Source organism: Saimiri boliviensis, chromosome X (assembly GCF_048565385.1).
Source record: "Saimiri boliviensis isolate mSaiBol1 chromosome X, mSaiBol1.pri, whole genome shotgun sequence".
Lineage (NCBI taxonomy): Eukaryota > Metazoa > Chordata > Mammalia > Primates > Cebidae > Saimiri > Saimiri boliviensis.
In genome coordinates this window covers 84,167,287-84,289,633 of record NC_133470.1, presented here as the reverse complement: position 1 = coordinate 84,289,633, position 122,347 = coordinate 84,167,287, and the positions used below count along the sequence as shown (strand labels likewise).

Genomic DNA, 122,347 nt, shown 5'->3' with positions numbered 1-122,347 from the left:
AGGCGTCCCCCGAGGTCAGGGCCCGGGATGCCCCGTGAGCCGCTCTCGCCTGGGCGCCGCCGGGGGGCCGCCCCGCCCTTCCCACTTCACTGTGCTCCGAAAGCGCCTCGGGGCGCGCCTGGGGGGTCGTGGGGAAGCAGGGCCGACCCCACCCGCCCACCGGGCAGCGTCCAGGGAGAGGTGGGCAGAGCGGGCCCAGTCAGGCGTCCTGGGGGAGGTGGCGTCTGGCGGTGTCTGTGCACCATGCCGCGGGTGGCGCGCGGTGGGGTAACAGAGTCTTCCCCGTCCCTTGACAGCCGTGGCCGCCGGGGAGGGAATCCTGCTCTGCTGCGGGCGGCCGTGGCCAGCGCTGGGGCGCTTCCCGCCAGACTGGCTCCTCGGGGAGGCAGGGAAGGCGAGCCCCGCAGAGAAGGCGGTGGCTTCCCTGGACGGAGCCATCCCTCCCGCCGGTCTTCCCGCGGGAGGGTTCCTGGGAACACCCGCAGAGCTGGTTCCGGCACCCATGGGACCGCGGGGCCCCGCCCAGGGTTTCCGGGAAAGCCCCGCGTTTCCCGCCACCCTTCCCGCGCCAGGAGCGTTCCCAGCCGCTGGCGATGCTGCCCAGGCGGCTCCCCCCAGCGCCACCACCCACCCGAGAGCGGGCCGCTGGGTTGGCCCGTCTGCTTTGGTTCCTCTTTGCTGGGCTCCGAGGCCTGGCGTGACTTCCGGTCTCCGCGGCGGCTCTGGGGACCCTGCTGGGTGTCTTTGCCCCGAGGGATTGCATCCGGGCGGAGAAGGCACTTCCCTCCCTCTCGCTTCCTCTTCTCCGCCCCCTTTGGCTCCCTTGTCCTTGCACTCTGCCTTGTCCACTCGTGTGTCCGGCTCTCTGTGTGTGTGACCGGCGCGAGCCCTTAGTCACCTCTCGCGACTATTTTTTCCCCATGTTATCACTTGTCTCTTGACTGTGGTTTGCGGCTTGTGCTTGGTCAGACAGGGGATTTTAGATTTCGTGTCATCTGAGGCTCCAGGCTTTCCTGACGGCTTCTGGGGGCTCTTGTCCGTTTGCTTCCTTCTGGCTCACACCGTGTCTTGCCCCCTGGATGCCGGGCACCAGTTCCGACTGCTGGGTAACAGGTGACCCCACGTTTTGGTCCTTCCCCACCTGGTGCTCCTCATCCCCCAGGGTTCTGAGGGACCGGCTCTGGGAGGGCTCTCTCTCGGGGAGCCAGGGACTATGGCCCAGGGTCCCTCTCAGGCTGCGGTGAAGGTGTCCACTGGGACCCAGCCATCCTATCTGACTGAGTGAAGAGGCTGTGGCAGGAGGCCTCAGTTCCTCCCCACCGGGCCTCCCCACGGGGCTGCTGGGCTTCTCGCAGACCTGCAATCCAATCGAACCAGCAGGAGAGGGCGCCCCAGACCCGGCCACAGTCTGTGTATGACCTGGTATCCTAAGGGCCTCGCCTCACCTCCTCTCTCCTCTGTGTTTTTCAGTGGTCTCACGGGTCCACCCTGGAGCGTGCTGGGGAGGGCGCCATGCTCAGGGTGGAGGCTGTTCCTGCGTGCTGCGAGTCAGAAGCGCCCCGAGGTGCTTTCGGAGCACGTGGACACCTGTGTCAGCTGCTGGAGGCCCCGAGAGGGAGGGCCGCCTCAAGAAGCGGCAGGCCACCTCCTGGGGCTGACACTGGCCGGGGGCCTGCATTTCTGAGGGCGGAGCGTGCTTTGACATCCTGAAAGATTTGCAACACCCATCACAGAGAACCCCAAGAAGGGAGACTCTGCCACAGAGACCCCGTGTGCCCCACAGGGTCTGCGCCGTGTGCTCTCTGGCCCTTCATGGAAGTCCTTCCCAGCCCCGGTCCGGGAGTCCCGATCCTACATCCCCAGGAGCCAGCGGGAGGCCCGTTCTGGTCACCACAGCCCCTTCACGGTGTGAGTGCCCCACGCCAGCCTGGGTGGCAGGATGTGCCCTCCCCCACCAGGGGCTCATTCCTGACCCCGCCCTCTCTCTGCCCCAGGTGGGGCAACCTAACCTCGCTCTGCAGGCAGAGGAGGCCTCTCCTTCCCCCATGCAGCCCTGAAGGGGAGGGGCTGGGGCAGGGAGGGGTGTGCTGTGTTGCCATGGTGAAGGCAGAGCGGCTCCTTTTTTCCGTGACATGACGTGTAGGGTTGCTGGATCCTGGGCTGGGGGCTGGGGGGTGGGGGCAGTCCCTGGCCTGGGGGGTGGGATGTGGAGGGCCAGGTGGGTTCCGGAAGGGGCCCCGGGAGGACCTTGGCATCTCGTTTCCCTGGAGACGTGCCCCATCCTTCCCCCTGGGACTGGCAGGTGACTTCCTGATGACGCTCTCTCTCTCGCTCGCTGGCTCTCTCGCTCTCTTGCTCTCCCGGCGGCAGCGGCGGCTCTGAATTGAATTTGTCACCGAGGTTCTGTGGGCGGCGAGTGCCTTTCCTGTTGGCCGCCATCGCCTCTGGGCAATACGGGGGCCCTTGGTGACAGCTCCTCCTGGCCCCTTCCAAAGCCGCCCGGCTCTCCTTGAACTGGAGGAGAGCAGGTTGCCGGGCCTTCCCTGAAGAATGTGTTCCTGGCAGGTGGGGACAGCCCCTCCCCCAGGGTGTTGGGTAGAGGGTCCTGGGGTACCTTAGGACACGGTCAGGCCCCCTGAACCCCCACGCTCCTGGGCCATCTGCCTGCTGGCTGTCCTCTGTAACCCCGTTCTCCCCTGAACTGAGGCTCCGGCCTGGTGCCCCGGGAAAGAACAGCGAGGAGGGCCGACTCTCCCTGCTGTGGGGGCCTTGGGGGCCTGGACGGGGACTGCGTTCTCCCTCCCCTGGCTGCCCAGCGCCCTCGCTCAGGGAATGCTCTTCCAGCAGCCTATTTCACAGATGGGCACGGTCACGACAGCAGCCAGACCCTGCCCCGGCCCGTGCACCCACCTGGACGGATCGGCGCCCTCCTGGACTTACTGGCTCCCTTGAGGGTCCCAAAGGAGCTGCCCCCGAGCACCCTGGGGGACTCCGGACCCCTCAGGCCGTGGCAGCTACCTGAGGTCCTACCCAGGCAGGACCCAGGGGCCTCTGGGTGCAGAGCTGCCGCTGCCTGGCTCGTGAGCCCAGGGCTTCTCCAGCTGTCCCCTGTCGGGGGGGGCCTCCACTCCTGCTCTGGATCAAGGTCCTGCCCCCAGGGAGAGCTGGTGCCTTCGGGGACCGGGCCCTGGTTGCAGTTGGAGAGTGGGCCCAGGGACTGTGCTCCTCTTGGCTGCTGCCCTGCCTCCTGGGGGCCTCCCCAGACCCCCGGCTGCTGTCAGCTGGGGCTGGGGGTCCTCTGGCCTAGGGGATGTCCCGGTTTGGGAGTGCCCTGCCCTGGACACTGTGTCCGAGGAGGATACATGCTTGCCCTTTGTTGGGGTCCAGGCACAGAGTGAGGGGCACTCGGCCCTACCACCTGTGTCTCTGAAAGCCCTGGCTGGGTATGGCGCCTCTTCGGAGAGATCCTGCCTCGGGCCTGCCCCCTGCCCCATCCCCCCGCCCCACGAAGCTTGGGGCCCTGGTCGGTCACCTCCTGGCCACCACCTGCTGCTGTCCTAGCCTCAGCTGGGCCCTGCAAGCTGTCCGTGTGCCGGGGACACCCAGCCCCTCTGTGGGTGTTTGCAAACACCCCCACAGTGATGTCTGGGGGCCTCTCTGGGCCTTTGTGTGCCGAGTTGGGGGTGGGTGGTGGCGGGGGTCTTCCCATAGTCACCTGCTTCCTGTCCTCCTCAGCCCCAGGTCAGGGGGTACCCTGTCTGCTTGGTTTCCAGCCTCAGCCCCTCCCTGTGCTGGGCCAGTCCCCTAAGCTTCCCGGGCAGATTCCCAGGTCCGCCCGGAGGAGCCCGGAGCCCTGGAGTGGAGCCCAGGCCTCCCTGTGCTGGGGACCGCACTGGAACCCCGAGGGACTCCTGGCCAGGGTTCCCAACAGTGTCTGAGTGCTGGACTCAGTCCCTGGCCATAGATTTCAGGGAGCCCCACTCTGAGGGGCTGTTGCTTCCCTTTCGTCTCCAGGCCCCCTCCCAGTTTCCTGGGAGAGCGGGGATGGGGCTGTCAGGAGGCAGAAGGGAAGGTTGGGGTGCCAGGGGTGTGGCTGGGGCGAGGGAAGGTCAGCTGGGCTACCCCCCTCCCTGCCCTCCTTGGACTCAGTCCAAACACATTCTCCAGATTGGGGGCCTGTGCACCCTTCATGTCCTAGTAGCCTGGCGGGTCCTCCTGGGTCTTCCTCGGTGTGGCTGGGTCCACAGGCCATAAGCCCCAGCAGGGTGGGGGCCTGTGCTCCTGTTTTTGCTCCTACTTGCCCGGCCTCCCCAGGGAGGCCAGGACCATGCTGATCTCTTTCCCTGCTGCCTGCCTGCCTCCAGCTCACTGCCCAGCGAGGACTGTGGCCTCCTGCCAGGGCCGGCCCCAGGAGCCTGGATCCCCCCAGTTTATCTTCCACCCTTGCTGCCCCACATGTGTCCCTGCAGCCTGGGTATCATCCGGAAGGTTGGGGGATGGGCACCCCTGGTTCCCCTAGCCCAGCCCCAGGGCGGTTCTCCCAGTGGCCCTGCCAGGCATGGACTTGGGAGAGGATGCGATGGAACCGCCACAGGAAGCTGGCAGGAGACTCCGGGTGCCTCGGGGCAAGAGGGGGCGCCCCAAAGGTTCAGAGTCCTGGGCACACCGTGCGCTGAGCCGACGACAGGTCAGGGCCTCAGGGGCACCTGTCGTCCTCCCCACTGGCACTGGATCTTTCTGGGCCTGGCTCTGCTGCCTCCCACCCCCGTTCAGCTGGTGGCTTCTAGAGGCTTCCAGAGCGTGCTTGGCCCCTTTGCCTCTATGCCGTTGGGCCCAGTGGGAGCAGTAGAGTGGCCAGGGCTGGGGGTGGGACTAACCCTTTCTGTATCTTGCTTGCTCGTGTCTCCCAGTGAGTGGATGCATGCCCTGAGCCTGGGGCCAGCAGCCCAGCCCCAGTCGGAAATAAATGCGATTCTGCCTGAACTGCTGCTGTCTTTTCTACTCTGCCCCCTCATCAGGGATCAAGGAGGGCACACAGGGTGCTGAGCTCTCAGGAGGCCTGGGGTTGACATGTGTGATGGCTGCAGGCTATGGCCTGGTCCTCTCCTTCCCCTCACTCATGTGCCTGACCTTGGGCTGTGTGCTCTGAGATCATGGGAACCCCTAGGGCTTTGTGTGAGATGCTGTGGAGCTGAGGGAGGACCCGGTATGAAAGCTAAGCCTTGCCCCCGAGAGCCTTGGCTCCTGGCCGTTGTCTGCAGATGTCTGGGATGGTGGTATCCTTGTCATGGGTTTGATCGAGGGCCAAAGCCACCTGCAGCCCTTGGCCCAGGGAGCAGGCAGCTCTGGGGCTGCAGTGAGGATGTCAAAACAGCATGTAGGCGCACCAGGGGCCAGGATGGCTTGGGATGTGTTTGGGGGCAGTCTTCACAGTCAGAGACACATAGGTTGGTATGGGAGTCCATGGCAGGGGCACAGTTGAGGGGTGTTCAGCAGGGGGCCCAGAGCATCTGGGATTGGCACCTTGAATACATCTGCCCACTGCCACCTGTTCACCGAGGGGCCCTGAGACCCAGAGCCTGGAGAGAGGGCCTCATCCCAGGCCATCGTTTTGGGGAGTGATGGCATGTTCAAGTTATCTGGCAGATGGCCAGGGCCTGCTGTGATTTTCAGGACTGCTTAAAGGGGCCTTGATTATCTGGCCACCTCTACCATGGAGCCTTCCTTGACACCACCCTACCCAGTAATGGACTCTCCTGCCCAGCTCTTTGCCTCCTTATAGCCTGGGCTCCACTGCAGGTTGCCACATGTCCCTCTCCTCACATTAGCTTGAACCCAGGGAGGCAGAGAGGAAGCAAGTATAGATGGAGCCTTCTGGAGTCAGGGTAGGGTGAAGCAGGAGCCCCTGGGCCATAGGGCAGCAGGAGCGGGCCTCCTGGAGGGAGGTGACTTGTGCTTGGCCAACACTTTGATCTGCCCATTGGTACCCGTCAGGTTGGGCTTGACTGGTCCCCGCCCCCCACACAAAGCTACAGCTACCCACAGGAGAACAGAAGCAAAACTTTATTCCTCTTGGCTGGAGACGAGAGAACTAGTGGGTGGTGGTGCACAGGACCCCCATTCCTCACCCCCTCCCAGAGCCAAAGAAGACAAGCAGCGCCACCAAATGGCTCCCTCTGCCCAACTGAAAGCCGAGAGGTCAGCGGCTGGCTGGGGGAGGCAGGTGAGCGCAGCATGGTGCAGGGCAGGGGTGGCTGCAGTGATGGGCAGGCGACCAGAGTAGCCCAGGGGCTGGGGCAGAGGGGAGGAGGACAGGGCTGCTTGGGTAGTGGGACAGGCTCGGGGGCTGCTGGATGGCATGGGCCCCAGGTTCAGGGCACCACAACGCGGTAGGGGCTGCCTGGGATGTGCTCGTCACCCCACTTGACCACCAGCGTGTACTCCCCCTTGTCCTTGAGCAGGTAGGAGACACTGTAGAGCCGGCTGCCCACGTGCTTCACCAGGATCTCCTCACAGGGGGTCCTCGGGCCATGAACCCCCACCAGCAGCATGTTGTTGCCTGAAGCAAGAGGGGCCCTCAGTCACGGGTCCCAGCCCCCTTTTTTCCACTGGGACTGCACCAACCCCTCCTCCCGCTGCTGTCCTCCCTCCTCTCCTCTCCTGTCCCTAGCCAGTTCTGGGGTGACAGTTCTCTCTTCCTAAAGAGCTGCCAGCACCTCCGCCACCCAGGCTGGCTTAGCAGATTCCAGTTCCTCCCCAGCCTTTGTTTGAGGGGTCCAGGAGGTGGCTCTAGAAGTGACAGCCATGCCCCAAAGATGGTCCCTGCTCCCCCAGATGCCATCCTGTGATTTCTGGCCTTGTGTTGCTGGGAGGCTGGGCTGAGGGCCCGGGTTACACACCTGCTTTGCTGCAGTCCACCGTGAAGCTGCTTTTCTGGCCTGTGTAGGCCTTGCTCAGCCCCAAGCCCTTGGCCACCACCTTGCTGGCATCAGCAGGTCCAGGAGCCGGGGCCCCATGCTGGGGGGCGCAAGTGGCCTTGGTCAGGGAGTCTACAAACACTGACGATGTCTCATGGAGGCTGTGGTTACTGACGAGACGGGGGCCTGCAGGACAGAGTGGGTAGGGCTAAGAGGTGGCTGCAGTGCCAGGCATTGGGCAGGTGCCAACAGCTTGGCCCCAGGCTCACCTGTAACTTTGGCCTTGAAGGGGCTGCCCCCAATGTGGTAGGGGCCGCCATACTTGATGGAGATGAGGTAGCTGCCAGGTGCCATGGGGGTATAGGTGACACGGTAGCCCTCAGGGCACTCCTGGCAATCCATCTTCACCTTGGAGGGGCCGTCAATGGTCACCGAGAGGGCACCAGCTCCCGCATTGCTTGTGTTCACGATGAACTCCGCTGGGCTCCCTGGGAGCACAGGAGGTCAGGCAGAGCCAGACTGGCCTGCCTCCCTGTCCCTGGCCACCCTGCACAGGCTTGTCATCTCCAGATGCCTCCTGTTATCGCCCAGAGCTTGGAGGCTGGGTCCACAGACTCACCTGTGACACCACCTTCCAGGCCTGCTCCATAGGCAGACACCAAGCCCGGGTCCCCTCCATGCCCAGGCTCCCCAACTCGGATCTTGAAGGGGCTTCCAGGGATGTGGGTGCCGTTGAACTTGACGTCAATCAGGTAAACGCCATTCTCCCGAGGGATAAAGCGCACAGCATACTTATCTGAGGAGCAGAGAGCCATGCTGTGGGCCTGGGGCCCCTCCTCAAACCAGCAAATGGTATCTGTGAGGAACAGCCTCAACCCTCATCCTTGCCGTTTTGCCGGCCCATCAGTGAGCCCAGCAGCTGAGTGGGGCCCACTGTTTCTTCTGGTGCCATGCTGGGCACCTGCACCCTGCAGCAGACTTCCTGAGGCCCGAAGCTTGAGACACTCAAGTCACCCACTGTCAGGGATCATTGGGACAGAAACCTTATACAAGCCACACCCAGGCCTTGCTGCCTCCTAAGAAAGGTTACAGTGAATACCATATTCCCTGTGTGTTAACGGGCTCAGAGACAGGCAGGAACTTGCTTCAGGTCACGCAGCTGGGAAGGGCAGGACTAGGCTGTGAAAGAAAGCCCACTGGGCTCCTCCTAACCCCGAGGTTGCCCCGGGCCTGTCCACAAGTCCCATGGTTGCGGCTAAAGGGCCGGGCAGCACTGAGGCTGGACTCTGGGTCTCTGCCTGTGGAGAGAGTACTGCAGGCAGGAGGCCTTCCTAATGGCCATGGCTGACAAGCCACATCCCCAAGGGCTTGGGTCACCAATTGGGAAAGGGTGGCCCGGCAGAGGGAGCCCAGGTGTCGGGGCCCCGTCTTGGCTGCTTACAGAAGCGGTACGTTCCTTTTGTACTCTCAGCCTGCTTCCAGCCAGCAGGGCAGGGTGGCCGGGCAGGGACAGGGGCTCACCTTGGTCAATTTCTGTGACATAGCACTCCTCCAGGGCTCCTGAGGGGCTGTGCACCTTGGCATCGATCACCCCCTTGGCCCCATTCAGGCTGACTGCAAAAGAGGCTGGCTGGTTGACCTTTAGCCCTGACTCCTGGAAGCACAGCAGACATGGTTAGATGGGGGGCTTGGGCCAGGGCAAGAGAGGAAGGAAGGGCCCCAGGAGCGAGAGACCCGAGGTCACACTTACCCATCTGGCGTCCAACTTGGTTTAAAGAGGGAGAGCCACTCATTTGCAAGAGGCAGCAAGCCACAGGCACAAGTCTGTGTCCCCGCCCCCGCCCCCACCCCCATGCTCTGCCATCTCACACACCCAGGTGGCAGGAAGGAAGGGCAGCCCCACCCTGTGGACAGCACCCAGCAGGCAGCACCCAGCCTTGGAAGGCTGTCCCTCTTTAAACCACAGCCCTGGTGCTCAAGGGGCACAGGCTTCTGTTCAAAGCCTTTAGACCTGAGACACGAGAAAAACTCCACGTGGTGGGCAGGATATTTCCTGCCAACCCCAAGTGTGGGCTGCACCCGGCCAGAGCAGAGGCCTGGAACCCAGAGCTGGGCCGGGGGGTCACTCGACATAGGGCCTAGGCCTGCTCTGTGGTGGCTCTGGTCTGTCCGGGCCCAGGAGCCCCAGGTGGGCGGTTTCTCTCAGTGCCTCACCTGAAGGCTAGAAACAGTGAGGCGGCGGGCATCGCCAGACGGAGAGGCCACAGGCACCACGAAGGGGCTGTCGGGGATGTGCTCCTCGTTGAACTTGACGGAGACTTCGTAGTCACCTGGGCAGGGAAAGAGCAAAAGACCAGCTCAGCAGCCTGGGTGGCCCTGGGACCTCCAGGTGAAGGGTGGAGGCCAGGCAGGGGTATTTGTACAACCCCTGGGTCCAATGCCCACCCCCAGGACCAACCTCCTCCAACCCCACCTCCTCCAGCCGGTTCCCAGTACCTGGCTCCTGGACCACATAAGCCACGCCACAGGAGCCATCCTTGCGGTCCTCAAAAGAGATCTCAGCCTTGCTGGGGCCCTCGACAGCAATGGCCAGGCCTCCGGCGCCAGCTTCCCGGGTCCAGATACTGAATTCAGCTGTGGGAGAAGTGCATCCTCACTGAAGTCTGCTCCACCAGCCTTGGCCCCCTCCAGGCATAGCCAAGATAGGCATGCCTGCCAGCTCCTTCTTCCACCCCCAACCCCATCCCTGCCAACGAAGGAGAGCAAACGCTCGGGGGTGAGCAGGCCTACCTGGTACTCCAGCTTCAGCCCTCTCCAGGCCAGGGCCCCCAGCTCGGACCTTGTGGGCTCCTCCTTCCCCTAGGGGCCCCACAGTGAATTGGAAGGGGCTCCCAGGCACGTGCTGGCCCTTGTACTTGACGCTGACTGTGTGCGTGCCCATCTCGGCAGGAACAAAGCGGATACAGTAGGTGTGGTTCTCCCCTTCCACGATCTCGGCCTCATGGCTCTTGCCTGATGGGCTGGTCACCTGGGCTGTCATGTCCTGGATGCTGATTTCTGCAGGGTGGTGACAGGCTGGTGAGCAGCAGTCCTGGGCTCCACCCCTCCTCTTGGGGCTGCCTGAGCCCCAGGACCCCTCCCCAGGCTCCCCACAGCCCCTACCAGGGATCTTCAGGCTGAGGTCACAATGACTGCCAATGTTGGCCACTGAAGGAGCCCGACGCCTGCGTGTGATGCTCTCTTTCACCCGGCCCTCGCCTGTCACCTTCACAGAGAAGGGGCTGCCTGTAGCAAAAAAGCACGGCCCATGCCCTCCAGTCACACACTGTGTCTGGGCCCTGGTGTGGTGAGGGGCGCTGCCAAGGCACTGCTGCACTCACCGGGCACGTGCTGGTCGGCAAACTTGATGTTGATGATGTAGTTGCCAGGCTCTGTGGGGCAGTAGGTGACCCTACACGTCCCGTCCTCCAGGTCCTCTGTGTTGATGTCCACCTTGCTGGGGCCCTCAATGGACAGGCTGAGCCCACCGTAGCCTGGGGGATGGAGACCCTTGAGCTTGGGTGCCGTGTACAGTGTTCCCGCCCCAGCGGGCGGGCAGCAACTGCCTACCTGCATCTCGGGTATCAATGATAAACTCCGCAGGCTCAAAGGTGTGGCCTTCATGGAGGCCCTGGCCAGAGACCCGAACGCGGCTGGCATCCCCGATTTCCGACTGGCTGATCACCACCGGGATGGGGCTGCTGGCCACGTGTTGGCCGTTTTTCTTCACGTGCACCAGGTGCTCACCTGTCTCCTTGGGCACGAATGAAATACCTGGGCACAGGGAACGTCTGTCAGTCGGGGAAGGCGTGGGTCCCCACAGACTGCCTCCTTTCTGAAACCCCTGGACCCCCTCGGCCACTTACCGACGTGGCCATTACGCAGTCGCTTCAGCAAACAGGGCTCCTCCCGTCCTGAGGGCGGGACCACGGTGGCCGTCAGCAGGCTGAGGTCGGTTTCTGAGATGTTGATGGGGATGTCGGCGGCAGAGCCCACCTTTAGGTGGGACATCCGCATGGAGTCGTCACCTGGCATGGAACAGGGCAGCCGTCACTGTGTGTCCAGCCACGGGAGACCATGCCCACCCTGCCACCTGTTTGTCACTGCTCCCAGTGCCACCCACCTGTGACCCGGGCGGTGAAGGGGCTGCCTGGGATGTGCTGTTCATTGTACTTGACGAGGATACTGTAGTCACCCGGCAGCACAGGCAGGTAGGACACGGTGCACGTCCCATCCTGGTTGTCGGTGCAGCTGATCTCTGCTTTGGACGGGCCCTCGATGGCCAGAGACAGGCCCCCTGGAGAGAGCCGTGGGTAAGCGTGGGAACTATGCTGGGGACACACCGGTTGTTCCCCAACAGCCAGGTAGAGGCCAGGGCAGCAGGGCGGGGAGCCCCATTTGGGAGTGTCTCCCGAGTCCAGCCCTTAACCTGGTGAGGGCATCCAAGGCACAGAGCTACTGCTCACCTTCTCCTGCATCCTTGGTGTTGACGGTGAAGGTGGCAGGCTTGTTCACTACTCCGTGGGTGAGGCCAGGCCCATAGGCAGTGACATGGCCACAGTTGACGTAATCCACGTAGAACTGCAAGGGGCTTCCTGAGGCAGGAAGAGGGGCCTTGTGGAATGGCAGCCTTGTGTGTCCCCCAACCCCATCTGTCTGTGAGGTGGTGACAGAGCAGTGGGCGGAGGCAGGGCAGGCCCACCTGGGATGTGCATGTTGTCATAACGGATGTCCATCTCATGCAGGCCGGCCTCGCTGGGTGCGTACCGCACGGTCACAGTGCCGTCTTTGTTGTCAGTGATGGCGGGCTGTGCCACCTTGCCTGAGGGCATCCGCACCTCCCCTGTGGGGCAGCGCAGCTGAGGTCAGGGCAGCTCGTCGGCATAACCTGGCCTCCTTGGCTCCCAGGGCTTCTTCCCAGTCCTCACTCACCTGTGATCTCACCCTTCTTGATGGTGAAAGGGATGACAAGGTCAAATGGCCTCAGGCTGGTCACATCCAGCCCGTTGACACCTACCAGGGGCCTCTCTGGGGCCTGCAGTGGAGACACAGGGTCTGGATGAGGGGCAGTGGGAGTATCTGGGGCCCCTCCTCACACCTGGTATGACAGGACCTCACAGAACACCCAGCTGGCCAGCCCCAGTGTCCCTAGCTGGCCAGGCCGTACCCAAGTCTGCTGGCCGCCCTGGGCGTAGGTGTACTGTGGGGCCAGCTGCTGAGACCGTAGTGGGGGCTGCACCGAGGGCTGGTCCCCAGCCAGAGCCTGCAGGGCAAAGCACAGAGCTGGAGAGTCTGCTGTCACAGAGAGGCCCCAAGGGGATAGGCCAGGACCTGCCAGACGCCCCTGCGGATCTACCCCCACCCCTCCTCACCGTCACTTGGAAGGGGCTGTTGGGCACGTGCTCGCCACCAAAGCGCACGCAGATGACGTATTTGCCCGGCTGGGGGGCCGTGTAGAAGATGTCGAAAGTGCCATCCTCGTTTTCCACCACGTCCACATCTACCTCCGAGCCATCAGGCGTGCACACGGTGCAGGTGACTTTGCCTTTGCCTGCTGCCTTCGTGTCCACAGTGATCACCGTCTCTTCCCCAATCTGGATGGTGGGGCCGATGCCAGCACCTGGTGGGGCAGGGTGGGACCCCGAAGGGGGGCCAGAGTATGAGCTGGGGCTCAGGTTGCTCCCATCCGCCTGCCACCCACACAGGCCTCTCACTGCCACCACCAAGCATAGCCAGGCCACCAGGCCTCCTGTCCCGCCCCGCCCCGCCCCGCCCCTCCAAGCTGGAATGGCAAGTGGTTTCTCAGAAGGCAGGAAGGGTTCTCCTGACCACCTCAAGCGCCCATGTGGGAGAGGCCCGACGGCGGCACCCAGGTGCCTGGGAGGAAAAGGAAGGGCCCACTCCAGCCTCACCCAGCCACTCTCTTGCCTACTCAGCCTCACCCAGTACCATGGCCCACACTGCTGAACGCCAGCATCTGTCTGGGCACACGGCTGCCTGCACCCCTGTGGCCTGGCCCCGGCCCCCATTGCTGTGTGTGGACGCGGTGAGGCGGAGTCCTGCTGCAGCGTGGGGGGACGTGATACTTGCCTCCCCACCCCCCCAGGCCTGAAGGTGAAACCGGAGTTTCCTGACAACTGAGAAGGCTCGTGGTGCAGGCAGGAGCAGGAGCGGGGAAGCGGGAGGCAGCAGGGTTAGCACCCGAGCAGCGCAGCAGGCTTGGCAGAGCGGGGACAGCACCCAGGGAGATAGGGGACAGGAGGCCCAAGCTACAGGCACCACTGCTGGGTTGCAAGGGCACAGCAGCTGAGCAGGCTCCAGGGCCCCAGAGTGCCCAAGGAAAGGGGAGGGACAGTGACGTTATGATCTGGGGCTCCGCCGTGGAGGCGTGGGGGCTGTGAAGCCTATGAGGCCTGGCAGTGAGATGACCCCGCAGCCTGGCCTCCTGCCAGGGAAGCAGCCAGGAGCACAAAACCCACTTGAGGGCCAAGTTTGAGGGGCCCTGCCACCAAGTCCCACTGTCAGCCGACGGCTCCTGTTGCACTAGGCTCCATGCTGGCCTGCTGCGGCCAGGCACCTCTCCCGAGCTCCAGACCTGGCTGCCTGCTGCCCATGCTGCCCTGGGAGGCTTCACTCATGCCCACCCCATGCCATCTAGCTAGTGGCTTGGGCCCCAACCTCACGGGTACCCGACTCTCCCTGCTTTCCCGGCCCAGCCACAGGTCTCAGCCATGCCTCCTAATCTGGTGCTCACTGAAGCCCCATGGCCACCAAGCCAGCCCTCTGGCTTGCCTGAGAGCAACCTCAGCCCCTAGCTGGGCTCCCTGTCTCCCTTCTGCACACAATAGCCAGGGAAACTGAGGCTACTGAGTCTTGCTCCCACCCCCTGGCCCTCAAGGCCCTGCCATCAGCAACCCCCAGCCTCCCCCACCCTGCACACACACACACACCTGTCACCTCAGATCCCATGGCCTGCTCTATAAAGCCATCTCACTCCTGCCGCAAAACTCTAGCCACCCTCTAACCCTCTCCTTGGCCACCTTGCCCAAGTGCCAGGCCTGCAGACTCTTATCAGCATCCCTGGGTGTCCCTGTTGAATGTCTGAATAACGTCACTGCTGGGGGATCAGGGAGGGGGAAGGAGGGAGACGGGCCACAGAATGCACTTTGGGGCTCTGAGGCTGGGCCGGGCCCCGCCATGCTGGCCGCCCAAGCAGTCGACACTGGTGCCAGCCAGCCCCACCCGCTCATGCACCTCCCCCAGCCCGGGACACAGAGGCCCCTGGAAGGTGGGGATGGAAGTCTGTGGATCTGGCCAGGGCTGGGGCTCCCATTGAGTTGGGGAGACCCCTTGTTCCCTCAGCCCACGCAGGAGCCCTTGTGCTTCCCTGGGTGCCAAGATCCCGAGACCCCAAAGTCCCCAGTGGGGTGCCTCTCAGGATGCACCTCACCCCAAAGCTCTCAGCTGCAACCCGAGTTCTCAGATGGGGAAATAGAGGCCCAGAGAGGGGAGGGCTGGAGCGATCATGCTCAGCTCCAGAAGCCTCCCTGGGCCCTCGCCCTCCAGCCCATGGCCTCATCTTCTGCACCCCCCCACCCCCACTCTATCCCTGCCTAGAGCTGCAGCTGGAACTGTCCTGGGAATTGGCCCCAAGAGGAAAGGAAGCTGCCCCTCTGGACAGGAGGGGCATTGGGAGTGGCCCCAGCAAGCAGCTTACCTAGCCCGTGACCTCCGATTGACACTGAGGTGAGAGGGCAGAGAGCAAGGAGAAAGGTCAGGTGAGTCACTCAAGGGGGCGGCCCCCACTCCCACACGCCGCCCCAAGCAGCGAGCCCTTGCACACAGGCACGACCCAAGCCCCGTGCCGAGCACAGCGGCGGCCAACGGCAGGCTGGCTCACCTGTGACTGTGCACTTGCTGGCGTCCCCGGTGGGCACGGCACGAACGCGGTATGGGGAGAAGGGGATCTCATCACCGCCGTACTTGATGAGGATGGTGTATCGACCCGTCACGTCTGGCACATAGGCCACTGTGTACGTGCCGTCATGGTTGTCTTGGATGTGTGTCTTCTTTGGCTTGCCCTCGGGGTCCTGTGTAGCAGAGGCAGGGGAGACAGTTGGCCTCCCGGAGTGGCCAGCGTCGCTGCTACAGGGACAGCCTCTGGGCCTCAGGCCTCTCAACTGCTATGGCCCAAAAGGGCTGCTGGCACCTGGCTTTGCCCTTTATTTCCCTACAGGCAGAGTCCAGAAGGGAGACTAAAACATCCAACACCCACCACGTGACAACAGGCACCCATCCTCAGCCCCAGGGCCTCTCCAGCACTAGGAGGAGCGCACCCAGGTGATCTCAGGCTTCTCCCTGCCCCATGAGAATGTTACAGATAGGGAAACTGAGGCACAGAAGCCTTCAGTAATGTGCTCAAAGTCAACAGTGAGCACGTGTGTGTCTGGGGGAGCCCATGCCGATCACCACCATCCTAAGTTGGTTACAACCTTAGCAAGCCAAAGGCAGCGCCCCAGGGAGACCAGACGCCAGTCTGCACCACCCAAAGCCCACACTCCAGCCACCCAGGCCCAGACCCCTGGCGTCCCCTGCCTGTGCCTGGAGCTCACCGTGATCTGGACAGCCAGCAGGCCCTCCCCGGCATCCTTTGCATCGATGGTGAACTCCACGGGCAGGCTGGCGGGCACGCCAGTAGTGTTGAGCCCAGGGCCGCTGGCCTTCACCTTGCTGGCATCATGAGTAGGCAGCACCTTGACCTTGAAGGGGCTGTGGGCATGGGTGTCGTGAGCAGTTAGATAGGCCCCAGGCATCCGGCCTGGACCTCCCCTCAGGCAGCGGGCCCTGCGTCTTACCTCCGGGGTACCTCTTCATCTCCATACAGTACTGAGATGCTGTAGGGCCCTTCTCGGCTGGGCACGTAATTCACGGTCTGGGTGCCATCAGCATTGTCCACCACATCCACTGGCTCCACCAGGCCTGGCCCCAGCCCCAGGGACAGAGCCTCAGCTCATCTCCTGGGCCTCCACTCCTACCCCACCTCGCGATGGCCAGGACTCAGCCCCAGGCCTAGACCTTGCTTCGTCCTCATCCGCCCGACTCTGGGAATGGCCCTGACCCTCTCTGGCACAAAAGACGCCCATCTAGGTGCCAGCTGGGACCCTTGCCTGCGTGCCTTCCTGCCACATCTGCTCAGTGCCAAAGTCCTATCTCTTCTACCTCCTCCCAGTCCTGCTCCTGGCTGCACTGTGACCTGAGGCTCTTGCAGAAACACCTGCACACTAGCAGCGCCTCTGCACACTGCGCCTGCAGTCTCCTGTCCCGGCCCTCAGAGGACGCTGCCCTCCCGACTCCCGGCTCCAGGCATGCAAACACTCACCTTTGGGCCCTTGCACTTTGACCTGCAGCGGGGCCACACCAGCCTTGCTTGTGTCCACCTGGAAGGACTGAGGGAGGTTGGCACGAACCATGCCTGGACTCAGGCCAGGCCCAGAACACTTGACCTTGGATGCATCCGTCACATCATGCACAGGGACCTTGAAAGGACTGCCTGAGGGGTAGGGCAAAGGGATGGTGGCTATATGAGACAGGGTGGGGAGGAGCAGATAGTCCCTGCCCTGTGCTGGCTGCCACCTCCTCACCTGGCACTTGATGGCCACCATAGGTGACGTTGAGGCTGTAGGTGCCAGGCTCATAGGGGATGTACTCGACTGAGCAGCTGCCATCCTTGTTGTCCATGCAGGACATCTTGGCCTCGGAGGGGCCCTCTACAGCCAGGCCCAGGCCTCCAGTGCCAGCTCCCCTGGTCCAAAGAGACAGCCGCTCATTCCCGGGGTTCCCAGGCCCAGTGGCCACATGGGCGCCCGGGGCCCCCTCACCTGGTCTCCACAGTGAACTTGTTGGGCTTGTTGGTGGTGCCGCTTTGGATGCCCGGCCCGTGGACACGCACCCGGGAGGGGTCGCAGCCTTCGGTCACGGGCACCTGGAAGGGGCTGCTGGGCACGGGGCTGCCATCGTAGGTCACGTCCACAGAGTGCAGTCCTGGAGGAGTGCAGGCCGGGTCAGAAGGAGCCCAGGCTGAGCTACCCACCCCTGCCCGCCGGCCTGCAGGAGCCCCGGCACGCACCCTCCTCATAAGGGGTGTACTCCACTTTGTAGGTGCCGTCGCCATGGTCCTGCACGTAAGTCTCTGTCAGGTTGCCTGAGGGGTTGCCCACGCGGGCCTTGACGTGTGGCCCTCCAGTCTGTGTGAGGGCCCGGGCGTCCACACTGAACTCAGTGGTGGCCTCTCGGAAGACACCTGCAAAGGGACACAGAGAGGAGGCTTGGGACTCCGGGGTTCTGGTCCCTGTGTTCCCCCACTGCCACATACCCCACAGCAGGGCCACTCACCCTGGCCCTCAATCCCAGGCCCGTAGCACTGGACGCCGGACGTGTCCACCGCAGGCTCCACCTGCAGCTTGCTGGGGAAGTTGGGCACAGGCTGGCCGCCGTACTTGATGGTGACAGTGTAGGCCCCGGGGCACAGGGGAATATATGTGATGGTGTGCGTGCCGTCGCCGTGGTCCTGGATGTACACCTCAGCCGGCAGCCCCGCCTCTGAGCAGATCTCGATGGTCAGCTCTGCGCTGCCCGCACTGGAGCAGTCCACTTGGAATTGGCCCACCTCCCCAGCGGTGGCCCTCTCCAGCCCAGGGCCTGAGCACTTGACCTTGGATGCATCAAAGCAGGGAACCACGTGGGCCTTGAATGGGGAGCCAGGGATGTGAGTGTCAGCAAAGAGGATGTTGATGTTGTAGTCCCCGGGCTCAGTAGGCACATAGGACACAGAGCATGTGCCATCCCCATTGTCCAGGCACTCGAGCTGTGCCTCGCAGGGGCCCTCCACCGTCAGGCCCAGGCCACCTGTGCCGGCGCCCTTGGTGTCGATGGTGAAGCGGGCGGGGGAGCCTGCACTGCCCCCCTGCAGCCCCGGCCCAAACGCCTTCACCTGGGGGAAGAAGGCAATAGGAGTCAAGGCCATGTTACGCCTGATGTCAGGCCTCCTGCCTGACACTCCGCTGGCCTCCTGTTGCCCTGGCTTCCTGTCCCCACCACACAGGGACGTGGGTGGGCCCAGGCTGCCTGCCGGATGGGCCATCCATCAGTCATAAGGACAAAAAGGAGGATGTGGGCAGGTCTGGAGAAGATGGGGTGCCCTCTGGGCCATCAGAGAGCACAATGGGGGTCTACCCCTAGGGCCTCCCACACCCAAATTACCTTGCTGGGCTTGGTAGGAGCCACAGCTTCCAGAGGAAAGGGGCTGCCAGGCACAGGTACGCCGTCATAGGTCACCTCCACCTCATAGGGCCCCTCCTCACGGGGCACAAAGCGCACCACACTGTTGTCAGCCCCCAGACCTGGCTCCACCTTGCAGGGCACCGTCGCCCCCGAGGGGCCCACTATCTTGGATGCCACTTTGCCTTGACCACCAGCACCCTTGGATTTGACTGCAAACTCCTGGTCTTTGCCAACATCCACCTCTGTAGAAGCGATGACAGAAAGGGGAGAGTCATGATACCCTGCTCAGCCAGTCTGTGGGACAAGACTTGGGCTGGGGGTCCCGAAGTGACAAGGGCCCCAACTACTTACTCTCTCCCAGGCCAGACACCTTGATCTTGGTGAGGTCCAGGCTTGGAGATACTGCCACTGAGAAAGGGCTCTTGGGGATGGGATCCCCTCCATAGGTGACATTAACACCTACTGGACCCTGGGAAGGGTGCAGAAGGGAAGGGGTGTTTAGAGACACCAGAATTGCTCCCCAAACCCCTCCTGGGCCTCCATGCCAGCCCTCTCCCAGGTAAGGAATGAGAGTGGGCAGGAGTCCCTTGGACCTGTCCCCGAGACCGCTGTGTGGGGATGCTGGGGACTGGGTGACTGCAATGGAGGGCGTGGCTACCTGCTGCACAGGTGTGTACTTGACCGTGTAGGTGTTGTCATGGTGGTCGATGATGTCCACGTCCCGCACTGCATCCCCCTTGGTGATCCCCGAGAATTGAACATCCAGCTTGCCTTTGCCAGCGGCTTTGGCATTGACTGTGAAGTGGGTGGGCTTGCCAAGCTCGACACCTGAAAAACACACACTGACCGTGTAGGGGCACCCTGCCCCTGTCCCTCCTACCCTCGGTGCCCCACAACCTGCCACGGGGCACCTGTCCTCACCAGTGCGACTGAGGCCAGGGCCCTCAGCCTTCACCTTGCTGGCGTCATGAGAGGGTTCCACCTTGACCCGGATGGGGCTGGTGGGCGTGGCCTGTAGGCAGTGGGAGGAGAAGGTTTTAGAGGAGGGTAGACATCATCTGCAATGACATCTTAGGGGCCAGAAGCGCAGCACCCACCTGGTCAGCAAAGAGGACCATAATGGTGTAGCTGCCAGCCCCCCGCGGCGTGTACTTGACCGTGAAGGTGTCATTATCATTGCGAATGATGTCGAAGTCGATGTCAGCCTCCGTGGGGCCTACCACTCCAGGGGCACACTTGATGCCAATGCTGACGTCCCCTGCGATGGGGACAGGAGCGGAGGCTGAGACCTTGCAGGGACACCCCACCCACCTGCCCTCCCACACACAGCTAGGCCTCACCCTGGCCGGCCTCTGTGCAGTCCACAGTGAAGTAGGTGGGCTCGTGGGCCTTGAGCCCTGACTTGGCTACTCCTGGGCCGTACACCTTGACCTTGTTGGGGTGGCTGCCAGCTCCCACATTGACCTGCAGGGCACACGGGCAAGGGCAAGGGCATGACCAGCCTGGAGGAGAGTCAGAGGCTCCCTCAGCCACGCTGGCAGGTACACATAATGGTCCAGCTGCCTTGGGAAGACTCTGGCAGTTCCTTAGTTGACTACAGAGAGACTATGTGATGCTCTGGTTCACTCCGAGGTAACTACCCAAGAGAAATGAAAGCAAATGTCCACGCAAACACCTGGACCCGCTGTTCATGATCACCAAAGCCAAGCTCATCCTCAATGTCTGCTAGCAACCAGACAGACAAACGGAATGTGGTCTGGCCACACAATGGAGTACTATACAGCCATAAAAAGGAATGAAGCACCCGGGTGCAGTGCCTGATGCCTGGAATCCCAGCACTCTGGGAGGCCGAGAAGGGCGCATCACCGGAGGTTGGGAGGTCGAGAGCTTGGGACCAGCCTGACCAACGTGGTGAAACCCCTTCTCTACTAAAAATACAAAATGAGCTGGGCGTGGTGGTGTGGGCCTGCATTCCCAGCTATTTGGGAGGCCGAGGCAGGAGAATCACTTCAACCTGGGAGGCGGAGGTTGCAGTAAGCTGAGATGGCGCCATTGCACGCTGGCCTGGGTGACAGAGTGAGACTCCATCTCAAAAAAAGAAGGAACGAATTGCCAAGGCATGCTAAACATGAAGGAAAACCGTGAAAACTTTGTGGTCACATGGCCCGTGAGTCTGTCTCCAGAACGTTAACAGAGGCAAAGCCACAGTGGAAAGCCGGGTAGTGTTCACCAGGGGCTAGTGGGAGAGGGGAGTCAGGATGGCATGGAGTTTCTTTCTGGGATGATGTAAACGTCCTAAACTTAGGTGGTGGTGGTCGCACAACCCTGTGAAAGTGCTACAATCACTGACTTGTTCACTTGAAATGGATGAATCGTGTGCTATGTGAATGCTACTGACACGGCCTAAAGGCCTGTGGAGGTTGGCTCACCCTGAAGGGGCTGTTGGGGATACTGACGCCGCCCCAGGACACCATGGCTGTGTGCTTCACCGGCTTCCTGGGCACGTAGGAGCAGCTGTAAGTGCCGTTCCCGTTGTCCTTGACCAACGCCTCCACAGGGCAGCCTTCGTTGTCCTGCCAGGTGGGTAAGGAGCAGGCGGCCTGCTGGTCAGTGCCCAGGCCTGGGTACCCATGCCTGCCCTGCTCCCAAAACCCGCAGGCGCTGTACCTGGACTTGGACCCGGAGCGGGGCCTTGCCTCCATGCTTGGCATCTACTGTGAACTCTGCCGGCTTGTTGACTGCCACACCTGTCTTCTCCAATCCCGGCCCACGTGCCTTCACCTAGTGGGGGAGCAGCCAGATCTCAGGGGAACAGATCCTTCGTCACCAGAGCTACAACCCAGGCAGGGTGGCCAGAGACACAGTGCCAGGAACACTGCTGGGGATACCAGCCCAGGGCTCCGCCTGGCTGATTGGAAGGGGCTTGTGCCACCCTCACTGGGCCCCCAGGCAGAAGCAGCAGGCTGAGACTGAGGCCATCACTGGCTGCCCTTTACCCTGTCTGGGTGGAAGTCCTGGGGTGCGTCCCGGATGTCAGCCATGAAGGGGCTGAGGCGGATGTCCTCGCTGTTGCACAGCACATGGACAGCGTACTCGCCAGCCTCCTGCGGCCAGTAGCGCACGTCACAGGAGCCATCACCCTTGTCATCACATTCGATCTTGGCCTGAGATGGACCTTCCACCGAGAAGCCTGACAACAGCCACCAGTCCCCTCAGTGCCCTGGAGCCTCAGGGTGGGCTGTCCTCACCACCGTCTGTGCCCATGTGCCAACTTACCCAGGGTGCCCACGTCGTCCCCGATAGCCTCCACCACAAAGTCTGCTGACTTGCCAACAACGCCGCCCTCCAGCCCAGGGCCCCAGGCCCGCACCTTCTGATTGCCACACTCCGTGCCCACCTTCACCTCACAGGGACTGCAAATGGGAGAGCCACACGGGGAACACCGGGGATCACCACGCTGCCGGAGAGCCCGCCTGAGCTCCTCATCAGGTGGGGAGGCAGAGGAAGAGGCAGAACGCAGAGCTGGGAGAGGGACGCCTGGGGGTCTCACCTGCGCCCGATGTTCTGACCACCCCACGTGATGGTGACGATGTAGGTCCCAGGGACCGTGGGGTAATATTCGAAGCCATACACGCCATCCCCCAGATCCTTCTGCTTCACGCGCTCTTCTCCCTCTGCCACGACAAGGAGGACCTCAGGCCTGCCCAGCAGTGACCCTGGGGGCTTCCGCCACCCACCCTAGCCTAGCTCCAGGCCAACTTACTGGGGCCCTTCACGGTGACCTTCAGCTCCCCACTGCCAGCGCCCTTTGTGTACACCTTGAAGTCAGCCGTCTCCTTCACTCGCACACCCTTGGGCTGCAGGCCCCGGCCGACCGCCCGGCACGCACTCGGGTTACAGGCTGCAGGCAGAGGGGCCAGCTGAGCACTGGCAGCTGGGCTGGGCACCCCCTCCCAGGCCTCCCGCAGGGCCAGGCTGTCAGGATTGGAGGTCCCTCAGAGCGTGGTTGGAGAGGGACATGCAAGAAAGAACTGGGCCTCCTCCCACCTGCCCCACACCAGCCCAGAGGCCCCAGCCCTCCCCTCCAAGAAGAAGACAGATCCAAGTACCGTTGACCCTGTGGGCAGAGCAGAGAGCAGCAGGTAGGTTTCTAGACAGCTGGAGCGAGCTCTTCCGAAGGTGAAAGCGTGGAGAGGAGAGAGATGGAGGGGCGAGGAGCCGAGAGGAGAGGAGGAAGGGCCCCAGCAGGGGGGGAAAGACAGCAGGTGCCCAGACAGTGAAGCTCAAAGATGGGATCCCGGGGTGGGCTGCAGCAAAACTGGCCCAGGGGGCTCCCCCTCCTGTGGGAGGCCCAGGCTACAGTGCCACAGTAGAGGGTGTCCAGGGCCAGGCCTACCTTGGCCAACAGTGACAGTGTAGGGGCTGCGAGGGATGGGCACACCGGCAAATGTGACGTGCACCGTGTGGACGCCCTCCATCATGGGCTGGTAGCTGCAGCGGTAGGTGCTGTCACCCCGGGCCTCCAGCTGAGGCTCCACGGTGTTCTTCTGTCCCGTGGGGTCCTGGATTACAACCTCGACCTCGCCCGTGCCAGCGCCTGCCACGAGGCACCCGCTCAGCTCCCAGGCCCCAGTGCGGCTCTCCCCACAGCCCAGCCAGGCCTCGGCAGCCTCCCCTCACCTGCCGTGAAGATCTCGAAGTAGGTGGTCTTGTTGGCAATGTTGCCACTGGGTTCCAGGCCGGGGCCTTGGGCGGTCACTTTGCTGGCGTCACCCTGTGACTTATCCACAGATACCTCAAAGGGGCTCTTGGCAATGTGCTGGCCAGCAAAGAGCACAGTGACCTGTCCCCAGAAGGGTGGGCCGTGAGGGTGGGGCTGGCGGCCTCTAGCCACCGCCTGAGGTCACAAGCCTCCCCACTAGCCAAGGGCTCACCTTATGAGTCCCCGTCACCTCGGGGACATACCAGACGGAGAAGGTGCGGTTTTTGTCATTATTGGCGGTCACTTTTGCCTGCGGTAGGAAGGAGCCCATGAGCCTTTGCTAAGAACAGCCCCACCAAAAGGGAGCACGGCCGGGCCCTCGGCTGCCAGCAGGTGGCCCTACCTCCTCCTGGTGTCCTGCTGGGTCCTCCACGTACACCAGCACCTCTCCCTGGCCGGCACTTCTGGTCTCCACGGTGAACTCAGCCCGCTTCTTCACCATGATGCCTGTGGGCTCAATGCCTGGCACAGGAGGACGAGCCAGCCACGGGCCAGCTGTTAGGGTCACAGCCCCTCACCCCTCTACCAGGACGCGAAGGCAGATGGGTAGAGGACCGGTGCCGTGCCAGCCCCCAGGCCTCTGCAGGCTCAACGCCCCTCCCTGCTGGCCCCCAAGTCGGGCACATTCCAAACTGGGCAAGTTCATTCAGTGTAAGCCGCGGCACAGAGCCTGGCCTCGGGACCCAGCTGTACTCTTGCTGCCGGGACAGGCCCGTGCCTGTTTTCTGGAACATTCATTCTCACTGCACTGGGCCCTTACTCCCGTACGAGCCTCGAGTGGGTTTTAGGTCCCTGTTACGGAGACCTGGTTCAGCTCCATTTATCATAAAGCCCGCTGGGTGCCACCTCCCCCAGGACTCCAGGACCCCACGCGGCAGGCTTCTCTGACTGAAGGAACCTCTAGTATTCTCTTGTCTACTCAGTGGAATGTTTTTAGTCCCAACCTACTCTTGTCTGGCTCTCGGGTGGCTTGATCACCTAACTGCCATGTAACCCAAGACTTCTCGGGACCTCCATGTTTAGACAGGACGCTGGACTCACTCACCTGGCCCATAGGCACGGGCTTTCTTCGGGTTCAGCTTGGGCCGCAAGGGAGCCCCTGGCTTCAGCTTGGCCTTGGGGAACTGGGACAGGTAGGTCATGACAGAGTGTTCGTCCACATTGGGGTCCACAATCTCCTCGGGGGTGATCACCTGTCAGGGGCAGAAAACAGGAGCCATCGGTCCTTCGAGTCTCTCCCCGCTGCTGATTGGTCCCCTACAGCTGCAGGCAGGGCCGGGCGGTATACCTGAGGGATGCCCAGCCAGTCATCAGCCTGCTGCATAGCCTCCCGCGCATTGTTCACAGGCTTGCTGGCATCCCAGGAGTCCCAGTCAGGACACAGGCCTGTGGCACAAGGAAGGCTGTGAGTCTGGGGGGCCACAGAACTCCCTCAAGGGCTGCCCATGGGCAACCCCAGCGCAGTCTCCCCTGCCTCTGCACCCCCTTACCTGGTGCACAGCTGTCAACCAGGGCGCCCAGGGCCCGGCCGCTCTGCCAGTCACGGCTGAAGTTGGTGATGGGCAGCTGTGGCAGCTTGTTCTGGATCCAGCCCAGGAGTCTCTGCTTGGGAGTCTGCTTCTTGGCCTCCTCATCCTCCTCCTCATCCCACATGGGCATGGAGATGGAATAGTGCAGGATCAGAGTCCAGATGAGGCCCAGGATCAGCTTCAGGTTCCCGTCCACAATGGCCTTGCTGTCTGTGAGGAGAAGAGGGGCCGCTCACAGGCTGCGGGGTCACGGTCTGGCAGCTCGGGGTGGGGGTGGGGGGTAAGGAGGAGGGAGACACCCCCTCTTGGCCAGTGGTAGGATGTGGATCAGGCCTTCTGTGTCCAGGGACGCAGGGGCTGTTCTGAGGTGAAGACGACTTTGGGGTGAGGGGAGACACCTAGAGACACACGATGATAGCAGGGCGTGATTACTGCCAGAAGCTCCCAGCCCAGAGGAAGGGCAGAAGGCAGACCCAGCCTGCAGATGGGCAGCTCTGGAGAACAGCTGGATGAGTTTGCTCTGCAGCTGCCAGAGCAGCAGTCCACCACCCACCTCGGGGGCCTATGGAGAACCAGGAAGAGGCTGGCTCCAGCTGGCCCAGAAGCGAGGGCCCATGATCTGGAGCGGGGCTGGGGCTGAGGAAGAGGAAGGCCGGGTGGCCCCGGGTGGTTGGGAAATACAACCGCTGTTCCAAGGTGGGCGGGGTGATGCAGGGGAAGTGGGAGAGTTGGGCAAATACCCTTTGGGTGAAGGGCTGTGACCCCCGCCTCCACCCCTATTTCCTCCCCCATCTCGAAGAGCCAAGCTTGGAGTCGAGAGGCCACAGATTTGGCCAGGGGAGGGGCCCAGAGCCCAAAGGAACCAGCAGTTGGCCACATGGCCCTGATACACTGGGGCCCATCGGGAGGCAACAGACATTGTGGAAAGCCCCCTTGCCACCCACTGCCTGCCCCACTTGCCACCTAACGGGCCTCTGGGCGTTGGCAGGCTCGCCACAGGGGAAGTGGTTAGGGCAGGTCCCTGGCACCCCCCATCGCCATGGCAACCCTGCTGGGCTCGGGGCCCCACCCAAGGCTACTGCTGGGCCTCAGGCTCCTCAAGGCAGGGCAGCTTGGGCTTTCTAAAAGCTCATCTTTAGAAACCCTGTCGGCCTCCCCTGTAATCAGAGAAAATACTTGTCTGGTGAGTCAACTAGGGGGTGGGCCTCTGAGGAGGGGCTGGGCCTTCCGTGGCAGCTGCTTCCCAGCCCAGCAGACAGCACCTGAGGGCCAGGTGAGGCGCTCAAAGTAGCGCGGCCTCCCCAGTTCCCAGGCTGGTCCTGGCCCCACGAAGCTGCTTTTCACTTTCCCCAGATGGCAGCAGGGAGGGGGGCTCAGAGAAGACCGAGGGTGCAAGGCCAGCCAGGCCTTCCCATTAGGCCCCCACCCCAGTCCAGCCTGAGACCCCTCAGTGACCTCATCAGGGGGAGCAACCAGGCCCACTTAGGGCTGGGCCCTCCCCCTGGTCCATGTTAGGCCAGTCTACACAGTCCCCATCCCCCTCCCAAAAGAGGGTGGAAAGGACCAGATCCCAGGCCTGGGAGACTGCCTGGTTGCATGGCCCCGCCCCATCCCACCCCCTTTCCCCAGCCCCTGGGCCAGCCAGCCCCCTCCCTCCCCTAATCACTGCTGCTTTCCAACATTTTTTTGCCTTATATGGCAAAGCTCTGGGAACTAGGCCTGCTCCAGCCAGCTCACAAGGAGGAGGGGAGCTGGGAGGAGGGAGGAGGACCCCCCCAAAGAGCTGGGGTGTGGCCTGCCTCCCCACATCCGGTCGCCCCCCCATCCAGGACTCAGAGATGACTCAGCTTGGCTAGAATGAGGCTGGGACTTGGGGGGGTGGGCCTGCGCCATTCCAAAGAAAGAACTTCGGCTCTTGGGATCTGCCCTCTTGGGCACCCAAGTCTTGGTCCCTCACTTTCTTGGGTTCAGCAAGGGCCATTCCAGGGCTGCAGGGATAACTGGAAGGCCTCTCAATTCTGAAGAACAGAAGAATCATCCCTTTCCTCCGCCTGTTCGACATCAGCCCCAAGTCACCCGTTCTGGGGCCTGCCCTCCCAAGCAGCCCCTATCTTGAGAAACAACTGGGATGCTGCAGTAGGCCGGGTCAATGCCAGCCTCTCCAGTCCAGTGACACAGACACTGGGCTGGCACAGCGCACGCTGGAACATGTACCAAGCAACTCCTGCGTGCTACACGCAGAAAAGCAAGGCCTACATGGAAGCCAGAGTTTGGCGCAAGATGAACAGAAAAGTTGGCGTCCAAGTAGTCTACAAGCCAGGTCCCTCAGTCAACCACGCCCAACTCACAGCGGGTGCAGTTTTGCTAACTATACCCAAGTTAGCGTAGTTTAGCTAACTATGCATCCAAATTCCCGGCGGTGGGGGTAGATCTAAACCGGGGGTTGGAGCCATCTCCGATGGGCGACCCATCCTCCAGGGGCAGAAAGACCCCAGAGCTCTAGACAATGGAACACAGGAGCTCCAACCCACACTTGAGAACCAAAGGGGTTTCTGAAGGCCAGAGGGCCCTCTTTAAACAGCTGTAAGGGGAGAGCCCGGGCCTCCTCCTCCTCCAGGATGGGACTCAGGGCGAGGAGACTGCCCAGTGCCCGACCTCCCAGGCCCTCGTCCACCGCGAGCGCAGCCGCGGGGGCGCGGCCTGTGGAGGATGTGAGCTCAGCCTGGGCGCGGGCCAGCCGGGGCGCAGCGGGAGGGGGTGCGTAGCGGTTTGCATGCCCGGCCGGCCAGGCAGCCCGCGCGCCTTTGTTCTCCAGGCCCGCGTGGAGCAGAGCAGCCGGGGGCCTCGGGAGTTGTGCCGCGGCCCAGAAGCGGGTGGTTTAGGGGGTCCGCAAAGAAGGGAATCGAGGGACGTATGGAGTCCCAGCCCCCGCCCGCCCGCGCTTCAGGGCGCCAGTACCCTCACCTATGGACACCAGTTTGATGCTCTCGCGGTCCAGGAACTCGAGCGCCACCGACACATTCTCGAGCTGCATCTGGCGGAAAGTGGGCCGCTGGTTGTGCTTGCGGTGCATCTTCTTCTGGCTGAGCACCTCGAGCAGCGCGATGAGCCGCAGCCCGTCGCTCAGGTCCGTTTGCAGGTTGGCGATGCGCTTGCTCACGCACTTTAGGTGCTCGTTGCACCAGCGCGTAAACGTGTTCTGCTGGATCTTCTTCCACGGCGCGTCCTCCGCCAGGTCCTTCTCCGTGGCCGGCATATCGGCGTCCCGCGTGTCAGCGCCGCCGCCCGGAGCAGCGCCCGCCGAGCTCTGGCCCGCCCGAGAGTGGGAGCTACTCATTTTGAGGCGCGAGAAGCCGGGGGGCGGTGCTGCAGCCTCGGCAAGGGGACGGCCCTTTAATTAAAGTCGCAGGCAACTCGGCGCGCTGGAGGCGAGGCAGGGAGCAGAGGTTGCACTGCGGAGAGAGCGAGCCCTTTAAATGCGGACGGGGGGCGGGGCCAGGGGCGGGCCTCCTGCGGGGAGGGGCCGTGGGGTGGGGCTTCGGGGGCGCGCCTGCCCCACCCCGCCCCGCCCGTTGGAATGCCCCCGCTAGGCCCCCAGCTTCGGCTGATCAGACACGAAACCCAGACTGCGGGGTGGGTCGCTGGGCCCTGGAGTGGGCAAGGATGCTCCCAGCTCCGCGGCCTCGCGTCGGCGCTACAGGAAACGCGCCCCAGAACGAAGAAAGGCTGAGCAGTGCCTGGCGCGGGATTGCTTGGCCTGCAGCCGGCGGGCCTTACAAGGGACTTTCCTTCCCCGAGGCCCCTGAGGGGAGTGGGGTGGCTCTCGTCCCTAAGTCACTTAGGCTCCTCCCCGTCCCTGCACATCCCTATCCCCTGCCATCGTCCCCCTTCCCCGGGCCCCAGGGCCTAGGGTTCTCCGGCCGCATCCCGGTCGGCCAGCCGGGCGCGGCGGGAAGGGGCAGACCCCAAGAGCTAACCCTTGGAGAGCGCCGGCCCCGGGCCAGGCACTGCCGAGGGCGCTTTGTGTGCGCATCACCTGGGAAGGGGCTGCGGGGCAAGGCCTGCGCCTACGCGGGCCCCGCAGACCCCCTGCCAAGGGCCCGCCTTCCCAGTCTGCAGGGCCCTTGCCCGCGCACCTGCGCCCGCTGCTTCCCACCGCCTCCCTCTCTGCTTCCCTCCACCTTGGAGGAAATGGGGCACTGGGCCAGGAGGTCGCTAGCACTCCAGGAGCAAGCAGCCTTCGAAGGGGCCCGGGCATGCCAACGGGTACGCCAGTGGGCGCGGGCAGAGGGCGCCGTGCAATGCGTGTAGAAACGACGCGTGCCTGCCTAACCCTTGATGCCGTTCACCTGGGGCGCTGGTGACGGCTGAATCGGGGCGTCCTCTCCGGTCAGAATGGCCCCTGAGCTCAGCGTGGCCAGGCAGAGAGCAGACGGGAATGGCATTCCAGACCCAGAGGGGCCTGCTCAGAGGTTCCCATAAGGCTTGTCAGGCTCTGAGCACCTGGGGCTGGGTGGGCTTCAGGTGTGGTGGCAGGTGCAGAGGAAGCCTAGGGGATTGTGTCCCCAGATCAGTGGGGGCTATTCACTCAAAATTTTCTGGTAGATAACTCGAGATGGTGCAGAGGCTGCTGTGCTGAGATGGAGACCGGGGCCAGGGGACTGTTGGGGACACTGACTGCTAACCTCTTCAGTCAGAAGAAGCCAGCCTGAGGCCGGGCGCGGTGGCTCAAGCCTGTAATCCCAGCACTTTGGGAGGCCGAGGCGGGTGGATCACGAGGTCGAAAGATCGAGACCATCCTGGTCAACATGGTGAAACCCCGTCTCTACTAAAAATACAAAAAAACTAGCTGGGCGTGGTGGCGCATGCCTGTAATCCCAGCTACTTAGGAGGCTGAGGCAGGAGAATTGCCTGAGCCCAGGAGGCGGAGGTTGCGGTGAGCCGAGATCGCGCCATTGCACTCCAGCCTGGGTAACAAGAGCGAAACTCCGTCTCAAAAAAAAAAAAAAAAAAAAAAAAAAAAGAAGAAGAAGAAGAAGCCAGCCTGCCTATGGCTTCCTCCCCAGCTCTGCACTCCCTCCCTCTTAGTCCTGGGTACCTCCTGTCTCCGGAATGTTTCCTCCTCTATGTGTTTTTTTTCTAGGAAGGCAGGTCTGTGTCCCTCCTGCTCAATTCTAGTAATAATTAATTTATCTGCTAAAGACCAGTGAGAGGAGGACTTGGGTTGGCCACCACATCATGTCCAAATATGGTTGACTCCTGTCGCCCTGGGTGTCTACAAGACATGTGGTGGGTCTGTGATCTGCCCAGCACATTCATTTCAGGGCTGCCTGTGGCCCCACTGGTTTTTCCCACTAGTGGTGGTGGTAGGGTGGGCAAATGGCATTTTCCAGTACCAAGGCCAACCCCTGTAAATTGGCCCCTCTCCTGATCACTTGGAGACACACCTGCACCAAGTGCACCTCCGTGTCTGGGAGCTGGGTGGAGGTGGAAGGGGGGCTGGGAAGGGGGATGCCGTACAGACGCCTCCCTCCCGGGCCCCATTCAAGACGGACTTGAAGTTGTCCTTCCGGTCCCCCTGTCCCTCTGGAAAGCAAGTTCCCAGGCATGGAATTCCATCAAGAATTGACTCTCTCTCCACTAAGGGCCATTGAGCTGGGTTGTCTGGGCTCATTCCTTAATCTTCAGAGCTCAGGGAAACTGAGTCAGAGTGACCAGTAGTCAACTGCAGCATAAAGGGTGTCAGGAGGTGGGTGTCCTGTCTTCCAGCCCTAGCTTTTCCCTATTTAGAGGAAACAAGGAATGAGTGTGTAGAGGGTACTTGTCCCTAGGAGAACATAGTATTACCACCAGATGTCGCCCGATCCCAAAGCCCCCAGATCGGGCAGTCCTGGGACGCCAAAATCCAGCTCTTTCATATTTTCCCTTATTTGGAGTAGATTCTTGGATGCTAGACACACCCCGCCCACCACACTACCCCTGGCCCTCAGACCCCAAGCCAGACCCTCCCACTGGGAGGTAGAGCCCAAGCCCAGAGGCCCGTTCAGCTGGATCCCTAAGGAGCCATTTCCAGGCCCGCGTAGCCAGGGGGCGCCGGAGGGAAGGAAGCCGCAGATTGGCAAAGTGAGAAGAGACCTGTGCTGGCAAGTCCAGGTTCGGCAGGTGAAGTCGCCCATTCCCAAGCTCCCACCTTGACAGTGCAGCTTGGACCACTTACAAATGGGTCTGCCAGTGGATTTTCACCTACTTTGCCTGGCCCCAGGTGGCATGGGAATATGGGGACATTGTTGGTCTCATCCTGGCTGGCAGTGCGAATGCAGCTCAGAGCCAGCCTGTGATAGGGCCCAGGGCTGGCCTCATCCTCACCATGGCCCCGATGGAGTACAGCAGCCCCAGAGCCAGCTCCCCTGTGCCCAAAGCAGCTGGTGCCCTGTGGACTCGAACCAGCAAGGCACATGCTGTCCCCCTCCCGGTGGGCACACTGGCTGAGAAGTGTCCTTCCAGGTGGCCACTCGCCCTAAGTCCACACAAGTTCCTGTTGTCGGGGCCCTTCTCAGATAGGCATGCAGTGGTCCGTTCATGGGCACCCATGCAATCACCAGTCTCCTGCCAAGTGCCCGGACACCCTCTCTCTCGGGGACACCCATGGCCTCAGGCTCCCACACTCGTGGGCACAGACACGGCTCGTGAGTCAACTAGGGGAGACATTCTCTGGACACCCACTCCCAGATGCCAGAGGCGCCTCCATCGGCTCACGCACCCTAGCTGAACCTGGCCAGGACCTGGGCGCGAGCTGAAGCCTGACTTCTCCGGCCTCTCTGGCCTCCTTCTCCAACCCCGCCCTCGGTCGACCAGGAGATCGGCGACCCTACCGGCTGCGGAGACCTCACCTGCTGTCCCTGAGGGCGACCGGTGACCGGTGACCGCGGGGTGGCGCCCGGATCGCTTTCGCGCCCGCGCCAGTCGCCTCGGGGTTCCGTCGGCGTCCGTTGCGCGCCGCGTGCCTCCACGCGAATGGGCCGCCGCCGCCGCCCGCCTTCTTGTTGGCTGCACCCCCGCCCCGCGCCCGCCCCGGCCCGGCCCGGCCCGGCCCGGCGAGAAAGCCTTAATTGGTAAAATTGCCCAGGAGCCTGGGACGGGTGCGGGAGGGAGGGTGCGGGGGCGCGCCTTGAGCTCCAGCGACCCGCCGCCGGGAGACACCGCCCCTCGAGATGAGCTCACCGCCAGCGAGGGCCGCCAGGCCCTGGGGGAGGGGGGACTTAGCGGGGAGTCGTCTCCAGAGCCCGCAGGGTCGGCAGGGCCCACGTCTAGCCCCGATCACAAGGATGCTGCATGTCTGAGTCAGGGGGAGCCAAGCACACCCCAGGTGGAAAGGCCCAGGACCAAGGCCACCTTCTCCAAGGAGCCACCCACAATTCCAGCCCCACCGGGATCTGTCCCCTGGGGTGGGGGCAACAGGTTGTTGCAGGTGTTTGCTGGGTACGTACCTCAGCCAGGGGCCCAGGACTGGACTGCAGGGCTCCAAGCCCTGGGATGAACCCGACTGCCACAGATCGGGCCCTGCCAGGTGTGGCTTGGGGTGGGCAGCAGAAACGGCACTGCTCAGGGGCAGTCCCAGAGCCTGGGAGTGTGCAGCAGAGTGCAGCTAAAGAGCCAAGTGTCTGTGAACATGGTGGCCACAGCCCCGCCCTGGCACTGCCAGGCTCTCTTCCTCTTCTATAGGTCCATTTCCTGGTAGCTTCAGATTCAGCTCAAATGTCACTTCCTTGGGGAAAGCGCATCAAGCAGTGCTGTGTAACATCTTGCCCACGACCCTCAATAAGAACTACAGTTGCCACTGTGACCTCCTGAAACAAAAGTTTTACAAAACAATACTTTCCCCTACTACCCGCAGAGTAGGCTGCTATTTTCAATTCTATTCCAAAGACAGAAGGCCTGAAGGGAGGGAGGGAGGGAGGGAGGGAGGGAGTCTGGTCGCACCTGCTAAGTTAGTTCTGCAAGCCCCAGTTTAACACTGTGGCAAGGCACTGGTTGCCCTCTCTTGTCTTGCTGCCTGTGCTGGCAATGACATTTCACACCTGATGCCCCGAGGAAACCTCCCAACAGTCAGGCCCAGGGTCTCGTCTCTAGCGGCTCCATCCAGTGTGTGTGCCCGGATAGGGAGGCCACTTGCTAGATGAGAAGCCTGAGCTCAGGCCCAAGAGATAGCTGTACTGGAGTTCACAGCCAAGGCTATCCCTCAAGGAGGGAAGCCTGCCCACCCACAGGTACCGTAACAGGTTGAGGGAGCATGAAAGAGGAAGTGGCCGCTTGGCTGCATCTTAAGACCCCCGCTATGTTTGAACCCTTTCTTTGCACTCCTGCCCCTCCACACTCTAAACAGAAGCCGTTCTTTGTGCCTACTTTCTCCAGGTTGCAGTGAGGACAGCGGTTTCTCTTTTTTTTTTTTTTTTTTTTTTGAGACAGAGTCTTGCTCTGTTGCCAGGTTGGAGTGCAGTGGCACAATCTCAGCTCACTGCAACCTCCGCCTCCTGGGTTTAAGAGATTCTCCTGCCTCAGCCTCCTGAGTAGCTGGGATTACAGGCACATGCCACCACATCCAGCTAATCTTTGTATTTTTAGTAGAGACAGGGTTTCACCATGTTGGTCTCAATCTCTTGACCTCGTGATCCACTTGCCTTGACCTCCCAAAGTGCTGGGATTACAGGTGTGAGCCATCATGCCCGGCCTAAGGGACAAGGGTTTCTATAGCACCAGCCTTTCCCTGGTGAAGATCATAAAAACTAAAGACATCTCCTCACTTTGGGAGGCCGAGGCAGGTGGATCACGAGGTCAAGAAATCGAGACCATCTTGGTCAACAAGGTGAAACCCCGTCTCTACTAAAAATACAAAAATTAGCCGGGTGTGGTGGTACACGCCTGTAGTCCCAGCTACTCAGGAGGCTGAGGCAGGAGAATTGCCTGAATCCAGGAGGCGGAGGTTGCGGTGAGCCAAGATCACGCCATTGCACTCCAGCCTGGGTAACAACAGCGAAACTCCGACTCAAAAAAAAAAAAAAAAAAAAAAAAAGACATCTCCTTAAGTTGACGATGTTGGAAAACTGGAATTGGCTTCATTCCTGCTGCAAAGGTAGGCTGAATCTCCAATCAGCGACACCAACAGTAACAAGACGAAGCAGTGTTCTAGGGTATGAGTAGACTTTTCGTTAGCTAACTATTCACTATCGAAGACTGATTGTGACAATCTTCAAGACATTAATTTTCACAGTAATCATGACTTTTTGTGTTTGACCATCTGAGCGGATGTTCCAAAGCATTTGAGTACAAGTCAAAACCCAAAAGATCTTTAATATCCTTGAAGCAAAAGTTAAGTATTGTTTAGTATTAAGAAGATTCTGATCTTAAAGAAAACGTTGGCCGGGCATGGTGGCTCACACCTATAATCCTAGCACTGTGAGAGGCCAAGGCTGGCGGATCAACTGAGCCCAGGAGTTTGAGACTAACCTAGGCAACATAGCAAGACACTGTCTCTACCAAAAATGTAAAAATTAGCTGGGCATGGTGACGTACACTGGTAGTCTCAGCTGCTCAGGAGACTGAGGTGGGAGGATCGCTTAAGCCCAGGAGTTGGAGGCTTCAGTAAGGTATAATTTCACCACTGTACTCCAGCCTGGACCACACAGTGAAACCCTGTCACTAAAAAATAATAAAATAAGCCAGGCATGGTGCCTCACACCTGTAAGTGGCGGATCACAAGGTCAGGAATTCAAGACCAGCCTGGGCAAGATACTGAAACCCCATCTGTACAAAAAATACAAAAATTAGCTGGGCACGGTGGTAGGTGCCGGTAATCCCAGCTACTCTGGGGGCTGAGACAGGATAATTGCTTGCATCCAGGCCGCAGAGGTTGCAGTGAGCCGAGATTGTGCCACTGAACTCCAGCCTGGGTGGTAAGAGTGATACTCTGTATCAAATAATAATAATAATAAAAATTTTCAAAAAATAATTTTAACAGCTCAGTGAACGATCATCTACTTGTCCGTAGATACTGAGGAATGTTTCCATGTTGATATTTTTTCCTTGCAACTCAATCATGTTGGGATTGCAAGTTCTACAACACATACTGCTTGCAAGCCATTCCATCTGTAACGAGTGACTCAGTGTTCTTATTCTTGACTTAGAACTAGTTGCACCCAATGTTTCCTCTGCCTGCATTTCCCAGGAGGAACGCCCTGGAGACCCTCAGATGTTCTTGTACACACCCTTCCCAGACCCTCTGACAACTGCAAATCCCACCCTACCCTTGGCAGGGAACTCTCTGAGGCTGGGCCACAGCCATCCAGGTGATCATGTTCCATGAATGAATTGCTGTGCTTGGTGCTCTTGGACAAGCCTCCCCTGATCGTGGGGTCCTGACTCTTCCTGTACAAGTGGTCTGGAGTGGAGCTGCACCGCAGTGGGGCTGGACTGAAGCTCCAGGTACACACAGGGTGGGTGCAGGAGGACCATCACAGTTCAGCTTCCTGGTGCCATCTGTGGTGGGACCTGATTGTGTGGCAAAAGGGTGGGACATAAAAAGCAGAGTGCCAAGGCAGGTGCAGAACGGTTGGGGGGGGTGCTCCTTAGGGAGAAGGCAAATCTAGAATTCCTTGACCTCATAAGGAAACAGCTTGGATCTGCATGGGGAGGGGTGGCATGGGGGAGGATGGAGCAGCGCTTAGTACACAGAGGCCTCTGGGAGAGGGGCCAGGATTGCAGAAGGCTTGCAGAGGTGCTGGGGAATCTGATTTTGTCAAAACTAAAAAATCCATGAGGCAGACTCTGAGTAGCCAGAGTCCAAGTTGCCATCTGTCCCCTGAGCCCTGAAAGATGAGGTGCAAGCCCCTGCGCTACCGAAGGCTCTCCTGCTGCACACTGCCAGGCACCGTCTTCATGGACAGACACTTCTTCCCATATTTCTGGGGGCAGAGCAGGGCCACACCAACAGCGGTTCCTCTTTGTTAGGGTCTTTGTGTGTAGTCAAAACAGGGCCCCATCTCACTACTCCCCCAGCTGTCGACGTTTTCTCACCCCATGGGCAAACCTCCATGGACGACTGGTCTGTGATCCTCACCAGATGGGTCAGCCATTCTGGACATGACCAGAGTCCTCCCCTCTTCTGACTTTGTGTCCAGTCGTCATCCGTGAGACCACGGATGGCATGCCACATCTTCATGCTCCCAGTTTGGGGCCTGCCCAGTGAGGGGCACAGTAGTTGGTTCCATACACCCTCAGCTGGTTTTGTTTAGAATATGAATGTCACAGCTGTACGCGGTGGCTCATGCCTGTAATCTCGGCAATTTGAGAGGCCAAGCCGGGCTACTCACTTAAGGTCAGGGTTTGAGACCAGCCTGGCCAACATGGTGAAACCCCATTTCTACTAAAAGTACAAAAAGTAGCCAGGTGTGGTGGCATGGGATTGTAGTCCCAGTTACTAGGGAGGCTGAGACAGGAGAATCACTTGAACCTGGGAGGTGGAGGCTACAGAGAGCCAAGATCGCGCCACTGCACTCCAGGTTGGGTGACAGAGCGAGACTCTGTCTCAAAAAAAATAAAATAAATAAATGAGTATCACCTCTTTTCCATTCTGCGTAGGACAACCCTTATCTGATCAAGGCCCTGGGAATCCTAACCACAGTACAGGCTCCTGAGCAGGCCATGGCAGCCCTTCCATAGCTCGACACCCACGTCTGCCCCCTGCCGAGCTACGCTGGGCTCAGGGGCCATTCCGACAGGAGAGGAAGCCCCATTTCAGCTCCCGCCAGTGCCCCGGGTGAATGAACGGCACGAAGCGTTAGGCAGGCACACGTCATCTCTGCACACATTGCACAGCGCCCTCTGCCCGCGCTCACTGGCATGCTCGTTGGCTTGCCCGGGCCCCTTCGAAGGCTGCTTGCTCCTGGAGTGCCGGCGGCCTCCTGGCCCAGTGCCCCATTTCCTCCCGGGTGGAGCGAGGGAGGAGAAAGGGAAGCAGAGAGGGAGGCGGTGGGAAGCAGCGGGCATATGTGCACGGGCGATAGCCCTGCAGACTGGGAAGGCGGGCCCGTGGCAGGGGGTCTGCGGGGACCGCGTAGGCGCGGGCCTTGCCCCGCAGCCGCTTCTTGGGGGATGCGCAAAGCGCCCTCAGGAGTGCCTGGCCCGGGGCCAGCCCTCCCTTAGGGTTCAGATCCTTCCCGCCGCTGCTGGGGTGGCCGACCCGGATGCGGTCGGGGAATCCTAGGCCCTGGGGCCCCAGGAAGGGGGACGAGGGCGGGGAGAAGGGATGTGCAGGGACTGTGGGGAGCCCAAGTGACTTAGTGACCAGAGCCACCCATAGCGCCCACTTAGGCTACTCTCACTTCCCCGCCGGCAGATGCCGGGTCTCAGGCACGCAGGCCCCGCCCCTCTCTCCCGACTGGCTCAAGCCTGCCTCAAGCCCGAGGCTCAAGGTGACGTCTCGGCTCCCAGCAGCACCGCCCAGACTCCCGCGCGAGCCCCACCCCCCCACAGCTCTGGGCGTTAGTGACGTACGGGCTCGCGGCCCCGCTCGCTCCACCGCGAGACCTTCTGCTCCGCGCCCGCGCGGGCCCCGCCCCCTCCATAGCTAGCCAATCCGTGTGTTTGTGACGTTCGGCTTGCGGCCACGCTCACTCCCACCGCGAGACCGATTCCCATCGCCCTGACTCCCGGCGCGGGCCCCGCCCCCTCCGCCGCTAGCCAGTCCGAGCGTTTATGACGTTTGGGCTCACGGCCCAAGCCTCCCAGCTCTCAAGGCCCGACCGGTCTGCGCCTGCTGCTCCCGCTGTTAGGCCCCGCCCCGCACAGCGCGCGCAGCCTGCGGAGCCCGCGGCTGTGACGAGACAGAGATTTGGCTGTGACGCGAGCGCGACCGCTCCCGAGGCGCTCGTGCCGCCCCCGCCGTGATTCTCGGCAGCCGCTGCTCGGCCGGTTTTGGCAGGGGCCCGGCTTCCGCCCGCGCCCGCACCCGCCATGGACGACTACGCGGGTCTTTCGGATACCGAGCTGGCCGCCGTGCTGCGCCAGTACAACATCCCTCACGGCCCAGTTGTCGGTAAGCGGCGGCGGGCAGTACCTGACCCTGGGCCCCTTCCCCGCGCTCTGTGCCGCGCCCTCCCCTCTACCCTACCCGCGCGCCTTCCCCGGCTCGCGGCCCTGACCGCCCCGTGTCCGGCCAGGGTCTACTCGTAAGCTTTACGAAAAGAAGATCTTCGAGTACGAGACCCAGAGGCGGCGGCTCTCGCCCCCCAGCTCGTCCGCCTCTTCCTTCTGCTATCGCTTCTCTGGTGAGAGCCCCGCCTGTGGGGACCGGGCCTGGGATGCGGGAAGGACGGGGTCGTGAGGGTGTGGTAAGGGCGCCGGTCGACAGCGGCACCGGGGAGACGGGAGGGAAGCCTGGGGGGCAAACAGTTCTGTCACCTCCTTTCAATCCAGACTTGAATTCGCCGTCAGTGGATTCAGATATGTATGATCTTCCCAAGAAAGAGGACGCCTTACTCTACCAGAGCAAGGGTAAGGCAGGGGTGGGGTGGGCACGCTGGCACCTTCACCTGACTGCGTCAGGGACCCCGCTCACAGGGAGCACCTGAGACCTCAGCCCCAACCACTCCAGCAGCCTTAGGAGGGAGAAACTGTCACAGGTCCCGAAAGAGATTCAGATTAGGTCCAGCAGGCCAGGCGGGGCACACCGATGCCCCCTCTGCTACCGCTGCCCCCCTTCCCAAGGCTACAATGACGACTACTATGAAGAGAGCTACTTAACTACCAGGACTTATGGGGAGCCCGACTCTGCGGGCCAGTCCAGGGGCTTCCGCCAGTCTGCGACTTCACTCCCAGATGCTGACACTTTCCACCACCAGGTGAGCCGGCTGGCAGGTGCCCTGTACTTGGGTACAATCTAGGGGACGGTGGCTGTGTTTGGATAAATTCAGGGGGCCACTGGATACAAATGGTGGCTCCTGTGCCTCTGGGGAGACTCTGGCTCAGCAGACGCCTGTTTGGCCAGGTCCCTACTTTGGGGAGCCATCAGAACTATGACTAGAGCACCCTGGTCTGCAGTCTAGGCTCAAGCTCTTCCTGAGACTCCTGAGGGCAAAAGGGAATAGTGGGGCATGAGCACAACTGGCAAGGCCCCACAAATAAAAGGCTGAACACCAAGAGCCATTCGGGAGGGTATGGGTCTCTGGCCTCTAACCAAAGGTCAGAGGGCACCAGCTGGGGAAGTTTGGACTGACGGATATGACAGGGCCGCAATGGCCCTGCCAGTCAGTCCACTCACCCTGACTCTCTTCTGCAGGTGCGTGATGACAATCTTTTGTCGTCTTCTGAAGAGGAGTGCAAGGATAGGTACATACAGGGCACACCCAGGAACAGGGGCTGCTTCTGAACCCAGGCTCCTGGCCCACCTGCTCCTCTCTTTTGCCTCAGGGAACGCCCCATGTACGGCCGGGACAGTGCCTACCAGAGCATCGCGCACTACCGCCCTGTTTCAGCCTCCAGAAGCTCCCTGGGCCTGTCCTATTATCCTACCTCCTCCTCCACCTCTTCTGTGTCCTCATCTTCATCTTCCCCTTCATGGCTTACCCGCCGAGCCATCCGGCCAGAAAAGCATGCTCCTGTGGCTGGGCTGGGCCACGATCGCCAGGTCCCGCTCTGGGGCCAGCTGCTGCTTTTCCTGGTCTTTGCGATCTTCCTCTTCTTTGTTTACTACTTCATGCAGGCCGAGGAAGGCAACCCCTTCTGGAGGGAGCCCTGAGGGTCTGGGCTTCAGAGCCAGCTCTTCTGGGGAAATCCTGGCTGACTGCCTTAGCAGTGGGGGTGGGGGTGGGGGTGGGGGCTTTTGTGTGTGTTCTTGCTTGGGGGGCGCTGGCCTAGCCCAGAGTAGTGCTTGCTCTCCTGCCTTGTCCCACCAGGGAGGCAGCAGACTCAGGCCCTCCATGGTCTGGGGGACCTGGGTGTGCTTTCCTCTCCAGCCTCCTGGCCCTGCTTAACTGTGACCCTTAGGGTCTAGGAGGACAAGGCCTCGTTCCATCAGAGGAGAACATGGTTATTGTTGTCATGCATGCCTTCTTTTAGTTGTCATCTTGTTGAGGGGATTAACCGAAGGCCATGACTTTGTTTTCATGGACACACAATAAAAACCCCATTTATTTTTAATGTGTTGGCTCTTCCTGGAGGAGAGGGTTGGGTTGCCATGGCAAGGGCCTCTAAGTCTTGGGGCTCAAGGATTGCCATTGGCCTTGCTGGATCTGCATTTTTGCTTTGGTCTGGGGATAGGAATCAACTGCTACCCAGAGATGTTTGTGTTTTGTTTGGGACTTTTATTCCCTGACTCATTCCCCAAAGCGCGTGTAACTGCTTATACATATAATTCTGGTACAACAAGGCATATACAGATAACCCACTTGGAAATTCAGGCAAAGCTGCATGCACGCTACCAGCAGTCTGCAGGTGTTTTAACTGGAAAAAGCTGAAGTCCACCCCATTGTCCAAGAGCATGGGGACGGAAAGATGAGGCATCTCATTGGCAGATCATTCTCAGCTCCTGGAACTGCTGTTTAACATGGGAGAAAAGCTCCAAAGGCCCCATCATCCCTGGGTGGTGGAATTCACCGGCCTATATTCTCACTTAACTGCCAGATTTTCTGCCTTGGGTATGTATTTCATCTTCAAAGTTTTTATATAACTTTATATATATACATACACACATACATATATACACACATATATACACACATATATATAAAGTTTTGAGATGAAGTCATGCTCTGTCACCCAGGCTGGAGTGCAGTGGTGCTATCTTGGCTCACTGCAACCTCTGCCTCCCGGGTTCAAGTGATTTTCCTGTCTCAGTCTCCCTAGTAGCTGGGACTATGGTTATGCGCCACCATGCCTGGCTAATTTTTGTATTTTTAGTAAAGACAAGGTTTCACCATGTTGGTCAGGCAGGTCTCAAACTCCTGACCGCAGATGATCCACCCATCTTGGCCTCCCAAAGTGTTGAGATTACAGGCATGAGCCACAATGCCCACCCAAACTTGACATATATTTTTAAAAGTGGAAAGCAGGGACTAAAGAAACCCAAGACAGAATGCCACATGTTGCTGTGCATGCCCGACTACGCTGCCGGCAGAGGGCGGGAAAGCAGAGGGGCCGTCATCCACTGCACACAGGAAGGTGGAAAGCAGAGGCCCAGCAAGGGGTGGGGTGCTGGCATCAGTCCCCCTCACCTTTGGTTGGCTCCTTGCTGCAGGTAGTGGGACAGCCTGGCCTCTCACTTGGCACAACTCCCAGCAAGTGCCTGCACATGTGCCCAAGAAGCCAGGGCTGGGGCTGGGAGCTGCTCCTGACCATTTATCTTAGCTACATCCTAGTCTCACTTATATTTTTGGTCCTAAAATATTGCATGGTCCTTGTGCATTGAAAACATGCAGAAAAGAGTGGATCACTTCTAATTTTCTTACCACTCACAGTTTTAGCCTTTCTTGTTTGACTGCTATAAGCTCCTGCTACCTGGCTCACCCTCAGTGCCCAGGCACTTGCTGTGTGGACTCTCCAAGCCCCTACCCTCTGCCCCTCACCATCCCAAGCCCAATGCAAGGGACTGATGGCTGGCCCTGCAGCAGGCGAGAGACCTGGATGGTCCATGGCGGGTGGTAGATATGGGCAGAGGATGCCACCTCCTCACAGGTCTACCTTAGAGACCTGATGGTCCCATTCATGAACCTGTACCTGGGGGCAAAACAAGCAGTCAGTTTGCTACCGCCAGGACCCTAGAAGGACACAGTGACAGAGCCTCGTGTTTCAGCAGCTGATAAAAACCAAGTACATTTACAGCAAGAACCGAATTCACCTCAGTCCAGTTCCCCCAGGAAGCACTCTACCTGGGACTGTGGCTGGACTGCAGCCCCGTGGGGACTGGACAGAGGCAGATGAGGCCTAGCAGGGACCTAAGTGGGACCTGGGGTGGTGGCAAGGTTGACATCCCAAAGCTCTGGAGTAGTGGCCGGTGTCAGGGAGATGGGGGATGTGGAGTTGGGCTTGGGGCATCCCAAGGAGGAAAAAGAGATCTGGGCATCAGGACAAAACAGTGCTTTCTAGGCCTTAGGTCAGGTCCTGGATCTGTTCCAGGTGAGGAGAAAAGAGGAAGCTGGGTGTGCTTCGCACCACTGTGGTGTGTGGCATGAGGGAAGAGGGAAGGAAGGAAACAGCCGCCACCCCTCACATACCTTGCCCCTTTTCATTCATTCCAAAAGGGCTCCCAAGATTGGATGGAAGAGGGCTCCCAGAGTCCCCACCCCAGTTCCCCAGGGAAGGACAAGCGCTACGAGACTCCTACCCTAGGTCTTGGAGACTCCCCCAGGGCTCTGCTCCTGCCACCTCCCTGAGCTCCCCCTGGACTCCTGAGGCCTCCCACTTCGGCTTGGTCACCAATCCCCAGGGCTCCGTGGGCCTTGGAGTACTCCCTGTTCCAGTGCTCCTCAGGGCTCTGCCCACCCAATCAGGTAATCTGTCCAATCCCCAGGGCTTCAAGCCCCACAAGGGATCCCAACTGCTCTGGACACAGCCAAGTGCGCTGGGTGCCCCAACCAGAACCAGGATTAAGAAGGTTCCATGGGCCTCAAGGGGCTCCAGGCCTCCACTTAAATATTCTCCAGAGCTCTGAGAGGCCACTGTGGCCCCACTTTAAAAAGCTTCCAAGGAATCTGGGGTCGTCCACAGGGCTCCAGCAGTGCTTAGAGACACAGCAGGGGGCAGCAGCTGCCCAAGGTCCCAGCAAGAGGCCACTCTGGGCACTGTACAAGAAGACTCTGGATTTTTTTCCTTCCCTGCCACACCAGGAAAGAGAACCAGCTGAGGGGGCTAGGGCAGTGTCGACGTGGCCAGCGGAGAAGGGGACTCTGTCGAGGGCCCCACAGGGCCGGGGTCCAGAACCCATGGTCCTGGCAAGGCCCTCAACCTCAGCCCCAAAAGGTCCAAAAGAGGTGAGAGCACAAAGGCTGGTCAAGAAGGACACTTGCCTTGACCCTCATCTGGGGTGGAGGTAGGAAGGGTGTCTGCTGGGCCACCACCACCTTCAAGAAGAGAACACCAGAGGTGTAGAACCTGTGACTTCATGAAGATGGCCCACCTCTGATCTCTGATGGCCTAAAAGACAGGAAAATGCAAAGGAGCCCTCCCCGATTTCCACCTGGGGCTGGGCTGCTGGCCCCAGGCTCAGGGCATGCATCCACTCACTGGGAGACACGAGCAAGCAAGATACAGAAAGGGTTAGTCCCACCCCCAGCCCTGGTCACTCTACTGCTCCCACTGGGCCCAACGGCATAGAGGCAAAGGGGCCAAGCACGCTCTGGAAGCCTCTAGAAGCCACCAGCTGAACGGGGGTGGGAGGCAGCAGAGCCAGGCCCAGAAAGATCCAGTGCCAGTGGGGAGGACGACAGGTGCCCCTGAGGCCCCGACCTGTCGTCGGCTCAGCGCACGGTGTGCCCAGGACTCTGAACCTTTGGGGCGCCGCCTCCTGCCACGAGTCGCGAGTCACCCGGAGTCTCCTGCCAGCTCCCTGTGGCAGCTCCATCGCATCCTCTCCCAAGCCCATGCCTGGCAGGGCCACTGGGAGAACCGCCCTGGGGCTGGGCTAGGGGAACCAGGGGTGCCCATCCCCCAACCTTCCGGATGATACCCAGGCTGCAGGGACACATGTGGGGCAGCAAGGGTGGAAGATAAACTGGGGGGATCCAGGCTCCTGGGGCCGGCCCTGGCGGAAGGCCACAGTCCTCGCTGGGCAGTGAGCTGGAGGCAGGCAGGCAGCAGGGAAAGAGATCAGCATGGTCCTGGCCTCCCCGGGGAGGCCGGGCAAGTAGGAGCAAAAACAGGAGCACAGGCCCCCACCCTGCTGGGGCTTATGGCGTGTGGACCCAGCCACACCGAGGAAGACCCAGGAGGACCCGCCAGGCTACTAGGACATGAAGGGTGCACAGGCCCCCAATCTGGAGAATGTGTCTGGACTGGGTCCAAGGAGGGCAGGGAGGGGGGTGGCCCAGCTGACCTTCCCTCGCCCCAGCCACACCCCTGGTACCCCAACCTTCCCTTCTGCCTCCTGACAGCCCCATCCCCGCTCTCCCAGGAAACTGGGAGGGGGCCTGGAGAGGAAAGGGAAGCAACAGCCCCTCAGAGTGGGGCTCCCTGAAATCTATGGCCAGGGACTGAGTCCAGCACTCAGACACTGTTGGGAACCCTGGCCAGGAGTCCCTCGGGGTTCCAGTGCGGTCCCCAGCACAGGGAGGCCTGGGCTCCACTCCAGGGCTCCGGGCTCCTCCGGGCGGACCTGGGAATCTGCCCGGGAAGCTTAGGGGACTGGCCCAGCACAGGGAGGGGCTGAGGCTGGAAACCAAGCAGACAGGGTACCCCCCGACCTGGGGCCGAGGAGGACAGGAAGCAGGTGACTATGGGAAGACCCCCGCCACCACCCACCCCCAACTCGGCACACAAAGGCCCAGAGAGGCCCCCAGACATCACTGTGGGGGTGTTTGCAAACACCCACAGAGGGGCTGGGTGTCCCCGGCACACGGACAGCTTGCAGGGCCCAGCTGAGGCTAGGACAGCAGCAGGTGGTGGCCAGGAGGTGACCGACCAGGGCCCCAAGCTTCGTGGGGCGGGGGGATGGGGCGGGGGGCAGGCCCGAGGCAGGATCTCTCCGAAGAGGCGCCATACCCAGCCAGGGCTTTCAGAGACACAGGTGGTAGGGCCAAGTGCCCCTCACTCTGTGCCTGGACCCCAACAAAGGGCAAGCATGTATCCTCCTCGGACACAGTGTCCAGGGCAGGGCACTCCCAAACTGGGACATCCCCTAGGCCAGAGGACCCCCAGCCCCAGCTGACAGCAGCCGGGGGTCTGGGGAGGCCCCCAGGAGGCAGGGCAGCAGCCAAGAGGAGCACAGTCCCTGGGCCCACTCTCCAACTGCAACCAGGGCCCGGTCCCCGAAGGCACCAGCTCTCCCTGGGGGCAGGACCTTGATCCAGAGCAGGAGTGGAGGCCCCCCCCGACAGGGGACAGCTGGAGAAGCCCTGGGCTCACGAGCCAGGCAGCGGCAGCTCTGCACCCAGAGGCCCCTGGGTCCTGCCTGGGTAGGACCTCAGGTAGCTGCCACGGCCTGAGGGGTCCGGAGTCCCCCAGGGTGCTCGGGGGCAGCTCCTTTGGGACCCTCAAGGGAGCCAGTAAGTCCAGGAGGGCGCCGATCCGTCCAGGTGGGTGCACGGGCCGGGGCAGGGTCTGGCTGCTGTCGTGACCGTGCCCATCTGTGAAATAGGCTGCTGGAAGAGCATTCCCTGAGCGAGGGCGCTGGGCAGCCAGGGGAGGGAGAACGCAGTCCCCGTCCAGGCCCCCAAGGCCCCCACAGCAGGGAGAGTCGGCCCTCCTCGCTGTTCTTTCCCGGGGCACCAGGCCGGAGCCTCAGTTCAGGGGAGAACGGGGTTACAGAGGACAGCCAGCAGGCAGATGGCCCAGGAGCGTGGGGGTTCAGGGGGCCTGACCGTGTCCTGAGGCACCCCAGGACCCTCTACCCAACACCCTGGGGGAGGGGCTGTCCCCACCTGCCAGGAACACATTCTTCAGGGAAGGCCCGGCAACCTGCTCTCCTCCAGTTCAAGGAGAGCCGGGCGGCTTTGGAAGGGGCCAGGAGGAGCTGTCACCAAGGGCCCCCGTATTGCCCAGAGGCGATGGCGGCCAACAGGAAAGGCACTCGCCGCCCACAGAACCTCGGTGACAAATTCAATTCAGAGCCGCCGCTGCCGCCAGGAGAGCGAGAGAGCGAGAGAGCCAGCGAGCGAGAGAGAGAGCGTCATCAGGAAGTCACCTGCCAGTCCCAGGGGGAAGGATGGGGCACGTCTCCAGGGAAACGAGATGCCAAGGTCCTCCCGGGGCCCCTTCCGGAACCCACCTGGCCCTCCACATCCCACCCCCCAGGCCAGGGACTGCCCCCACCCCCCAGCCCCCAGCCCAGGATCCAGCAACCCTACACGTCATGTCACGGAAAAAAGGAGCCGCTCTGCCTTCACCATGGCAACACAGCACACCCCTCCCTGCCCCAGCCCCTCCCCTTCAGGGCTGCATGGGGGAAGGAGAGGCCTCCTCTGCCTGCAGAGCGAGGTTAGGTTGCCCCACCTGGGGCAGAGAGGGGGCGGGGTCAGGAATGAGCCCCTGGGGGGGGAGGGCACATCCTGCCACCCAGGCTGGCGTGGGGCACTCACACCGTGAAGGGGCTGTGGTGACCAGAACGGGCCTCCCGCTGGCTCCTGGGGATGTAGGATCGGGACTCCCGGACCGGGGCTGGGAAGGACTTCCATGAAGGGCCAGAGAGCACACGGCGCAGACCCTGTGGGGCACACGGGGTCTCTGTGGCAGAGTCTCCCTTCTTGGGGTTCTCTGTGATGGGTGTTGCAAATCTTTCAGGATGTCAAAGCACGCTCCGCCCTCAGAAATGCAGGCCCCCGGCCAGTGTCAGCCCCAGGAGGTGGCCTGCCGCTTCTTGAGGCCGCCCTCCCTCTCGGGGCCTCCAGCAGCTGACACAGGTGTCCACGTGCTCCGAAAGCGCCTCGGGGCGCTTCTGACTCGCAGCACGCAGGAACAGCCTCCACCCTGAGCATGGCGCCCTCCCCAGCACGCTCCAGGGTGGACCCGTGAGACCACTGAAAAACACAGAGGAGAGAGGAGGTGAGGCGAGGCCCTTAGGATACCAGGTCATACACAGACTGTGGCCGGGTCTGGGGCGCCCTCTCCTGCTGGTTCGATTGGATTGCAGGTCTGCGAGAAGCCCAGCAGCCCCGTGGGGAGGCCCGGTGGGGAGGAACTGAGGCCTCCTGCCACAGCCTCTTCACTCAGTCAGATAGGATGGCTGGGTCCCAGTGGACACCTTCACCGCAGCCTGAGAGGGACCCTGGGCCATAGTCCCTGGCTCCCCGAGAGAGAGCCCTCCCAGAGCCGGTCCCTCAGAACCCTGGGGGATGAGGAGCACCAGGTGGGGAAGGACCAAAACGTGGGGTCACCTGCTACCCAGCAGTCGGAACTGGTGCCCGGCATCCAGGGGGCAAGACACGGTGTGAGCCAGAAGGAAGCAAACGGACAAGAGCCCCCAGAAGCCGTCAGGAAAGCCTGGAGCCTCAGATGACACGAAATCTAAAATCCCCTGTCTGACCAAGCACAAGCCGCAAACCACAGTCAAGAGACAAGTGATAACATGGGGAAAAAATAGTCGCGAGAGGTGACTAAGGGCTCGCGCCGGTCACACACACAGAGAGCCGGACACACGAGTGGACAAGGCAGAGTGCAAGGACAAGGGAGCCAAAGGGGGCGGAGAAGAGGAAGCGAGAGGGAGGGAAGTGCCTTCTCCGCCCGGATGCAATCCCTCGGGGCAAAGACACCCAGCAGGGTCCCCAGAGCCGCCGCGGAAGTCACGCCAGGCCTCGGAGCCCAGCAAAGAGGAACCAAAGCAGACGGGCCAACCCAGCGGCCCGCTCTCGGGTGGGTGGTGGCGCTGGGGGGAGCCGCCTGGGCAGCATCGCCAGCGGCTGGGAACGCTCCTGGCGCGGGAAGGGTGGCGGGAAACGCGGGGCTTTCCCGGAAACCCTGGGCGGGGCCCCGCGGTCCCATGGGTGCCGGAACCAGCCCTGCGGGTGTTCCCAGGAACCCTCCCGCGGGAAGACCGGCGGGAGGGATGGCTCCGTCCAGGGAAGCCACCGCCTTCTCTGCGGGGCTCGCCTTCCCTGCCTCCCCGAGGAGCCAGTCTGGCGGGAAGCGCCCCAGCGCTGGCCACGGCCGCCCGCAGCAGAGCAGGATTCCCTCCCCGGCGGCCACGGCTGTCAAGGGACGGGGAAGACTCTGTTACCCCACCGCGCGCCACCCGCGGCATGGTGCACAGACACCGCCAGACGCCACCTCCCCCAGGACGCCTGACTGGGCCCGCTCTGCCCACCTCTCCCTGGACGCTGCCCGGTGGGCGGGTGGGGTCGGCCCTGCTTCCCCACGACCCCCCAGGCGCGCCCCGAGGCGCTTTCGGAGCACAGTGAAGTGGAAAGGGCGGGGCGGCCCCCCGGCGGCGCCCAGGCGAGAGCGGCTCACGGGGCATCCCGGGCCCTGACCTCGGGGGACGCCTGTCCGCCAAGTCCCCGGGGGAGGACAGCTACCACCGGCCTGCGCCGGAAAGGGACTCGGCGCCTGCCCGCCCCGCAGGGCCCGCCCGAGAACCCGCAGGCGCCGAAGGCGGGGCCGAGACGGCAGAGGGGCGGGGCGGGGCGGGGCGGGGCGGGGCGGGGCGGGAGCGCCCTCGCCTCCGCCCGCCGGAGCCCAAAGCTGCCTCGCTCCCCGCCTCCGCTTCCGTCGCTCCTCTCAGCCTCCAGAGGCGCCCACGGGAAGCTCCGCCCCGCCCGCCTATCCGGCCTCCTCTTCGCCTGTCGTCGCCAATGACCATGCTCAGATTGAACGGAATTCCCGCCCCTCGCCCTTGACGGACTCCCCTGCTGCCCAATGGGCGCCACTGCGTCGCGTGCGCGCCGCTGCGGCCCTGAGGGGCGGGGCGCGTCCCTCTGGCTCCCAGGCGTCCACGGGGCGAGGGTCGGGACGCTGGCCGCAGAGTCGCGCGAGACCTTCCAGCCGTGCACACGGAGCACTGCCGCCTGGTGTTTTCGGTGTGGACCTGTGCTTCTCTAAGCGTTCCATTCCCGAGAAGGCGCGAGAAACGTCCAGAGGCCGTGGCACCTGTCGGCCGGTGCCGGAGCGTTGGCCGTGGGCGCAACTGAAGCGCCCCGGGAGCGCGGCGCGACGTCCGTGCCCTCTCCGAGGGTCGCCCGGGTGTCGCCGTGGTGCGCGCGGGAGGGCGCGGCCGTGGGCATTTCTGCGCTCGCGCGGGTTCCTGTCGCCGGCCCCGACCCCGGCCCCTCTCTCCGGGGGGCCCGCGGTAGACACGCCCCCTCCCTCCCGCGGTGCCGCGCAGCCAGCGCTCGGCTCTGGGACTCATCGAGTCCGTAACTGCGGAGCTTTATCCCCGCGGAGCAACGCGCTGTCCTCCGCCTCCCGCTCGCGAGATCCATCCCAGTCCTTGGGGCGGGGCCCGTATTCTTCCCGCTCACGGCCAGGGAACGGTCCACGCTCGTGGAGCCGCAGGCTCAGCCGTTGCCCGATGAGGAACAAGGTTGCAGCTTCCCGCGGCTGGTGGCCCTTGCGGAGGAGCCAGCTGGGAGCACGCACGTGCAGGGTTTCCTGTCATCGGGTTGCCACGCCCGTCTTGAACGCTCGAGTCCACGCAGAAGTGAATGTGTAGCTTTATTTGTATTTGTATTTGTAATGGCTTTTTTTGAGGCAGAGTCTCACTCTGTCGCCCAGGCTGGAGTGCAGTGGCGCGATGTGGGCTTACTGCAGCCTGGACCTCCCCACCCCAGCGACGGCCTCCACCTCCGGCCTCAGCCCTCCAAGTAGCTGGGACTACAGGCACACGCCACCACCATGTCCGGCTAATCTTTAAAGTTTTTTTGTAGAGATGGGCTCTCGCTTTGTCGCCAAAGCTTGTCTGGAATTCCCGGGCTCAGGTGATCCACCCCAGCCTCCCAAAGTGCTGGGATTCCAGGCAACCGGTCGTCGCGTGCAGGGCCGTGTGTTCTCTCAGCAGAAACACCAAACTCTGAAGGCGAATCACTGAAGGGTTTTTGAGGCCGGGCGCGGTGGCTCACGCCTATAATCCCAGCATTTTGGGAGGCCGAGGCGGGTGGATCGTTGGAGGTCTGGAGTTCGACACCAGCCTGACCAACAGAGTGAAACCCCGCCTCTAATAAAAACACAAAATTAGCCGGGCGTCGTGGTGCACGCACCGGTAATCCCAACTACTCAGGAGGCTGAGGCAGGAGAATCGCTTGAACCCAGGAGGGAGAGGTTGTTGCAGTGAGCTGGGATGGCTCCACTGCGCTCCAGCCTGGGTGACGGAGCAAGACTGTCTCACCAAAAAACACACAAAAAAGTTTTTCAAACAACTTGAAGCAAGTTATCCCACGTATAAAAAAGTATAGTTAATTACTCTCTTTTTCTGTCCAATCACCCACATAGTTACACCGTTTAAGACCCCTTATGCTACACATTTTGTAGTGACTTTCCTTTTTTTTTTCTTTTAAGCTGGAGAACTTACTTTTATTCTTGCAGTTTTATACTAGGAAGTCAACGTTTAATAAGCCATTGTCCACAATTGATTAAAAATGTTTAATCCTTCAATTGTACATCCATATCCTATGACTCCAAATTTTGTCACTCTCCTGAATTCAAGTCTGAAGAAAATATTAATTTGCCAAGTTCCACAGACAGTACGTCCCACTGACAGTATGTCCCACTGACATAACATTTAGTATGATGTCCTACTCTCGTATTAGAATTAAGGACAGCCGGTATCAAACTGGCCTGAAACCTGATTGTGTTCCTGGCTCAGAATACCTGTCGCAAATTTGTAAATCCACATCAAGACACTAAATTAAACTAGGGTGTGTTTATCTTATAAAAAACTTTTCACAGTAAAAATCAACATTAAAATTTTAGGAAATTCCGACATTATGGTCTTTTAATCCAATTAAGCTTTCAAAATGCCGGATTAGCTGTGAATTCATTATAAATAACTTATTTTGCCCAGCATTTCAAAATGGTTATGGAATACAGCTTTTAAAATGTCAAAGTATGCTATACATATTGCTCTTTTCTGCTAGGCTGGGCCTGTATCTTCCATGGCAAGATCCCCAAACTATTGAATAAAATACACTTTTAAATCAATAGAGGTACTTGATTAATTTCCCTGAAATTATCAACATCGTTACCAAAATCTTCCAGGATTTTGTAAGATTTGATCCCTTTTTTTTTTTAAAAAAAAAAACGGAGTTTCGCTCGTTACCCAGGCTGGAGTGCAATGGCGCGATCTCGGCTCACCGCAACCTCCGCCTCCTGGGTTCAGGCGATTCTCCTGCCTCAGCCTCCTGAGTAGCTGGGATTACAGGCACGTGCCACCACGCCCAGCTAGTTTTTTTGTATTTTTAGTAGAGACGGGGTTTCACCATGTTGACCGGGATGGTCTCGATCTCTCGACCTCGTGATCCACCCGCCTCGGCCTCCCAAAGTGCTGGGATTACAGGCTTGAGCCACCGCCCCCGGCCCAAGATTTGATTCCTTAAATACAATTTTAACGTTAAACTTAACGGAGGGGAAAAAACCCCTCATATACTGACTGCAAATTTTACGTCCTTTTTTGGTCCCTCAAGGACCAAAGAGAATTTTAAACAAATTATGCTTCATGTTTCCTGGCTTAATTAAAAGCTACAATTTCTATTATCCAAATTAAGAAACACTATACTAATCAAAAGCTATTAATTTTGAAATGTCTATGTATTTCTGTCTGTAGGTCCCCTTAGAACCTTTCCAAAGAAAAACTTATTTTGCAAAAATGAAATCACTTTCCAATATGCTTGACAGAAACAAGCTATTCATTTTCATTTGTGTTCCACTGAAGACATTACTGAAATCTGTCCAATGGTTTATTTCCAAGCAGTCCCCTACGGAATCCTTCAGACTGTTTTAAGATGGGCTGTAGCTAGAGTTCTGACTTCCATCTGGACCCTGCTCTCCTTCACTGTTTGGAGGTGGTTTTGGTTTTGGCATCTAACTAAGTATAGTTGCCATCTCTTTTCTTTCATCGAAATTCTTCCACTGCTCATATAGTTTTAAAATAACCCCGATTGGCCGGGCGCAGTGGCTCAAGCCTGTAATCCCAGCACTTTGGGAGGCCGAGGCGGGTGGATCATGAGGTCGAGAGATCGAGACCATCCTGGTCAACATGGTGAAACCCCGTCTCTACTAAAAATACAAAAACTAGCTGGGCGTGGTGGCACATGCCTGTAATCCCAGCTACTTAGGAGGCTGAGGCAGGAGAATTGCCTGAACCCAGGAGGCGGAGGTTGCGGTGAGCCGAGATGGCGCCATTGCACTCCAGTCTGGGTAACAAGAGCGAAACTCCGTCTCAAAAAAAAAAAAAAAAAAAAACCCCGATTATTTCCAAAATCTTCTCCGTATCCACAGCAAACCATTGCCTGGCATCTTTCTGCTGTACAACACAGGATACATGTAGGCAAGCTAAAGCTATCAGGAAAGGAGGATACAGTAGGCAAAGATCCGTTCTGTAGGTATCATTCACTATCCTCCATGCAAGGGGAAGCAACATGTCTTCTTGGCCCATGTCCTGCACACACTGGAGCAAAGGTCTATTAGGATGATGCACTATCAAGCAACGATCCATTAGTTCTAACAGATAGAATTCACATTCTAATATATGATTCACCCTATAAGGAAATTCCTCTGGAAAGGCATATGAAAATCTAGTTTTTAATACGGAAGTAGCAGCAGCAGTCAATCTTGTATTTGAAACTACTCCAAATTCCTCTACTTTGGATGCCAAAAACACACATGTAGGAGCCATTAATACAGGATCTACACTTTTCAGAGAATACCTGGCATAGAATCTCTTGCAATACACCATAGCAGTGGCAATAACTTGTCTTAATTTACGATGTTCACCTAATGCTTGGATAACATTTGTAAAAAATATTTGTAACTTCCAATATTCTTCTTCCGAGAGAAACTTTAAATCCTTTTGGCGCTCCTCCAACAGATCTTGTTTATCCAAAATCCATTGCAAATAGTGGGAGCTCTGCCAAAAGTTCCCTACCATGGAACTCAGCTTGCCCTGATAAAAAAGCACCAGCCGGCAGAGCGGCCCACGAAGCGACCATAGACCCAGCCCATCCGGTAACCGCGCTCCTCAATCAAATCCTTTTTTAAAGCTTTTTTATCATTTCAACTTTTTATTTTGTTTTTGAGATAGAGTCTCGCTCCGTTGCCCAGGCTGAGTGCACCATCTCGGCTCACTGCAACAACCTCTGCCTCCTAGGCTCAAGGGATCCTCCCACCTCAGCCTCCCTAGTAGCTGGGACTACGGGTGTGTGCCACCACACCTGGCTGATTTTTCTATTTGTAGTAGAGGTGGGGTTTCACCATGTTGGTCAGGCTGATCTGGAACTCCTGGCCTCAAGTGATGCACCTGCCTCAGCCTCCCAAAGTGCTGGAATTGCAGGTGTGGGCCACCACGTACAGCCTATAAATCAGACTTTTTTTTTTTTTTTTTTTGAGACAGAATCTCTTCTCGCTCTGTCGCCCAGGCTGGAATGCAGTGGCGTGATCTCGGCTCACCACAACCTCCGCCTCCCGGGTTCAAGAAATTCTCTGCTTCAGAGCTGGGATTATAGGCGCCTGCCACCACGCCTGGCTAATTTTTGTATTTTTTATTAGAGACGGGGTTTCACCATATTGGCCAGGCTGGTCTTGAACTCCTGACGTCGTGATCCACCCACCTCGGCCTCCCAAAGTGCTGGGATTACAGGTGTGAGCCACTGCTTCCAGCCTTGTTTTTGTTTTGTTTTGTTTTGTTGTTTTTTTTGAGACCAGAGTTTTGCTCTTGTTGCCCAGGCTGGAGTGCAATCGTGCAATCTCTGCTCAGCTCATCGCAACGTCCGCCTCCCAGGTTCAAGTGATTCTCCTGCTGCAGCCTCCCGTGTAGCTGGGATTCCAGGCATGTGCTACCGTGCTGGGCTAATTTTTTTGTATTTTTAGTAGATAGAGACAGGGTTTCTCCATGTTGGTCAGGCTCATCTGGAACTCCCGACCTCAGGTGATTCGCCCACCTCAGCCTCCCAAAGTGCTGGGATTACAGACGTGAGCCACCTCACCCAGCCTGATGTACTTTTACTTATTTATTTACTTGAGATGGAGTTTCCCTCTTGTTGCCCAGGCTGGAGTGCAATGGCGCGATCTCAGTTCACCGCAACCTCCGCATCCCAGGTTCAAGCAGTTCTCCTGCCTCAGCCTCCAGAGTAGCTGGGATTACAGGCATGTGCCACCACACCCCACTAATTTTTTTTTTTTTTGTATTTTCCGTAGAGATGGGGTTTCACCATGTTGGTCAGGCTGGTCTCGAACTCCCGACCTCAGGTGATCCGCCCACCTTGGCCTCCCAAAGTGCTGGGATTACAGGCATGAGCCACAGTGCCCAGCCTGATGTACTTTTTTTTTTTTTATTTACATGCAATACTTTTATTTTAGACATGCAAGGAAAGCTATTTCAGAATCTACTAATTTAAAGCAAGCAGCTGTATACAGATAGCAAAAGAAGCAACATTTTGTTACAGCTTAGCACAAGGCATCCAACACAAACAGGCATGAGACAATGCATATTTATGTAGCATTAAAACCAGATGAATAACATATTGTGGGGCAGGAGGAAGAATGGAGGGGAAAAATGGAAATGAAAGACTAATGTGTTTCAATGCTTCCAATGTATGGTGCTAAATTTCCCATTTGATAGCACATCCAGGTGCTTCCAATGTAGTGCATTACAGTGAGAATGTTAAGAATGGAAAATCTTTGGGAGGCCGAGGCGGGTGGATCACGAGGTCAAGAGATCAAGACCATCCTGATCAACATGGTGAAACCCTGTCTCTACTAAAAATACAAAAAATTAGCTGGGCATGGTGGCGCGTGCCTGTAATCCCAGCTACTCAGGAGGCTGAGGCAGGAGAATTGCCTGAACCCAGGAGGCAGAGGTTGCAGTGAGCCGAGATCGCGCCATTGCACTCCAGCCTGGGCAACAAGAGCGAAACTCTGTCTCAAAAAAAAAAAAAAAAAAGAATGGAAAATCTTATCTGTAAACCTGCCTAATGCTAAGTGTGGTCAAAATACATTTTCATACATCTTCTTTCAGTGGTAAATCAGTTTGAACATCGTGGTTTTTTTTTTTTGTTTTGGTTTTTGTTTGTTTGTTTGTTTGTTTTTGAGACGGAGTTTCGCTCTTGTTACCCAGGCTGGAGTGCAATGGTGCGATCTCGGCTCACCACAACCTCCGCCTCCTGGGTTCAGGCAATTCTCCTGCCTCAGCCTCCTGAGTAGCTGAGATTACAGGCACGCGCTACCACGCCCAGCTAATATTTTGTATTTTAGTAGAGACAGGGTTTCACCATGTTGACCAGGATGGTCTCGATCTCTTGACCTCGTGATCCACCCACCTCGGCCTCCCAAAGTGCTGGGATTACAGGCTTCAGCCACCGTACCCAGCCCCCTGATGTACTTTTATTTTAACAGCAACAACAAAAATTTTTAGAGCAGAGTTTCGCTCTCATTGCCCAGGCTGGATGGAGTGCAATGGCGCAATCTCGGCTCACTGCAATCTCTGCCTCCCGGGTTCAGCGGATTCTCCTGCCTCAGCCTCATGCGTAGCTGGGATTACAGGAGTGCGCCACTGCACCTGGCCCCCATTTGATGTACTTTTAAAGCATTATTATTCCTACCTTCCATCTACTATGAACACAGCCTTGAACATGCATCCATCTCTCTCTAGGATAATTACCTGGGAGTGGAATTGCTGGGTCCAGATATATGTACATACTTTTTTTTTTTTTTTTTTTTTTGAGACAGGGTATCACTCTGTGGCCCAGACTGGAGTGGAGTGGCTATATCACCGCTGACCGCCGCCTCAACCTCCTGGGCTCAAGTGATCTTCCTACTTCAGCCTCCTGAGTAGCTGGGACCACAAGTGTGTGCCACCACCCCTGGCTTTTTTAGAAACAGGGTCTCACTGTGTTGCCCAGGCAGGTCTTGAACCCCTGGGCTCAAGCGATCCTCCCGCCTCGGCCTCTCAAAGTGCTGGGATTACAGATGTGTGCCACTTTCTGTGGCCTGCATTTAAAATTGTAATAGACACTAGGGAACTGCCTCCCTAAAAGACCCTACTTTTGATACTGTCCCTTCCCCACACTGTACCTCAGTGTTTACAGCCTCACCAGCACCGTTTGGGCTAACAACTTTTTAGGTGTCTGAAAATTGGCTGGGAGAACAGGAGCTTTTTGCTGTTTCCTTCTCCCGGTTTCCTAGTCTTGTTCCCCTCCCTCCCAAAGGCGCTGTGGTGCTTAGGACCTTCCATTTCTACAGATCCTTGTGAAATACGTGGTGTCATGTGGCATGTGTTTGTTCAATTTTATTTATTTATTTTTCAGATGGAGTCTTGCTTCAAGCAATTCTCCCACCTCATCCCCGGAGTAGTGGGACTACAGGCACATGCCACCACGCCCAGCTGATTTTTGTATTTTTAGTAGAGATGGGGTTTCACCATGTTGGCCAGGCTGCTTTTGAACTCCTGACCTCAAGTGATCCGCCCGCCTCGGCCTCCCAAAGTGCTGGGATCACAGGCGTGAGCCACCACGCGTAGCCTGTTTGTTTGTTCTGAGAAAGGCCCAGGCTGGAGCGTAAAGGGGCAGTGAGCTCACTGCAGCCTCAACCCCCCGGGCTGAATTGATCCTCTTGCCTCAGCCTCCCAGGTTACTAGGACTACAGGTGGGTGCCACCACGCCCTGCTAATTTTAAATTTTTTTCTAGAGATGGGGTTTCACCATGTTCCCCAGGCTGGTCTCCAACTCCTGGGCTCCATCAATCCGCCCACCTCAGCCTCCCAAAGTGCTGGGATGGCAGGCGTGAGCCACCGTGCCCAGCTCCTTTCCCACTGTCAGTCTCCTCCATACCATTTGTCACGCACAGCCTTTCCCCCATGATCGCACTGCCGTACTCCCGCTAAACGAGCAGACATCTGAGGTCTCCTCTGCACTGGTCCTTCCAGGGAACGATGCCGTGAGCCTCGCTTTGCATCTCGCCATACCTAGTGCACCTGCCAGCTCCCTTCGAGGGTCCTTGCAGACAGCTTCGCTCATTCTTGGGCATTTTCTTCTCCACGTGAAATTTCCCATCATCTTCTCCGGGACCGTTTGACACCCACATCCCTGGCTTCCTGGGATTCTGGTGGTGTGACGGGATGAGCCCGCTTCTCAGCATGGCTTCTTTCGAGAGGACCAAGGCCTTAGTCCAGGCGGCAGGAATGGACTTTGCCCTGCTGGCCTCAGCTCAGCCAGCAAGGGATACCTGCAGTCTGGGGCTTGGAGGTGGAGCGCTCCAGACACGGTCCCTTCCTTCTGGGAGTTTCTTTTTCGTGGGTGAGCCATAAACAAAGTTCTGAGGGCATGGGTGGGACCATCGCCCCAGTCCAGGTAAGAGACCGTGGAGTCTGGCCGGGCACATTGGCTCTTGCCTGTAATCGCAGCACTTTCGGTTAGGGTTAGGGTTATGGCGGGAAGATCACTTGGCTCCAGCAGTTCAAGACCAGTCTGGACAACCTAACAAGGCCCCATCTCTACAAAAGAAAAAAATAATTAGTCAGGCATGGTGGTGTGAGCCTGTAGTCCCAGCCAATTGGGAGGCTGAGGCAGGAGAATCCCTGGAGCCCAGGAGTTCCAGGCTGCAGTGAGTGTTGATCATGCCACTGCACTCCAGCCTGGGCAACGGAGCAAGACCCTGTCCCAATAAAAAAAAAAAAAAAAAAAAAAAGGACAATGGAATCCTAGAGGGTGAGGGTAGCAGTGGAAAAACCCACTTCAATTTCTTTGTGCCAATGGTTCATGTATTGGAAGGATTCCAGTGGGAAGGTCAGAAGGGAGAGGAGCCAACAGGTGGAACACTGCCAGTCCTCTGTCCTCACCGTGTAGGGCTGCAAGATTCCTTGGGTGCCCGTCTGGGCTCCAGGGCCCCCACCCACCCGTGCAGGCTTGTGTGTGGATCTGCAAGAGGTACTCTGCCCTCTGGGCAGGTATGCGGCTGGAGGCGAGGACACGGGAGGGATTTCAGCCCACTCACTCCCCAGGAAAGTGTCCTTGTGCAGAGAATCCAGCCTGTGCAACCTTCTTGGGTACCCAGGCTTAGGCTGTATCCTCCCTCTGCCCAAAGTGGCTACAGAAAGTTCATTTAACACCCACTAGAGAGTGAGGAGACTCTAGGTGGAATTTCTTGTTTTTCTTTTTTTCTGAGACAGAGCCTTGCTCTGTGGTCCCAGGCTGGAGTGCAGTGGTGTGATGTCGGCTTACTGCAACCTCCACCTCCCAGGTTCAGGCAATTCTCCTGGCTCAGCCTCCCGAGTAGCTGGGATTACAGGAGTGCACCACCATGCCCAGCTAATTTTTTGTACTTTTAGTTAGAGAAGGGGGTTCACCATGTTGGCCAGACTGTTCTCTAACTCCTAACCTCAAGTGATCTGTCCTCCTCAGCCTCCGAAAGTGTTGAGATTACAGGCGTGAGCCACCACATGTGGCCCTGTAAGCAGAATTTTATGTGCCTGTCAGCCCCACCAGGCCAGTCAAGTGTGGCTTGGGGTCCAGGTCACATGAGGTAGCACTGACTAGGCAGCTGGGGAAGCTCCCAGTCTCCCAGCCTTCCTTGGTGGTGAAAGGGCCTCAGCCTTCCACATCTGAGGGACTGGTGTTTCTTTGTTGGAGAACTCTGTCACAATTTTACCTGGGCAGGAACCTTGGGAGGGGACACTCCCCAACTAGAACATGAAACCCTCCATTAGACCCAGAACTAGTGTACAATCTCACTGCACTCTAAGGGAAGAAACACAATGTCTGACTTAGTAGAAAATACCTGCAGCTGGGTGTGGTGGCTCTCATCTATAATCCTAGCTATTCAGGAGGCTGAGGCAGAAGAATTGCTTGAACCCAGGAGGCAGAAGTTGCAGTGAGCCAAGATTGTGCCATTGCACTCCAGCCTGGGTGACAGAGTAAGACTCCGTCTCAAGAAAAGAAAAAGCTGGGCGCAGTGGCTCAAGCCTGTAATCCCAGCACTTTGGGAGGCCGAGGCGGGTGGATCACGAGGTTGAGAGATCGAGACCATCCTGGTCAACATGGTGAAACCCCGTCTCTACTAAAAATACAAAAAATTAGCTGGGCATGGTGGTGCGTGCCTGTAATCTCAGCTACTCAGGAGGCTGAGGCAGGAGAATTGCCTGAACCCAGGAGGCGGAGGTTGCGGTGAGCCGAGATCGCGCCATTGCACTCCAACCTGGGTAACAAGAGCGAAACTCCGCCTCAAAAAAAAAAAAAAAAAAAATAGCGGCCACATCAACAAGAATTTTGAGGATTTGCCTTTTATTTAGAATGAGAACCCTAGGGAAATATGTGTAGGAGTGGATTATCAGGTGCTTACACTAAGAGAGTGAACCACGAGTCTCAGTGGGCTGGATGCACTGACAGGTGACCACTCACTACAGACTCGTTTCAATGTGTGTTCATGCAGATGGTGGTAACGCTAATAGTTCACTTGCCTAGGTGACTGAAGCTTCAACTCAATGGTGGCCTGCAGTTCATGGGTTTGGTGGACCTGGTATGAGGTAATGGAGGAAATCCAAAGGCTTAGGGAAAGACAAATGTTCGAGTAGATTCATCATATGCAAACGTTTCCCCCAACTGTGTTTTTTGGGAAGGTCCAGAAGATGCTGTCTTCACGGACACACTGAGATAAGCAGTAGTGTAGTAGCACCTGCATGCTTGTAGAGATCTGTGGTGCTCTCCTCTGTAGGCTATACTTAAGTGGACTCCCTGAGGGGTGACAGAACTGTGGTGTAAGGCCGGGTGCAGTGGCTCACAATTGTAATCCCAGCACTTTGGGAGGCCAAGGCAGGTGGATCACGAGGTCAGGGGTTGAAGACCAGACTGGCCAACATGGTGATACCCCATAAATACAAAAAATTACCTGGTCGTGGTGGCACGCACCTGTCATCCCAGCTACTCTGGAGGCTGAGACAGGAGAATCTCTCTTTTTTTTTTTTTTTTTTTTGAGACAGAGTTTCGCTCTTGTTACCCAGGCTGGAGTGCAATGGCGCGATCTTGGCTCACCGCAACCTCCGCCTCCTGGGTTCAGGCAATTCTCCTGCCTCAGCCTCCTGAGTAGCTGGGATTACAGGCACGCGCCACCACGCCCAGCTAATTTTTTGTATTTTTAGTAGAGACGGGGTTTCACCATGTTGACCAGGATGGTCTCGATCTCTTGACCTCGTGATCCACCCGCCTCGGCCTCCCAAAGTGCTGGGATTACAGGCTTGAGCCACCGCGCCCGGCTAGGAGAATCTCTTGAACCCAGGCGGCGGAGATTTTGGTGAGCGGAGATCACGCCATTGCACTCCAGCCTGGGCAACAAAGCAAGACTCCGTCTAAAAAAAATTTAAATTCAGAACTGTGGTGTAGAAGAGAGCATGTCACAACTCTAGTCTGTCCAAGACAAAGTGGCATGTCTATCATAAAGGTGAGCATGGACATTCAGTCAGAATGCCTTTGCCCACAGACATCTCTGGGAAGAGCTGACTGAGCGTGTCTCTAGGGATGAAACAGTGGTGAGCTACTACAGCATTGCTTGAGGTATAACCTGGAATGTTCTAGGTCTGGGACCCAAATACATGACTTTTTTTTTTTTTTTTTTTTTTTTTTTTTTTTTTTTTTTTTTTTTGAGACGGAGTTTCGCTCTTGTTACCCAGGCTGGAGTGCAATGGCGCGATCTCGGCTCACCGCAACCTCCGCCTCCTGGGCTCAGGCAATTCTCCTGCCTCAGCCTCCTGAGTAGCTGGGATTACAGGCACGCGCCACCACGCCCAGCTAGTTTTTTGTGTTTTTAGTAGAGACGGGGTTTCACTATGTTGACCAGGATGGTCTCGATCTCTCGACCTCGTGATCCACCCGCCTCGGCCTCCCAAAGTGCTGGGATTACAGGCGTGAGCCACCGCGCCCGGCCTGACTTTTTTTTTTTTTTTTTTTTTTTGAGACAGAGTGTTGCTCTGTTGCCCAGGCTGGAGTGTAGTGGCATGAGATAAGGTCACTGCAACCTCCACTTCCCAGGATTCAAGTGATTCTCCTGCCTCAGCCTCCTGAGTAGCTGGGATTACAGGCTTGCCACACCACTGCCTGGCTAATTTTTGTCATTTTAGTAGAGACCGAGTTTCACCATGTTGGTCAGGCTGGTCTTGAACTCCTGACCTCATGATCTGCCCACCTTGTCCTCCCAAAGGGCTGAGATTACAGGCGTGAGCCACCGAGCTCAGCCATTTATGACTTTTTTGAGACAGAGTGTTGCTCTGTCACCCAGGCTGGAGTGCAGTGGTGCGATCTCAGCTCACTGCAATCTCTGCCTCCTGAGCTCAAGCGATCCTTTCACCTCAGCCTCCCGAGTAGGTGGGGTTAGAGTGTGCCACCACGCTTGGCTAATTTTTAATTTTTAATGTATGTAGAGGTGGTTTTTCGATATGCTGTGCAGGCTGGTCTCAAAATCCTGGACTCAAGTGATCCACCCACTTCTGCCTCTGAAAGTGCTGGGATTACAGGTGTGAGCCACCGCGCCCCGCCGCAATCCCTGACTTGTATTGCCCCAGTGGTGTTACAGCCTCGAACCCAGTCACCTAAGTCACCTCTGGGATCCAGAGACCCATGATGGAAAGAGAGGCTAGGTTCCCTTGGGAAGGACCTTGCACAATGGCTGCAAGTGCACACCAGAAACCGTCCCAAGCTTTTCTCAAAGGGACCTGCAGCCAGTTATTAAAGCGGCATATCATCCCGGAAAACAGGTCCGCTCGAGCTCCCGTCCTTCTGTGCAAGGACAGGAAGACATTGTTACCCCACCTGCAGAATGGTGGACAGACACCTCCAAACGCCACTTCCTCCAGGATGCCCTCCCGCTCTGCGCACCTTTCCCTATATGCTACCCCGTGGGCGGCTGGGGGCGGTCGTGCTTCCCCACGACCCGCAGACGCACCTCGAGGCACTCAGAGCACAGTGGAGTGGGAAGGGCGGCGGGGCGGCGGGGCGGCGGGGCGGCGTCCAAGCGAGAGCCGCTCACGGGAGGTGGCGCCCGAGACACAGCTGGCCGGGAGGGTGCGGGTCAGGGTGGGAGGAGCAGGCCTAGTGATGCCCCCGGAGTCTCCCAGGCTATAGATCTTTGTGGAGACTTCTCGGTCTCTTCCCCGCGACAATGTGCGAACCCTTGGTATCCAGGAAACGGGGATAAGGGGCACAGTTCCTAGCCCTGCCCCTCTGGTCGGGGAATGGGTCTAGAGGGCGACTCTGCTGCTCCGGCCTTCCGGGTTGACAAAGGAACGCCGGCCTAGGACCCGGTATGGCGCTTCACCGCCGGGCCCTCTAGCCTAGCAAGAGGCATGGAGCGCGTGTCCGCGACCCGCGCAAGCTCGGGGATACTTTCGCGGTCGCTGGGAGGCCCACCCAGGGTACTTTCCTTTTTTCCATTCTTGGAAATATACGTCTGTCATAGTTAACAGCAAAGCCTAGGGCAAGAGTTCTACGCCCAAGATGGCCAGCCGGAAACCGGCTTCTCGCGACCAGGTGGCGAAGCCCCATTCGTCAGCTGGCCGCCCGCAGCCCTGTACCCGGCCACCTCTCTACTCTGCGCATGTGCTAGGCTACGCCCGCGTCTATGGTCGTGACGTCTGACAGAGCGTCCATCCGCCTTCGCCAGGACTCTATGGTTCTTACGTGGGAAGATAGACCGTCTATATAAAGCACGCGCAGGCGTAGGAGCGCCTCTTTTCCTTCGGCACGGTAAGCGCGCTTGTGGTACCTGGCCGTGCCCTTGCAGGTTCTGACCGCTGGTTTTAGGCCTGTTCTCGTCTTCCGTTCCGACTCTCTCTTTCGTTGCAGCCACTGAAGATCCTGGTGTCGCTATGGGGCCGCCGCCCGCCGTTTGGTGAGTTTTTGAATCCATGTACTTTAACGACTGGGAAATGAGCGGGGAAAGAACTACCTTTGGCCCCTGAAAGCACCTGTGAGGTGGAGCCCCCTCTCCCCGCGGCGGCCCTGTCTTGGGAACTGACCCTGTGTTTTGCCTCACATCCCCCGATTCTTTTTCAGTCTTAAGTAGTATTGTCTGTTCCTTCGTTCCCGTGTCGATGTGGAAGCGACGTACCCCTCATATCTCCCCCTCTGTCCTGCAAGCTCACCGCGTTTTCGTACGCTAGATACCCTCTCGGGCCCTTTGTGTGCGTTCCCTGTCTTATTTCCGGGCGACGTGCCGCGTGCCTTCTCGGACGTGAAGGGCAGTCCGGGAAAAACAGATGCAGCCGCCTCGTGTGCCCGACAGGGGGCGGGCACCAGACGCCTTTCCACTCGGCTCGGAGGTGGATTTAGTGCCACGTGCCCAAAAGTCTTCAGTTTGGGTGACCTGAACTGTGGAATGATAATGCGGTGAATTTGTAGTACACAGTGTTTGAGAGAGCATTTTTAACTAGGAAAACTTGTTGCTAAGTGTTTACTTTCTAGGACGCGTACGACAAAGTAACGGGAAAAGGTAGCTTTTATGTTTCTACTTGGGTGCCCTCTGTGCTTTGGAGCTCATTTCCCTGAATGGAAGCAGCTTAGAAGTGGAGGTGCATTCCCTCGTTTGGGTTGATGGTTGAGTTTTCTGTGAACCTCACCTGACCTGGGTTTTTCCACTCCCCTGCAGTTACCGATATTGTAAGAACAAGCCGTACCCAAAGTCTCGCTTCTGCCGAGGTGTCCCTGGTAAGTAGTGGAAGAGCTGCTGCACTAGCTTGGCCCTACTGACCCAGCATCCGTCTGCGACACCCCCTGCACACTTACCCAATCCTTTTTTTAGATGCCAAGATTCGCATCTTTGACCTGGGGCGGAAGAAGGCAAAAGTGGACGAGTTTCCACTCTGTGGCCACATGGTATCAGATGAATATGAGCAGCTCTCCTCTGAAGGTAAGGCTGGATTCTCTGTGAATCACCCCCAGTTGTCCTCCTGCTCCCTCAGCCCCATTCGCATGCACTGCACAGGTATTGAGAGTTTGAGCCTTTTCCCAAAACTCAGCCAACACATTTCCCGCGAGCTGGAGATGGTCGTGGTGGATGTTTCTCTACTGTCTTCTCTCACTTTGCTGCTTCACTTCCCCTTACCTAGCCCTGGAGGCTGCCCGAATTTGTGCCAATAAGTACATGGTGAAAAGTTGTGGCAAAGATGGCTTTCATATCCGGGTGCGGCTCCACCCCTTCCACGTCATCCGCATCAACAAGATGTTGTCCTGTGCTGGGGCTGACAGGTGAGCTTGGTCTGGGGCTTTTGAAGGCAATTATCCCATAACTTGGAGTCTCTACATTATTAGGCTTGCATTAATTTGTCAGAGCATAGAGGTGGCCCCAGTGACTCAGCCACCATGGCTGACTACTAGAAAAGCCAGGACACAGCTGGCAAGTGACTTTCAGTGGTCACTCAGTAGGACTCCTTCCTATGGACTGTTGTGGACACAAGCAAAAAAGCACGAGTCTTAGCAACCTCTTAGTCACAGGTGAAGGGAAACACTTGTAGTGGGAATGGCTTTCCTTGCTTTGAGCTTGATGACAGCCATCTGCCAGCAAGCAGGTAGAGCTGGCAGAGGAGCTCAGTGGTGCCTTGCAGGGTGTATCAGTGGTTCTTGGGATCCTCTGCAGCCAATTAAGCCGACTGGGTTCCTTTCCTCATGGGGGCCCAGTGTGCAATGGCTGCAAACAGCAGCTTCCTTGGTAGTGTATGCAGCCTGTTTCTTGTATGGGTTGCTCTAAGGGACCTTGGAGACAGGCCTTCCAGATGTATGTTCATGTGTCTCACCTTGCCACTGCCCCAATGTAGGCTCCAAACAGGCATGCGAGGTGCCTTTGGAAAGCCCCAGGGCACTGTGGCCAGGGTTCACATTGGCCAAGTGATCATGTCCATCCGCACCAAGCTGCAGAACAAGGAGCATGTGATTGAGGCCCTGCGCAGGGCCAAGTTCAAGTTCCCTGGCCGCCAGAAGGTATGTGGTTCTGCAGCCCCCTTCTCCCACTTTACCTTGCCACAGGCCTCCTGACTCAGCTCTTTGCATTGCCCCCTAGATCCACATCTCAAAGAAGTGGGGCTTCACCAAGTTCAATGCCGATGAATTTGAAGACATGGTGGCTGAGAAGCGGCTCATTCCAGATGGCTGTGGGGTTAAGTACATCCCCAATCGTGGCCCTCTGGACAAGTGGCGGGCCCTGCACTCATGAGGGCTTCCACTGTGCTGTCCCCTCATAATATGAACCAATAAATGTACTTCTTGTCCACCTGTGTCTTTGTATCTGCATTCTTGAGGAGAAAGGAACTTCTCTGAGAACCTTGGAGTCATCATTGCCCTTTGACTTCAGAAACTGGTTAACAACTCAGCCCTGCTCATGAGGCAGCAAACCCTGCAAAGGGCTAGGGCTGGTGGCCTTGTGTCAGTTGTCTACTCTGGAACTTGACTGGGACCTCCCCAGGTCCTAGGCAGTAGGTTGAAAAGCATTGAAGTGCTTTTCATAAAGCACAGCTGCAGCAAAGCCTTGCAGTCACGGGCTGAAGTCAGCCTCGGATTGTGTTGCTTATTACAACACATGTGGATGAAGAGAGCCTGTGGACTAGAGGCTGACCAGCAGCAGCCTTTATTTAGCAAGGGTACATGTGTGTCATGCTGGGTGTGGTCTCAGCCATCTGATTTAGCTAAGTCTCCAGAATCATCCAAGTACTAATGGTGTCACCTGGGATTTGCCTATCTCTAGCAGCCTCCTGAGCCCCATGCACCTCCCCTTTCTAAAGCCTGCATTCCCAGATCCCTCACCACCATTTGGTCTGCGCTGACCTTTGTTCCTTTGTAACAAAAAGACCTGGGAACAGATGTGGCATGCTTTGGCCTGGGGATCCTGGATGTCTTGAGTTGAACAGTGATGACCTTTGGGGGAGCAGCAAAACAAGAAGAGTGCCACGTGTGTGGTCAGAGCATCTGGGCCCAGGGACAGGAACTCCAAAGGCTTCTGGTGCCAGAGCTGGGGTATGGTGGCCCACTTGGCCCCAGCCCCCAGCCTGTGGCTTCCAAGAGGCCTGTTTTTTTGTAATCTCAACAGCCATTTCTAAGGTTTTTAATTACCTTCATTTATTATTATTATTTTTGCCAAACATACCTGGGAACACCTTTATTGTTTACCTTGGGGCAATGGTTCCATACCATAAGTGTGATCAGAGTTAATACATGGCCTGTTAACTGCTCTTTTGGGCAGTGGCAGGTGGGGAGGGAGGGCTCGGCACATTGCATTTTACTCTGTCCTGCAGCCCCTTTCCTGGGGTTCCTGGGTTCAGATAGGAGCTTTCTAGGTTACATAACTGGTGCAGATTTTTTGTGTGCACCTGTTGCCTTAGCCAGCCTTAGCTGGACCTTGCCAGACAGGCAGAAGCCTGTGCCAGCCCAGACGACAGCACCTGGGTGGCGCAAGCACAGCTGCGTGGCGCTTATGACGGGCCTGACTGCAGTGCTCACTGGATTACAATGAGCTGAAACATTTCCCGGTGTTTGCTGGTTTCAGGGAAGTGGTTTGATGGAGTGGCTTAATCACCCTCCTTGTAGCTACTGGGGCTTCATGGTTTCCTGGTGATTCTTCCCAATCCACAATAAAGATGGCCCACTGGGATATGCACTAGTGCCATATCTCACCCATCGGGAGTTTTGTTCTTAGTAACTTTCTTTGTCATAGAAAGTCTTGATTCCTGGCCGGGCATGGTGGCTCACACCTATAATCCCAGCACTTTGGGAGGCCGAGACGGGTGGATCACGAGGTCAAGAGATCGAGACCATCCTGGTCAACATGGTGAAACCCCATCTCTACTAAAAATACAAAAATTAGCTGGGCATGGTGGTGCACGCCTGTAGTCCTAGCTACTCGGGAGGCTGAGGCAGGAGTATTGCCTGAACCCAGGAGGCGGAGGTTGCGGTGAGCCGAGATCGGGCCATTGCACTCTAGCCTGGGTAACGAGCGAAACTCCGTCTCAAAAAAAAAAAAAGAAAGTCTTGATTCCTCTTTCTGAGCCCTCCCTTCCCCTCCCCCAACCCGGAGCCCACTTTGTCTCCACTCCTGATACTAGACTACCTGGCAGGTAGCATGAGTCCAGCCTTGGATACTCTGGTTTCCTCTCCTAATCTAGACACAAGCCCAACCAAAGAACAAGAGGCAAATCAAAGAAAAGATGGAGGCGGACTGCAGTCACAGGGTTGGATAGACGGGGGGAGGCTGGGGTTTGAGTCCTAAAAGGCAGCAGGCTCTAGAGGGGGGACACTTAGGTGGTAGGGCACAGCTGAGGGGGCAGGAGTGACAGCAGCAACAGAACAGCGAGACTGAGAGGCTGGACACTGTGCGCCTGGCTCAGCTTCAGCTCCACCTCCACGGGGTAGTGGTCACTGATGTTGAGGGCCTGGGAGTGGGTGGTGGTACAGTGTCAGTACTTGGGGCCGAGGGGCTTCCCGGTGACCCAGCTCCTGCCCTCCCTCCTTGGCCTCATCCCTTCACCTCCTCCTCGGTGAGCTGGAAGCTCGTGGGGAAGTCAAAGGCCGCCGCGGTGTGCAGCAGGCTCCGGCAGCGCTCCCCGTGCAGCACGATGCGGTCATAGGTGCAGTGGGTGCTGGCCCGCACCGTGGTGTCCTCCCCATCGGCAATCACCCAGTGGAAGCCTGGCTCCGTCCGCAGCTCCAGCTTGTCTAGGCGCTTTTTGGTCAGTGACGCACAGTCAGCATTGAAGTCCCCAAGCAGGATCACATCCTAAAGACAGAGCAGCCATCAGGCTGGCCACTGAGCCGCCCTATCGTCCCTCCCGTGCAAACTGCCCAGGCCTACCTACCTTGGTCTGCCAGTGCTGGGAGACCTCCAGAAACACATGGTAGAGGGCGTTCAGCTCCTTCTCCACGGCCTTAGGAGTGGTGTGCAGTGGAACCAACACCAGGCTGGGAAGCACTGCAAGGCCCAGGGACCGAGGGCTGCCATCCACTCCTGGCCCTTCTTCCCCAGTGGAGCCAGCCAGACCCCACCCTTCTGCTCCCACATACCAAGCCCACCCTTCTTCCCTTCCTACCCTTGCTGGGCAAAGAGAACTGGGCCACAAATGGCTCCCGGGCAAAGAGATCATCCTTGTCGTTATACACGTAGAAACTCAGGACCTGTGTTTTATGTGACCTAGGAGGACCAAGGGATGGGCAGCAGTGGCCCCACGTCACTGATTTTGGCTTGCAAGTGCCAAACGGCACTCAGGGAGGGGCCTGTCTCTCATCTTAACCCTCCACCAACATCTGCAATCTGGCACATCCCTCCTAGCCTGTCTCTAGAGCTTTAAAAAAATCAGACATAATTCATATGCCATAAAATTCACCTGCTTCAAGTATACAACTCGTTTTTTTTTTGGACATTCACAAGGCTGTGCAACTATTGCTACAATCAATTTTAAAACATCATCACCCATTACCCCTAAGAAAAACATAACATCCATTACCAGTTACTCGCCATTCTCCCTGCAACCGCTATCTCTTCTGTATCTTGTACATTTGCCTACTACTCTGGATATTTCATACAAATGAAATCAGATCATCTGTGGCCCTTCGGTTCCTGCAATGTATTCCACGTTCATCCATGCTGTGGCACGTGTCTGTGCTTCATCCCTCTTTCTGGCTGAATAATATTCCACGGACTGGGTACAGTACATTTTGTCATTTGGACACTTTGATGTCATCTTTTTTTTTGGAGACAGTGTCTCGCTCTGTTGCCCAGGCTGGAGTGCAATGGCACAATCATAGCTCACTGCAGCGTTGAACTCCTGGGCTCAAGTGATCCTGCCACGACAGCCCCCAAAGCGCGGGGATCACAGGCATGAGCCACTGTACCCTGCCCACCCAGTTATTTTGGAGCAAATACCAGACCTCATGAAATTTTATTTATATAAAGAATTAGTTCTTCCCTGCAGCCTGCCTCCCTTGCCCTCTGGATCCTGACTCCAAAGGGCTCCCCACCAGCCTGTCCTCCCAGGGACTTAGGAGCTCCGATCTACCTAAGGGCTATAAGTGGCCTGCACGGATCCTCTCGCCAGGAGCAGAAGCTACCACAGAAGAGAGGAGGAGGGACCCCATGTTTGTGCTTGGAGAAGGAGGGCCTCCTGCTCTATGGACACTCTGTTGGGGATCAAGGATGGGAAGAGCCCAGAACAAAAGGTGTTGAGAAGAGAAAGCATGCTAAGCAGGTGAGGCTGTCCCAGGATGGGGGGCCTATGGCCCTGGGGACTAATGAGCCACCTCACATTAGGGCCAAGGACGCCCCTCCACCCACTCCCCACTGCACTGCCAGCTCCATGCTTACCGATAGAAGTACACGTAGGTCTCCATGTAGGTGCTGCGCCCCAGCTGGGGGCTGCTCAGGGTGCTGTAGGGCCCAGAGCCATCAAATCTGCCGACAAAAGGGGAGGCAGGGTCAGGGCCTCGAGACTCTGGGTGCGCCCCTGATTAGACCCACAGAGCCTTCCTCACCGATTGAGTTCTCGAAGCAGGAGGGGGATGGCGCTGCCGGAAGAGTCCACCACCTCCTGCAGCACCGTGATGTCACAGCGAGCCAGGATCTGCCAGATACCGGGAAGGCCAGCCTGACTCAGTGCCAGCTGCCCTGAGAGGAGGCAGTGGGCCCAGGAAACTGGCACTGTTGTGGCCAAGAATGTTAAGGCTCACTGGCTGCAGCCCACAGAAAGCAGTAGGACTGGAAAGGCCCCAGAAGACTCATCCCACCCACACGCCGCCTGCTTCACAGAGGAAGCGACTGAGACCAATGGCAGCCAAGCCAAGCACCTGTGCTGCATCTCCACGCCACACCTCTTCCCTCTTCCTGTCCCCTCTTCTCTGGGACATACCCCTGGCCAGGCAGGGCTGGGGGCTTTGGGTCATGATTAGGGACACAGCTTCCCTGGAGCGATGAACCTACCCGCACTAAGGTGTCCATCACCTGCTCCCTGGCCACCTTGGCCAGCGTCAGCCGCTGGGCATTGAAGGCGCAGATGCGAAAAGCCTGGGCCCCATTGGCCAGGATGAGGAAGAGGAGTGCAGCTGGGTAGTGCATAGCTGCGTGTGGCTGCCGGGCGCCTCCCGGAATCCAGGCTGCGCCAGGGTACACTCTCAGCTGGGCTCAGTTTTGGCTCTGGAAGGGCAAGGATACCGAACAGAGAAAGTGGCACTAGCTGCTGCCCAGCACCAGCCTACCAGAGCTGCTGGCCCACAGGTTCCCAACCCTTCTCCCTGTGGCCACCTACTGATGTGTGCGTGTATGGCTTGACAGCATTTTGTTGTTGTTGTTGAAACGGTGTCTCACTCTGTTGCCAGTCTGGAGTGCAGTGGTGCAATCTCAGCTCACTGCAACCTCTGCCTCCCAGGTTCAAACGATTCTCCTGCCTCACCCTCCTGAGTGGCTGGGACTACTGGTGTACACCACCATGCCCAGCTAATTTTTTTTTTTTTTTGAGACAGAGTCTCACTCTGTCGCCAGGTGCCAGGCTGGAGTGCAATGGTACAATCTCGGCTGACTGCAAACTCCACCTCCCGGGTTCAAGCAATTCCCCTGCCTCATCCTCCCGAATAGCTGGGACTACAGGCGCATGCCACCAAGCCCAGCTAATTTTTGTATTTTTAGTAGAGACGGGGGTTTCACCATGTTGGCCAGGATAGTCTTGATCTCTTGACCTCATGATCCGCCTGCCTCGGCCTCCCATAGTGCTGGGATTAAAGGTGTGAGCCACTGTGCCCAGCCCTAATTTTTTTTTATTTTTAGTAGAGATGGGGTTTCACCATGTTGGCCACGATACTCTCTGATCTCTTGACCTCGTGATCCACCTGCCTCAGCCTCCCAAAGTGCTGGGATTGGCCGGGCGCGGTGGCTCAAGCCTGTAATCCCAGCACTTTGGGAGGTCGAGGCGGGTGGATCACGAGGTCAAGAGATCGAGACCATCCTGGTCAACATGGTGAAACCCCGTCACTACTAAAAATACAAAAAATTAGGTGGGCATGGTGGCGCGTGGCTGTAATCCCAGCTACTCAGGAGGCTGAGGCAGGAGAATTGCCTGAACCCAGGAGGTGGAGGTTGCAGTGAGCCGAGATCGCACCATTGCACTCCAGCCTGGGTAACAACAGCAAAACTCTGTCTCAAAAAATAAAAAAAGTGCTGGAGCCAGGCTTGGTGGCTCAAGCCTGTAATCCCAGCACTTTGGGAGGCCGAGGTGGGTGGATCACGAGGTCAAGAGATCGAGACCATCCTGGTCAACATGGTGAAACCCCGTCTCTACTAAAAATACAAAAAATTAGCTGGGCATGGTGGTGCGTGCCTGTAATCCCAGCTACTCAGGAGGCTGAGGCAGGAGAATTGCCTGAACCCAGGAGGCGGAGGTTGCGGTGAGCCGAGATCGCGCCATTGCACTCCAGCCTGGGTAACAAGAGTGAAACTCCGTCTCAAAAAAAAAAAAAAAAAGTGCTGAGATAACAGGCATGAGCCACTGTGCCCGGCCTGACGGCATCTTTTCATTTAAAAATTATTTTTGAGGCTGGGCACGGTGACTCAGGACTGTATTCCCAACACTTTGGGAGGTCGAGGCGGGTGGATGAGGTTAGGAGTTTGAGACCAGCCTGGCCAACATGCGGAAACCCCGTCTGTACTAAAATACAAAAATTAGCCAGGTCTGGTGGCGTGCACCTGTAATCCCAGCTACAAAGGAGGCTGAGACAAGAGAATCACTTGAACCTGGGAGGTGGAGGTTGCAGTGAAACGAGATTGCGCCACTGTACTCCGGCATACGTGACAGAGCGAGACTTCATCTCAAAGAAAAAAAAAATTCTTTTTGAGACAGAGTCTCACTCTGTGTCCCAGGCTGGAGTACAGTGGTGAGATCTTGGCTCACTGCAACCTCCGCCTCCCCGGTTCAAGCGATTCTTGTGCCTCAGCTTCCTGAGTAGTGGGATTACAGATGTGTGCCACCACGCCCGGCTAATATTTGTATTTTGTTGTTGTTGTTGTTGTTTTGAGACAGAGTCTCGCTCTGTCACCAGGCTGCAGTACAGTGGCGCAATCTCGACTCACTGAAACCTCTGCCTCCCTTGTTCAAGTGATTCTCCTGCCTCAGCTTCCCAAGTAACCGGGATTACAGGCATGTGCCGCCACGCCCAGGTAATTTTTGTATTTTTAGTACATACGGGGTTTCACCATGTTGGCCAGGATGGTCTCCATCTTCTGACCTTGTAATTTCCCCATCTTGGCCTCCCCAAGAGCTGGGATTACAGGCATGAGCCACAGTGCCTGGCTAATTTTTTTTTTTTTTTCATCCAACAAGAAGCCATAACTTTATTTATGATAGAAACAGTACAAATTTCAAACCAAGCTGCAGTTACTCCTTTGAGACACCAAAAAAAGTTGCTTTCAGATGGTTACATTGTTAATTCCATAATAGCATTTACAATATCATTACTGTTGTTCTTCAGGGCTCAGACTGCCTTTGCTCTCGACACATTTGCTTGTGACATGACCAATTCTATGTCTTTAACTTCTACACCTGTTTCATCGACCTCTTCCTCTTCACTCTCCTCTTGTACAGTTGGAGTCTGTGTGTTTTCTTGAATGTTTGAGACAGCTTCACCTTGAACTTTGAATTTCTCAGCAGCTGCTAGTTGTGCTTGCTGAGATAAATCTTCGATCTTGGCTTCCCCAAACACTATGTAGGTATCCGAAGCAGGGCTCTTGTAGACATCTGGTTTTGTGATGACAAAGAAGATATTCTTAGATTTCCGGATAGTGACTCTAGTAACTCCTGTAACCTGTCGAAGACCCAGTTTGGACATAGCCTTCCGTGCCTTCTTTTCACTTCGACTCTGTTTTGCTTTACTGACGGGTTCTTCATCTATCTCAGCTGCTGCCGCCAGCTGGGCTTGCTGTGTGGTTGCCTGGGTGGAGTCCTGTTCTTCAAGCTCTGGTACCGATTCATCACTGTCAGATTCTGTTCCAGATCCTGTCTCAGCCTGGGGCTGCGGCAACTCCTGCTCTGTAGCAGGGACGGTTTCTGTGGCTTCGCCGGGCATTTTGTGCAGGGAAGGCGGAATCAAGATGGCGGCAGAAAGAGGTTTTGTTTTTTTTTTTTTTTTTTTTTTTTTTTTTTTGAGACAGAGTTTCGCTCTTGTTGCCCAGGCTGGAGTGCAATGGCGTGATCTCGGCTCACCGCAACCTCCGCCTCCCAGGTTCAAGTGATTCTCCTGCCTCAGCTGGGATTACAGGCATGCGCCAACACGCCTGGCTAATTTTTTGTGTTTTTAGTAAAGACAGGGTTTCTCCCTGTTGGTTAGGCTGGTCTCGGACTCCCGACCTCAGGTGATCCGTCCTCCTTGGCCTCCCAAAGTGTTGGGATTACAAGTGTGAGTCATCGTGGTGCCCGGCCTAATTTTGTTTTGTTTTTGGTTTTGGTTTTGTTTGAGATGGAATCTGGCTCTGTCACCCAGGCTGGAGTGCAGTGTCGCGATCTCAGCTCACTGCAACCTCCGCCTCCTGGGTTCAAGCAATTCTCCTACCTCAGCCTCCCCAATAGCTGGGATGACAGGTGCGCACCACCACATCTGACTATTTTTTTGTATTTTTAGTAGAGACAGGGTTTCACCACGCAGGTCAGGCTTGTCTCGAACTCCTGACCTCATGATCCGGCCACCCTGGCCTCCCAAAGTGCTGGAATTACAGGTGTGAGCAACTACGCCTTGCCTTTTTTTTTTTTTTTTTTTTTTTTTTGAGACAGTCTCACACTGTCACCCAGGCTGGGGTGCAGTGGTTCAATCTCCACTTACTGCAACCTCCACCTCCCAGGTTCAACCAATTCTTCTGCCTCAGCCTCCTGAGTAGCTGGGACTACAGGTGCACACCACCATGCCCGGCTAATTTTGGTATTTTTAGTAAAGTCAGGGTTTCAGCGTATTGGCCAGGTTGGTCTCAAACTCCTGACCTCGTGATCCTTTGCCTCAGCCTCCCAAAGTGCTGGGATTACAGGTGTAAGCCACCGCACCTGGCTTAATTTTTGTATTTTTTTTTTTTTTTTTTTTTTGAGACAGAGTTTCACTCTTGTTACCCAGGCTGGAGTGCAATGGTGCGATCTCGGCTCACCGCAACCTCTGCCTCCCGGGTTCAGGCAATTCTCCTGCCTCAGCCTCCTGAGTAGCTGTGATTACAGGCATGCGCCACCATGCCCACCTAATTTTTTGTATTTTTAGTATAGATGGGGTTTCACCACATTGACCAGGATGGTCTCGATCTCTCGACCTCGTGATCCACCCGCCTCGGCCTCCCAAAGTGCTGGGATTACAGGCTTGAGCCACTGCGCCCGGCCCAATTTTTGTATTTTTTTTTTTTTTTTGAGATGGAGTTTCACTCTTGTTACCCAGGCTGGAGTGCAATGGCACGATCTCGGCTCACTGCAACCTCTGCCTCCTGGGTTCAGGCAATTCTCCTGCCTCAGCCTCCTGAGTAGCTGGGATTACAGGCACGCGCCACCATGCCCAGCTAATTTTTTGTATTTTTAGTAGAGACGGGGTTTCACCATGTTGACCAGGATGGTCTCGATTTCCCGACCTTGTGATCCACCCGCCTCGGCCTCCCAAAGTGCTGGGATTACAGGCTTGAGCCACCGCGCCCAGCCTAATTTTTGTATTTTTAATAGAGATGGAGTTTTGCCATGTTGACCAGGCTGGTCTCAAACTCTCGACCTCAGGTGATCTGCCCACCTTGGCCTCCCAAAGTGCTCGGATTATAGGCATGAGCCACCAAGCCTGGCCTCTTTTTTTAAATTGTGGCAAAATACACATAGCATAAAATGGACCACATTCATCTTTTTTTTTTTGAGACGGGAGTTTCGCTCTTGTTACCCAGGCTGGAGTGCAATGGCGCGATCTCGGCTCACTGCAACCTCCGCCTCCTGGGTTCAGGCAATTCTCCTGCCTCAGCCTCCTGAGCAGCTGGGATTACAGGCATGCGCCACCATGCCCAGCTAATTTTTTGTGTTTTTAGTAGAGACGGGGTTTCACCATGTTGACCAGGATGGTCTCGATCTCTTGATCTCGTGATCCACCCGCCTTGGCCTCCCAAAGTGCTGGGATTACAGGCTTGAGCCACCGCGCCCGGCCCCACATTCATCATTTTTAAGTGTATAGTTCAGTGGCATTAAGCACATTCATAGTGTTGTGTTATCACTGTCACCATTCATCCACAAAACTTTTTCACCTTCCCAAACTCTGTCCTCATTAACTACTGAACTCCCCATTCCCCTTCTTCTAGCCCTTGGCACTCACTATTCTACTGTCTGTGTCTGTGAACTTCCCTACTCTAGATCCCTAATAGAAGTGAACCACCCCCCACAAAAAAAAAAAAAAAAAAAAAAAAAAAAAAAAAAGAAGTGAAATCCGGCCAGGCGTGGTGGCTCACACCTGTAATCCCAGCACTTTGGGAGGCCGAGATGGGTGGATCACCTGAGGTCGGGCGTTCGAGACCAGCCTGACCAACATGGAGAAACCCTGTCTCTATTAAGAATACAAAAATTAGCCAGGCATGGTGGCAGATGCCTGTAATCCCAGCTACTTGGGAGGCTGAGGCAGGAGAATCACTTAAACCAGGAGGCAGAGGTTGCAGTGAGCCAAGATTGCGCCACTGCGCTCCAGCCTGGGCGACAGAGTGAAACTCCATCTCCAAAAAGATTAAAAAAGAAGAAGAATTAAAATCCTACACGGCCATTTGCGGTGGCTCATGCCTGTAATCCCAGCACTTTGGGAGGCTGAGACAGGCGGGTCACTTGAGGTCAGGAGTTTCAGACCAGCCTGGCCAACATGGTAAAACCCTGTTTTCTACAAAAAACACAAAAATTAGCTGGGCGTGGTGGCATGCACCTGTAATCACAGCTACTCAGGAGGCTGAGGCAGAAGAATCAGCTTAAACCCAGGAGGTGGAGGTTGTAGTGAGCCAAGATCTTGCCACTGCACTCCAGACTGGGCGACAGAGTGAGAGTCCGACTCAAAAAAAAGTGAAATCCTACAGCATTTGCCTTTCTGTGACTGGCTCATTTCACTGAGCAAAAAGTCCTCAAGGGTCATTCCTGTTGGAGCACATGTCAGAATTTCTTTCCTTTTCATGGCTGAATCATATTCCATTGTCTAGGTGTCTGGGTAGACCACATTTTGTTCATTCATTCATCCATCTGGTTTTCATTGTTGTTTTTTAAGTAGAGACGCAGTCTCACTATGCTGCCCAGACTGGTCTTGAACTCCTGGGCTCAAGCGATTCTCCTGCCTGAGCCTCCCAAAGTGCTGAGACTGCAGGAATGAGAGCCCTGGTGCCCCAGCCTCATGCATCTGTTGATGGTCCCTGAGTCGCATCTACCTTTTGGCTATTATGAATAGTACTGCTATGAATGTAGGGGTATACGTATCTGGAGTTCCTGATTTCAGTTCTCTTGGGTATATACTCAGAAGTGGAATTGCTGGGTCATATGAATTCTATTTTTAATTTTCTGAGGAACTCTCATATTGGTCTCCGTGGTGATCTGCACCATTTTACATTCCCACCAACAGTGCACAAGCGGCCAGGCTTATTCTTTTATTATTTATTTGAGACAAGGTCTTGCTCTGTCACCCGGATTGGAGTGCAATGGTGCCATCACGGCTCACTGCAGCCTTCTGAAGTCTATGTTTCCCAGGCTGGTCTCAAACTCCTGGACTCAAGTGATCTTCCTTCCTCAGCTTCTCAATGTGCTGGGATATTATAGGCCTGAGCCACTGCACCTGGCTCAGTCCACTTTTTCTTTTCTTTTTTTTGAGATAGCGTCTCATTCCATTTCTCAGGCAGAAGGGCAGTAAAGTGATCTTGGCTCACAGCAAACTCCACCTTCCAGGCTCAAGTGATCCTCTCCCCTCAGCCTTCTGAGTAGCTGGGACTACAGGTGCATGCTGCCGCACCAAGCTAATTTTTTTTTTTTTTTTTTGAGAAGGCGTTTCACTGTCACTTAGGCTGGACTGCAATGACGTGGTCTCAGCTGACTGCAACCTCTGCCTCCTGGGTTCGAGCGATTCTCCTTCCTCAGCTTCCCAAGTAGCTGGGACTACAGGCGTGTGCCACCACAGCCACCTTTTTTTTTTTTTTTTTTTTTTTTTGTATTTTTAGAAGAGATGGGGTTTCACCATGTTGGCCAGGCTGGTCTCGAACTCCTGACCTCGTGATCTACCCGCCTTGGCCTCCCAAAGTGCTGGGATTACAGGCTTGAGCCATCACGCCTGGCTTTTTTTTTTTTTGAGAGGGAGTCTCACTCTGTCTCCCAGGCTGGAATGCAGTGGTGCAATCTCGGCTCCCTACAACCTGCACCTCCCAAGTTCAAGCGAGTCTCCTGCCTCAGCCTCCTGAGTAGCTGGGATTACAGGCATGCACCACCACACCTGGCTAAGTTTTGTATTTTTAGTAGAGACAGGGTTTTACCATGTTGGCCCGGCTGGTCTCAAACTCCTGACCTCAAGTGACCCATCCGCCTCAGCCTCCTAAAGTGCTGGGATTCCAGGCGTGAGCCACCATGCCTGGCCAGCAAGCTAGAGACCCCAGTGCTTTTCACCTTCATTAGCAACTGCAGGAGCATCTTCGTTCATCTCTGCCTCCCTACTTGTGAGGTGTTCTCTTTAAGACAAACTCCCAGCAGTGAATTGCTGCATACAAGGGCATGTGCATGTAACCAGATCTCAGATATGGCCAAATATTCCCCATGGCAACCTGCGATGGGGCCTCTTTCCCCTATTCCTGTCACCACTGGGGAGCCCTTCTTGTTAATCTCAGCAGCTGGAGCCCGCCCCCTCCCCCCACCCCCCGGTTTATCTTTGTCTCATGCTCACCTGACCTTGCTGGGCTCAGCCCCTTGCTCCATGCCCTGTCCATGTGGCTTGCATCCTGAGGCATGAGTTCCTCTGCTCTGCCTGCTTTTCTCCACCACACTGTCACCTTCCCTTTGGCCTCAGTTCCTGCATCTCTGTCTCTGTCTCACCTTCCCTCTCTACTCTGTCTTTCCTTATCTGTCTCTCTGTTGCGGTGTCTCTCTCCTGGCTAGGTTTCATGTCTGTTTCTCCCTGACCACCTGCTCTGTCACTCATGCTAGTTTGGGTTCCCTGCCCTGGTGCCTATTCTGGGATATATGTGGGCATGTGGCCAGCTCTGGGCTGGTGCAGGCAGCCTTGGCGGCTCTGGTATCAGGGACCCCTACGAGGCCTACCAGCAAGAACCAGAGGGCAACTGTTCCTGACCTCCGCCCCAAACGCTGGCTGTCAACACAGCCTTGGCCGGAGCCATGGGGTTCCCTCCCCCTCCCGAGCCCTTTCCAGGCAGAAGGCAACTTCCTCCCTTCTTTCGTCTCTCCAGGGGGCTCCCATACCTGCTCAGAGCAGCTTGTCACCAACTCTGCCTCATCCTTAAGTGGATCTCGACACTCCAGAAGAGCAGCTCCTGCCTGGATAGGGTTAGGAAGGGGAAAAAGAGGAAGAGGCTGTGTTCCTGAGCCAGCCGGCCGGCCTAGAAGGGCCGGGCCGAGCCGGAGGCCCCACCCTGGCCGACAGCAGGCCCGCCCCGGCTCCGCCCCGCCGCCGGCCAGGAGGGCTAACGCCGCGCCTGGGAACTGCTGACCTGCCCGCCCACCTTCCCACCCAGATTACGCCTTCCCGGGCCAGCGGGACGCTACAGACCTGTGAGTCACTCAAGCGTGGCAGGCCAGCAGTCTCTGCGGCTGAGCAGCAGCAATCCCTTAATAAGCAGTTACCTGTGCCACCGCCCAGAGGCAAGGAGGCGCTGGCGCCTGAGTGAGACCCCAAGCTTCACTCGCCGAGCCCGTCGCTCAGCCCCCGGTCCAGGTACCGAGTCAGGAGCTGCTGGGGAAGGCGCAGTAGCTGAAAGTCGTGCCCAACGCTGTGAGACTGGGCACCCCAAGGACACGAGTCTTCTGTCCCTGTTCTCGGGTTCTGAGTCCCATTGTAGCTGCACACTCCTGAGTTAGGAGACCCAAAGTGAGGGACAGTTCGAACACGATCTGGCCATGGTCGTGAGGTCAAGGGGACTGAGGATCTGCTCCAGAGAGAAGGAGACCCAGAGATCTGGCAGTCCAACATCCCGGGATCTGTGAGCCGGCAGTGGGGTCGGATCCACTCAGCCCCGCATGGGATAGTTGCAGCGAATGGATTGGATGTGGTGATAGGCAGAAGGCTGGAAAAAATATTAAAAATCAATAAATTATGGTTTAAAAATAAAAAAAATGGAGGCCAGATGCAGTGGCTCAGCCTGTAATCCCAGCCCTTTGGAAGGCAGAGGCGGGAGGATCACCTGAAGTCAGGAGTTTGAGGCCAGCCTGACCAACATGGAGAAACCCTGTACCTACTAAAAATATGAAATTAGCCGGTCGTGGTAGCACAAGTCTGTAATCCCAGCTACTTGGGAGGTTGAGGCAGGAGAATTGCTTGAACCCGGGAGGCAGAGGTTGCAGGGAACCGAGATTGCGCCACTGCACTCCAGCCTGGGCAACAAAGTGAAACTCTGTCTCAAAAAATAAAAAATAAAAAATAAATAAAAAAACTGGGCCGGGTGAGGTGGCTCATGCCTGTAATCCCAGCACTTTGGGAGGCCAAGGCAGGCGGACTGGTACCAGGTCAAGACATCGAGACCATCCTGGCCAACATAGTGAAACCCCGTCCCTACTAAAATATAAAAATTAGCTGGGCATGGTGGCACACACCTGTAGTCCCAGCTACTCAGGAGACTGAGGCAGGAGAATTGCTTGAACCCGGAATGCAGAAGTTGCAGTGAGCTGAGATCACGCCACTGCACTCCAGCCTGGCGCCTGGCGACAGAGCGAGACTGTCTTAAAAAATAAAAAACTGGTTGCTTAATACATAGGGGGCGTTTTTTCTTGGTCATGAATATGTTTCAGAACTAGAGGTAGTAGCTAACAACCTTGTGAATGTATAAGGTGATATAAAATACTGGTTCTCGGATGGACACGGTGACTCATGCCTGTAATCCTAGGACTTTGGGAGGCCGAGGCAGGAGGATCACCTGAGGTCGGGAGTTCGAGACCAGCCTAGCCAACATGGTGAAACCCCGTGTCTACTAAAAACAAAAAAATTAGCCGAGCGTGGTGGCGCGCGCTCTTGGTCCCAGCCACTCAGGAGGCTGAGACAGCAGAATCGCTTAAGTCTGGGAGGTCGAGGCTGTAGTGAGCTGTGATCGCACCACTGCACTCCAGCCTGGGTCTGCCTGGACCCTGTGTCAAACAAAAACCAGAAATACTAGAAACAAAAGACTACCGCAAATGGCTGCCGAGAAGCCTGAGCACCGCGGGGGCGGGGCCACTTCCCGTGGTCCCCGGGCAGGCTTCGCTGCCGTAAAGCGGTTCGGGCTGGCTTTGCGACAGTCGGCGGGGAGCCAGGCACCGGCGCAGGCTTGCTTTCCGGCGGGTGCGCGGGGCCAGGCCGCCAGCGCCCGCCTTCCCTTTCCCGCCTGTTCCGCAGCGCACCTACAGCCTGTGACCCCAGCGACCGCTCCTCAGTGGGGGAGAGAGCGGGGCCGGGCGAGGCTCCGGCCTGACCTGCGAAAGGACCTCGGTCCAGTCCCCAGTCGCGCCGCGTCTCCTGTCCGTCTGTGCGCGGGCCTGTCAGGAGCTGGTGTCTCCAGCGATCGAGGTTGCAGACCTACAGGCGCCCCACAGGCCGGCCCGGAGCGCGGGGAGCGCCGGCCGCCGGCCGGGTAGGGATGCCCCTGCACGTGAAGTGGCCGTTCCCCGCAGTGCCGCCTCTCACCTGGACCCTGGCCAGCAGCGTCGTCATGGGCCTAGTGGGCACCTACAGCTGCTTCTGGACCAGTGAGTGGGCCCAGGCCGAGGCAGGCCCGCCCGGGTACCCACGCCCGGCCAGAGGTGGACTCACGGTGGGGGACGCCGCGGCCCTGGCCTGGCAGGCGAACCCTGAGCGTCGGACCTCTCCTTCCTCGCCAGAGTACATGAACCACCTGACCGTGCACAACAAGGAGGTGCTGTACGAGCTCATTGAGAACCGAGGCCCGGCCACGCCCCTCATCACCGTGTCCAATCACCAGTCCTGCATGGATGACCCTCATCTCTGGGGTACCTGGGCCAGTGTGCGGGGCCGGGGGAGGAAGGACGAGGATTCGGGAGGGGCCCAAATTCCTCAGAACAAACCTCTTCTCACTGCCTTTTCACTCTGGTTTCTGGGTGTTCTGCCCCAGGGCTGAGACTTTGATGTGTGGCTCCTGCAGCATCCCCTGAGGGAGCATGATTTGCAGAGGGCCTGGGGAGTGGAGCAGGTCTTACAGCTCCTTTAGCGTCAGGCTGTTAAACTTGGTAAGAATAATCCTATTAAGAATTTTGGCCGGGCGCGGTGGCTCACACCTGTAATCTCAGCACTTTGGGAGTCCGAGGCAGGCGGATCACCTGAGGTCAGGAGATTGAGACCATCGTGGCTAACTCGGTAAACTGTCTGTTCTTTAAACCATCCAGGGCCCCACAGACTTGGGGAAAAAATTGGGGTTGGTCATAGGGTATCCTGTGAGGAAGTTCTGAGCCAGGGACTGGAAACCCAGTGTCCTAGCTCCAGGTTTGCCCCTGGCTGGGCCTGTACCCTTCAGCCAGCCCTATGTGGGAGCCAGATTGCCACACCGAGAAGTTCCTGCTCTGCTGACTTCACAGGAAGTTGCTTGGCGCCGATAAACTGATGGCTGGGTGGAGGTGTACATGGGGCCTCCACTCCTGAACAGAGGGGTTACACTGTCCTAGAGCTCATGGGGACCCACCTGGCCACACTGGAGCCCTTCAGAGCTCACCCTGGCTGCTGGGTGGAGAAAGGCCTAGAGATGCCACAGGTGGCTCCTAAGAAGTCAGGAAGGAGGCCTGGGAGCCGTCCAGTGGCCTAGACTGCGCTGGTGGCAGTGACAGTACAGGGAGAAGTATGTTGGGGAGGTAGACAGTCCAGGTGCAGTGATGAGTAAGATGTGGAGGATGGGGGAGAGGGAGGAGCCGGGGAGAGCTGAACGATCCGGACTAAATGTCTGAAAGATGCCACTTTGAGCTGTACAGAACTGGTAGTGCTGCTGTCCTTGTCCCTTATTCCCTGAAATGGGATGAAGGAAAGGCACTGCCTGGGTATAAGGGAAGTTGGGGCATGAAGCCTTTCCTCTCCTCTAGGGATCCTGAAACTCCGCCACATCTGGAACCTGAAGTTGATGCGTTGGTGAGGAGGAATGGGCCCCTCGAAGTGGGCCCGGCCGGCCCCACCTGCCTCTGCCCAGATTTGCCTTCCTCCTGCTCTGCCCAGGAGGTGGCGTCCAGCAGTCCAGGCAGGGCATGGGGTGGGGCCCTACAGGCCCTCCCCCTGTGCCTCCCTTCTGCATGCCAATGCTGGGGGCAGGGTGGTGGAGTGGGGTGTAGGGGGCAGGACTGATTGCATCCATCCTCGCTCAGGACCCCTGCAGCTGCAGACATCTGCTTCACCAAGGAGCTGCACTCCCACTTCTTCAGCTTGGGCAAGTGCGTGCCTGTGTGCCGAGGTGAGCTGCTCCTCCTGCGAGTGCAGGGAGGCTCTTCTGGGGCAGGAAAGCTGGTGGCCAGTGTCTCTGTTTTGGAGGGACCCATGTGAGCAGGGAGCCCAGGAGACAGCAGAAGGCCCAGATTCATCACATGGCAGCAGAAGGGGCAGAGGCTGCAGGAGGAGGGACAGCTCCCTGGAGAGCTCTCAATTCTCTGCAACTGCCCAGGGATCATGTGGACCCGGAGCCTTGGCATTATAATTCAAGGAGGTATTATCCATAGCCTGTTCTCTCAGGGAGGTCACTAAGAGACTCATTGAGAACAGTGCATTGTCATTGGTCCACGATGGCAGTAGCATGTGCCTGCAGGCCAGAGGGTTTTGCTTCTAGGAGATCAAACGGGCTTGTGGGGTGAGAACCGCAGGGGATAGGGGCCATTTTGATCCCTAGTCTCCAGATAGGGAGGCCCAGAGAGATTAAGCAGCTGGCCCAAGGTCATGGGATGAGGAGATGGCAAAGCCAGGATTTGAATCCAGATTGCTCTTTCCTCTGCGGGAACAGAATTTTTCCAAGCAGAGAATAAGAGGAAAGGTGTTAGGCACAGGCAAGCACATGCCAGGTGCTGGAGAGAGAAACGTATAGCACTTCACACTTGCCGTCCCGGCACTTTGTGAAGTTGAAGAGGGAGGATCACTCAAGCCTAGGAGTTTGAGACCAGCCTGGGCAACATAGTGAGACCCGGTCTTTTTAAAAATAAAAATATTTTTAAAACAAAAGAGAGAAAAGTAGAAAGTATAAATTGTGTGTAGAATGTGAAGGTTATAGGATAATCCTATTAAGAATTTTGGCCAGATGTGGTGGCTCACGCCTCTAATCCCAGCACTTTGGGAGGCCGAGGCAGGTGGGTCACCTGAGGTCAGGAGATTGAGACCATCATGGCTAACTCAGTAAAACCTGGTCTCTACTAAAAATATAAAAAATTAGCTTGGTGTGGTGGCACATGCCTATAGTCCCAGCTACTCAGGAGGCTGAGGCAGCAGAATCGCTTGAACCTGGGAGGTGGAGGTTGCAGTGAGCCGAGATTGTGCCACTGCACTCCAGCCTGGTTGACAGCACGAGACTCTGTCCCAAAAAAAAAAAAAAAAAAAAAAAAGTTCATCCTTGTTTGTAATCCCAGCACTTTGGGAGGTTGAGGCAGGTGGATCACAAGGTCAAGAGATGGATACCATCCTGGCCAACATGGTGAAACCCTTCTCTACTAAAAATACAAAAATTAGCTGGCAGTGGTGGCACATGCCTGTAGTCCCAGCTACTCAGGAAGCTGAGGCAAGAGAATCACTTGAACCTGGGAGGTGGAGGTTGTAGTGATCCAAGATTGATTGTGCCAGTGTACTCCAGCCTGGCGACAGAGCAAGAGACTGTCTCAAAAAAAAAAAAAAAAAAAAAAAAAAAAAAAAACATTTTTGGACTCTAGCTGGCTGCATTGCACCTCAGCTTCCTGACGAGTAAGTATTGCTTGAGCCCTGGAATTTTTTTTTCTTGAAACAAGGTCTCTCTCTGTTGCCCAGGCTGCAGTGCAGTGGCATGATCATGGCTCACTGCAGCCTCCGTCTCCTGGGTTCAAGTGATCCTCCCACCTCAGCCTCCTGAGCAGCTAAGGCATGTGCCACCATGCCCAGCTAATTTTATTTATTTAGTCTGCAGAGATGGGGTCTTACTACATTGCCAGGGCTGGTCTTGAACTCCTAGACTCAAGTGATCCTCCTGCCTCGGCCTCCCAAAATGCTGGGATTACAGGCATGAGCCATTGTGCCCAACCTAGCCCAGGAGTTCAAGGCCAGCCTTGGCAATACAGTGAGGCCCCAGGTCTCAAAATAATAAATAAAAGGCTAGGCACGGTGGCTCACACCTGTAATCTCAACGTTTTGGGAGGCCGAGATGGGTGGATCACTTGAGGTCAGGAGTTTGAGACTAGCCTGGCCAATGTGGCAAAACCTGGTCTCTACTAAAAATACAAAAATTCGCCAGATGTGGTAGTGCACGCCTGTAATCTCAGCTACTCAGGAGGCTGAGGCGGGAGGATCACCTGAATCTAGGAGGCAGAGGTTGCAGTCAGCTGAGATCACACCACTGCACTCCAGCCTGGGCGACAGATTGAGATTTCATTTAAAAAAAAAAAAAAGATTTTTGTACTTGACTGTGCTCTCTCATCCAGGTGGTGACATGCTTGTGTCTGGTTAAGAGATAGCATCCTAGCTGCAATGTTGCTGCTTGGGTGGCAGCAGGGCTAGGTGGATGTGAGGAGCCCAGGTCAGGGCTGTCACTGTAGCTCTGGCAGCAGATGATTGTGGCTGGGCCTCCAAGGGTCACTGTGGCGAATGAGAAAAGGTTACTACTTTGAGATTTACTCTGGACTTGTTGATAGATTAAGTGTAGGGTGGGGTAAGAAAGAGAACTCAAAAATGACACCAGGTGTCTCAGCTGAGCCACGGGGAGAGTGGGGCAAAGGGAAAGCAATGCGGGGACTGGGAGGGGAGAGGGTGAGTCCCATTTTGCTTGTGCTGCATCTGAGGAGCCTGTTGCCTGTGGAAGGGGAGCAGTCCCAGAGTATGCAGTTCTGGAACTTAGAAGAATGATTCGGAATAAAGATATTGGGAATTCAACCACAAAGTCACAAATGCAGAGTAAGAGTCTGTGGAGAGAGGGCAGAGGCCCAAGATGGCACAGAGGGAGAGAGAAGCCACCAACGTGGCAGAGAGCCATGGCCAGGGAGAAAAGTAGCAAACCAGGGGCCTGTGGCACCATGGAACAGGTGACGCTAGAGAAACGTGTCCATGGAGTGACAGCTGCTGAAGCCAGATTGTTGCGGCCTGAGGGCTGGTGGTGCTGCAGTGGGGGTGGTGAGGAGATGGCAGGGGTGGCAACTCCTCCCAGAGGTTCAGTTAGGAGGAAAAAGAGAAAGAAGGAAGTAACCAAAGGATATAGGTCAAGTAAGAGTTTATTATTTCTAACTGGTCAAAGGAGAACATGGTAAAACCCAGTAAAATAACAACAAATAACAAAGAGAGGCTTTTAATGGAAAGCTGCAGTACCCGCCCTTGGCCTCCCTAGCCGCACTCCTCAGAAGCAGCCCCCTGGAGTAGTTTCTCATTCTGCTGCTTTTGGAGGCTACTTCTGTCTCTGTAAAGGAACAAGCAGAGGCCATAGTGTCTTGACAAATGACTGTGGTATCATTCATCCCAACCTGCTCTGAGAGACAGGGACTCTACTCATTCACCCCCCGCCCCTGCCGCTCAGTTCCTCCAACAAAGAACTAATCATATGTCATTAAGGCAAAGGACATATTTGACACACTTAGCTTCTGTGTTCCAAAATTCCCTTTTTCTCCAAGTGTAGACTTTTATAGGGTATTTAAGTATTGAAGTAATTTGACACAAGCGACACAAGTGAGTGGTAGTAGCATTTGCAAAAGTTACAAACGATGAAGTCTTGCTCCAAAAGCATATTATTATTGTTTTTTAAAATCTAGTTTCAAGCTCAGTGGATAGGTTGCACCGGTGAGTTTTAGTAGAGAAGGGCCGGAAGCTATGACGACTCCCCGCTACTGTTACACACGCTGCATCCCAAGTAGGGAAACTGCTGCTTTTCCCATGCCCTGAGCAAACTCCAGCGGGTCATCACCCCCTCCCTGTAGCCCAAGTTCAAAGTTCATAGGCCAGAGGTATTCCCAATGTCTGGTCTCTCCGTCTGTGGTAGGGGTTTTTATTCCCCACTTTATAAGATGAGGATGTCTGCTGTACCCCAGACCTTCAACCTCTCTACCTCCTCTTTGCTGTTTTGTCCACTACATGGTTACCTTTCCATCACCGAGGCTGATGAGATCCTTACTGTGTACTTACTGTCTCCAAGGGTCGCCAGGCTGCCAGCCAGTACGCGGCGGCAGGCAGAAGGAAGGAGGTTTGCATTTCCTTCTCCTGGGTCCAGTGTCATAGTCTCAGGGTTATTATCTCTAAGGTGGAAGGTTGCTAGATCAGAAGCAGTTCGACTCCACTGTTTTCAGTCTAGCAAGTTTGAGTTTTTTCCAAGAGGCCTCCCTATAAGGAAGGGTCTAGTTTTCCGGGGCGGCCCAAGAAGAAGGGGCCAGCAGGAGGGAGGAATGGTGGAGGCTGAGGCCTCAGGCAGGTGCCCTGTGAAGAGCGGCTGTGCAAGTGGCTTAGACCCCAGGAAAGGGTTGTTGCCCAGAATCTGGGGCCTATGCGAGGTTGGAAATTACAAATGCACTTGGTTTCTCCAGCAGCCAGCACATGGTAGGATCACCCCAGGACTGGCGCCTTCGAGGAGAAAGGAAGGCGTGAGGCTCCGAGAGCAGTCGGCTGGCAGCCAGGGCCTGGCCGGGGAGGGAGAGCAGCTGGTGTGCTCACCTGGGGGTCTTTGAGAGTGTGCAGGGGTATGTGGCTGAAGTGGCCCAGCTGGTGAGCCCCTGAAGAGGGGGTCGTAGGTAGATGGAGTGACTGCCAGGCCAGAATCTCAGTAGGAGATGGCTGGAGATGAGGCTGCTGCCTGGCACGGAGGGGTTTAGAAGATAGTAGGAAGGAAGCGCCACAGTACCCAGGGGCCAAGCAGGCCCTGGAGATGGTCATTGGAGGGCATCTGTGTGGATGGCACAGAGTAGGATGGGAAGTCCCTAATCTGCTGGGGCTTTCCCAGGGAGGAGGGACTGAGGGAGATAGTCCCCAACACATGGGCCCCAGGGAGAAGGGCCTGTTTCATTGAGGAGGTTTTGAGAGCGTTGAGGGTACTCTAACCCGCCACCCCATGCTCCCAGGAATGGGGACTGATGGGGAGAGGCCTTTTCCTTGCAGGAGATGGCGTCTACCAGAAGGGGATGGACTTCATTTTGGAGAAGCTCAACCATGGGGACTGGGTGCACATCTTCCCAGAAGGTCAGCAGGGCTGACTGGGTCGAATACCCCCAGTCTGAGCAGGATGGGCTCCCGAGCCTCGCCTCTGTGCTCTCTTACCAGGGAAAGTGAACATGAGTTCTGAGTTCCTGCGCTTCAAGTGGGGTAAGGGTGCTGGCCTTTGGCCACAGCCATCCTCCGGGTCCAGAGATGGTCCCGTGGGCCCTTGGCTCCTGTCCCCTCGGGCTGGGTTGTATGGGGGCAGATGGGCGTGTTGTAGCGGCAAGAAGGGGATGGTGCTCAGACTGGGGCTTGCCCAGGGGAGCTGAAGCAAACTGGAGGATGCCAGTGGGGGGCCCTGGACAGAGGCTGGCACAGAAGCTTGGCCCAGGGCCCAGCTTGTGCTAATATTTCTGCCTCCCCCCCTGGGCAGGAATCGGGCGCCTGATTGCTGAGTGTCATCTCAACCCCATCATCCTGCCCCTGTGGCATGTTGGTGAGCCTGGGGATGGGGACAGAGATAAGGCATCTGGGGTGGGGAGCCTGGGACTCCCGCTGGTCCCAGGCTGCCCTGCTCCACCCCACGTCTGGCCTTTTGTCCACTGTGCTGCAGGAATGAATGACGTCCTTCCTAACAGTCCGCCCTACTTTCCCCGCTTTGGACAGGTGGGTGGGGACTGCTGACCTTTGGCTAGCTGACTTTCTGCCTGTCTGTCTGCCATCTACCCCATGTCTCCCACTCAGCACTATAGAGACCAGATGCAGGAGGAGCTGAACGTGAGGCTGCAGGGGACAGAGTGGAACATAGGGACTTCCTGGCACGAAGGCATTAAAATGAGAGCAGAGAAGTCAGGATGGGGCAGGGGTGGGCCATGGGGTGAGGACAGGACAGGACCCAGGACCAGGACCTGCTTGTGGGCACTCCTCTTGCTCCTCCTCACTCTTGGCCACCACCCCACAGAAAATCACCGTGCTGATCGGGAAGCCCTTCAGTGCCCTGCCCGTACTTGAGCGGCTCCGGGCAGAGAACAAGTCGGCGGTGAGTTTCCTCCTGGGTCCTTCCAGCAGGGCGCTTCCACCGTCTCCATCCCCTCACCCTCCCAGGGTGCCTTGGCCAAGCTTCCGGAGGGGTGCAGGCCATTCCCTGTCCTTTCCCTCAGGTGGAGATGCGGAAAGCCCTGACAGACTTCATTCAAGAGGAATTCCAGCGTCTGAAGACGCAGGCAGAGCAGCTCCACAACCACCTCCAGCCTGGGAGATAGGCCCCGCCTGGCCAGCCCTGGACCCTGCCTCCTCTGGGCCCCGGGGAGCAGCCAGGGCTGAGGCTGGGGGAAGATGCAGCGCCAGGGCCCAGGCCCAACTGGGCTGGCTGTCCTTGCTCGCTGCCTTCTGGATTCTTGGCCTGCACAGAGCTGGGTCTGTAGGAATGACTGATGCTCTTAGCTCAGATGTGGCTTTTAGACAGATTTGTTCATTGCCGCTCTCAAGTGCCCTCCGAGCTGGGGGCCATTATTCCAGCTCCTCTGTGCTTCCTCAGTTAAACCAAGGACCTCAGCTGCTTTTCCCACTTGGCCAAGCAGGGAGGAAGAAGCTTAGGCAGGGCCCTCCTTCCTTCTTGCCTTCGGATGTTCTCTCTCAGGGGCCGGTGTCACGAGGGAGCGTAGAAGGCAGGCGAGCGAGCAGTTGGCGGAGGGAGCGGGAGACCCACCAGAGCTGTGGAGAGGGCTCCCAAGACCCCTCAGCCTGGCTCCTACGCACACGCCCTTGGCGAACCAGGAGCTGCTCACTACCTCCTCAGGGATGGCCGTTGGCCACGTCTTCCTTCCACTCGACCTTCCCCCTGCCACGGGCCCGGGCCCTTTCCTCGGGCAAAGTATGGCCTCAGGTGAGCCACAGGCAGAAGAACAGCCCTTGGCCAGAAGTCAAGCCCAGCCGCGTGAAGCCTAGAGCTGGGGCCACCGACTTCTCCATCCTTTCTGCCTCCCAGCATCACTTGAGTCCCAGGGCCTTGGTTTTCATGTTTTTGAAACAGAACAATAAAGCATATGTGTTGGCTTGTTGTATAATACCTCTGGCCTCTGTAGGGGTGGAAATGGGAAGTGACTGCTGGACCCTTAGTGCCCCATAACAACCTTGCACAAATAGAGATTAATCTTATGTTGCCACGGAGGTAGAGTGAGGCTAAGGAACTTGCTTCAAAACCCAAAGCTACCCAGGTAGATTGGGGCCACATTTCAGAGAACCCCAAGTATGGAGAATGATTAGATCCTACCTGGGCCTCGTCATAGGTGGGAGAGGAGCTTTGACGGGCCCAATGAGTAGCCAGACATGAGCGGTGCACACTGCGATCAGGAGGTAGGGGGGTGCCCAGATGGAGCTGGGGGTCCTGGGTGGGAGCAAAGGCAAATCCAGGATGGTGGTACAGACACAGTATTAAAAATACTATAACGGAAACGTGGAAAGAAAGAAAAGAGCCAGCAACAAGAGAAGATTCAGAAAACCAGGTCTGTCTGCAGTGCTGCTGCCTCATTATTTCAAAATAAAAGTTTGTTGTTTTTTTTTTAAATGACCAAAAAGGGAAAAAATAACCTGGGAAAAAACAAATAATTGTAATTAAATATGGATAAAAGCAGCTGGGTATCATAGCTCATGCTGTAATCCCAACACTTTAGGAAGGCAAGGTGGGCAGATCATTTGAGGTCAGGAGTTCAAGACCAGCCTGGCTAACATGGCGAATGAAACCCCTGTCTCTACTAAAATACAAAAATTAGGCCAGTCGCGGTGGCTCATACCTGTAATCCCAGCACTTTGGGAGGACGAGGTGGATGGATCACCTGAGGCCAGGAGTTCCAGACCAGCCTGCCCAACATGGTGAAACCCTGTCTCTACCAAAAATACAAACATAAGCTGTGCATGGTGGCGGGTGCCTATAATCCTAATTACTTGGGAGGCTGAGGCAGGACAATCGCTTGAACCTGGGAGGTAGAGGCTGCATTGAGCCAAAATCATGCCACTGCACTCCAGCCTGGGTGATAGAGGGAGACTGCATCTCAAAAAAAAAATTATTTTTAATAAAAATGAAAATAAAAAGGAATGACATTTTGATACATGCTACCAAATGGATACTCTAAAGGATTTTCAAGAAACATTATGCTAACAGCAATAATCCAAACACAAAAGGCTACATATTGTATGACTCTACTTACATGAGGTACTGAATGGCTTCAGATCAGAAACAAAAGTAGAAGGTTGGTTGCTAGGGGCTGGAGTGGGAAGTTGTATGATGGGGACACAGCTTGAGTTTGGGAAGATGGAAGGAGCTCTGAAGATGGATGGTGGTGATGGTCGTACAATGTGAACGTACTTGATGCCGCTGAACTGTACAATTAAGTGGTAAAGGGCCGGGCGTGGTGGCTCAAGCCTGTAATCCCAGCACTTTGGGAGGCCGAGGCGGGTGGATCACAAGGTCAAGAGATCAAGACCATCCTGGTCAACGTGGTAAAACCCCGTCTCTACTAAAAATACAAAAAGTTAGCTGGGCATGGTGGCCCATGCCTGTAATCCCAGCTACTCAGGAGGCTGAGACAGGAGAATTGCCTGAACCCAGGAGGTGGAGGTTGAGGTGAGCTGAGATCACGCCATTGTACTCCAGCCTGGGTAACAAGAGCGAAACTCCGTCTCAAAAAAAAAAAAAAAAAAAAAAAAAGTGGTAAAGGGCCGGCCATGGTGGCTCACACCTGTAATCCCAGCACTTTGGGAGGCTGAGGCGGGTGGATCACCTGAGGTTAGGAGTTCGAGACCAGCCTGGCCAATGTGGTAAAACCCCATCTCTACTAAAAATACAAAAAAATCAGCCAGGCGTGATGGTGGATGCCTCTAATCCCAGCAACTCAGGAGGCTCAGGTAGGAGAATTGCTTGAATTTGGGAGGCGGTTGCAGTGAGCCAAAATTGCATCGTTGCACTCCAGCCTGGGCATCAAGAGCGACACTTTGTCTAAAAAAAAAAAAAGAAAACACAAAAGGCAGAGTGTGCACTGTATGAGTTTCCCTTGGCTGCAGTAACGAAGTGCCAGAGACCGGGAAATTTAAAGCAACAGAAATTCATTATCTCCCAGTTCTGGAGGACAGAAGTCTGGATCAAGGTGTTGCCAGGGTGGGTTCCGGTGATTCCCAGCAATGCTCCAATCTCTGCTTCCAGCTTCAGGCGGCGCTCTCCTTTCTGTGTGTCTCTTTTTCTCATTCTTCAAGAAACCAGGCACTTTGGGAGGTCGAGGCAGGTGGATCACCTGAGGTCGGGAGTTTGAGATCATCCTGACCAACATGGAGAAACCCCGTCTCTACTAAAAATACGAAAATTAAATGGGCGAGGTGGCGGGTGTCTGTAATCCCAGCTACTCGGGAGGCTGAGGCAGGAGAATTGCTTGAACCTGGGCGGCAGAGGTTGCAGTGAGTCGAGATCACACTACTGCACTGCAGCCTGGGCAACACAGTGAGAATCCATCTCAAAAAATAAAAAATAAAAAGGACCATGCCATCTGATACCAATGCAGGATAGCTATTGCTTTTCAGGGGACGCAGGAAAATGGGGTTTGGGGGACCCAGGTTTCTGCCAAGGAACTGGCAGGGCTCTTCACTGACTGTAAAGTCCAGTGGGATGGTCTGAGGTTCCATTTATTTATTTATTTAGAAGGAGTCTTGCTCTGTCACCCAGGCTGGAGTGCAGTGTTGCCTTCTCGGCTCACTGTAACCTCCACATCCCGGGTTTAAGCGATTCTCCTACCTCAGCCTCCCGAGTAGCTGGAACTACAGGCGCCCGCCACCACGCCCGGCTATTTTTTTGTATTTTTAGTAGAGACAGGGTTTTACCGTGTTAGCCAGGCTGGTCTCGATCTCTGGACCTCATGATCTGCCTGCCTCGGCCTCCCAAAGTGCTGGGATTACAGGCGTGAGCCACCACGCTTGGCTGGGATTTCAATGAAGAAATGCTTTTACCTTAAAGATGAAGTCCCTGGACAGAAGGTTCCCATTGGTGCTGTGAACATTTGGTGAATGGCTCAGTTTAGATGTCATGGGCGCCCTACTCCGCATGTCCCTCCCAGCCCCACATCTCAACCTTTGGAACATTCTTGACCCTGTATCATCACCTGCTGTCCTGCATGTCCTCTAGGCTAGACTGTGAACTTTGGGGGCAGAATCTAGGTGCCTGGCCCATAGCAGGTGCTTCAGGAAGCCTCAAGGGCCATCACTCCAGGGACCCTGGCAACGCAGGGAAGAATAAAAGCAGCCACAGGTACGTTTCTTCCTTAAGGATGGAAACAGCAACAGAGTGCTGGCCAAGGCAAGATTGCATTCCACATCTGGCAGGAAGACTTTTGAAACTATGTAACAATGGTAACAGAAACATAATAGGCTTGCTTGCTTTCTTCTCTCTTTCTCTTTCTTTCTTTGCTTCTTTTTTTTTCTTTCTTTCTTCATTTCTTTCTTTCTTCTTTCTTTCTTTCTCTCTTTCTTTCTTTTTTTTCTTTCCTTCCTTCCGCCTCCTTCCTTCCTTTCCTTCCTTCTTTTTTTTTTTTTTCCCCCTGCAGGCTGGAGTGCAATGGCCTGATGTAGGCTCACTGCAATCCTCCACCCCACCTCCACCCCATTCAAGTGATTCTCCTGCCTTAGCCTCCGGAATGCAGGCACCCACCACCATAATTGGCTACTTTTTGTATTTTTAGTAGAGACAGGGTTTTGCCATGTTGGGCAAGCTAGTCTTGAACCCCTGATCTCAGGTGATCTACCCGCCTTGGCCTCCTAAATTGCTAGGATTACGTGCCCTCCCATGCTTTCCTTTTTTAGTTTGCTGGCTTCTCCTGGGATACAGTGAAGCTCCAGTGAAAACCTCTCACCTCAGCTAGTTCAGGCCTGGAAATGGCCACTTGGGGGGGTCCCCTAAATACCCTAAACTTAATGAGCCCCCAAGTGACCTCATCTCCTAGTCCCCAACTCACAGAGACCTAAGAGCTACAGTGTTCTTCAACTGTATCACAACAGACCCACTTCCTCTCTCCAGCTCAACTGCCACCATCCTAGTTGTAGTCTGAACCAAACCTCATGTGACAATCATGACTACATGACCACAACCTTTTTTTTTTTTTTTAAGATGGAGTCTCGCACTGTCACTCAGGCTGTAGTGTGCAGTGGCGCGATCTTGGCTCACTGCAATCTCCGCCTCCTGGGTTCAAGCAATTCTCCTGCCTCAGCCTTCCAAGTAGCTGGGACTACAGGCGTATGCCACCATGCCCAGCTAATTTTTTTGTATTTTTAATAGAGACAGGGTTTAACCATGTTGGCAAGTATGGTCTCGATCTCCCAACCTCGTGATCCACCCGCCTCGGCCTCCCAAAGTGCTGAAATTACAGATGAGAGCCACTGTGCCCGCCCTTTTTTCTTTTTTTTTTTTTTTCTTTTTGAGACAGAGTCTGACTCTGTCACCCAGATTGGAGTGCAATGGTTGCGATATCGGCTCACTGCAACCTCCGCTTCCCGGGTTCAAGCGATTCCCCTGCCTCACCCTCCTAAGCAGCTGAGATTACAGCACATGCCACCACACCCAGATAATTTTTGTATTTTTACTAGAGATGGGGTTTCACCGTGTTGGTCAGGCTAGTCTTGAACTTTAGACCTCAGGTGATCCACCTGCCTTGGCCTCCCAAAGTGCTGGGATTACAGGCATGAGCCACTGTGCCCAGCCCATGAATACAGTCTTTTTTATTTTATTTATTTTTTAAAATATTGTTTAAAAAAAAATGTAAAAAAATGCACGAGCCAGGCAGGTGTGGTGGCTCACGCCTATAATCCCAGCACTTTCAGAGGTTGAGGTGGGTGGATCACGAGGTCAAGAAATCGAGACCATACTGGTCAACATGGTGAAACCTCGTCTCTACTAAAAATACAAAAAAATTAGCTGGGCGTGGTGGCGCACGCCTGTAGTCCCAACTACTCAGGAGGCTGAGGCAGGAGAATTGCTTGAACCCAGGAGGCAGAGGTTGCGGTGAACTGAGATCGTGCCATTGCACTCTGGCCTGGGTAATAAGAGCGAAACTCCGCCTCAAAAACAAAAACAAAAACAAAAAACAAAAAACGCACGAGCCGACTGGTCCACCGCTAAGAGTCAAAAATATGGAACGCTTCACGAATGTGCGTGTCATCCTTGCACAGGGGCCATGCTAATCTTCTGTGTATCGTTCCAATTTTAGTGTATGCGCTGCCAAAGCGAGCACGAATACAATCTTCTAACCAGTGTCTGTGGCAAGTGGAGGTGATCAGTAGGTGTTAGCTACATGAGCTGGAGTCATGAACTCAATGGTGTGCTGATTCCAGTACTGGTTCTTGCCTCCTTCTGCTGCGCCTTCGTGCACTACAGTGGCTGGTCCAGGACAAGCCCCCAGATCCTCCTGCTCCCTCACATCTAGGGCTCTGGCTGCAGCCTTCTGGTTCGAGTCACAAACATCCCTGTGTTCGAGGGGTAGATATGGGGGGCAGTGGTGCAGTGTCTAATCACAGGTTCTGAACTTTTTGGAACTACAAGGGCACATTTGTGTATGTGTATATTGTGCTTAGCTGAATATTTCTGTTGAATGTATTCCTAACTGCTTGGGTAAAAGTCATAAACATTTTACACTTTCTTAGATGGGGCCAAGTTTTTATTTTTTATTTTTTTGAGACTGAGCCTCGCTCTGTTGCCCAGGCTGGAATGCAGTGGTGTGATCTTGGCTGGAGTGCAGTGGTGTGACCTCGGCTCAGTGCAACCTCCGCCTCCTGGGTTCAAGCGATTCTCTTGCCTCAGCCTCCCAAGTAGCTGGGGTTTCAGGAGCCGGAAACCACATCCAGGTAATTTTTGTATTTTTAGTAGAGACGGGGTTTCACTATGTTGGTCAGGCTGGTGTCGAACTCCTGACCTCAGGTGATCCACCCACCTCAACTTCCCAAAGTGCTGGGATTACAGGCGTGAGCCGCCGCCATTAGGGTGTCTGAAGCCATGCTTCGCTCTGGGTTTTCCCCTTCGTCTTTGGTTGCTCCTTGTCTGATGTCCTTTCTGGAACTTCTGCTTCCGCCCAAAGTAAGTGCCAGTGTTCCCCTAGATGGTATCCTGGGCCCGCTTCTCTCCTCATTTTAAGGGATTACACCCGCCTCTCACCTGTATAAGGGAGGTTTCATCTGCAGGAAAAAGAAACCACTTTTTCTTTTTTTCTTTTTTCTTTTTCTTTTTTTTTTGTGTGTGACAGAGTCTCACTCGGTCACCCAGGCTGGAGTGCAATGGCACGATCTTGGCTCACTGCAACCTCCACCTCCCAGGTTCAAGCGATTCTCCTGTCTCAGCCTCCTGAGTAGCTGGGATTACAGGCGCGTGCCACCGCGCCCAGCTAATTTTTGTATTTTTAGTAGAGACGGGGTTTCAACATTTTGGCCAGGCTGGTCTCGAACTCCTCACCTTGTGATCCACCCGCCTCGGCCTCCCAAAGTGCTGGGATTACAGGCGTGAGCCACCATGCCCGGCTCCACCTTTTTTTTTTTTTTTTTTTTTTTTTTTTTTTTTTTTTTTTGAGACGGAGTTTCGCTCTTGTTACCCAGGCTGGAGTGCAATGGCGCGATCTCGGCTCACCACAACCTCCGCCTCCTGGGTTCAGGCAATTCTCCTGCCTCAGCCTCCGGAGTAGCTGGGATTACAGGCACGCGCCACCATGCCCAGCTAATTTTTTGTGTTTTTAGTAGAGACGGGGTTTCACCATGTTGACCAGGATGGTCTCGATCTCTTGACCTCGTGATCCACCCGCCTCGGCCTCCCAAAGTGCTGGGATTACAGGCTTGAGCCACCGCGCCCGGCGACCTTTTCATTTTTTTTTTTTTTTTTTTTTTTTGAGACGGAGTTTCGCTCTTGCTACCCAGGCTGGAGTGCAATGGCGCGATCTCGGCTCACCGCAACCTCCGCCTCCTGGGTTCAGGCAATTCTCCTGCCTCAGCCTCCTGAGTAGCTGGGATTACAGGCACACGCCACCATGCACAGCTAATTTTTTGTATTTTTAGTAGAGACGGGGTTTCACCATGTTGACCAGGATGGTCTCGATCTCTTGACCTTGTGATCCACCCGCCTCAGCCTCCCAAAGTGCTGGGATTACAGGCTTGAGCCACCGCGCCCGGCGACCTTTTCATTTTTAAGGAAAAAGATTAAAACAGGGATTGGCCGGGTTCGGTGATGTGTGCCTGTAGTCCCACTTCTCCGGAGGCTGAGGCGGGAGGATACATTGAGCCTGGGGGCGGGCGGGGGGATCCAGAGCAGCCTGGACAACATAGGGAGACCCCGTCCCTAATGGAAAAAAAATGAAAAAAGAAGAGAACAACAACAACAAAATAAAAACGGACGGGCTAACGTGTCGGGTGGGCGTGCGGTTCCACGGAGCCCCCCGTCCGTCTTGTCCTGTCCTAGTCCTAGCCTGTGTAGCTGGGCCCCAACTCCTTTCCCACTCGGAGCGTGAGCGCCTGGAGACACGTACGGCCAACCAGTGAGAAGGAGTGGCTACGAGTGGCATGCACTTGGTCCAATTACCTTCGGCCCTGGCGGGCAGGCCCGCACTTGAGCCAATGGAGGTGCGAGGCGGGGCTCGGGTGGTGGCAGTAGTCACCTGATCCGCGGCTGTCGCGGCAGCTGAGGCGCTGGAGGCTGAGACTATGATGGCGGCGACGGCGACGGCTCGAGTGCGGACGGGGCTGCGGTGTGCCTCGGTGCTCTGGCGGATGCCGTGGCTGCCAGTGTTCTTGTCGTTGGCGGCGGCGGCGGCAGCGGCGGAGCAGCAGGTCCCGCTTGTGCTGTGGTCCAGTGACCGGTGAGCCGGCCGGGGTGGGATGCACTGTGGAGGCTGAGGCGCCCTCGCCCGACTCCGGGGCTGCCCTCGGCGAGGGGTGGCCAGGCCCACAGGACGACTGTTCCTTGCTCGTGGCCTCGCAGCGAGTCTGCCGGCGACAGACCTCCACTCCACATGCTTCAAACCATGGGCTTCGGGTCTGGAGCCGTGCGCCGCCGTCTGACAGCAGCTTTTCTGTCCCCTGCCAGGGATTTGTGGGCTCCCGCGGCCGACACTCACGAGGGCCACATCACCAGCGACTTGCAGCTCTCTACCTACTTAGATCCCGCCCTGGAGCTGGGGCCCCGGAACGTGCTACTGTTTCTGCAGGACAAGGTGCGCCCGCCCCAGCCCGCTCTGCCCCGTCATCCGGAGGCAGGCAGTCCCCCTCCCCCCATGACACTGACGCCCATTCCCCAAGGGAACCTTCAGTGACCTTGTCCCTACTGTAGGGAGGTGTGGCTCCTCTCATGGGAATGCCTGTAAGAAACGCTTCACTGGGCATGTCGACAGCCTCAGAAATGACACCACCTTGATCGCAGGAAGCCATGGGTCAGAGGCCAGGCAGCTACTGAGTACCAAGCACTTTCGATGTCTGACTTAGTCCAATATGCTGGGTGCAGATTATCATCCCTGTGTGTTTACAGATGACAGGATGTACGCTAATTAAGCGACTTGCCCAAGGTCATTCAGCGAATGGGTGACAGAGTTGTAATTCTAACTGTGATAATCATAATAATGATCATTGCAAAATGATCACCTGTTTAGTGCTTTTTAGGCACTGTGCTACACTGATGTCACTGTCTGGGTTTCACTGCCAAGGAAAGTAACGTTTGTATAGATACAATGTTTCAGTGAAGTTCCACAGCTGATAGACAGGACTTTGGTTCCAGCCTCAGTCGCTCAGACCTCCCTCTCAATTGGAGCTCATAACCTGCGTGCGTGCTGTTTTCCCTCCCATTCAGGATCTTTGCCCCCAAAGCAGGCATGTGGACTATGAGATGTCAAGGCTAGCAAGTCTCTGCTTGGCCCTTCCTTGTTGGCGGCCTATGTGGCTCATTGCCCTTGTAGTCTCCCTTGGTTGCGGTGTGGGCAGATAGTGGTGGCCTGAAATCGTTTCAGGACGGGGTAAATAGTATAGTCAGATGGCACCTAGTCCTAGTTCCACCATGTGACCAGCCATTGGAGGCAGTGAAGGGGAATTCTTTTGTTGTTGTTGTTTTTCCAACACAGAGTCTCGCTCTGTTGCCCTGGCTGGAGTGCAGTGGCAAAATCTTGGCTCACTGCAACCTCCCGCTCCAGGGTTCAAGCAGTTCGCTGCCTCAGCCTCCTGAGTAGCTGGGATTACAGGCACGCGCCACCATGTCCAGCTAATTTTCTGTATTTTTAGTAGAGATGGAGTTTAACCGTCTTGGCCAGGCTGGTCTTGATCTCCTGACCTCGTGATCCACCTGCCTCGGCCTCCCAAAATGCTGGGATTACAGGTGTGAGCCACCGAGCCCAGCCTGCGAGGGGGAATTCTTCTAATCCACATAAAACCTGTAGCCAGAATTCTCCAGTCTTAGGGCATTCAGCCTTTCATTCATTTGCCCAATATGGAAAGTCTACTATGTGCCAGGTATTGTGAAGTGCTGGGGATATAGTAGTGAGCAGAAGAACCCAGGCCCCCCGGCTCAGGAAACTGACAATCTCTTCAGGGTGACCGGTAAATACTAAATTGGTATATGATAACGATGTCAGTCTTCTACTCTTTAGGGAAGGAAGCAGGCTAAGGGGACAGAGTGACTCGGATGCTGTTTTAGATAAGGATGGTCAGGCCAGGCATCACTGAGGAGGTGATATGTGAGCAGAGATCTTAATGGAGGGAGGGAGCCACTGGGGGAACGACATTCCTGGAACAGCAAATGCAAGGGCCCTGGGCGAGGTGTGCTCATCGGGAGCTCAAGGAACAGCCGGTGTGGCTGTAGCACAGTGAGTGAGAGGGAGGGGGACGAGACGGAGGAGATGGTTTTCACGTGGCCAGGCGATGAGGTAGGACCCCGTAGGCCACGAGGGGGAGGTGAGTTGCAGTTCTGGGTGTGTGAGAAAGCCTTGGGTAATGTTGAGCAGGGGGTGGTGTGCTCTCTCGATTCCAGAAAATCCCAGAAGTCACCCGCAGTTCCTGGCTTTCAGACCGAGAGCCCAGACGGCTGAATAGCAGGACAGTCCTGCCCACAAGGGAGGGGAGGCTGGGGGAGTATACCAAACAGTGAGGCCAGGGAAGCGGATTAGAATCTCCTCCAGCCTAACTGGGAGAAGCTTTCGGAGTGGAGGGCAGAAGCAAAAGGAAAAAGGACACCTGCAGGCTGTAGAGAAAAGGGAGGGTCCTAAGAGCTCAGAAGACTTCAGTGCTTCCTCCAGCGTGTTCTGAGAGCCTCACCTCTCTCCTCTTCCACCAAAAGCAGGTGGGGTAGGGTCCTGTCCAGACTGGACATAGCCGGCTCTCCTTTTCTCTGGCTGGGAGGCCTGCCACCAATGCTCCTGGCTGCCCCAGCCCCTCCCCACAGCTTCCATGTTCCCTCCCCAGTTCCTCTTGTCTGTAGGGCGGGCAAGGCAGCTGACTCCTACTCCTGAGGTTCCACAAGTCAGCTGCCTGCAGCTCTCCACACCCATGACCGCCTTCCGGGTCTTCTCCCTGTACTCTGACGGTACTGCAGGGAAGAGGCAAGCCTCCCGCCCCACCCCACCCACATGCCCTTGCGCTCCACCACACAGAATCTGACTTAGTGAGAAGTGAGACTTTGCTGGCCCTGGCCCTGGCCCCCGTTCCTTGCCAAACTTCCTGAGATGTCTCCTCTGTTTCCCCATTAGCTGAGCGTTGAGGATTTCACAGCATATGGTGGTGTGTTTGGAAACAAGCAGGACAGCGCGTTTTCTAACCTAGAGGTAAGAGTCCTCTCCTAGAAGGGACATTCTGCTCCTTCTCAACATTATAAGAACTGTACTCTTGGCCAGGCACGGTGGCTCAGATCTGTAATCCCAGCACTTTGGGAGGCTGAGGCGGGTGGATCACGAGGTCAGAAGTTTGAGACCAGCCTGACCAACATGGTGAAACCCTCATCTCTACTAAAAATACAAAAAATTAGCCAGGCGTGGTGGCTCATGCCTGTAATCCCAGCTACTCAGGAGTCTGAGGCAGGAGAATTGCTTAAACCCAGGAGGCGGAGGTTGTGGTGAACTGACATGGCACCATTGCACTCCAGCCTGGGGGACAGAGTGAGACTCCATCACCAACAAAAAAGAAAAGAAAAGAAAAGAAAAAAGAACTGCTGTACTCTTACCTCATATAAGGGTTACTTGGGTCTGAGTCTCCTCTTCTGGGCAAAAAAAAAAAAAAAAAAAAGAAAAAAAAAAACAATCGAAACCTTGTATCCTTAGGGAGCAGAAATGCTGGCTTTGGGGTAAAGGCCTAAGGCCTGAATGTCAGGGGCTGGGGTGTGGACCATTTTCTTGGTGAGGCTTTGTGGATATGGCTTGCCAGAGTAGAGCGGCCAGAGAGCTTTGGGGGCCGGCCCAGGCCCACTGGCCCCTGGCTAACTCACCTTTTGCTTCTCCCCTGCCCCCAGAATGCCCTGGAACTGGCCCCCTCCTCACTGGTGCTTCCTGCCGTTGATTGGTATGCAGTCAGCACTCTGACCACTTACCTGCAGGAGAAGCTTGGGGCCAGCCCCTTGCATGTGGACCTGGCCACCCTGCGGGAGCTGAAGCTCAACGCCAGCCTCCCCGCCCTGCTGCTCATCCGCCTGCCCTACCTGGCCAGGTACTGCCCACATGGCCCAGCCAGCAGCAAGGACCTGGGCATGGCATGTGGTAGCACCATTCAGCCAAAGATGCCAGTACTCCCCACCCCTCACAGCTCTTCCAGAAGGTGCCCTATGTGGCCAGAAGAGGTGGGGAGGGCTCTGGCGCGTGCTGCGTCCCACACTGCACACGGGTTCAAAGACCTAAGAGGGAACAGCGGGGGATAAAGAAAGACACAAAGACAAACATAACATAGAGAGCTGTGCCAGGCAGTACAAGAGATGAGGATGTCAATCTTTTTGGCCCCGACCTGCCTCAGAGTACTTTATTTTATATGTTTACAAAGCACAGAGCAGAGGGAGTGTGCAGTTACTTAGAACAGCCTGTGGTTATAATTCCAATACTTCAGTTAACATACCTCAGCTAACAACTATCTTGCAGCAAGGTCAGTGAGAGCTGGTTATCTTTCTCCAGGCCTCTCTGCTCTTCTCTGAGACATGCGCATTCCCCTATGATGGTTTCACTTCTCTGGAGTTCACCCAAAGTTCACAGCAGCCTTACTGCTGATGCCCCCAGAGCAGGTGGACTACTCTGGTTCTCTACAGAGGGCCTCTGCTGTGCCTAGCACTGAGCTGGGCCTCCAGAGATGAGGCAGATGTGAGCCCTGCAGGCGGGGAGCCTCCTCACCTAGCCAGGCCCTTGTCACAGAGCAGGTGGCCAGGACTTGAGTGTGACTGTGAAGCCTGGGGGAGGGCTGGGTCTCCAGGAGGGGGTACTGAGGTAAGAGTGTGCAGGCTTGGCACGTGGGGCTAGTGGGGAGGAGAAGCTGGGGAGGAGGAAGGGTAGTGGGCAGTGCAGGTTCAGGCCACCTGAGGACTCTGACTCTCTGTCTGTCTTCCATAGCTCTGGTCTGATGGCGCCCAGGGAAGTCCTCACAGGCAACGGTGAGTGGAGTCAGGCAGGATGTACGTCCTCATACAGCCCTTGGGCAGGGACAACAGAGAGAGCTGGCCTGCAGTTCCTCAGCCTCCTCACTCCCAGGGTGGCCCGCCTGCTTCTTGAGGCAGCTGGCAGTGGAGCAGGGAAATGCTGGCTTCTGGGACTAGCCAGGGACCACCTGGCAGAGGACCCTGTCCAGTCGGACCCCACTCGGCAGAGGGGGCCTGTGCACTGGAGCCTGTGCAGCCAGTTTCTGTGCAGGCAGCAAGCATCCTAGAGTTATGGGTTTACTAGACTGCAGACATTTGGAAAAACAATTCTGGGACTTACCTATTTGCGATAAAGGACAGTCACTCCCCGTGGAAAAGCAGTCTTGATCCTTTTGTGGGTGGATGGGAAGTTTTCTGTATTTACATGCATTTTCTCTTGTCACATAGGTAGGGCTTCACATTAGGGAGTCGATTACTGAAGCCACAGTTGTCCCCAGGGAAGCTGGAAATGGGGGTGGGATGAGAAATAGCTGCTCCTAAGGATCCTCAGTGGAAAGTCAAATCACCACTTTCAGCTGGTCTAGAAGGGTTTCTAAAGCAGACGGTGGAGTGTTTCTTTAAGCAGGCTGCCTGGTGACCTGGGTCTCTGCTTCCTTCTTGACCCTCAGATGAGATCATCGGGCAGGTCCTGAGCACACTCAAGTCCGAAGATGTCCCATATACAGCAGCCCTCACAGCGGTCCGCCCTTCCAGGGTACGTGCCCTTCCGGCAGGGGCTCTAGGGCTTGTGGGGAGAGGCAGTGTGGTGAGTCTCCCTGGAGGTGGGGGTGTATGCCACAGGCAGGCCCCCCGGGGTCCCAGCATAGGGGAGGTATCAGGCACAGAACCCTTGTGGTGTGACTCTGGAGTGGCTGGTCCCTGGGCTGACTCTCGGGGAGGAGTAGGATGAGCACTCAAGTCCTGCCTCCCCATTCCAGGGGTAGCTTTCCATCTCGTCCTGTAGGCTTGTGGGTGGCAGACTAGGACACTAAGTCTAAATGATCTAAGTTTGAGGGACTAGGAATGTCATCAGGGCTTAGGGGCCATCAGGGAAAGTGTCCTGGAAGAAAGGCTGGTAAGACTTTGAGATAGTGGACAGGGTGCCCTGGTGGGGGGAGGCATGACAGTTGGGTTGGAGCATGACAGTCTCACAGGGCTGCTGAAAGAAGGCTGGTTGGGTGTTTCTGCAGGTGGTCCGTGATGTAGCTGTGGTAGCTGAGGGGCTAGGTCGCCAGCTGCTACAAAAACAGCCAGCATCACCTGTGATCCATCCTCCTGTGAGTTACAATGACACCGCTCCCCGGATCCTGTTCTGGGCCCAAAACTTCTCTGTGGCGTACAAGGACCAGTGGGAGGATCTGACCCCCCTCACCTTTGGGGTGCAGGAGCTCAACCTGACTGGCTCCTTCTGGAATGACTCCTTTGCCAGGCAAGGGCACTAGGCTGGGGAGGACTGTGCCACCACAGGTGACCTTCCCAACACTGTGGGTCACAGGTGGGGCAGGGAGCCAGGGTCAGGTCTGTGTGTTGTGGTGGGGATGGCCATGGTCTCTTTGGGGTCTGGGCAGCATGAGGATGCAGGAGGTTGCTGTTGGAGGGAGTTGTCCAGACCTCTGCCTCCCCATGCTTGTGAGTCTTTGGTTGGAACCTTTATTGTTAACATGTCAAGGTTACCTGGGAATCTGTCACCTCCCCCTTGAGCAAAACCTCTGGGACTGTGTATGGGTAAATACCAGGCCAGCTACCTGAGCCATTTATGAGGCAACCATGCCCTTCCATTTGCTCTCACCCCTAAAGCCCAGCCCAGGTGCCTCAGTGACCCTAAGAGGCAGTAAAAGGGGCAGTGAGTCCAGGGGAACGAGAGGAAGGACCCCCGTGCTGGTGGCAAGGAGGACCTAGGTCCTGGCTTCCAGCTCTGTTCTGGGCTTGGAATTTGACCGAATCCCCAGTTTTCCTGTCAAGTGGAGACACTGCTTCTGCAGGTGGCTGCAAGGACCTGAGGCAGCTTAGGTAGAAGCAGAGCTGAGGAACTTGTTCTCAAAGGTGCTGAAGGCCCTCGCAGAGCCTCACAGTGTGCCCCTTTCTCTGGCCTTGCAGGCTGTCACTGACCTATGAACGACTCTTTGGTACCACAGTGACATTCAAGTAAGTCCTGGGGGTGGTTGAGGTGTGGGTGGGCTGGTGTGACCTCTGCCTCCCCAGCTCGCCTGATATCCCTGCCACCTTCCCCAGGTTCATTCTGGCCAACCGCCTCTACCCAGTGTCCGCCCGGCACTGGTTTACCATGGAGCGCCTCGAAATCCACAGCAATGGCTCTGTCGCCTACTTCAATGCTTCCCAGGTCACAGGACCCAGCATCTATTCCTTCCACTGTGAGTACGTCAGCAGCCTGAGCAAGAAGGGCAGTCTCCTCGTGGCCCGCACGCAGCCCTCCCACTGGCAGATGACACTTCAGGACTTCCAGGTATGGAGCAGGGGTGGCCCAGCTTCAGGTCGGGGAGCCAAGGCTGGTGGTTGAGAGGCAAGGAGAGGCCTGAAGAGCCACAGAATCGCTTGGGCTCAGGCTCGGGCATGTAGTCCCTGCTGGGCCTCCCGACGGTCCTTTCTGACCCATGTCTGTGTGTCTGTCAGATCCAAGCTTTCAATGTGATGGGCGAGCAGTTCTCCTACGCCAGCGACTGCGCCGGCTTCTTCTCCCCCGGCATATGGATGGGGCTGCTCACGTCCCTCTTCATGCTCTTCATCTTCACCTACGGCCTGCACATGATCCTCAGCCTCAAGACCATGGATCGCTTCGATGACCACAAGGGCCCCACCATTTCTTTGACCCAGATTGTGTGACCCTGTGCCAGGAGGGGGTTGAGGGTGGGACAGTGTCCCTCTTCCTACCACAGCATGAACCCCAAGCTCCCTTTAGCCCATCTTGCTCCCCCTTCAGCCCACTGAGGAGCTTTCCTGGCTGGGGCTGCCCCCATCTCTACCAACAAGGTGTACATAATTCTGCGTAGATGCTAGACCAACCTCCCAGGCTCAGCCGTGGTGAGGCATAAGGGACATGAATTCTAGGGTCCCCTTTCTCCTTATTTATTCTTGTGTCTACATCATCCCTAGCTGTGGATAGTGCTTTTGTGTAGCAAATGCTCCCTCCTTAAGGTTACGGGGCGCCCTGAGTTTGGCGGTGTGGAGGTACTACTTAAATGTCTGCCTGCTTTGCTGTCGTTATTGTTTTCTGCTGATGTTGTGCTAATGATAAGCAGTACACTGGGGTTTATTTCTGTGGCCTGAGAAGGAAGGGACCTCCACGCCAGGTGGGCTGGGTGCAATCGCCGGCTGTCTGGCATGTTCCCATCGGGAGTGCCTGGCAGGAGCCTGGCGTGCTCGGTTGTTTCCTTCCTAATAAACGCGGATCGCCATGATTTGGGCCTCTTGTACCTCATTTCTGCGCTGGGCTTTAGGTGCGCGCTCGCTGGAGGGATGCGGGAGGATGGAGCCCGGCGAGCAGGAGGTGACGAAGCATCCGCGGAGACCCGGAGGGGCTTTAGCAAGGTGGGCCCTAACCACTTAGGGCAGGAAGGGGTGGTCGGGCCGAGTCCCGGTGCGCTTTGGCGACTCAGGAGGCCGTCGTGACAATAGGGAGCCTTCATGTCATAAGAGAGCCGCCCCGGCTGCCGCAGCGGCGCGCACCCGGCCGCGGGACCGCGCCAAGCCTCCCGGGGGGCGGGGCGGGCACGCGCGGGGCGGGGCGGGGCGGGGCGGGGCGGGGCAGAGAGGGTGGGGCGGGGCGCGCGCGGCTCCGCGCACGGATTCTTCCCTAGCCGCAGCACCGGCCGCCAGCCCGCCCCGCCCGCCCCGCCCCGCGCCTCTCTGGACCCTCGGCGAGCAGCGTCGCCCTCGGAGCCGTGCTGGTGCTGTGGCCCGGGCCCTGACAGGTCTCCCGGGAGGCGAGCTGGGGAGACGGTAGCTCTGGCCGAGCGCGACGGGGCTCGAGAATAGGCGGGACTCTTTGACGTGGCGGAGGGGTCAGGCAGCGGCCAGAACGCCGCCATCTTTGGTCCAGTGCGGCGGCGGCGGCGGCGGCGACTGCTGCGGTGAAGGAGGAGGAGGAGCCGAGCAGGCACTGGCACCGAGGCCTGACCATGGACGAGGAATATGATGTGATCGTGCTGGGGACCGGCCTCACCGTAAGTGCGGCCCCGGGCGCTCTTGGCCCCGCGTCGTGCGCTCGCCATCCCCTGAGATGATGTGGCCGCTGGCCCACCCTCCGGTCACTGCCATCTAATGCGCTCGGCTCTCCAAAAAGCCGGCGCCGTGCCCACTCCGCCGCTCCCCGCGCCGCTGCCCCCTCAACGTCGCCTCTGCTTGTTGCTATGACCCTGTCTTCCCGAAGGGGCCCCCTTCCTGGCTGCCCCCTGAGCTAGCCGGGTCCTACCCCCGGCGCCCTTCCATCTTTCCTTCCCCTGCCTGCTGGGCCGGAAAACGCACCCCAACTCGGCCCGATGCCCCCCGACCCCGCCCACCGATTGCCCCCACCCATCACAGAATCTCTCCCCCTCCCCGCGTTGCCCGCACCCATCGCCCGCCTAGCGTCCGCTCCTAGCGTCCCCTCCCAGTGTCCCCTCCCAGCGTCCCTTCCCATCTTGCGCTAACCCCGGTGGGGACAGAGACCTGGGGTCAGGGGGCCTCCCCAGGGTGGACCCTCAGCCCGCCTCCTCGTCTTCTGGGGCCAGGGGATCCAGGGAATGTTCCAGAAGGAGCAGCGGTGGGGGCAGTACGCACATTCCCTCAACCCCACCCCGGTTGCCTATGGAGACCTCAGGCTGAGTAGCATCTGCAGCCTTTGTCCTTGGGCTAGTGACAGTGACTGGTGAGGGTGTTTATCTTCCCCCTTTCCCCAAAAACCCCGTTGGCCCGCTCCCCAGAGAGACTCTTGTTTCTCGGTCCAAGCCCAGATGCCCCTCCTTAGCAGCAGGGTCTCCCGCCATTTGAAGAAAGATCAGTCCAGGGTGGGGCCTACAATTTCAAGGACTGTGCTAAGCCTTTCTTCGCCTCCCTTTTGAGTGTCCTTTGCAGTCCAGCTGGGTCCCGTCTGTGCCTCGTTGTGTTTTAACAGCCTTTCTGTGCAGCTCTGCGTAAATACATGTCCATCAGCGTGTGGGTACTGGAAGGCCATCCTGTGTCTACTGGATGCCCTGCCCCCCTCAGAGCCTCCGTTATTTCACTGTCTGCCTTGTGAGGGGGACGGGACTCCTTTGCCCAGCAAGGTTACAAAGGAGACGGTGGTCGGATGAAGCTGTCACCCCAATTTTAGGCGAGGCAACTAGCCGGTTTCGAGGGGGTGGAAGGAGCTGTCCACTGGGGCAGGTTTGGGTGGGGAACAAATCAGGGCTGCTGGTAGGAACGGAGGCAGGTGGGAGTGAGAGGATGGTATTGCCCTCCCCACAGGAATGCATCCTGTCGGGCATCATGTCTGTGAACGGGAAGAAGGTGCTGCACATGGACCGGAACCCCTACTATGGGGGCGAGAGCTCCTCCATCACACCCCTGGAGGAGGTGAGACACCCGGGCCCAGGCCCATCCCTGTTCACCTCCCACGTAGCGGCACCGGGTGGAAGAAGCTCCCCAGGTGCCTGGAGCAGGAGGAGGTGGTCCCTGAGGTGTCTCTTCTGCTTACAGCTGTATAAGCGTTTTCAGTTGCTGGAGGGGCCCCCTGAGACGATGGGCCGAGGCCGAGACTGGAACGTTGACCTCATTCCCAAATTCCTTATGGCTAATGGTGAGGAACAGGAAGGACGTATTGCAGGTCGGGGGTGATGGGGAGGTGCAGCCAGACCAGCAGAGCCTCTGGAGAGAGCAGTGCCGATGTTGCCCCATGTGCACCCACAGGGCAGCTGGTAAAGATGCTACTGTATACAGAGGTGACTCGCTATCTGGACTTCAAGGTGGTCGAGGGCAGCTTTGTCTACAAGGGGGGCAAGATCTACAAAGTACCATCCACTGAGACTGAGGCCTTGGCTTCCAGTGAGTGTGGGCCCCCTGAGCCAGAGAATCATGGGGTGGCAGGGAAGTTGACTGTCCTTGGGATGGGTGGCTGTCCAGAGTAAGGCACCCCCTTGTCCAAAGTCACATTCCTCATGAAGGACTCTGTATTCCCTCGGCCCCATGCCACGCCTCACGGATGGCTGCCAGGAGAGAGGTCCACACGCAGCAGGGATGTGACATGGAGGAGGACAGGGCTGCTTTGGAAAGACTTGAGCTTTTGACAGGGGCTCCACTGGGTCCCCGAGACATCCCCAAATGTCCGAGCAAGGAAGGCCCTTAGAGCCATCCAGGCCAGTCCCCTCTTCATACAGGCAGGGAAACCGAGGCTGAAAAGAGCGGAGGGGTTGACCTAAGGTCCCATGACAGCTGCGCTGGGAGTGGGGACCTGCCCTGTGGGAAGGAGAGTTTTGTGCTTCGCTGGTGCAGAACCTCCTCCTGCCGCCTGCCTTAGATCTGATGGGCATGTTTGAGAAACGGCGCTTCCGCAAGTTCCTGGTGTTTGTGGCAAACTTCGATGAGAATGACCCCAAGACCTTTGAGGGTGTTGACCCCCAGACTACCAGCATGCGTGATGTCTACCGGAAGTTTGATCTGGGCCAGGATGTCATCGATTTCACTGGCCACGCCCTGGCGCTCTACCGCACTGATGAGTGAGGGAAGCTGGTGTGGCGGCAGCCCCCTCGCCCGGCCTGCCTCCTCCCTCCCCACACCTGCCTGCTGTTCCCCTGCCCCGCATGTCTCTTGTACTCAGCCATAGGCTCACCTATCACCCTTTCCATTTCCCCCTTGCATTTGATCTTCGTGTTCCCTAGGCCATTGAGGGTGGTGGGAAGACTGGCCTGGTACCTGGGTGGGGGACAGTCAGGGGTGCTGCTATTGGAGCATCTTCCCTGACCCCTGTCCCCCAGCTACTTGGACCAGCCCTGTCTTGAGACCATCAACCGCATCAAGTTGTACAGTGAGTCCCTGGCCCGGTATGGCAAGAGCCCGTATTTATACCCGCTCTACGGCCTGGGTGAGCTGCCTCAGGGTTTTGCAAGGTGAGGACGTGGGTTTTTTCAGTTGGCGTTGGCTGACTAGGACTAGGGCCAGGAGTGGAGATGGCCCCCTGAGCATTTCCCTGCTAGTGTTTCCTCCTTTCCAATTCGTGGTCTTCGTTGACTCCACTCCATCCTTGGCCGATCGGGGCACAACCCCAGTGTATCGAAGTACAGAGTCAAAGAACCAAGTCTCCACAAACAACTTGCTCAGTTCCTGGCAGCACCAGGACTGGGCCCAGGGCCCTGGAACCTTGAGTCAGGGCTTAGCTGGGAGCTGACCTCCAGAGAGGCCTTCATTCTGGCTCCCCAGGCTGTCTTGGTAGGTGCGGAGCACTGCTCCTTCATGCCACCTGCTGCTGGCCCTTGGAAGTGTATTCTGGGGAGAAGCTCCAGAGAGGAAGAAGCCTGTCGAGATGGGGCCAGAGTTCACAGCAGTGACAGAGCTGGGATGAATCCCGGGGTCTCTTGCCTGCTGCCTGCCTGGGGCAGCCTTCTTTGCACCTTGACGGAGGGAAGGGTGCAGTGGAATTGGTCCCAATTTCTCCTGGGAGGGACCCTCACCGTGGCTGTTCTCACCACAGATTGAGTGCCATCTATGGAGGGACATATATGCTGAACAAACCTGTGGATGACATCATCATGGAGAACGGCAAGGTGGTGGGCGTGAAGTCTGAGGGAGAGGTGAGCCTTTCCCATGCACTGCCGTCACCATGGTTGAGGCAGGGTGTGGCCACCTTCTTGACTATGCTGTCGGGTCTGCTGCTGTGCAGAAGTCTTCAGAGCCATGACTGTTGGTGAGGGGTCTCTCTCAGAGGCCACATGCCACGTCTGTGGTGCGAAAGCGTTCCTGATCACAGTGCCTGTGGGGGGCAGGGGCGGGCACCCAGCCTGTGTGTCAGGGCCCACCTCTCAGAGCTGCAGGGCAGAGCCATGCATTCAGGAGGGGCAGTAGTGATGGCTCTGAGGAGCGCCTTGTCTGCCAGAGCTGCCTGCCCTTGCTGTGAGTACAGCCCCAGGACTACCTAGGGGAGTGATACGACAGGGGTGAGGACTTCTGGTGCCTTTTCAGGTGGCCCGCTGCAAGCAGCTCATCTGTGACCCCAGCTACATCCCGGACCGTGTGCGGAAGGCTGGCCAGGTCATCCGCATCATCTGTATTCTTAGCCACCCCATCAAGAACACCAACGACGCCAACTCCTGCCAAATCATCATCCCCCAGAACCAGGTCAACAGGAAGTCAGGTAGGCCAGGCACCGGTACAGCTTCCTCTAGGGTGTTCTCTTTGAGGTTGCTCTTCATCTTCCCCATCAGTGTCAGAGCTCCTTGCCTTATGTCTCCGAAGAAAAAATTTGACACACACTGCAGTCACCACAAGTTGGACCCCTAGGGTTTGGGTGGCCTGGACTCTTTCCCCTCTGGGAAGGTGACAGCTTGGATGCTACCTGCTCTGTGGGGCTGGGGAGGGGCAGGTGGGCCAGACTTATGTCTACCTGCTGGAACCCCTCTCTGCACGTGGCTGGTGCCTCCGGCCTGAGTTGACAGAGCTCTTCCTGTGGCCAGACATCTATGTGTGCATGATCTCCTACGCACACAACGTGGCGGCCCAGGGCAAGTACATCGCCATTGCCAGCACTACCGTGGAGACCATGGACCCCGAAAAGGAGGTGGAGCCGGCTCTGGAGCTGTTGGAGCCCATTGACCAGAAGTGAGGGACTTGGCTGAGCCTGAGGGGGAAAGGGAGGGAGCCCAGGAGCTGGGCTTAGGGACCAGAAAGGGCATGGCCCATTGTGAGGCCTGTCCCCTCCCCTCCGTCTGCCCCTCAGGTTTGTGGCTATCAGTGACTTGTATGAGCCCATTGATGATGGTTCCGAGAGCCAGGTAAGCAGCCTGTCCCAGCCCTGGCTCCTGGCTGCCCGCCCAGGGCACCTGCCTGACTCACCCTGGGCCCTGGGTTCTGGCTATTTCCAGGTGTTCTGTTCCTGCTCCTATGATGCCACCACACACTTTGAGACAACCTGCAATGACATCAAAGACATCTACAAACGCATGGCTGGCACAGCCTTTGACTTTGAGAACATGAAGCGCAAACAGAACGACGTCTTTGGAGAAGCTGAGCAGTGATTGTGGCCGCCCCAGCCCCTGCTTCCCCAGCCCGTCTGTTCTCCTCGAGGGCTCTAGCATCCTCTGCTTCCCCCACCACATTCCCATCACCCACCTCATTGATCCACTGACCAAATCCTTAACCCTAGCGATGGTTTGGGAGATGGGGGGTTGGTTAGCATCCTCTTTCTCGGCCCTTCCTTATCCTAGGAAAAGAGGGTTCCTCTCCTTGTGTGTGTCTCTTCCCCCTACCCCTTCTGCTCTGGGAAGAACGTGGAGGAAAAGGTGACTTCTGCCCCCACCGCTCTTACCCCCACTGTAGTGGCCTTTGGAGATGCCCCACCTCCCCCCACCAACTCTTGCGTGTTGGAGAGAAGGGGCCCTCCCAGCACAAAGTTGCATTCCTCCCCCCTAATTTATTCTAATTTATTAACTTCAACCCACCCCTTGTGAGCCTGCAGCCTTCCTGTGCTGCCTGGGGGCTGTAGAGTGAGATGCCCCAGCCCTTGCCCAGCCTGAGGTATGGGGAAGGATTGGGCGTGGCCCCGTTGGAGGTTGATTTGCTGTTTTGTTTCTTGTCTTTGTGTTTGTGTTCTCTGGTACTGGCTGAGAGAAAAGAAATGTGAGCAAAGCAGGAGGAGGTGGGAAAATGGACCCAAAGCCCCGTGTGCCCTGCCCCACGCCTTTCCTTTAGTGGTGGGAAACCCTTACCTTGCAAAGTGAATGTGTCCCCTTCCCCCTCTCTAGTGTATTTCACAGAAAACAGAACCTCCCAATAAAACGGTTGAAACCTGAACCTCCGGATCTTTACAGTTACTTCCCAAAAGCTGGGTACCTAGCAGGGCTTTGGCTGCCTGGGTTGGGGCTCTCGCTTAGCCTCAGTCTGGACTGTAAAAGGTTGCATTCCTCACCAAAGAATTCCTCACGCAGAGCACCCTGGGGCCAAATTGACCTGCGTAAGATCAAATTGAGAGAATGAGTGAATGCTGGCAGCAGGACTCCAAGCCCTCGGTGCTCAAAGCAGAGGGAGTGAAGCAGGGGCGGGTGTCAACGTGGAGCAAGCAGAGAGCTGAGGGCCTGGCCTCTGGCTTGAAGGGAGAGGGCAGAGGGGACCAGGGGCCAGCCTTGCATGGAATTCGAAGTGAAGCAGGGGGACGGGTGCCAGTTTTCGGGTTAATGCACGGGGAGCAGGGCCTAGCCTCCGGCAGGAAGGCAACAAGGGAACCAGGGGGTCCAGCATTGGGCAGGGATCAGCATCAAAGACGTGGAGGGGGCGGGGCCCAGCCTTGGGGTCAACAGGAGGAATTAGAGGGACCAGGGGCCCAGCCTCGGGTCGGGTTAACGTCGAGGCAGCGCGGGGGACTGGAGGATTCAGCCTCGGGGATCCACAGTAGCGAGCGGTGGGGGCTGGGGCGGGAGTCCAGGCGGGGTCAGGGGCGGGCGGGCGGCGCTCACACTTCGGGCCAGCTGGTGCGCGGTGGGGCGGGGCGTCCGCGAGTCTCTGAGTGGCTGACGTCACGGCGCGAGCGTCAGCTGACTGTTCCGTCGCTACCGCCTCTGCCGCCGAGACCCGGCCGGGCTGCTGTCGCTGTCGCTGTCGCCGCCGCCGCCGCCGCCGCTATGGCTCAATACAAGGGCGCCGCGAGCGAGGCCGGCCGCGCCATGCACCTGATGAAGAAAAGGGAGAAGCAGCGCGAGCAGATGGAGCAGATGAAGCAGCGCATCGCGGAGGTGCGGCCTGCGGCGCCTCGGAGCATGCGCGCCGCCCGGTCCCCTGACGGCCCCGCGCCACGCTCCGGCCCTGGAAGATCCGGGGCCGTGGCCTTGGAGCGCGGGCTGTGCTCTGGGTCGGGCCCCTAGCTCGATGACTTCCAGCAGGGCACAAAAGCAAGCCGGGCATTCTCTGAGGCCGAGGCCACTAGTTGGGGGATTCCTCTCCCCGTGGAGAGGCGCGGGGAGGCCCGAGCCAGACCTGGCTAGTCCACCGTGCAGGAGGCTCCTTGCAGAACCCCTTGCGCCTTTGAGGCAGGCGCGAACCTCCGGGCGCCATCGGTTCACCCACCGCTTCCTTGAGTGGCCGGTCATCCACCGCTTCCTTGAGTGGCCGGTCATGGTGGCTGTCAGGGAAGGAGCTTGTAGGAGCTCTCAGCTTGATGCTTTTGGAGAGACCTACTCATCAGGACTCGGGGCTCTTGGAGAGAGCAGTCTCCTTCCTTGGGAAATGGGGAAGCCTGGGTAGAGGAGCCTTGAAACAGAAAACCCTCATGCCCTGGCCCCACTGTCTCAGCCGCGGTGCCCAGCAAGCAGAAGGTGTATTTCTCTGCCAGCCACCTCCTTGGGAGGTTGCTGGTTAGCGAGGGCTTGACATGGTACCAAGTGGGGTGGGGCTGGGGCCAAAGAGAATAGGCCTTCCTGGGAAGCTGTTGGTGACATTCTGTGGCCTGGAGGGAGTAAAATCACTCAGGGAGGGGGCAGGCCCCTCAACCACTGTTCTTTGCCCTCTCTTTATGCCCTTTGACTTGGGTCTTGGGAGCTTCAGCTTAAACGCTGAGGATGAAAAAGGCCAAAGGTCAGTAGGGCTTCAGGGTTCAGGCTACTGAGGGAGTGCTGATCCCCAGTGGGAGACCTGAAGGGCCAGAGCACCTCGGGGATGGAAGGGAAATGCACTTGAAGAGTCCTGCCCTGTCTCATGGAACCTTCCATCGACAGAGGGCACAGGGGCAGATTTGGACTATAACCCAGGTCCTCAATGGCCAGGCTGCTGTTTGCACAGTGAGGGACGGCTCTCATGGTGGCTGTTGCTCCTTACAGGAGAACATCATGAAATCCAACATTGACAAGAAGTTCTCTGCGCACTACGACGCAGTGGAGGCAGAGCTCAAGTCCAGCACCGTGGGTGAGCAGGTTGTGGGTGCCCCCCTCACCGAGACCCTGGGCCACTCCTCCGCTGGCCCTGGTGACTACCTTGCCCCTTGTGTCTCCTTGCTTCGAAGGTCTCGTGACCCTGAACGACATGAAGGCCAAGCAGGAGGCGCTGGTGAAGGAGCGGGAGAAGCAGCTGGCCAAGAAGGAGCAGTCCAAGGAGCTGCAGCTGTAGGTTCCCTCGCCACAGCCCTCAACATGGAGCTAGTGCTCACGGGGTCCCTGGGCCGCCCAGGCTCTTTTTGCACCTTGGGGGACCCCGTCTCCTGCTTTGGGACAGGGGTATAACATCTAGCTTGCGATTTGCATTTCTCTCTCCTGCCTCTTTGGCTCCATGCTCACGTCCGCTTGCCTTGGTGGCTTGTCTTCTTTCTGACCCTCTGCATGCAGTGGCCCTGCCTGGGCCCTTTCCTTGCTCCAGTGCCTGAGCAGCCCGCATTCTCCCCATTCTTCTCTGTCCTACGGCCTGTGTGACCCTCTGTGTTTGCTGTTTGTAACAGAGCCCTTGCCCATGAGCTTGAAGTGATCCAGGACAGCAGGACCCCTCTGGGGCACTGGGGACCCAGCCTGGGCTGGGCAGGCCCCATACCAGGCACCCTGGTGGCTCAGGGTCAATGAAGGGGCTGGGTTGGGGCCGTGGAATGACATGGTTTGTGATGGGGCCACCTGCACCTCGCTAGGAAGCTGGAGAAGCTGCGAGAGAAAGAGCGAAAGAAGGAGGCCAAGCGGAAGATCTCCAGCCTGTCCTTCACCCTGGAGGAGGAAGAAGAGGGGGGCGAGGAGGAGGAGGAGGTGGCCATGTATGAGGAGGAGCTGGAAAGGGAAGGTGAGGGCAGGCTTGAGTCGGAGCCCCACCCACGGCCCCTGGGGAGGGGACCCCAATGCAAGAGGCTGTCAGCAAAGCTGATGCCCTGTCAATGAGGCTCCAAAAGCTGCCTTCTGGAGGCACCACGCACAGTAGACCAGGGAGGGGAGAAGCTGGCCCAGAGCAGGCTGGTTGGCCACGTTTTCTGTGATGATGGAAATGTGAGAGTCTGTGCCACCCAATGTGGTAGCCACTGGCTGCAGGTGGCTCATGTGACACGGGCACTGAATAATTAACTCTGTTTGATTCATTTCAGTGTAAATTTTTTTTTTTTTTTTTTTTTTTGAGACGGAGTTTCGCTCTTGTTACCCAGGCTGGAGTGCAATGGCGTGATCTCGGCTCACCGCAACCTCCGCCTCCTGGGTTCAGGCAATTCTCCTGCCTCAGCCTCCTGAGTAGCTGGGATTACAGGCACGTGCCACCATGCCCAGCTAATTTTTTTGTATTTTTAGTAGAGACGGGGTTTCACCATGTTGACCAGGACGGTCTCGATCTCTCGACCTCGTGATCCACCCACCTCGACCTCCCAAAGTGCTGGGATTACAGGCTTGAGCCACCATGCCCGGCCTCATTTCAGTGTAAATGTAAACAGCCACAGAAATTTGTAGCTACTAGTCAGACACTGCGGGTCTCAGCTGTGAGAACAAGGGGCTGTCAGGGAAAACTCAGGACGGCTGGTGGAAGTCACAGGTCACCATGTGCTCAAGATACTCAGGGTTTCTGCTCTGCTCAGGACCCACAGGGCTAACCCAGGGGTCAGGGAAGGTGATAGATGTGGGGAGGGTTGAGTTATCCCGTAAGGATGAGGGGAATTGTATTAGCCAGAGATGGGTGAACCAAGGAGAAGCTGTATGTCAAAAGTCCAACAGGAAAGAGTCGGCACGTTTGAAGACTGGGAGCGAGTTGGGTCATGGGCCCCTGGAGGGTGCGGTGGCAGTTCTAGAAATCATGATGCCCGGGGAATGGTGGAGGGAGAGACCCGAGGCAGGGGATGGTGCTGTGTGGCTGTGGGAACAGGCTGGGCGCCGCAGCTTTGAGGGAAGTGTGGGATTGTAGGGAGGAAGGACCTGCCAGCCACCTGCCACAGTAAAACAGAGAACAAATAAGCAGGATTTTAGTATTACATTGTATTTAACCTAATGTATCCAAAATATTCCTGTTGCGGCTGGCGGGCTAGCTATGTGTGCAGCTGCGGTTTGGGTGCTGTGTGCAGCAGGATTTGTGTTTCTGTTTTTACTGTTGTTGTTTTCGAGAGTGTTTCCCTGTGGCCCAGGCTGGAGTGCAGAGGCATGATCACAGCTCACTTCAGCCTTGACCTCCTGGACTCAAGGGACCCTCCCACCTCAGCCACTTGAGTAGCTGGGACTACAGGCGCTCTGTATTTTTGTATTTTTTGTAGAGACGGAATCTTGCCATGTTGCCCAAGCTGATCTTGAACTTGGGAGCTACTGGCGTGGACAGTGCAGGCCTGGGGGAAAGGTTGTCAGCCTCGCTGTGTGTCACTGGGGCTTTGACAAAACACTGCTTGGTAGGCTCTTCGGTCCCCCTATAGGTTTCATTTAGGGGGCCCAGCCACAGGACGCTGATGTCCATTTTTTTAAAGCTCTCCATGTGATTCGAATGTGCAACCAGGCTGTAGAATCTGTGCTCTTGAGCATCAGGGCAGGCTAAAGAGTTTAGACTTGTCTTTTCTTTTTCTCTTTTTTTTTGGCGGGGGGAAGAGGTCTCGCTCCGTCACCCAGGCTAGAGTGCAGTGGTTTGATCATGGCTCATTGCAGCCCCGATCTCCCAGGCTCAAGCAATCCGCCCACCTCAGCCTCCCAAGTAGCTGGGACTACAGGTGTGCCACTACACCCCGCTGATTTTTTTGAGTTTTAGTAGAGGTCTTGCTATGTTGCCCATGCTGATCTCCACCTCCTGGGCTCAAGCGATCTTCCTGCCTCAGCCTACCCAAGTGTTGGGGTGACAAGTCTGAGCATCTGTGCCAGCCCTAGGCTTGCCTTCAAGACCAACAGTTCTCAAAGTATGCTTGGTGGACCCTGGGCATCAGCCACATCAAAATCATCTTCATAATAATGCTGTGATATTCTTGGTTTCTTTTTGTTCCAGAGATCACCACAAAGAAGAGAAAACTGGGGAAGAACCCAGATGTGGACACAAGCTTTTTGCCTGATCGAGACCGTGAGGTAAGGGCTGCCTGGCCCCGACCCCAGCCTCAACCTCAGCCCTGGCGGAGACCCTTGCTCAGGGAGCCAGGCTCTGTGTGCACCTGAGCAGCCCTGGGCCTCAGCCCTCTGCCTGCCCCCTCTCCCAGGAGGAGGAGAATCGGCTTCGGGAAGAGCTGCGGCAGGAGTGGGAAGCCAAGCAGGAGAAGATCAAGAGTGAGTGCCCACAGTCCCCTAGGTAGTGCACCAAGCTCCAAGGCTGCTCTCACTGGGGCAGGGATGCCTGGGTCTGGAGACCAAGAGGCAGCTCTGCCTTGTAGGCGAGGAGATCGAGATCACCTTCAGCTACTGGGACGGCTCTGGGCACCGGCGGACAGTCAAGGTAGGCAGCGTGAAGCCTGCTTCCTGCTCGCCATGGGCCCAGCCTCCCTTAGGTTCCCAGGGAAGGAACTGACCTTCCTGACTTGGGAAGCCCCGGGGATCCTGAGAATAACAGGCTCCGGGGCCTGGTCCCCCATCTGGGGAGTGAGGCCCAGGCCTGGGCGTCCTGCTGAGCCTCTGCAGTCTCTGGCAGGGCCCTCTGGGCCTCTGCCTTCTCGAGAGCCCTTCTGCAGGCTTCCGCCTTCCTTTCCCAACTCCTGGATTCCCGGATGCAGATGAGAAAGGGCAATACCGTGCAGCAGTTCCTGCAGAAGGCACTGGAGATCCTCCGGAAAGACTTCAGCGAGCTGAGGTGCGAGCTGTGCGTGTGCGTGCGGGGCTGTGGGAGGCACTGCCTGGTCAAGGAGGAAGTGTGCTGGGCACTCTGCTCCCAAAAGAAGGGGTCAGGCTCCTCTTCCCATCCCTTCCCCTGGAGAGAGCTTCGCTGGGAATACCCTGCCTTGGTTCCTTCGCCCAAAGGTGGAGGACGCTGGGCGCTAGTCCTGGGCTCCCCAAACCATGGCGCTTCCCTCAGAGCCTGCTGGCTACTGCCTCCCAGCCCCAGCACGAGCTCTTCTGCGCTGGCTGCCCCCTCCGTCCCTGGGCAGGGGTGTTGTCCGCTTGCCCATGCCTTCCTGCCTTCCCCCATTAGGTCCGCAGGGGTGGAGCAGCTCATGTACATCAAGGAGGACTTGATCATTCCACATGTGAGTCCCTTCGGCCCCAGGCCCTGCAGTGCGTGCTGCGCCCTGGGCTGTGGCTCGGGCTGGTAGAGGCAGTGTGCGCAGGTGTGCCCCTGTTTGGCCTGCAAGCGGGGGGTGGGGAGGAAAGGCTGAGATGGGCCATCAAGGTGCCACTTTCCTGCCCTTGGCTTCCAGCATCACAGCTTCTACGACTTCATCGTCACCAAGGCACGGGGGAAGAGTGGTGAGTGCCCCCGGCGCAGCCGCCGCCATAGCACGTCGCTCCCGATACCATCACTGGGGCAGCAGCAGACGCCAGGGTATCTGCTTCTCCCCTGCAGGGCCGCTCTTCAACTTTGACGTTCACGATGACGTTCGGTTGCTCAGTGATGCCACCGTAGAGAAGGATGAGGTACAGCGGAGGGGCCCTGGGCTGGGGAGGAGAAGCCAAGGGGAGGGGAGGTCGGCAGCGGCCCGTGCCCTCCCTCCCTCAGTCGCATGCAGGCAAGGTGGTGCTGAGGAGCTGGTATGAGAAGAACAAGCACATCTTCCCTGCCAGCCGCTGGGAGCCCTATGACCCCGAGAAGAAGTGGGACAAGTACACGGTGAGGAGCAGCCCCTGGCACTGTGGACCCTCCTGGGTGGGAATGGCAGCCAGCCCCTGCTCATCCCTCGCCTTCCCTTCCTTGTCCCCTCTGCCCACCTTGTCCTCACACCAGATCCGCTGAGTGTCTGGGAGGCTATGTGGCCTCAGCTCTTCAGCTCCCTCAGTGTGCCCCGCGACGTCCCAGGACCCCAGGCACCCGCTCCCCTGCTACCATGCCAGGCACACTGGGAGGAGGACGTCAGTGACTGCTTTATTCTTTTACAATAAAGAAGTGCACATGTCAGAGCTGGAGCACCTGCAGTGTGAGAAACCGCACTTTGTTTCAAACCCTTTGTGTCGGATCAAATTCATTTGTCATTTTGACCATTTAAAAGTGTGTGATTCGGTGTAATCATCACCTTGGTCTCCTTCCAGGACATTCTCATCCCTCCAAAAGGCCCCGTGGCCATGGGCAAGCTCTCAATCTGCTTTCTGTCTCATCTCCGTGGATTGGCCTATTCTAGACATGTCACACATGCCTGGGGAATCTGTCCCCGTGGCAGCCCCGCCATCCCTGAGGTGTCTGTGTGCCACTGTGCTTCCTGACCATGGGCAGCTTTTCTCGGGATGTGGCCCCGGTGGCTCTGGTGGGTGGGAAGGGTGTTCCTTCCCAGACCTCTCTCCCAGGCCCTTGGGCTCCTCTTGAATTTCCCACAGGGGACAAGGCTGTCATGTGGCCTTCCTTGCTCTGGGCTGTCCCAGCACGGTTGGTCTGCTGTGGTGCCCTGCACTCAACACTTGCCTGCCCTGCCTTAGCTGGCTCTGCTCAGACAGCCCTTGGGGCAGGATCCAGAGCGGGGATGGGTCCAGGACTCCCCTCTGTCACCTCAGCGGCCACTTCCCCAAGGTTCCACTTGGGTAAGCTGAGGCAGGCAGGCCTGGCTCCAGGAGGCTGAGAAAGGCCAAAAGGAGGGGACAGGGGTCAGCCCCTCACTGGCCAGGAGCACCCCAGCCCTGGGTCTGGCCTCCCCTTCCTGGCAAATGTGGAGATCTAACGGCACCGGACAGTGCAGACACCCAGCGTCTCATTCAACATGGCCGGGAAGTAGCTACCTGGCATCACTAGGAAGAGATGAGGGCAGAGTAACGTATTTTTCTTTTTTTCTGAGACAGGGTCTGGCTCTCTCTCTCAGGCTGGATGCAGTGGTGCAATGTCAGCTCACTGCAGCCTCCACCTCCTGGGCTCAGGTGATCCTCCCACCTCAGCCTCCTGAGTAGCTGGGACTCCAGGGGCCTACAGGTACACACCACCATTCCTGGCTATTTTATTTTTATGTACATGAAAATTGGAACAGAATTTGTTTTTAGCAGAGTCTCGCTCTGTTGCCCTAGCTGGAGTGCAGTGGTGTGATCTCGGCTCACTGCAACCTCCATCTCCCAGGTTCAAGCGATTCTCCTGCCTCAGCCTCCCAAATAGCTGGGATTATGGGTACGCACCACCATGCCCGGCCTATTTTTATATTTTTGGTAGGGACAGGGTTTCACCATGTTGGTTAGGCTGGTCTTGACCTCCTGACCCCGTGATCCACTGGCCTTGGCCTCCCAAAGTGCTGGGATTACAGATGTGAGCCACTGTGCCTGGCCCAGAATTTTTTCATAGAGATGGGGTCTTGCTGTGTTGTCCAGGCTGGTCTTGAACTGCTGGGCTCAAGTAATTCTCCCACCTCGGCCTCCCAAACTGCTGGGATTGAAGGTGTGAGCCACTGTGTTTGGCAAAGTACATATTTGATGCTCTGGAACCAGATAAGGTCACCAAGGATCAGTGTGAGCCAGGGGTGGTCACCGGCCTTGCTCACCCAGACCTCATTCCTGGGGGCTGCTGTGTGTAGACAGCAGAGAGGGAAACCAAAAAAGAATGCAGGTGCAAGGTGAACTGGCCTTTTTGGCATGGGGACATTTAAGCTGACATCCAAATGACAAGAAGTCAGCCATTTCGATGCGGGAGGGAGTATTCCAGGCAGAGGGAACACCAATTGTGGGTCAAAAGTAAGCCGGCAGCTGGGCGCAGCGGCTCATTCCTGTAATCCCAGCACTGTGGGAGGCCAAGGTGGGTGGATCACTTCAGGTCAAGAGAACCAGTCCATCCTGGCCAACGTGGTGAAACTCTGTCTCTACTAAAAATACAAAAATGAGCTGGGTATGGTGGCACATGCCTGCAGTCCCAGCTACTAAGGAGGCTGAAGCACGAGAATCGCTTGAACCCGGGAGGCGGAGGTTACAGTGAGCTGAGATCACGCCATCGCACTCCAGCCTGGGCTGGAACAAGGGGAAGGAGGAAGCTTCGAGATGAGGGGCAGGGGTGGATGCTACCCTTTTCTCACCGTAACTGTCCAGCAGAGGCCCTGCGTTCATGTGGGCCCTGTGTCAGCTAGGCTGGGCCAGTTCCAGCAATGTCCCCAACAGAGATGTGCTTTTCTTCACTGCCTGCTTCCCTGTCCTCTTTCTCTATACGAAGACAAGCTCTTCTGGCTGCCCCTCATGCCCCTCACCTTTCTCACACAAAAGGCGCTGTACTTGCGTGCTGTTCGGCACCATAGTGTCCATTAGCGATACAGCCCAATACCCTGCATCTTTCCATATGGGTGCAGAGAGACTCTCCTCACTCTCTCTTCAGCTGCAGATTCGTCACTGCAGGTAGTGGCCAAGTCCACTCCTAGGACCTGCCTACTTTGCAGCCCCACGGGCAAGGTGAGGGCCGGCTCTCCCAGCTTTACCCACATGGTGCCCTCACTCGCCACTGGGGGACGCATGCCAAGCTGAGATGGAGACATGGTTTCTCAGCATGGGGTTTTGTTTTCCCTTTGTGTTTTTTTTTTTTTTGAGACGGAGTTTTGCTCTTGTTGCCCAGGCTGGAGTGCAATAGCGCGATCTCGGCTCACCGCAACCTCTGCCTCCTGGGTTCAGGCAATTCTCCTGCCTCAGCCTGCCGAGTAGCTGGGATTACAGGCACACACCACCATGCCCAGCTAATTTTTAGTATTTTTAGTAGAGACGGGGTTTCACCATGTTGACCAGGATGGTCTTGATCTCTTGACCTCGTGATCCACCCGCCTCGGCCTCCCAAAGTGCTGGGATTACAGGCTTGAGCCACTGCGCCTGGCCCTCCCTTTGTGGTTTTAATTTTTTCAACTGAGGAAAAATTCACATGACAGAAAAGTAGCCATTAACCATTTTAAAATGTACGATTTGGTGGCATTTGGTACATTCATGTTGTGATGTGACCATTGCCTTTCTACTGGAACACTTTCACCCCCAAAAGGAGACCCATTGGCTACTAAGCAGTCTCTCCCCATTCCCCTACTCCCCAGGCCCTGGCAGCTGCTAATCTACTGTGTCAATGAATTGGACTGTTCTGGAAGCTGCACATAAGTGGACTTGTACAATGCATGGCCTTTTGTGTCTGGCTTGTTTTTCTTAGCATCACGCTTTGAGGTTCCTCCATGCTGTTGCATGGATCCTTTTTATGACTGAGCGGTAGTCCACTGTCTATCCATCTGGCCACTGATGAGCATTTCAGGTGTTTCCACCTTTTGGCTATTGTAAATAATGCTGCTATGAACATTCATGTACAAGTTTTTGTTTGACCTTAGTGTGGTTTTTAATTTGTATTCCTCTTCACGTGTTTAAAAACGATGTGCATTTTATTTCTCCTGCAAACTGTCTATTCCTATCATTTGCCCATTAATCATATGGTTGGTCTTCTTGTTTTTTTTCTTTTTAACTAGTGACAGGATCTCACTATGTTGCCCAGGCTGGTCTTGAAATCTTGGGCTCAAGCGATCCTCCTGCCTTGGCCTCTTGCTGGTCTTTTTTTTATCTGGAATTCAGTTGGATGCAGTGGCTCATGCCTGTAATCCTAGCACTTTGGGAGGCCGAGGCGGGTGAATCACCCGAGGTCAGGAGTTCAAGACCAGCCTGGCCAACGTGGTGAAAACCCGTCTCTATTATTTAAAAAAAATAATTTTTTTAAAAAAATTTGAGGGGCCGGGCGCGGTGGCT

General features: G+C 56.9%; 8 protein-coding genes, 2 non-coding genes and 2 pseudogenes across 18 annotated transcripts; 7 read left to right on the top strand and 5 right to left on the bottom strand.

Moving 5' to 3' along the window:
• Window positions 1–6,047: 6,047 nt before the first annotated feature.
• Window positions 6,048–31,530, bottom strand: FLNA (filamin A). Of its 2 annotated transcripts, XM_003943904.4 has the most exons (48): window positions 31,418–31,530; window positions 27,492–27,979; window positions 24,489–24,737; window positions 24,287–24,384; window positions 24,044–24,191; window positions 23,342–23,460; window positions 23,171–23,248; window positions 22,917–23,079; window positions 22,633–22,833; window positions 22,000–22,137; window positions 21,787–21,910; window positions 21,513–21,649; window positions 21,233–21,426; window positions 20,904–21,017; window positions 20,666–20,809; window positions 19,577–19,700; window positions 19,334–19,494; window positions 19,158–19,248; window positions 18,895–19,064; window positions 18,588–18,705; window positions 18,216–18,478; window positions 17,349–17,946; window positions 17,083–17,256; window positions 16,835–16,997; window positions 16,598–16,758; window positions 16,336–16,506; window positions 15,812–15,935; window positions 15,569–15,725; window positions 14,857–15,046; window positions 14,674–14,697; window positions 12,329–12,576; window positions 12,124–12,219; window positions 11,889–11,991; window positions 11,659–11,799; window positions 11,423–11,551; window positions 11,080–11,253; window positions 10,823–10,984; window positions 10,527–10,730; window positions 10,298–10,450; window positions 10,080–10,202; window positions 9,708–9,974; window positions 9,414–9,551; window positions 9,132–9,247; window positions 8,439–8,571; window positions 7,537–7,713; window positions 7,187–7,405; window positions 6,900–7,103; window positions 6,048–6,559 (listed from the first exon to the last, which is right to left on the bottom strand). In XM_003943904.4, the coding sequence occupies exons 2-48, from the start codon at window positions 27,862–27,864 to the stop codon at window positions 6,372–6,374; spliced, it is 7,944 nt and encodes a 2,647-aa protein (XP_003943953.1). In that variant the 5' UTR covers window positions 27,865–27,979; window positions 31,418–31,530; the 3' UTR covers window positions 6,048–6,371. The 2 variants fall into 2 exon arrangements, with proteins under 2 accessions (XP_003943953.1, XP_003943954.1); XM_003943905.4 differs by lacking the exon at window positions 14,674–14,697.
• Window positions 28,091–64,613, top strand: RPL10 (ribosomal protein L10). Of its 2 annotated transcripts, none has more exons than XM_074391584.1 (6): window positions 28,091–28,102; window positions 62,997–63,055; window positions 63,150–63,257; window positions 63,457–63,595; window positions 64,162–64,324; window positions 64,404–64,613. In XM_074391584.1, exons 3-6 carry the CDS (start codon window positions 63,221–63,223, stop codon window positions 64,554–64,556), a joined length of 492 nt encoding a protein of 163 aa, XP_074247685.1. In that variant the 5' UTR covers window positions 28,091–28,102; window positions 62,997–63,055; window positions 63,150–63,220; the 3' UTR covers window positions 64,557–64,613. The 2 variants fall into 2 exon arrangements, with proteins under 2 accessions (XP_074247685.1, XP_010330094.3); XM_010331792.3 differs by lacking the exon at window positions 28,091–28,102 and adding an exon at window positions 62,094–62,240.
• EMD (emerin) lies at window positions 37,199–39,719 on the top strand. Its single transcript, XM_003943906.4, has 6 exons — window positions 37,199–37,617; window positions 37,742–37,849; window positions 37,998–38,075; window positions 38,289–38,422; window positions 38,860–38,909; window positions 38,991–39,719. The coding sequence occupies exons 1-6, from the start codon at window positions 37,536–37,538 to the stop codon at window positions 39,316–39,318; spliced, it is 780 nt and encodes a 259-aa protein (XP_003943955.1). The 5' UTR covers window positions 37,199–37,535; the 3' UTR covers window positions 39,319–39,719.
• LOC120361823 (cyclin-C pseudogene) lies at window positions 48,567–52,363 on the bottom strand (annotated as a pseudogene).
• On the top strand, window positions 63,978–64,112 carry LOC120361945 (small nucleolar RNA SNORA70). Its single transcript, XR_005577971.1, has one exon. It is a non-coding gene; the product is annotated as a small nucleolar RNA SNORA70 (small nucleolar RNA).
• Window positions 64,614–65,429: 816 nt separating the features above from the next.
• On the bottom strand, window positions 65,430–77,987 carry DNASE1L1 (deoxyribonuclease 1 like 1). Its single transcript, XM_003943907.4, has 8 exons — window positions 77,785–77,987; window positions 69,303–69,515; window positions 68,858–68,946; window positions 68,691–68,777; window positions 67,420–67,520; window positions 67,189–67,301; window positions 66,861–67,109; window positions 65,430–66,765 (listed from the first exon to the last, which is right to left on the bottom strand). The coding sequence occupies exons 2-8, from the start codon at window positions 69,435–69,437 to the stop codon at window positions 66,631–66,633; spliced, it is 909 nt and encodes a 302-aa protein (XP_003943956.1). The 5' UTR covers window positions 69,438–69,515; window positions 77,785–77,987; the 3' UTR covers window positions 65,430–66,630.
• Window positions 71,269–72,498, bottom strand: LOC101040451 (nascent polypeptide-associated complex subunit alpha pseudogene; annotated as a pseudogene). Its single transcript, XR_012515609.1, has one exon. The product of XR_012515609.1 is annotated as a nascent polypeptide-associated complex subunit alpha pseudogene (transcript).
• A 1,828-nt stretch (window positions 77,988–79,815) lies between the features above and the next one.
• TAFAZZIN (tafazzin, phospholipid-lysophospholipid transacylase) lies at window positions 79,816–88,902 on the top strand. 6 transcript variants are annotated; one of them, XM_003943913.4, is made up of 10 exons: window positions 79,816–80,256; window positions 80,389–80,517; window positions 81,595–81,640; window positions 81,871–81,956; window positions 86,798–86,878; window positions 86,960–87,001; window positions 87,270–87,332; window positions 87,450–87,502; window positions 87,798–87,875; window positions 87,997–88,902. In XM_003943913.4, exons 1-10 carry the CDS (start codon window positions 80,148–80,150, stop codon window positions 88,096–88,098), a joined length of 789 nt encoding a protein of 262 aa, XP_003943962.1. In that variant the 5' UTR covers window positions 79,816–80,147; the 3' UTR covers window positions 88,099–88,902. The 6 variants fall into 6 exon arrangements, with proteins under 6 accessions (XP_003943962.1, XP_074247681.1, XP_074247680.1 ...); XM_074391580.1 differs by having other exon boundaries at window positions 79,816–80,141; window positions 87,270–87,502; XM_074391579.1 differs by having other exon boundaries at window positions 87,270–87,502.
• Window positions 88,903–93,994: 5,092 nt separating this feature from the next.
• On the bottom strand, window positions 93,995–94,101 carry LOC120362007 (U6 spliceosomal RNA). Its single transcript, XR_005578013.1, has one exon. It is a non-coding gene; the product is annotated as a U6 spliceosomal RNA (small nuclear RNA).
• Window positions 94,102–96,483: 2,382 nt separating this feature from the next.
• ATP6AP1 (ATPase H+ transporting accessory protein 1) lies at window positions 96,484–104,884 on the top strand. Its single transcript, XM_003943910.4, has 10 exons — window positions 96,484–96,702; window positions 96,930–97,056; window positions 99,571–99,645; window positions 100,326–100,519; window positions 101,404–101,444; window positions 102,098–102,183; window positions 102,659–102,897; window positions 103,566–103,613; window positions 103,701–103,932; window positions 104,100–104,884. The coding sequence occupies exons 1-10, from the start codon at window positions 96,548–96,550 to the stop codon at window positions 104,307–104,309; spliced, it is 1,407 nt and encodes a 468-aa protein (XP_003943959.1). The 5' UTR covers window positions 96,484–96,547; the 3' UTR covers window positions 104,310–104,884.
• A 429-nt stretch (window positions 104,885–105,313) lies between these two features.
• GDI1 (GDP dissociation inhibitor 1) lies at window positions 105,314–111,443 on the top strand. Its single transcript, XM_003943909.3, has 11 exons — window positions 105,314–105,649; window positions 106,911–107,018; window positions 107,142–107,241; window positions 107,352–107,486; window positions 107,959–108,157; window positions 108,416–108,547; window positions 109,129–109,228; window positions 109,617–109,788; window positions 110,108–110,252; window positions 110,371–110,425; window positions 110,516–111,443. The coding sequence occupies exons 1-11, from the start codon at window positions 105,605–105,607 to the stop codon at window positions 110,666–110,668; spliced, it is 1,344 nt and encodes a 447-aa protein (XP_003943958.1). The 5' UTR covers window positions 105,314–105,604; the 3' UTR covers window positions 110,669–111,443.
• A 721-nt stretch (window positions 111,444–112,164) lies between these two features.
• Window positions 112,165–118,636, top strand: FAM50A (family with sequence similarity 50 member A). The gene is made up of 13 exons (XM_003943911.4): window positions 112,165–112,378; window positions 113,459–113,543; window positions 113,641–113,740; window positions 114,250–114,395; window positions 116,544–116,620; window positions 116,749–116,815; window positions 116,920–116,981; window positions 117,256–117,332; window positions 117,672–117,726; window positions 117,898–117,946; window positions 118,044–118,114; window positions 118,197–118,307; window positions 118,422–118,636. Exons 1-13 carry the CDS (start codon window positions 112,268–112,270, stop codon window positions 118,428–118,430), a joined length of 1,020 nt encoding a protein of 339 aa, XP_003943960.1. The 5' UTR covers window positions 112,165–112,267; the 3' UTR covers window positions 118,431–118,636.
• The last annotated feature ends 3,711 nt before the right edge of the window (window positions 118,637–122,347 follow it).

Bases quoted from the DNA above. Each gene is read 5' to 3' on its own strand.
- FAM50A (XM_003943911.4), top strand. From the start codon at position 112,268: ATGGCTCAATACAAGGGCGCCGCGAGCGAGGCCGGCCGCGCCATGCAC. The intron at 112,379-113,458 runs GTGCGGCCTGCG...TGCTCCTTACAG, and splicing joins TGAAGCAGCGCATCGCGGAG to GAGAACATCATGAAATCCAA. The intron at 116,982-117,255 runs GTAGGCAGCGTG...TCCCGGATGCAG, and splicing joins GGCACCGGCGGACAGTCAAG to ATGAGAAAGGGCAATACCGT.
- EMD (XM_003943906.4), top strand. From the start codon at position 37,536: ATGGACGACTACGCGGGTCTTTCGGATACCGAGCTGGCCGCCGTGCTG. The intron at 37,618-37,741 runs GTAAGCGGCGGC...GTGTCCGGCCAG, and splicing joins CCCTCACGGCCCAGTTGTCG to GGTCTACTCGTAAGCTTTAC. The intron at 38,423-38,859 runs GTGAGCCGGCTG...TCTCTTCTGCAG, and splicing joins CTGACACTTTCCACCACCAG to GTGCGTGATGACAATCTTTT.
- TAFAZZIN (XM_074391579.1), top strand. From the start codon at position 80,148: ATGCCCCTGCACGTGAAGTGGCCGTTCCCCGCAGTGCCGCCTCTCACC. The intron at 86,879-86,959 runs GTCAGCAGGGCT...CTCTCTTACCAG, and splicing joins GGTGCACATCTTCCCAGAAG to GGAAAGTGAACATGAGTTCT. The intron at 87,503-87,797 runs GTGGGTGGGGAC...ACCACCCCACAG, and splicing joins ACTTTCCCCGCTTTGGACAG to AAAATCACCGTGCTGATCGG.
- ATP6AP1 (XM_003943910.4), top strand. From the start codon at position 96,548: ATGATGGCGGCGACGGCGACGGCTCGAGTGCGGACGGGGCTGCGGTGT. The intron at 96,703-96,929 runs GTGAGCCGGCCG...GTCCCCTGCCAG, and splicing joins GTGCTGTGGTCCAGTGACCG to GGATTTGTGGGCTCCCGCGG. The intron at 99,646-100,325 runs GTAAGAGTCCTC...CCCTGCCCCCAG, and splicing joins GCGCGTTTTCTAACCTAGAG to AATGCCCTGGAACTGGCCCC.
- RPL10 (XM_010331792.3), top strand. From the start codon at position 62,218: ATGGGGCCGCCGCCCGCCGTTTG. The intron at 63,056-63,149 runs GTAAGTAGTGGA...TCCTTTTTTTAG, and splicing joins CTTCTGCCGAGGTGTCCCTG to ATGCCAAGATTCGCATCTTT. The intron at 63,258-63,456 runs GTAAGGCTGGAT...CCCCTTACCTAG, and splicing joins TGAGCAGCTCTCCTCTGAAG to CCCTGGAGGCTGCCCGAATT.
- GDI1 (XM_003943909.3), top strand. From the start codon at position 105,605: ATGGACGAGGAATATGATGTGATCGTGCTGGGGACCGGCCTCACC. The intron at 105,650-106,910 runs GTAAGTGCGGCC...CCCTCCCCACAG, and splicing joins TGCTGGGGACCGGCCTCACC to GAATGCATCCTGTCGGGCAT. The intron at 110,253-110,370 runs GTGAGGGACTTG...TCTGCCCCTCAG, and splicing joins TTGGAGCCCATTGACCAGAA to GTTTGTGGCTATCAGTGACT.
- FLNA (XM_003943904.4), bottom strand. From the start codon at position 27,864: ATGAGTAGCTCCCACTCTCGGGCGGGCCAGAGCTCGGCGGGCGCTGCT. The intron at 19,065-19,157 runs GTGAGGACAGGT...TGTGTTTTTCAG, and splicing joins CCCTGGCCTCAGTCGCACTG to GTGTCGAGCTTGGCAAGCCC. The intron at 6,560-6,899 runs GTGTGTAACCCG...CTCTTGCTTCAG, and splicing joins GGTGGACTGCAGCAAAGCAG to GCAACAACATGCTGCTGGTG.
- DNASE1L1 (XM_003943907.4), bottom strand. From the start codon at position 69,437: ATGCACTACCCAGCTGCACTCCTCTTCCTCATCCTGGCCAATGGGGCC. The intron at 67,521-68,690 runs GTAAGCATGGAG...TGGTCCTCCTAG, and splicing joins ACCTACGTGTACTTCTATCG to GTCACATAAAACACAGGTCC. The intron at 66,766-66,860 runs GTGAAGGGATGA...ACCCACTCCCAG, and splicing joins TCCAGCTCACCGAGGAGGAG to GCCCTCAACATCAGTGACCA.